At 35.8% G+C, this 144,179-nt stretch overlaps 6 protein-coding genes across 9 annotated transcripts; 1 reads left to right on the top strand and 5 right to left on the bottom strand.

Moving 5' to 3' along the window:
- Window positions 1-22,922: 22,922 nt before the first annotated feature.
- Window positions 22,923-24,764, bottom strand: LOC127790481 (protein DOWNY MILDEW RESISTANCE 6-like). Its single transcript, XM_052320014.1, has 3 exons — window positions 24,229-24,764; window positions 23,501-23,828; window positions 22,923-23,405 (listed from the first exon to the last, which is right to left on the bottom strand). The coding sequence occupies exons 1-3, from the start codon at window positions 24,690-24,692 to the stop codon at window positions 23,139-23,141; spliced, it is 1,059 nt and encodes a 352-aa protein (XP_052175974.1). The 5' UTR covers window positions 24,693-24,764; the 3' UTR covers window positions 22,923-23,138.
- A 19,572-nt stretch (window positions 24,765-44,336) lies between these two features.
- On the bottom strand, window positions 44,337-48,721 carry LOC127790626 (probable inactive purple acid phosphatase 27). The gene is made up of 12 exons (XM_052320205.1): window positions 48,673-48,721; window positions 47,617-47,708; window positions 47,452-47,521; window positions 47,250-47,372; window positions 47,051-47,143; window positions 46,743-46,872; window positions 46,394-46,475; window positions 46,157-46,289; window positions 45,872-46,077; window positions 45,643-45,768; window positions 45,147-45,456; window positions 44,337-44,758 (listed from the first exon to the last, which is right to left on the bottom strand). Exons 1-12 carry the CDS (start codon window positions 48,682-48,684, stop codon window positions 44,453-44,455), a joined length of 1,683 nt encoding a protein of 560 aa, XP_052176165.1. The 5' UTR covers window positions 48,685-48,721; the 3' UTR covers window positions 44,337-44,452.
- A 2,867-nt stretch (window positions 48,722-51,588) lies between these two features.
- LOC127790320 (uncharacterized) lies at window positions 51,589-78,511 on the bottom strand. Its single transcript, XM_052319769.1, has 12 exons — window positions 78,001-78,511; window positions 67,736-67,864; window positions 65,576-65,668; window positions 65,356-65,435; window positions 60,942-61,055; window positions 56,639-56,712; window positions 55,879-55,955; window positions 53,187-53,270; window positions 53,013-53,105; window positions 52,803-52,910; window positions 52,634-52,708; window positions 51,589-52,364 (listed from the first exon to the last, which is right to left on the bottom strand). The coding sequence occupies exons 1-12, from the start codon at window positions 78,283-78,285 to the stop codon at window positions 51,894-51,896; spliced, it is 1,683 nt and encodes a 560-aa protein (XP_052175729.1). The 5' UTR covers window positions 78,286-78,511; the 3' UTR covers window positions 51,589-51,893.
- A 2,737-nt stretch (window positions 78,512-81,248) lies between these two features.
- Window positions 81,249-82,756, bottom strand: LOC127789739 (F-box protein At1g67340-like). Its single transcript, XM_052318691.1, has 3 exons — window positions 82,492-82,756; window positions 82,237-82,399; window positions 81,249-82,143 (listed from the first exon to the last, which is right to left on the bottom strand). Exons 1-3 carry the CDS (start codon window positions 82,632-82,634, stop codon window positions 81,463-81,465), a joined length of 987 nt encoding a protein of 328 aa, XP_052174651.1. The 5' UTR covers window positions 82,635-82,756; the 3' UTR covers window positions 81,249-81,462.
- Window positions 82,757-101,458: 18,702 nt separating this feature from the next.
- On the top strand, window positions 101,459-121,187 carry LOC127790335 (ubiquitin-like modifier-activating enzyme 5). Of its 3 annotated transcripts, XR_008020753.1 has the most exons (15): window positions 101,459-101,678; window positions 102,361-102,429; window positions 102,527-102,640; window positions 103,217-103,345; window positions 103,717-103,785; window positions 105,336-105,488; window positions 105,657-105,693; window positions 106,418-106,500; window positions 106,765-106,839; window positions 108,270-108,344; window positions 108,709-108,795; window positions 108,869-108,978; window positions 109,221-109,267; window positions 112,795-113,155; window positions 113,226-119,678. XR_008020753.1 is itself a non-coding variant. In XM_052319794.1 (14 exons), the coding sequence occupies exons 1-14, from the start codon at window positions 101,589-101,591 to the stop codon at window positions 120,929-120,931; spliced, it is 1,281 nt and encodes a 426-aa protein (XP_052175754.1). In that variant the 5' UTR covers window positions 101,459-101,588; the 3' UTR covers window positions 120,932-121,187. The 3 variants fall into 3 exon arrangements, 1 of the variants encoding a protein (XP_052175754.1); XM_052319794.1 differs by lacking the exons at window positions 112,795-113,155; window positions 113,226-119,678 and adding an exon at window positions 120,789-121,187; XR_008020754.1 differs by lacking the exons at window positions 102,361-102,429; window positions 102,527-102,640.
- Window positions 121,188-123,517: 2,330 nt separating this feature from the next.
- LOC127789694 (uncharacterized) lies at window positions 123,518-141,323 on the bottom strand (the record flags this gene model as incomplete). Of its 2 annotated transcripts, XM_052318646.1 has the most annotated exon segments (10): window positions 123,518-123,976; window positions 126,023-126,124; window positions 128,025-128,078; window positions 128,377-128,440; window positions 128,651-128,688; window positions 128,769-128,827; window positions 138,082-138,121; window positions 139,613-139,669; window positions 140,190-140,265; window positions 141,047-141,323. In XM_052318646.1, coding segments are annotated over 10 exon segments (824 nt in total), but the record flags the coding sequence as incomplete, so codon positions are not given.
- Window positions 141,324-144,179: the final 2,856 nt, after the last annotated feature.

Genomic DNA, 144,179 nt, shown 5'->3' with positions numbered 1-144,179 from the left:
ATTATTATGTAATAATTATATATTTAGCTATTAGGAAATAAAGGAAAAATAGGAATTTAAGTTGAAAAATTCCATGAAAATTCCAGAATAATAGAAATATTATATAAGTGATGTTGGTGAAGATAAATTAGATTTTTTGAAATACTAGATAATTTTTATGCAAATTCTTGAAGAAATAAGATCTAGTAATAAAGAGAAATTATGGAAATTATGAAAAATAGTAAATTGATATTCTAAAAAATAAGTTTAATGTTTAGGAGTCTTTGAGGGCGAGAAGTAGCCCTCGGCACGAATTTCGAGACTGACACATCTTTCGAGATGACTTAACTGTAAGTGTACCATTCCAAACTTGGTACGGTTATAAATGTTTACCTTTGAATGCCTACATCATATTGACATGCTATGATATGTACGCCACACGTACACTGCATCCATGACATGATTATGAAATGCATAAATACACGTCGATGCCATTGATTACTCGCATATGAGGCCGTAGGGAGTACGAACTGGCACCGCTACCTTACCAAGGGTGCACCCATACACCCCGGCTTCGATAGAGGTGGCCGCTAAAATGGTAGGTAGCCTGAGGGTGCAGTTGACACCTACGAGGTAAAACATTACATACACACATAACATAGTATTATGTACCCTTACTTAGATGATTCATCATCTAACTTGGGTTCGCCCCTGGAACATTTAACGTTCCAGTCAGGACTTGCAGTGATGACACTGAGACTGGAGATATGTAGTGACTCGAGACGAGGGAATGTGCCATGTTATGTTCAAGAATTATGTACAATTGTTTTAATTTCAAAAGCTTATGTAATAAATTTGTAATAAATATTATGTCTAGATATTCATGTATGTATTGCCATGAGCAGGTTCGATTCAGCTTCCGTTTGTATTTTCTAGTGTAAACACCTCATCTAGCACTAGATAAGGTCTTAGGGAATTTCGGAGATAATGTAAAATATATATATATATATACCAAATTTCCTAAGGCATAACACGCCCGAGAATGCGGGCTGTTACAGTTGGTATCAGAGCCCAAACCAAGTAGAATATCTAGGAAGGAAAACTTAGTACCAATATGAGGATAGTTAGGGGTACTAACGGAAGTTGTGGTGACAGGATGGCTGGAAATTTTTCAAAGCAAATCTTAGTCGACCATTGGGCACACCATCTGGAAAATCGGGTCCCGCTATCGAACAAGGGTATCATGGAGCACTTAGTTCAGATGGAAGAAATCCTTGATGATGTACCACCAAGTTATCGCTTTTGGCCCGACCTGAGACGGATCAAGCTCATCCATCCAGGGATATCTGATGAGGAAATCTGATGCTAAATCAATCATTGTCTAGGCCTTAGTAAAATCTCTCAAACGAAGCCTGGAGCTGATGCAGTCATATAATTACTACAAGAAAAACGGGATTTAGCGACGGATTTTTAGCGACGAAAATGTCCGTCGCTATTTTGCGACAAAATTGCGATGGATTAAAATTTTTTTTTTTTTTTTTTGAGAATTAGCAACGGATTTTAGTGAAGGAAAAAAATTCCATCTCTAAAAAAATAAAAAATAAAAAAATTATTTTTTAGCGACGGAAAAAATAATCCATCGCGAATTTTAGCGACGGAAATAATTTTCCATCACTAAATTTTAATAATAAAAAAAAACAAAAAAAAATTATATAGCGATGGAATTTATTTCTGTCACTAATTTTAGCGACGCAAAATAAATTTCGTGGTAAAATTTAAAAATAAAAAATTAATTTTAATATTAATTTAAATAATTAAAATAAAATTAAAATTAATTTAAATAAAAAAACATTAAAGTTAGCAACGGATCATCCAAATCCGTCGCTTTAATTCTTAATTTTTTTATTCAATTAATTTATAAATATTTAAATTTTATAAAAAATTAAATATACATTTAAACATGAGATGAATATAAAAAAATTAATTTATAAAATTTAAATAAATATATTAATATTAAAAATCATAATATTGTTAAATTCTAACTATATCAATTAATATATTTCATGTGTATAAAATAAAAAATATATTAAATGTATAATAATTAATTATTTGTAATATTTATTAAATGTGTACAAAATATAAACAAACACTACATTTGAAAAATAAATAAAAAGTTTAAAAATCATAATATTATTGAAATTTTCTTTATTTTAAATTTTAGAAATCATAAAAATAAAACAATATTGAGGGATTACATTATATAAAAAGGTATCTATGAGCTATTTGTCAAATTATTTTTTTTTATAAATAGGAGAATTTTTTGCTAAACTAAAAAGTTTAAAACTATAATATATGGATGACATTGTGTACAAAACCGTAATATTTATTAAATATGTTCAAAATGTAAACAAACACTACATTTGAAAAATAAATAAAAAGTTTTAAAATCATAATATTATTGAAATTTTCTTTATTTTGAATTTTAGAAATCATAAAAATAAAACAATATTGAGGGATTACATTATATAAAAATCTGTCTAGGAGCTATTTGTTAATTTCTTTTTCTTTATAAATAGGAGAATTTTTGCTAAATTAAAAAGTTTAAAACCATAATATATGGATGGCATTGTGTACAAAACCGTAATATTTATTAAATGTGTACAAAATATAAACAAGCACTACATTTGAAAAATACATAAAAAGTTTAAAAATCATAATATTATTGAAATTTTCTTTATTTTAAATTTTAGAAATCATAAAAATAAAACAATATTGAGGGATTACATTATATAAGAAGGTGTCTAGGAGCTATTTGTCAATTTCTTTTTCTTTATAAATAGGAGAATTTTTTGCTAAACTAAAAAGTTTAAAACCATAATATATGGATGACATTATGTCTTATACTTATAATAATATCATATGTCACTATCTAATATATAGACATTGTAACACAATTAAATATACAATTAAGTCATTCATAATAAACAACTAGGGAAGTGAAATGTTTTGATTAGGATAACAGAGTATCAAAATAAGTCTGGAATAATTTTCGGACGAAGATATGGAATGGTTTTCCCCCCTTAATAATTATAGTATAAAAAAATTATAGGGGTTAATTTTTATTTTTAAAGTTTAAGTGCTATGTATAAAACATTAATGTTGACCAAGAAAAAAATAAATATATCTCTTTATTATTTGTACTCTTTAATTTTGTATCTAAGTTATAGATGAAATTCAACAATTTGAAAGTCGTTTAGTATAATTTTTATTTATAGAAAAAAATTATTTTTTTAAGAGAACAAATTATTAATAAATAATTCAATATATAAAATTAATTTATTATAATTATTCAATTTATAATATAATTAAATTTTTAGATAATTACAATAAGATTTTATTTAAATTATTTAATAATAAAATTTTATTTAAATTACATTATTTTTATCAATTAAATAATTATTTCTATTATTTTTATAAATTATATTATTTTTTATTTAATTAATAAATATTAAAAAAAAATCCAAGAGGCGGGAAACTCCCGGCCTCTTTCTTAACCTAATCCCCCATCCCCCTCCCTTCCCCCCAAAAAACCCTAAATCCCCCTTCCCCCAAATCTCTAACCCTCTCTGTCTCTCTAGCTCTCTCTAGCTTCTCGCCCTCGCCCCCACTTTCGCTCACTGCCTCGCCTTCCCCCTGCTCTGGCTCGCTCCTTCGCCCTCGCTCACGGCCTCGCCCTCGCCATCGCTCTCTCGCTCTCTCTCTCGGTCGCTGCTTCGCCCTCGCTCGACCTCACCTCTTGCTCGCTGTCTCGCCATCACTCTCGCTCTCCCTCGTTACTTCGCCCTTGCTCGATCTCGCCTCTCGCTCGCAGCCTAGCCCTCGCCCTCGCTATCTCGCCATCACTCTCTCGCTCTCGCTTGCTGCATCGCCCTCATCTCTCGCTGCTTGCCCTCGCTCTCTCGCTCTCACTTGCTGCATCGTCCTCGCCTCTCTCTCGCCCTCGCTCGCGGCTCACTCTCGCTCGCTGCCCCTCGCCCTAGCCCGCGTCTCTCGCTTGCAGCCCCTCGCCCTCGCCCAGGTTAATTTTTTATTTTTTATTTTCTAGATATTTATTTTACTTTTTATTTTTAAAATTTGTTTGTAGCTAAGTTAAATTTAAGTAAATTTAAAGTGTTTTCAGATGTTTTAGATGTTTATTTTTTAGATGTTTTTTGCTATTCATATATTTTGTATGCTTTTTTCTTTCTTTTTTTTCTCTTATTTTATTTATTTATATATTTTATTTATTTTCAATCAATTATTAGAAATGTTTGTTAATATTCTAATTTTATTCTGTTTTTGATTATATTTAAAGTTTAAATATTTAAGTATTAATTAATTATCTTCTTTTTTAATAATTTTATGTTTGTTAGTGTAGTGTAAATATTTTTTTATTTTTTAATTATTATTATTATTTTTTATTTTTTATTTTTTTTATTTATAAATATGCTTTAGCGGCGCTAACATTTTTTTAATTTTTAATTTTATATTTTAAAAATAAAAAATATATTTTATAAATTTTATTTTAAAAATAGCGGCCGAATATTCCGTCGCTAAAATAAATTTTAATTTTTTTTATAATTTTTTTTAAAAAATAGCGACAGAAATTTTCGTCGCTAAATTTAAAAAAAATACATTTAGCGACGAAAAATTTTCCATTACTAATCCGTCCCAAAAAAATATAGCGACTATTGTTTCAGCGACGGATTTTTGGATTTAGCGATGGAAATATTCCGTCGCTAAAATTCAAAATTATTGTAGTGCATGAACTTGAGCAGGGTTGGGGGGGCTGGCATTCTTTCTGATATAATTGTATAGCAATGGCACCACAACCCAAGACGGGGTGAATTGGGTTATTTTAAATTTTGATTGAACTTGAAGAACTCTTTGCTTAAAAATGAGATTTTAATGCAAATGGGGATGAATGAGGGATTGCTTAGCATAATAAATGAAACAAGGAATAAAAGCAAAAAATAGACACAAGCGATTTATAGTAGTTTAGTTTAAACCAAGATCAATCCACTGTCTTAACTCCTCACTCAGAATTTTGAAACAATTTACTAAAAATCTCATATCACACTAAATAGGCCCTCTAGCTTAAACCGCTAGGAATTACAATCATCATACTTAAACAAGTAAGTACTCTAGCAACAAACTAGGAAGTCCAACCTCCTATAATCAATATAGGCCCTCTAGCAACAACCTAGAAAGATGCAAGAGATAATATAGAAAATTAATTCTAAGAGATGAAGCTCTTAGATACAAAGTCTCTCAAAAATGCAAGGCTTGAAATCAAATGATACAATGATAAATGCAAAGCCTTTGAGAGAAAATAAATGAAACAATGAAACACAACTTGAAAGCTTGTAATGGATGCACTTGGATACATTGAATCATCCATATGCCTTCTATTTATAGTGCTTGGCATCCCCTTTCAAAAATATAACCATTGGTGGTAGGTGGAGTGTCTTGGACAAGTTGTCAAACTAGCCGTTAGAAGTTTCTGACACAGAAACAATTGACAAATTCAAGAATCAGTCGACAGGTTAGTACAAATTTGAAAAACGGTTGACAACCTATAAGGAATGGTCGACACTTCTTAATGCAAGCATTATGTCGGTCGACAGTTTATAAAAATCAATCGATAGTTATACGGCAAATACAAGCTATCAAGAACATACATTCTGTCGATCGATAGCCGTAAAAAAAATGGGTGACAACCATAATCATGACAACCAAAACAGTCAACATTTTCATTGATTTTGTCAACAGTTTGCTTCAAAATAGTAAAACGATCGATAGGTTCCTAGAACCGGTCTACAGTTGATTTTTGCCTTTGAAAATTTTTACTCCATTTTAACCAATGGTTCAAAACTAATTTTTGAAAATCATTGGGAGATTCATTTAAATCATAATTCTTATATTTTTCCAATCTCCAGTGCGACATTTTGTCAACGAGATAATCTTTATTTGAGAAGATGAAATTGATTTTCATTTTAGCTTGAAATTGATGTTTGTTTTAATAAAAAAAATAATGGTTTAGGATAACATATAAAAGAAATTTGTTATTCATCATCAAAACAAAAATACCAAAACAAAGATCAAAATATCACTTTCTTTGTGACATAACAAGGACACAGAGAAATTACCTTTAAGTAATGGGCACGAATAAGAACCAACGAAACAAACACGAATGATGCTCTCGAAGACTCCTACAAAGACCCGCGGTGGTAAAAGAAAAATAAGAGATTAGCACGATAGGTAAACAATGAAAGCTACAAGGAGAAATGAAAGTAATGCAAAATCAAGAAATCACAGGATACACTTCAGAAAACAAAAGTTCATTAATCGGGCGACCACTTAGTTACGGAAATTCAATATTGCATACCAAAGTTCACATGCCAAAGTATCAAGTGCCAAAGTTCACATGCCAAGTTCAGACAAATAGCAAATGCAATCCATGAAAGAGAGCAACATTTACATGTAAGGCATCTTGTGAATGGATAATGCAACCCATTAGTGAGCAAGGCAATAACCAAGGAAGCAATAACCAAGTAGCTAGAAAGAACTGAGTGGCCAAGATGACTGAGTGGTCGAAATTGAAAAATGGTGCCTACGACTGTGAGCCCAACGCAAGAACGAGAGATGCCTGAAATCATCGCTTGGAAGAAAGCTTCAAATGAGGAAGTGAAGGAAAAATGAGCTCTCAAGGCCCCATATTTATAGTGGTCCAAGGGAACTAAAGAGCACAGGAGTTTGTGCACGATAATAGAAAATCCATGAATGCAATATCGACAGAGTCAAAAAAATGTGAAGAACAGTGGGAAAATTGAGCGAAAGGTACACGCAAAATTTGCAAGGCAAAATACTCTTCTGCCCGGGTCATGTAACACCCCATTTTTTTAGGTGTGTTATAACTTAAGAAATTTCGAGCTAATTTTTTTTTAAAAAAAAAAAACCAATGTTAAACCATATCATTTAACACAAAACTCCCAAAATTTCAAACTCATTCCTCATATCCATCCTAAAATTTCCATTCATCTATCTCAAATGAGAATTTTCATAAACATCAAATGAAAGTAAGAATTGAACCTCAAAATAACAATGAATAATAACAGTATTACACGATCGTTTCTCAACATAATTCGCAATACATAACATTCTTTTATTTTACAAGACTAATTATCAACGAAACATAAGTTTCTCAACATGACTAAAACACATAGGAAGCAAAATGCGGGGACAACTTGTTGAACCCATGCCATCTTAAGCCGTTACATCTCGACAATTTTCTTACCTTTGCTGCAAGTCCAAACTGAAACGTTTAAATATTCAAGGGGTATAGCTTAAGTTAGATGATGAATCATCTAAGTGAGGTTTTATTTAAATAAATTTCTTGCATGACATGCCAAGTGCAAAATGCATCATCTTTCCTTTCATACTAATTATCATTTATGCTACCCTACTTGCAAGGGCGGGATGTACTTACAACATCCGTGATAGATTAGCGATTTCATCATTCCACATGCGATGCGTGTCAAGAAATATTATGAATGTACATATTTATAACAACACATCATATGAATGCATTTATAAATGTATGAGGCATCATAACACATGAAATTATATGATAATTAAAGCATTTGAGTATTATTTTGGAAAACAACCCTTACATAAAGTCATATCAAGTTAGGGTAAACCACTCACCTTAGTTTTTTAAAAGCTTTCTCGATATGCGTGCCCTGACCTCAAAATGCATGCTTGGATAATTTCTTGGCTAAAATCTCTAAAATATTAATAAAGCATATTTTTCTATCTTTTTATAATTTTCTAGAATTTTTCCCTATTTTCTCCTTTTTTTTCTCTTTTTTCTTCTTTATTTCCGTACCTTCCACGCGCTACCAAGCGCCCGCGGCCACACGCTTGGCACGTGCTCTTATGCGCCCGACTCCAATCACCTTCCCTGATTGCCCTTCGTCGGCCGGCCACCTGGTTTTCTTCAAAACCCCTAATTTCTTCTTCCATTTTGTTCTATTTCTTCTCCCAAACATAAAGAGCCCACTAGTGGCTCGAAAAATCCGACCAAAGCAACTGAAATCGGCCATTTACAGACCTTCTCCAACGACCTCTTGATTTTTTAGCAAGCTTCAAAACACCCCCAAACCGTATCCAAAACTCTCTAAATTTTTCAGAAATGCTCCATAAGGCCTTAAGAACAAAAGCCCCTTATCTGCGCCTCACAATTCCTCCCAAAACTCTCTATTCACAAGATTTAATTTTTGAAGAAAACCCTTGCCCATCTCCAACTATTTATAGCCATTCCCGACTGCATCTCCGGCCAATCAACGGCTAGGCTTGGTCCCCAAGTTTTTGCCTAGGCCATGATGGCCTTATCTTCCTCTCTAGCCGGCCATTCGACCCTATGGCCGGCAACCATGTGCATTGTAATGACTGTGGTAGTTTCACGTGGCCATTTTGCATCCCAGCCCCTCATCTTCCATTCTCTTGCACTTTGGCCCTTAGTCCTCAAGTCCTCAAGTTCTTTGAATTGCACTTGATCACCCACAACTTTGAAAAATTATATTTTAGCCTCAAAGTTTTGAAAAATCTCACTTATGCCCTCAAAATAATTACACTTAAGCCCTCAAGGAAATTTTTGGATATTTCTTTAATTGCAATTACACCCTCAAACATTGAATTAATAATTATTAAGATGTTTAAAATCCAAACTTAATAACTCAATGTTACTTGAATAGTACGTTTTTCGTCCCTGAGCCCTTACAGGACCTTTGCTTCGTCTTGAAACCACTTTCGAGTTCATCCTTGCATAAAATCGGAGCCCCCTTAGGGTTTTGTTAGCTTTCCGAAAGTTTCTTACAATCATTCAATTTCCCAAGCTATATTGTAGCTGTACCGAAAACTATCTTTGTTCTGATTTCTTTCAGCATTATAAATCTCGTTTCAAGATGCTCCTCAATCTCATATCATTTTCCTTAAATATTTACATTTTGGGGTACTCCTTTTCATTTATTCAACTGTTTAAAATTATTAAACTGTCTTCTAGATCTCTGAACTTAACTCTTTAACATCACGAAATATGGGATATTTCGACATATTACTTATTTTGACTTGGGGTATTATAGGTCACCCGGTCAAAAAAGTAAGGAGCGATTGATTTGCTAAGCAAATAGAAAATAATCCAGACATAGGTCAAACCTGATAAATAGATCTAAGTACACCTAAACGGGCCAAAACACAACCCAAAATTGGAAGCAAGAAAAATCAAGTAAGTAGGTGATGGAGTGATGGCCGAGATGGCCACTCAGTCATGATGACCATTTGACAATCCACTCCCAGAAGCCTTCCTTATAGCCAACGGACCCTTCTAGGGCATTCCTTGAACAAAACCTAGGATCCTCCCTATGACCCATAAGAATATTTTGAGATATCACGAAATACACCAAGAATATGCCACAAATTGTTGGTCTCTTGACACACAATGGCCACTCAAGAGGGGGGTGAATTGAGTGATTGAAACTTATTAAATAGAATTCTTCTCTTTTAAAAACTCTTGAGCTTTTCTTATACAAGGAAAATACTTGTTATAAATATATATATTGTTTGAGAGTGATAGCAATATAAATATACAAACAATAATAACAACACAAGAATATATAGTAGTTCGGTGTCTCCAACACCTACTTCACTCTTTGAAGGTCAACCCGACACTTGAGATTCCACTATAACCACACCTAGGTTTTCCAACAAGTTCACCTGGGAAACTTTTAAACCAAACCGAGATTTTCCCCTTAGCTCACACCCAAAAACTAATACAACAAATACACCTAGATTACTTGAGGTCTAGGAGGCCACTCACAATCCACAATTAATACAAATAAACAGTCCTATGTCCAATAAACTTGGACTAATATGGATATGAATACAAGAACAAATATTACAAGGTAAATGAACAAATATAATGATACAATTTTTACCACACTTGGAGAGAATATCTCATTTACCTTGGGCTCCAAAGATTCGACTTTAAGCTTGAGTCTTCGATTGCTTGAAATGGATGCTTGAGAGCTTGGGTGTGCTTCAGGATAATGGATCTTGATAAAGCATTAGATTTCTCCAGAAATCTCTTCTTGATATATATAGTGGAGCTTCCAACGGATCTATAACGGTTAGAAAAATCCAACCATTGGAGTTTGGGAGTCGACTTCTCCAAAACAGGAGTCAACTTCCATTTTAAGTGGGAGTCGACTCTAGTTATACAAGAGTTGACTTCTCTAATGCTAGAGTCAACTCTTCGAAATACACCAATGCTGTCAAGTCGACTCTGCATAACATGTTCTCGGCTGGGTCGACTCTAACTTTGTAAGAGTCGACTCCAGCTTAAGGGGAGTCGATTCTATTGAACCAAGAGTCGACTTTAGAGGCCAATTTTATAGAAAATAGATTTTATATAAATTGTAATTGTTTGAAGATATAATGCATATAGCATGTATACATTACAAGTAAATGTCATCATTTTCTTTAATTTATATTTTACCTTCCATTTACTTTAATACATAAATGTAAATAAAAAAGTACCCCTCATTTGGATTTAATAAAAATATCTAAAAAATCAAAATTCAAAACAATAAGAAAGTAGAATTTTAGTTTTAGAACAAATTCGGGATTTTACGATTTTACCACTTCCAAAATACATACCTTCTATTTCTTGAAAAATTCATTAAAAATTATTTTAATATCAATAAATGTTAGCTATCAAAATACCGAGAGATAGTTTTAAAAAATGAAAATGTTTTCTTATAGAAATAACATTTCTTGGTTCATTTTGATACACAAAATACTATAATACTTAAGACATATCAAAAATTTCATTAGGGGATTTAAATATACAAAAAATAGTTATACTAAAATTATGTTTTGTTAAACATCAAAATACACAATAGGTTGATTGGAGCAATTTGGCTCAACACAAATATGTCGGGAATATACTCAAAATATGCTACCTAGGAAACCTAGGATGGCTACCACGTGTCCCCCTCTCCTTCATTTATAAATAGGTGGACTACCTCCTCTCTCAGGTACGCTCACTCTGATACTCCATTTTTGCTCTCAAGCACTCGAAGACAAACTTAAACACCGGAGGGTTTGCGCCAGGACCTCCTTCGGCACCCCGAACAGCTGTACGAACAAGGCACTCAGTCATCAGAGGGAACTTGGTCATCAGAGGGCACCTGTTCATCAGCAAGCCATCCGTTCATTGCTGTCAAGTCATCTACTCGGGGATTGTCAAGACCATCTTTCCCGTGCTATAAATTCATTGTTGTATTTGGAAACAACACCCATCATTAACTCTTTAAAGATGGGAAATTGACTTTTTGCAACCATATTTCCACTCATTAAAGCCCTTTTTTTTGTAATGGCACTCACTATTTTGGGAATAAAGAGAACAACAAGTATTGAATAGAAAAACCTAGCAAACAGTACTAGTAAGAATGAGTTGGTATAGCTGAATATTTCGCATCTCACAAGTGCAACAAGATGTTGTATTTATAGGCATGCAAAAGATGATAATGTTGGAGAAGAAATCAGCAAGAAGAAGATAGAGTAGAAAACTAATTCAAATGGAAGGTTAAAGGATAGGATAAGATAAGAACTCCAAGATCGAAGACTAATTTTGTTGTGTCGTAAGCGAAAGCCCACTAAAAGACCAAAAAAGTCCAAAAGCTTAAAATAATTTTTTGGGCTAAAAGGTGTAAATTTCCCCTTACGCCGAGAGGGTTCCACATAACACACAAACTAGATAACTTCGATATTCAAAAATCTATCCAAAGATTCTACTAAAGGGATAAACAATTATCCACAGAGAATTCTAATTCTAAAAGGATTTTGGAATATGGGGATAAAGGTTATCTATAAGAATCTTAATCCTAATGGGTTCTAAAATGTAAGAATTCTAATCCTAACAAAATTAGGAAATGTCAAGATAGACATTATCTGTGAGAATCTTAATCCTAGACTATTTCGGATTACTCAATGCCCCTCTATAAATAAGCAGACACCCATTCCAAAAAAATGTATATCTCTAATATTGGTATAAATATTGTTCTCGGGATTTTAGCATCTATAGTATCTGAATTAAGCATCAAAGTGTTTGCCCTGAGACCTTCCTACGCCCTCTGACTTTTTTTTCCTTGCAGACTCAGGCGGCTTGACGATGACGTTTTCAGTCAAATAAATTTATTATTGTATAGCAGCAACAACAATTGCATTGTCAGTGGAAAACGTTCAAAAAGCCTAAGGATACTAAAATGCTTCTTACACTATCTCAAGCTGTGAGTAACAAAACGATGAAAAGGCTCTAATGTAGATAGCTCTCCTAATACTAATATGCTAAAATTCTGAGATCCACGTGAATAATCATGTCTTAATCAACACATTCATCATGATTTCAAAATCCTCATCACTTTTTGATTCGAGCCTAACTGTCCCCTATGCTCAAACTGGGGAACCAGCGATATTATTCTAAAATGACAAGTCCAAGGAAAGCATGTTCAAATTGTAAATTACAAAGCCTTATTATTTAAAATCTAGTATCAAAATGAAAAATACACGAGAAATATTTAGGGTTCATTATCCAAAAATCTAGTATCAGAAACACAAAAAGCGTGAGAATGATCTAGAATAAAAAATACAAAAAACGTGAGAATGATCCAGAATTAGAAAAGCAAAAAGCATGAGAATGATCCAGAATCAAAAACTCAGAAAGTGTGAGAATGATCTAGGATCAGAAATAAGGCCAGGCCATGACACAATTTATTTTTTTCTTAGAGAAACTAGAATGAAAAAGGGAGGAGCAATTGTTTTGTTATAGGCAAAATGTAATACCCCAAAATAAAAAATAATAATAATTCAGGAAGTTTTTTGAAATTTTTGCGCTAAAAAGATTCTGATAATAAGATTTTACAAAGAACTCTTAAGTGGTTCGAAGAACTAGAGTCAATATAAGAACTGAATTAATAAGTGACTGAATCAACTGTAGAGAATGCCTTAGAATTTAGATATCTAAGAAAATGGATATGATATTGACTAGCATCTCAAGACGAGATTTATGACGATGAAATCAATCAAAACAAAGACAATTTTTTATACAACTAAGATATAGCCTGAAAAATTGAATAATCATAAGAGACTTTCGAAAAGTCAATGGAATCTTGAGGGGGTTCAGGTTTTGCATAAGGAACAACCCTGAAGTAGTTTCGAGATGAAACAAAGATCCTGTGAGGGCCCAGAGATGAAACTATACTTATCGAGTAAGTGTAAGTTATTAGTTTTTGATTTTAAATGTATTAATATAAATTAATTTAATGTTTGAGGGTGTAATTGTAATTAAAGAAATACCCAAATGAAATGAAAAAGAAATTTGGGGTTTAATGTGTAATTTTCCTTATTAATATATTATATTACATAATATAATAATAGATATAATATATATATATGTACATGCGTGATGGCCAACGGTGCTATAGTGGAATTTCTTTGCCAAGAGTGCTACAACAAGTATAATATATAGATATAATATATAATATAAATATATGTGCATAATGGCCAAGGCAGTGAGGCAGCAGAGGATTGTTATAAATTGGATGAGAAATTTGAGGAATTGGAAAAAGATGGAAGAAGACAAGAGAGCAATGGCAACCAAGAATGGCTTGCAGCGACAGAGATGGCAGTGGTAGTGGGCAGAAGCGGTCGAAGGCCGTGGTGGGCTAGGTAAGCAGGATCGGACCTCGTAGTGGCACGCACAGAGGTGGCCGGCGACTGGCGGTGTTGCGTGGGTAACTTGAGTAAGTGTAACTCAGAAAAAATATTGAAGATCCATGAGATTTAGAGTTAGGGATGGTACTAAAGGAAGTACAAGAAGTGGCAGAGGGAAGGACCAATTGTGGCTCTCGGAGACGGGACAAGAGGCTCTAGCATAACGATAGTACTATAAGTGCATGGCCTATAACAACAAACCTGAGCCTAGGGACCAAGGTAGAAAACTAGTGATGGGCTCGTGACGATTGATGACCAAAGCAGCAAGGTTAGCATAGTTAAAGGACTGTGGGATGGCTTGCAAATAAGGTGTGAGACTCATGGGTCAGAGCAACACAGTGGACTGGGAAAACAATCAGATGTCAAAGTTCGGGTAGTACCATGGCTATTACAAATAATAGCAAGTTATAGGAAAACATATTACAATCATTCTACAAAAATAATACAAAACAACAAATTTATTTTATGCACTAATACCACTTAACATGCATATGTCATTCTCTTGTTAGAATGAGCCATCTTTTTTTTTTTTCCTTTAGACATTGGATTGACCTTTTCTTTTACCTAACAAATATAAATAAAATATTCAAAAGATTAAAAAAATCTTATATAATCTTATGCATACAGTGTTCGACTTGATTTTGTACTTACCGCACGAACACAGATAACATTAAGGTCGTGCTCACCACGGATGACCACACCAACATTTCTAAATGGGGTTGTAGGAGCAGGCTTACAAAAATGGATTATGAACAAATTAAAATCTATATAATAAAGTGGTAATAGTTAGAGTATATATTTCAAGAATTAAACACAATTGTTTACCAATTTCGTGTTAAAGAATATTACCTTGGGTTAATACATTCCTTTAATCTTTCTAGTTCTCGTCGCTAGCATTGTCCTAATTGGTGTGCAGAACATGACTTTTAATTTTTTTCACATTCTCGTCATACATGTTGGGCTAATGCAACTTTTGATAACACACTATCATTGTGTGCCTAAAATGAGAATATTATATAAGTAGTTGCATAAAATGTGAAAATTATCCCTTCTTTTGCTTCCCTTTCGTCATGTATTTTTTCTTCCTTTTAACTAACTTTTTCTCTTCACTCGGTTGAGTTGTTAGTCACATAAGAACCAATACATGTATTGATGACATTTAAAAAGAGAGGAAAAAATAATTTAAAAACACATTAAGCACACAAAACTGCAAACTCACTATGCACTTGTTGGTTTAAACACACTACCCATCTCTTTAGCGTGTAATGTTTTCCACTTTCGTTTTCACTCTTCTTGTTCTTTCCTTAAGAAATTCTAATAAAAAAATAAAAATTAAAAAATATATATTATATAGTTTCCTTTCCATCACATATTCATTTTCTTCTCTTATATTTTTATTATGCTATGTTATAAATGCAACATGTGTTTTTCTCTTATTCGTTTTCTTCCATTTTTAATAAAAAAACATATTAAAAATTTAGATTAAATATTTGAAAATAAACTTTTTTAAAATGTACATAAAAAAAGTATATGACACTATGAAATTCCTAAAAAAATCTATATGACAATATTTGAAAAAAAAAACTTTTAAAAATTGTTGAGAAATCATATCACAGGATGTGCATTTTTCTTTCCTTTACCAGAAGAGATACCCTTTTCTATTTCCTTTGATATTGCTTTGTCTTTTTCCTTTGCATAATAAAAATTAAGTAGAATATATTTATAAATTATTTTAAAAATAATAAGAAAATGCATATCCAATGTTCAAGTGACTTTTAGACTTACCTCACGAATGCGAATAGTATTAAGGTAGTATTAAGGTCACGCTCATCGCAAATAACAACATTAACATTTCTTTTTTGAAGAAATCGAGCATATACATACAAACACTTTAGAGTGATAAATAATACTTTAAACACATAAATAAAAAAAATTAGTAAATGAAGTTGATATTATGATTTGGTGTAAGTATGAGGAAAAAAACATTTTATTAGAAGAAAATTAGATATGATAAGTTAAAAAAAAAAAATAGGCCTTACATTATAAGAGATGTACTTCAATTTATATGAAGAAAAAAAAAACTTACTTGACCAAAAATAATGATATTGTCCATAACTATTGTACTTCAACTTAAAAATATTTGGTTATATAATTTTAGAAACCAAAAAACAAAAAATTAGCAATAATAAGAGTTAACATGGATTTCATTAGCAATGAAATGTTATTTTCAAATCAGTTGCTACTAAATCAAATAATAAAATTTAATATTTTATTTAAATAAATAACTATTATGAATAGAAAATACTTAACGGGTTTCAATCAAGAGGAGAAGAAAAAAAATATAAACCAAAATGATAAAAGGCCAACCCAATGTTTAGAATAGATGTATTTTAACAATCACATTAAAATGATAAAATTAAAATTGAAACATAATTTTATGGAAATGAAATTAAAACCAAAATCAAAACCTGGTATGAATAATTATCACTTGGAAAGTCCAAACATAAATTTATGCAAAAAAAAATAAATTTCAACAGATAACAAATTCATTTTATAAGCAATAATGAATAATTATTTCATGAAGGCAACTAAAGTAATACACACACATATACATTCACCAAAATTTTTTAAAATATAACATAGAATATTATACTCCCTTAAAAAGGTGCAAAAAAGAAAAACATAAACTCTCTTGCTATATTACACATAAATGTCAAAACAATCCCTTTCTTTTTAGAATTACACAACAAATATATTACATTTGAATGGTACAATTTCTTTTTTGAGTGTGTGAGTTTATTTTTTTTGTTGCAGGAAGATCAACTAAACAAATCATCGTTACTTTCTTTTTAAATAACTTCAAACAAACAGTCACTTCCCTCTCAGACCAATTTTTTAGATAGCTTCACAACAAATCACCCTCACTCTCACTTTCTTTTTAACCAATTACTAAAATACATTTAGTGCAATGGCAGTAGAAAGGAAGAAGCTTTGGAGATTTGGACACAGTTAAATGGCAAAAGTAGTTAAACTTTCACCTGTCGCCACTGCGATTGACTACGACACATGGGTAAGAACACTTTATAGACAATAATTACATAGACAAAACACCAAATTAAGTAAGATGACATAATGTGAAAAATTGACAAATGATAATTAATAATTTTTTATAAAATTAAAAATAAAATGGCATTTATTATTTTCTAGTTCCATGTATACACGGTTTAGTTACATAGTAATATATGATTAGATAATGTAAAATTATCCTTAGATTGAATATTTTTTCAATTTAATTCACCATTGATGTTGGGTTAAGTGGGCTTCTCGGCAAATTGGGTCTTGATAAAGGATTTGCTTGGTTTTGGGCTTGAAGTTTTTAAGGTATATGAGAACAGATAATTACAAAAAATTCCATAGAATATATAAAAATAATAATAATAATTTTATTTTCAACATAAAATAGTGACATTTTAAATTTGAATCAAAAAATAGAGAAATCGTCCTACAGAAATTATGAGGGTTATTTTTGTATTTTATTTTATTTTTATTTTATGAAGATACTGTTTTTAGTTGTTTACAATTAAGAGCATCAGCATGTAAATTTAGATTTTTATTAAAATTAATGTCAAAAAAAATCTCAATTAAAACTAAAGTTATATTACATGGAATAAAGGTGAAAAGCAAAATCCAACATTAAAATTGTAAATTAAATATAAAAAAATTTAGCACCTCCATAAATCATAGCTCAACTCATCTGTATGTACATCTTCATTGTACATCAGTGCGATACTCATTCTCTTTGCTTCATCACTAGCATATTCCACCATAAAATTTGAACTATGATGTATTCAAATATCATGAACTTACACACAAATAACATGATCTCTCAAATAACATTATAACATTAAATCTCAATCCATCTTGGGACTATAGAATACGTGAAATACATAAATATATACATACACACAAAAATACATATAAGGGACTACAAAATACATGAAATACATAAATAAATACATACACACACACAAAATACATATATACCTTTGAGGCAGTGGAGGAGATTCAACAAAGACAGTGAGGAGGATGCAATGGAGCTGGAGGCGGCGGCAGCATTGAGACAGCGATGGAGCTTGAGGCGCTAGCAGCTTTGAGCAACTTGAGGCTGCGACGGAACCTGAGGCAACGACGACTTTGAGCAACGAGGAGGTCGCGATGGAGCTTCAGGCGATGACGGCTTTGAGCAGCAAGGAGCCGCGATGGAGCTTCAGGCGACAACGGACAGCTTCGGTTGGAGATAGGCCAATGACGGCCGATGGGGCGACAGGGGGGCTAGCAAAGGCCTGGGTGGGTGGGAGGGAGAGAGAGAGTGAAAAAGTGGGGCGGGTGGGTGGGTCTGTGAGAAAGAGGGAGAGTGGGAGGCAGTGAGTGAGGGAGTGGGAGAGAGAGAAAGAGAGAGGTAATGAGTGAGGCAGTGAGTAATGTGAGCTCTCTTGCGCCGCAAAGCTATCTCCATCAATCACATTATATCATTATTAATTAATATAAACATTTAAAATTCATCTATTAATTTCAGTCATTGATATACAAATGAAATGTATCTCAGTCATACAAATGAAATGTATCTCTAATACATTTGAGACATTTTCAAAAATCATTTTACCTTATTATATAGATATATGTATATGCGTGATGGCCAAGGGTGCTACAGTGGAATTTCTTAGCTAAGAGTGTTGTAGCATATATAATATATAATATACATATATGTGTGTAATGGCCAAGGTAGTGAGGCGGTGGAGGATTGCTATAAATTGGATGAGAAATTGGAGGAATTGGAAGCAATTGGAAGAAGGCAAGAGAATAGTGGCAACCAAGAATGGCTTGCAGCAGTGGCCATGGCAGTGGCAGTGGGCGGAGGCAGCTGAGGGCCATGGTGGGTTGGGTGAGCATTGTCTGACCTCGCGGTGGAGTGCGTGGAGGTGGCCGACGACTGGCGGTGCTGCATGTGGCGGCTGGTGTGGCAGTGCGTGCGAGGGAAAAGGAGAAGTAAGAATAAGGACAAAAAAGAAAAAAAAGAGGCAAAAATAGAGAAAAATTAGGGGGAAAAACTCTAGAAAATTTTGAAAAATTAGGAAATTAAGTTTTCAAAAATTTTGGCTAGGAAATTAGTCAGGGCACGAGTTTTGAGGTTAGAGCGCGCACACTGAAAAAACTTGAAAAGTTAAATCAAAGTGAATGGTTTGCTCGAAAACTTTTATACGTAGTACATTTGCTTAAATGAGTATGGACTTACGAAGGGTTTGCCAAGTTTATATGCATCTTGTCATACATATATTCATTTTATAATGCTTTGGTAAATGTGATATTACATTAGGGCAAGATAATATTGACATCTCGTTATTTATGTTACACATGGTGAGGTGGGATGTTGCCCTAGTGGTTTGATCTGCATTTCCCCAAGGGTGTTGCTGGAAATCGTAGGAGTCTCCCATGCTGGGGACGGAGAGAATTGCAGAGACAATTGCCTAGGGGTTCGTGTCAAGGATAGAATGTAATGGCCCGAAAATTTCCCTTATTTATTTTTTTTCTTTCACACAGCAGAAGCAAAATAAATATTATACACCATAAGTTCATCTAATACAATGAGGTTAGGAGCTTTCAAGATAAAGAGGAGAAGATCTAGTGAATTAAACAGACAGCAAAACAGAAGAAGGAAGAAGAAAGATAGAACGAAGGCAACTAGAAATTTGAAGCAGAATGCACTGTTCTACACTCTATCATTCAATTAACAGAGAGACGGACGCAAAGATTAGGAGGGTCTCATGCTTCTGCTGCCCCCTTCTCTTTCTTTTATTAATCACAATACATTATTATATTATATAAGATATATATTATTGTTTTTGTTTCCCAAAGAGGCCCAAGGCTATGACGAAATATTCGGGTTTATCTTCATAGGCTTCGGCCCGGGATTGAAGTACTGTCTAAAATACCACCCATTGGCAGCTCATTAAAAGTCGGGCCATAAGCCCTTAATTAGGCCTTTGGAGGAGAAATGGGCTGAGCCCATTTGCTCAAGGCTTAAGGAAGCCCAAGCCGAGCCCAAGCCCAAGCCAAATGGCCCTTTGCAACCGTGCCCTAGCACCACCATATAAAAGGCATCTTTTCTGCCTTTTTTGCCCTCATTTGACGGTCTCTCTCTCTCTCTCCCTCTTCCTCTCTTTGCTTTCCCGATCCTTTCCTTCGATGGCTGAGATCCGTAAGCTGGTTCTTTCCTTCTTCGATCAGATCTCATCCTCTTGGAGTGATCTTCCTTTCCTTTGGGAAGCCCATGGTCGGTCGGTGAGTAGCCTCTATTTACTTGGCGCGACAGATCCGCTTGAGGTAAGTTCTTGGGGTACTGTTCTTCATCTCATATCTCTATGATCGTTCTTGTTCCTTGGTGGATCTTGTGGTGAACGTTACATGTGTGGTTTTGGGAGAAGATTGGTGTTCTGTCCGAGAGGGTTTAGGGTTCTGATTTGGGGGTCTTGTGTGGCTTGTCCCTTGTGAGCTTCCGTGAGGCTTGGTGTCCCTATTTTGGTGTTACCTGGGTGGTATAATCTGGACTGACCCAGATCTGAGCCTTGACAAGTTATTTATAGGGAGTTTCTCTTGCTCTATCATGTTCTTGGCTGATATGTTCGATATCTATTTGGTTTGATTATATATTGCTCTAACCTCTTTTCTGTTTTGAATTAGTAATCTTCCGCAACATATATATATATATATGCATATATCAAATGGACAACACATGGGAGAAAGAGAGTGGTGGAGGAGAGTATATATGTCTAATATATACATATTACTTTAGCAGCACAGCACATGGGAGATAGAAAATATAAGAGGTGGCTCTCAATGTGATGTGCTGGGTACGCACATTGCTTCTCTTTTTTTTTTTTTTATAATATATATCTGTTTACATATATTTGATCCTATTACATAATATATTTATATATATATATATATATCTAATCTATTGTATGCAAATGGCAGCACATGGGAGGAGAAAAAAAAAAACAATTGGAAGAAGAAGCCCTTTGAACATGCCCCATATCCCTAGAGAATTCTGTCTTTTACTTCCACCCTTTATTCTTCACCATTCCAATTGACAACTTTGTTAATATATAATGTATATATATATATATATGTACCTTTGAAGCTTTAAATTTGTTTCCGAGATTAGCGGCAAGAGGGTGAGAGAAAAAAAATGGAGAGAAAGGTCCCCTCGACAGAGAATTCCACTAACTTCTTCCATCTCCTTTGTATATTAATATACATCCTAATAAAATATATCTTATAATATATTTAGATATGACATTGCACGGCAGCCCGCTTACTCTTCTCTATCTTCCTTCAGCTTCTCTTGTTCATATATTATATGTTATACATATTACCCATTAGTTTCTTTCACATTAATATGCAAGTTCAATCTCTCAAATTTCAAATCTCTCTTTTATTAAAATATAATATCATATATATATGTTATACATTAAATTAACAACTTCACGTGGACTACAACCTGCTCTCTCACTATTTCCTCTTTTCTATATTATCTATTATTTATTTTAATATTATAATACCTAATTGGAGGCTTTAGAAAAAGCCCTCTAAATTTCATCTTAAACACTTAATAATAATTTAAACTCTAAAAATTTCACAAACTCCCTATCAATACTTCTATTAAAGATACAATAAATTTAATATCCTCTATTAAATTCCTCAAAACCACAAATCTCCAATAAATCGCAGAGATACAAGAATTCATTTTCTCCTAGCTCAAAATACTAGGATGTTACATAGAATGCTAGTGAAAGCTATCCTAGGGTATCTGTTTATTCATGTTCATAAAACCGTTTTAAACTGTCAATTAGAAATTTCAACTTCTAATATTGGATTTTGTCCATAGAATGTTCAACATTCCAGACGAAACGAGCATGCGAAAAGGTATAGAGATTGTTGAAATCTAATCGTGTTGGTAATCATGTAATAAGTCTTACGCCAGTGCTAGGATTAGCTGTTTTAGTTATTTTATGTTAAATATATTTGACGGAAATTGTAATATTGTGGTTATTGAATGATTTTGTATGGATTTGCTTTCTTTGAAATTATAATATTCCGTTGGATTTTGATTCTATTTCCGCAAATGATTAGTTTACCATTTCTTAGCTTATCGTTTGGAATATTATATATATATATATATATATATGTTAGGGATTTTTAGATATGATACTTGAGGTATTAAGAGATGGTATCATGAGAAGAGAGGATATATGTGAGGAAAAAAAATCACAGCATAGTGACACGCCTTGGAAGAGCGAGTTGTTACACAAAAGACCATTAAAAGACCCAAAAAGTCCAAAAGCTTAAAATAACTTTTTGGGTTAAAAAGTGTAAATTTTCTCGTGGCCTCATGCAATGCACAAACTAAATAACTTCGATATTCGAAAATCCCTCCAAAGATTTTACAAAAAAGATAAACAATTATTCACAAAAAATTCTAATTCTAAAAGGATTTTAGAATACAGGAATAACGTTATTTATAAAAATCATAATCCTAACAAATTTCAAAATGTAAGAATCTTAATCCTAACAAGATTAGCAAAAATCAATATAGACATTATTTGTGAGAATTATAATTTTGAACTATTTCGGATTAATCTATACCTCTTTATAAATAAGCAGAAACTTATTCTAGAAAATGTACGTCTTTAATATTGGGGTAAATATTGTTCTCAGGATTTTAGCATTTACAATATCTGACTTAAGCATCAAAGTGTTTGTGTGAGGACACTCCCATACCCTCTGACTGTTTTCTTCCTTACAAACTCGGGCAGGTTGACGACGATATTTCTAGTCGAGTAAATTTATTATTGATTAATTCAAAACTAGAGATTGCAATGTGTGTGCACAGGGGCAAATTTTTTATTTTGCCTTGGATTGACGCAATCTCATGCGCACAAATCCAAGTTTGTTCACAGTTTTCATAAATCCATAAAAAATAATGAATATAACAATAAGTAAAAAGGTTTGTAACGTAGCAATGTGAGATTCAAAGTATTGAAAAACCATTTAAAATATCACTTTGTTTACAATAAAATAAAACCAAAGAAACACAAAAACAACAAACAATCAACACAAAGAGAGAGAGAGAGAGAGAGAGAGAGAGAGAGAGAGAGAGAGAGTAGATCATCATATTTCAATGGACATTTGGAAACAAGAATAACCACAAGGACACAAAGCCTGCCCCTCTAGTTAGTCGCGGTGGTGTGGTGGTGCAGCTGGAAAAGTTCCTTCACCATTCGTCTCTGGCCGTCTTGCTTGTGGAATTCCCGCAGAAACTCGCCCAAAAGATAGCTGCGATACAGTGGCGGGTGTTGCTCATCGAGCAGCTCCTCTATTGGGCCTACCACTGTCCCACTATTGGGCCCATAAAACATCCCCACGGACATGCGCCCCGCTGCCCTGTTGCTCACAGCCCTGTGGTGCACGCTCTTGTACCTTCCATTGCTCATCACCTGCAATTCCAATTTCCAACTCAACCACCACCAACCAACCATGCTTAGTTTATCGGTGCTTACGTGAGTGAAACCCACACTCATATAATAAATACCTGGATTTGATCACCCAGATTGACGACGAAGGCATCTGGCACGGGATCAACTGCCACCCATCGCCCATCTTTGATCACTTGCAGGCCACGCACTCCTCCTGATTGCAAGAGCACGGTGAGAGCATTGAGATCGGTGTGAACCGGCAGCCCCATGGTGAGCTCTGGATCCGGACATGGCGGATAGTAATTTACTTGTGCTACCAACCTCGGATCCTCGCCTATCTTCTTCTCCATGCAATCTTTCTCCAGCCCTAACCCCAGCGAGATCAAGCCCAGCAACCGACTCATTAGTCCCCCCATTTCCTTTGCATATTCAGCCACAGCCTCTCTAATTTTCATGCCAAAACAAAGATATAATTATTAGCTAGGGTACTCATTTTATGTAAATTATTATATTCCAAATCAGGTATAAGATTTTTGACTCAAAAACCCATCCAATCAATTAAATTCATGTTAAATCGACTAAGTCTGCGTTCCCAATTATGTAAACCTCTCTATCACCACGAACGCATCCATAAAGGAAAAATAATGGTCATTTTGACCAACTGAGTCGGCAATGATTCCTTGATTTACATCCTCTACTAGAATTGTGGAATCGAGTAACGGAAGCGCTCATGATCATCCAAACAAAAAATAATGGTCATTTTGACCAACTGGGTCACCCAAAAATAGCAATCCCTTAGTTAAATACAGTATTTGCTACGAAAGAAGTTAGAAGACTCTCTCACCGATATTGGGGAGGATTGAGGGGCAAGAGATGGGTGAATCCACTGTCGGAAGGGTGCCATGGATGGGAAAAGCTTTCACTCCACATGGAGACATTCTCCTGCCCTTCAACCTTGATGAAGTAATTGGTGAGTCTGACCGCCTTCGTCTTGTCCTCTGTGAACAGAGCCGCTCTCTCTTCTCGCGGTAGGCGGAAGAACTCGGAGGCGGCGGCCATCATTTTCCGGCACAAATCCGGCGGAACTCCATGGTTGAGGACTTGGAAGAAGCCGAATTCCTCGCAGGCCAGTGATACCTCCCTGGCCAGTGTAGAATCCTCCCCGTTCATGTCGATGATGGGGACTGAGGAGAGAGGTTGGACTTGAGACAACAACGGCCGCTGATTCTCTGGGAGAATGAAGTTGGGGTATAGGGATAAAGGGGTGAAGCCCTCGGCTTCGGCTGATCTGAAAGTTGCAGCCTCCATTAAAGAAGAGAAGCTCCTCTGGAGGGTTAAATAGAATTTGGACCTTTGTACGACCAACTGTTTTCCAATAGAACTGTGGTCCACTGGAGAATTGTAAGATTTAAAATCACCTAGTTACAATCTCTACACAAACATTATCATTAACGTACTTATTAACATTCATTTTAACAGACTTACCAACATTTGATTAATCCAATAGAATTCAGTTATTATCAGTAATGAGTATAATGAATAATAAAGTTGCACCCATGGCGAGCCTCAACTTTCCTGAGGTCCTCGACTCTCAACCCACCTATAACAATCGGCAACACGCAAGAGGCTCTCCCCTTCTCTCCTATATATAAGCTAGTCAGCCGTCACTCAGAGTATGTTCACTTTTAGTCTTGCAAAAATCTCGTTGCCTTGAACGCTCACTTACCTGAGCATCAGAGTACTTGCAGGTGCTAGTCACCCCCCGCCATGTAGATCGTCGTTGTCAGAAACATTTGTCCGATCATCTTGTTCAGGCCAGAAGAAACATTTAGCACCCATCGTGGGGCCCGATAAAACTTGTTTGCCCCATAAACTCACCAAAGCATCCCAAGCCATACCTAATAGTTATCCATGACAAGAACCAAAAGCCAGAACGACATGACCCCCAACCGAGAAAACCAAAACACCAACCCCCATCCACCAGAAAACCCTACAACCATGGAGATCCTTCTCCACACCATTCAGCGGCTTGAGAGCCAAGTCATAGTTCGACCCTCAACCACCAAAGGAACCAGCGTAATGGGCAGACCGACGATGATAAAGAAGCCAGCAACCAACACTAGCCAAAGAAACCCATATTGTCCCACCTTCTACAACTCAATATGCCCCTAACCACCCTTTTTTGGAGTTTATCATGTCCGTACCTGTTGTTGCCAAAAATACAACAATTAAAATTTATGATATGGGGTCCACTCAAGCTTAGTGTCGAATGAAATTAGATTGTCGTAAGAGAAATTGCCTCAAGGGAGCTCGCCACAAGGGTGTTGACCACAAGGATCTGTCTCGCCTCAAGGATATATTTTGCCACAAGCTCTTTTGCCACAAGGATCTATCCTGGTGCGAGGATTTCGCCACAGGCTCCTTTATCTTAAGACTCTCACCGCAAGAATTTTGCCACAAGCTCTTTTGCCTTAAGACTCTTACTGCAAGGATTTCACCAAGAGCTCATTTTCCTTAAGACACTTACCGCAAGAATTTCGCCACAAGGACATGTCTCGCCGCAAGAATTTCGCCACAAGCTCCTTTGCCACAAGGTTCTTGCCGCAAGAATTTCTCCACAAGGTCTCTTCGCAAGGATTTACCTAGGCCACAAGGTCTTGCCCTAAGGATTTGACTTCGCCGCAAGGATTTACCTCTACCATAAGGTCTCACCGCAAGGTTTTGATTTCGCCACAAGGTCTCGCCACAAGGATTTGACTTCGCCGTAAGGATTTACCTTTACCACAAGGATTTACCTTCGCTACAAGGTCTTGTCGTAGGGATTTGACTTCGCCTCAAGGATTTACCTTCGCCACAAGGTCTCGCCGCAAGGATTTACCTCCGCCACAAGGTCTCGCCGCAAGGATTTGACTTCGCAATAATTAAGGATTTACCTTCGCCACAAGATCTCGTCGCAAGGATTTACCTTCACAACAAGATCTCACCGCAAGGATATTGTCCTGTTAACACTCGAAAATAAGCTAGAAGGCTCGTAGGAATCTTAACCCGCGATGACCCTTCGATACCTTAGTCAGTACCAGATTAAGATGAATATTCATAAAAAAAAACCCGTAAAAATGGAGTGTGTCCAAATTTTACCAAAAATGAAAGTCCTTTTCAATGTCCTATAGCTGGGTATTTATAGGGCACAACTCTCAAAGATGCGTGGTCCTGACACATGTCGCTTGTTGAATAAACCATATTCGAGGTGTGTGATTGCAATCAAGTCTTTGCTGCAAGGCCGCTTCCGCAAAGGGGGCTTGCGGCACATTGTCGTAAGGCCTTGCCACAAGGTCGCTTCCACAAAGAAGGCTCGCAGCACACTATCATAAGGCCTTACTGCAAGTAGGCTTGTGGCACATTGTCGCGAGCCTTTTTTATTTTTTCTTTAAAAATTCTCATTTTTCTCAACCTATTTTTCATGGCATAATAGTACCCCTGCCAAACGGTTTCCGTCTCCCAGCCACCCTAGAGCTATAAAACGGAACCACCAACCCCCAAGAGCACCTAACCATGTTTCATTCCTTAATGTTGCTAAGCGGAGGCACCGACCATATCATATGCTGGGCATTCCCCAGCACCCTCAAGAAATTCGCCCTACTGTGGTTCTTTACCCTCGAGCCAAATTTCGTTCATGACTTCACCGAGTTCGCTACTCGCTTCCTTACCCATTTTTCCACCAGTTGGGCTCACCGAAAGACCTCGGCCAGCCTTATCAACCTTAAGTAAGGGGAGAACGAGTCATTATGGGCTTTCTTAAACAAGTTCAACCAAAGGCTATCCAGATCAAAGACCTCAGCCCCGCAGTCTCCCTGCACGCCATCATGGCAGGCCTGAAGCCTAGACCTTTCTCCGAATCCTTGGTTAGGAAACCTTCCGCCAACCTCAATGATCTCAAACTTCAAGAAGCAAGTTACATAAACATCGAAGATGTCTCGGCCGCTAGACGTAACAACTCCCAAACAAGAGCTCAGCCCTAGTTGAGCCAGCTGAAGGGATCGCAGGCTGAGTGACAACACCAACTTGATATGGACCTTGGCAGAAGAAGAAACAGCCAGAAAGAGAAACCCAGAAAAATAAGGGAAAATGAACGGATACCCGAACCTCCCCATTTGAAATATGACACATACGCCTCCGTTGACGACCGACACAGATCGAGTCCTTCGAGAAGTCTATAACTCAAGGGTCATCCGAATCCCAGACAATCAAGGGCAGTAGAACCTTGACACCTGCTTCTATACAAGTAAGCGTTGTGATTACCACCAGATGTACGGCCACACAACTGAGGATTGTGCTGCACTAAAAGACCAAATAGAGCGGTTGGTCAGACAAGGGAACCACGGCCAGTATGTTTACAGAAGAAGCAGGAGCAGGGAGCCACGAGGAGATTGAGGTCAAAGAAGGAGTCGCAGCCCATAGAAAATGCCGAGAGTTGAGAAAGGCCAAGACAGTAGGACGGTTCCCGCTGATTAGATAAGGGGAGTCATAGACCCCATTTTTGGAGGTTTCGCATGAGGATGTGACTCCAGCTCAGCAAGAAAGCGATCCCTCCGGGCGATGATATCTGTCAGCGGTACCGAGTAAAGATGATGGCCTAACACCCGATAATCTCCTTTACTGACAAGGACATCAAGGGAATCGACCAAAACCTCGATGATCCCATGGTGATATCTGTAGTGGCCTCCAATTATGTTATCAAAAAGGTACTCATCGGCTAGGGAAGTCCGGTCGACCTACTATACTTGTCCACATTGAAAAGGCTAAGAATCCCCAAAGAAGAGCTCAAGTCGTTCCGCTAGAGTTTGGTCGGCTTTTCCGGAGAACAAGTACAAGTCAAGGGACACATTGAGCTACGGACCACATTCGGGACAACTCCCCTCCTCAGGACCATCAGCGTCAAATATCTGGTTGTCGACTGTCAAACTCCCTACAATATCCTTCTCGGACACCCATCCCTTAATGCTTTAGGCGCAATTATTTCCACACCTCATCTGGAAATGAAGTTTTCAATATCAGTTATAGAGGTCGGAGTTGTCCACATACGTTCTAAGGTCTTATAAAAAATATAACTATAAATAAAAATAATTATCGAGTTGGAATGTGGGTATGCCAATCTTATTTATTAGTAATTTAAAAAAAAATAAATATCATATTCATAAATAGACATTGAGGGAAAAAAAGTTTATCACTTTACAAAGAGAAATAAATAGAGGTATATATTGTCGAGTTGGAACCTAAATTCTTACTAAGTTTATGGTTTGATACATGGTTATCACAATGTCTAAGGCTTGTCGTTTTTTCAAGTATTGCGCAATCTTAAAAGTAAAAAAAAATCAAAACTATGAGAAGCCTTTAAAATTATTTTCATTTTTTGATAAAAAAAAATCTAACTTTTTAGAAATAATTTTGAGCACTTATCCAACAAAAAACAATAAGAAATGGTTTTGAGCTATTTCCCAATTTTTGAATTCATTTTCACATAAAAATTAATATCACAAAGATATAAAATGGTATTATTTAAAGATTTTTGTATTCATACAAATTAAATGAAGGGTAGTATGTAAAAGAATAACTATTAAGGTAGTGTTTGTTAAAATGAGCAAGATAAGGGAGTATCAAGATAAGGCCGAAATGGTTTTCGGACCAAGATATGGAATGATCAAGATAAAGTTGGGAAGCATTTCAAGATTTTTATCAAACTATTTATTAAATTATTTGGAATGCATTAGAAGACACAGAAGTCATTTTTTTCTTATATGTAAGGACCAAGATATGCTTATCTTGAGGGGAATGAGGAATATGCATATCTTGAAAAATTAAGATAAAAAGTCATTAATAATTTTTTCAAAAATGGTCAAATAAGCTTAATAAACATGTTGGAAATGATAGAAATTCGGGATGCATCCCATATCTTAACTTTTTCATCTTAAATCTTGATTAACAAACATCCCCTAAGAATATTGTTACCGGTAAAAAATTTTAACACTCTCATGTTATTAGGGTGGTAAACTTGTTCATAATAGTGTTTTTTATTTTTATTTTTTCAATTATGCGAGAAGCACCCAAAATCCACTTATACCCTAATTTTTTATACTCAACTAACTCAAAAAAATTTATAGTAAAACAAAATTTTATGAAAATCCCTTAAATATAACATAAATATGACCATTAATAAATGTAATACCCCATGTTTGTATGAGGTTGCCACGTAATTTCGATAAGTTTAGAATATCAAAAAAGATTTGATAGTAAGTACCGAATCGACTGTAGGGAGTGCGACCATACCAGCACTAATGCACTGGATCCCATCAGAACTCCAAAGTTAAGGATGCTTGGGTTTTGCCCCTGGAATATTTAAACGTTTTAAATGGAGATTGTAGCAGATACGAGGATGAATGAGGCATGAAATGGCATTTAGTAAAGTGTATGATGAATTGAATGATGAATGAAATGTATGTAATATAGCCCATGTATTTAAGTTATGTTACTTTGAATTCTGAACGTTTTGAGGAATGATAATGTAACACCCCGTCTCGCCAGGCGTGTCACTATAAGGGTATTCTCGGGATTCCTTTTTTTTTTTTTTTCTTCAAGTTCAACACGCGCGGTATATCAAGAACAATCTTCATATGCAGATACAAAACCCGGCAAACCCCAGCCTTGCCCGTTTAACTATCAAGATCAATAATCTTAAACTAAACGAGTCTTAATACAACGCAGCGGATACATTAATACCAAAACACCATAGTTCTTACATTGTATTTTCATAGCAAATTACGTAATACAGATCAAATGATAAAATCGCTATTATACAACTGTTCATTTACAACCTGAAATGCATATTAAAGTCTCCAAACGTTACAACGACTTAACAAACTAAGCACCATTGGCCCTCAACCGGCCACATCCTTGCCCTCGCAGCAGCCCCTGGCTGGAACATTAAACGTTCCAGGGGCATAGCCCAAGTTAGATGATAAACATCTAAGTGACGGTATTGAGACAGATTATACAATGCATGAGAAACACACGAGCATGGCATATTCAGACAAGCGGCAACATGCAAAACACGTCTAACCTAAGAAACTCCCCTGACATACTTAATCCCTCGAATGCCCCACTGTAACACCCGTTCACCTGGTCTAATGTTAATCCCTCGAGTGCACCGTCGTGACACCCGTTCACCTGGTTTAACATTGTTCCCTCGAGTGCCCCAGTGTGACACCCGTTCACCTGGATTAACATTGTCCCTTTCTCAAGTAGACCCCAACCCGTCCAACACAGAAAACAACATTGACACGAATATCAATACCCCGATGATATGAAAATCACACGCCATGCACCGACTCTTTTGTAAGTAAAAACAGTTGATGTAATATATCACATGTACAATATGCAAATGATGACATAAATACATAAATGAAATGCTTTCGCAGTACAACCCAAGTTCCGGAGGGTAAAACCGCTCACTAGAACTGGTCCCATTTGCGTGTAACCTAAGTTCGGGAGGGTAACACCGCCCACCTGAACCCACTACACACCTTCCAACATGTTTTCAAGATAAGGTAAAGATAGGATCAGACCACTCACCTCGAACGTATTCAGATGCCTCGATCCTCGTGTAACGCCTCGATTTGCGTGTCAAATACCAAATACTTGAACTTATACTCAACCTCGAGCCATAATACTTCCTAAACACCATATTTAATTAAGGAGGCATTAAGATCCATTTTCCTCAATTTTTTCATAATTTTCTCTATTTTCTCCCAATTTTCACCTCAATAATTCCAAAATAATTATTTATTCAACTATTTTTCAAAATATTTCAACACAATAAATCCTAAAATAAATTAATAAAAATACTGGAAGAAAATACCAGAAAAACCCTTGTTGCACGCGCCCTCACGCGCTCGGCGCGTGAGTGTGTGTGAAGTGTGGCGCGTGTGGCTCACGCGCCACCTTCTTCTCCGATTTCCAGCCGGTGACACCTTCTCCGATGGCCGATATGACCACACCCCCTTCAAGCCTTCGATTAGTCGATCCGAATGGCACCATTTTCTGATCGAAAGAACACCGAAAAAGGGCCCAAACGGCCGGTTGCAGGCGGCCCTAGGCGGTCCGCCTCCCAACTTCGGCCATTGCTGGAACAGCCTTAAATCTCCACGAAAACACTCCCAAAAAACCCAGAACTCTTCCCCTCGATGCAAGGAGTAATAACCCCTTATCCAACGTCTCAAAATCGCACCAAAACGCGGTCGATTTTCTTACCAATTTTTTGCCGAAACCCTCACCCCTTTTATACTCAATTTCCAGCCGAATCTCGGCCAATCACTGGCCAAGCTTGGTCCCCAAGCCTTCCCTCGGCCGTATACGACCGTCCCCAGGTCCGCCTTGGCCGTCCCATCGCCGGAAACAGCCCCCATGTGCAGTGGAAGGCGACGGCCGATTTTTGGCTTTGTGCGTTCACACTGCATTTTTGATAATTTGCACTTTCACCCCCTTGACTTTCCAAATGACATTTCTGCCCCCCTCCAAAGCACCGCTGATAAATTCAATTATATCACCAAGTTTCTCAAGTTTAGTACATCTCATTTGACCCTCGAAACTCCTGAAAAATTACCGTTTTGACCTTTCTCGGGCAAAATTAGAAAACTGCACTTAGGCCCGACTGGTCAAATTGTCCTTAAATCCATTTGATTTAAGCCGAAATCGCTTAAGGGTTGTTTTATACTTAAAATATTAGTCCCTGACACGTTCCGTTGACTTTTCGGACGTCTCCTACGCCGATTCGGTTTTCTCAGCCCGATCGACAGCTGTACCGAAAACTGTTCCTGATTCAATTTATTTCATCACTAAAAATCATAGTTTAAATTGCTCGTCGATATGATACCATTTTCCCTGGCTATCTAGGGTCCAGGGTACTCCCTCCGACTAATTCGGTCGTCCAAAGCTGCGTTAGTGTACCTTATAGTCTTATTTTTCTGTAAATTCCATTTATACCCTTCATCAAATATTATTTATGGCCTTGCATTATTCCTGGGTATTACAGATAATGTATAACCTTATTTATGGTTAATGTTAGTTGAGTACTTATGCTTTGTATTAAGTTATGTTGAGGAACCATGATGTAAAATCTGAATTTCGATTAATGTTAAGATATCAGGTTCGATCCTTGCTTCCGCATTTGATGTGTATAATGATTCTCTTTCTAGAAAATAATTGGAAATTCTGGAACGGATTCGAGAAATGATGTGGTTTAGGATTAGTTTGAAAGGAAAAAAAATTATTATCTCAGAATTGTACTAAGTTATAACGCGCCCAAGAAAGCGGGGTATTACAGTTGGTATCAGAGCTTAAGTTTAATGGAAGACTTAAGTGACTCGGATATAGCTGATATCAGAGTTAAACCCTATTTGAAAATTAGGGAATAGCAATTTGGAGACTTAAGAGGATCCGATATTAGTAGAACCAGTTAGTAGGAACCCCAAATGGAGGCTTAGGGGAAAGAGACTAAGGGTTCGTAAGACGAAATCCATATTTAGAGATTTGGGAATTATAAGTTGAAGACTTAGAGGTTATTGGATTTAAGTGTTGTGTAGTGAAAATACATGTCTAGGAAAGTTCTGGCTAAGGAAAGACTTGGTATTTAAGTATGTCCATTTGTGACTCACCTCTCTTTTCTGGGAACTTACCTGGTGTACTATTCATGAACTTACACTATTCCAGTATCCGATTATTATTCTTAGTAAATAGTGAAAGCTTGTTGGGGGCTAGTACAAGCAGAATGATCTAGGTATTGAAGTTGGTATCCGATGATATGATTCGGGTGTAAGGTTGACTCGGTAACCATGATTATGGATTCGAGAGATTCAGAGACTGTTAATTTGAAGTCATTAGTTGAAATCCTTACAATGAAAGATAGGATAACTATGAATGATCGAATCATTGATAATTAGTCTGATGTGACACGGCCTAGCTGAAGAGTTAGGATCAAATGATAAGCTTTTTTGAGGATCATTTAGTGTCTCAGTAATGAGATGTAAAGATCAGGGATCCAACAGATTAGGTCAAGCAAGAGGCCGAAGATGGCCAAATGATGGCATATGAGTTGGGTCAATTAATAGGGTGATAGTGGTGCAACTGATGTGACTCGCAGAGACGAGATACGGAACCCTAGCAGCGTGAGGACACTACTGACTCGGTGTTTGTAGTGACAGATCTAGATCTAGGGACCCACGTGATTTCCCTCTTGTTCTTTTTTCACACTGCGGAAGCAAAATAAATATTATACACCATAAGTTCATCTAATACAATCATTAGGGCTTATTCATCCATAATTCCCAAAAAGTTCAATGATCTTCAGCATGAAAAAAAATACAACAATTTTGCCCCTACACTCAAAATACCCCTAAAGACCTTTTTGGTCAAGATTGCTCCGTACACAAGTCTACCCAACGAGGATCAAGCTCTACTAAACTCACCCTCGACCTTTGTCTTCCCTTTACCTAGAATGATATGAAAACAAGTATGAGCCGCAAGGTTCAACAAGTATAATTTAAAAATGAACGAGAATTCATAAGAACCAAAGCAAGCGATGGATTTACTTATTTACATTAAACACACCCATGCTATATCTCACCATGTTATATGAAAATGTAAACATTCATAAATGCACACATTGGCCCTTGGGCCCACATAAGTCATATTGGCACCATGGCCTAAAAATACGTACCTAACATATGGTCATATACCTGTAAATATAAAGATGAAACATTAAATTGTGGACCGAAGTCCTTCCTCCAGTCAAGCTTTCGCCTACTGAGCTTTCGAGCCGAAGCTCCCTTCAGTCAAGCTTTTGCTTATCGAGCTTAAAAGTATACCCCGCAAGCATTGTCTGTCACGCGTATTATAATAATAACACAAAATAATTATCATGCACACATATAGACAATCCATAAACATATAAATAAATTCATGCATGACCACATATTACTCATATCATCGTGTCATGAACGTATCTTTTCAGCATATATAGCGTTAATGACGTTCAATCATAACATAAATTTTATTTAATTTATACATGAACTATCAACACAATTTATGAAGCATCGTGGCATTTAGTTTGATATATTGCAACATCACATATTATGAATAATATGTGAAAGAAAAGAACTGAATGGAGAAGAAGGCACTACGTTCATAACATATTATTTATATATTCTAGACACATTTCATTGCCCATCTTCCAATATATATATATATATATATATATTTACTAACATATTATATACGTATATATATATATATATCCAAGCCATCCAATGCACGTCACCCTCCTTCATAACTTCTTTGATATAATTATAATGAATATAATATGTATTACATAATTTAAATATACATTACATATTTATATGTATATATATATATATATATATATGTGTGTGTGTTTGCAACTAGACCTTAGAGATAAAATGTACAATTTGATGTCCCCAAACAAAATCATGCGCCTCTACATCCTTGTCTCCTCTGCTAAATTTTTAATTATTATATGTAATACTATATATTATTTATATATAAATATAATACATATATTACATATCTATATATATATATAACAAACTATGCACGACCACTCTATTTTTAAGCTGTCCTTTTTTTCTTATTATTTTTCTTTTTAATATAACACATGATACTTATTTAGTATTATAATAATGTTTTATTATTTTTAAATACCTAATAGAGACGTTATAAGAACACTAAAGCTTCAATAATATTAATAAATTAAATAATTAAACGTATATGTATTATGAAGTTATACATACCATTTGAACAAGATATCATAAAATAATTATGAATTCTCAAAGATCCACCAGATACAAAAGTATGGATTATTGAAAGAATAACATCATTCTCTTAAAAATGTAGGGCTGACCAAAACCCTATTTAGGTTTTTAAACAAAATTCATCAAATATTCAAGTAAGACCAACAAGATTAAATTGATATGATAGACAGAATTATAATATCAAATTTATCCAAAAATAAAAATTTAAAGAACAGAAATTTAGCAATGACTGGAATAATTTTACTGAAATAAAAAAGAAATTTAAGAACTTGCCTCAAAATAAAATAGACATAGGAATTTGCAAGGGATTAGGAATTTGCCTTAATATTTTTTCTTTAGTATTTTGAAATGAGTCTTGTAATACCCGAGAAATTCTAAAATGACTTAAGGGTAAATTATCTTGGGGCAAAAATAGAATTTAAGGATAAATTGAGGGTATAAGGGTAATTTATTATCGTATGAATAACCGAATCGACTGTAGGGAGTGCCCTAGAGCCGAGATGCCAAAGGAAAATGATATGGCCATGATGAGTATTTCGAGGCATAATTTATGGCATCAAAAGAAATGAGATTGGGAACGATTTTCGGTACAGCTAAAATTCAGCTGCCAATTAGGCTGCAATACCGAATTATGATAGACGACTTCCGGGAAGTCAACAGAAGCTTGAGGGGGCTTCGATTTTTCATAAAGAACAACCCTTCAGTGGTTTCAGGAAGAAACGAAGAGGTTTAGGGCCAAAACGAAGATTCGGGCCTAAGTACAATTTCTTAATTTTGCCGGAAGGAGGTCGAAATGATATTTTTTCAGAATTTTCGGGGATGCAATGAAAATTATAGAACTTATAGGTTGCAATAGAAGTATTGGGAAGCTCAGGGGCTTCAACGAAAAGACCAAAAGTTCAAAATGAGAAAAGATAGGGGTCAAAGTGCAATTTTCAAAAGTTGAAGATGGAGCAAATCTGCCATGGCCTACCAAGCTTTCTCTACCACCTCCCATCACCGAATTCGGTGGTGAGAGACTCAAGGAAAGTGGCCTAGGATGCTCTTGGGTCAAGCTTAGGCCGACATTGGCCAAGATAATGACCAATGTTGCATGATTTTCGGCTGTTTTGTGGCCGAAATTCCAATATGTTGAATCCATGTTTGGTGGCATTTTTGGACTAATCTGGGGCAGGTAGAAGCCTCAGGGAGGTTGGATCGACCAACCATGAGCATTTGGAGGCTCGGGGTTGCCTATAAATAGAGGTTTTTGAATTGGCCGAATGAAGTGAAAAATTAAACTCTCAGATCCGAGAATTTGGGTAAATATTGAGAGCAGCGGATAAGGGGCTTTTGTTTCCCATATCCTAAGCTTCATTTCTGTGCAATTTGATCCATTTTGGTTGAGAGATGAGTGAGATCCGAAGTCTCGTCGAAAAAACGAGTTTCACCGGAAAATAGCTTGGACCAGTCTGAAAATGGCTTCGTTTGTGGGATTTTTTGGTATCATCTTGTAGAGGGTGAAAAGACAAAGCTATAAGTTCAAACGAGAGGTCAATCGGAGGTCGGATGAAGGAGATATGGCCATTAAACCAGAATGCGTTGGAACTGGCTGGAATCTGAAGGTTGAAGACGACCGACATGTGTAGCACACTCTCCAACTGGGCCCTGCGAGTGGGCGTGCGTGAGCTAACTTGTTTGGGCTAGTGAGGGGGCCTCTAGACTCCAAAAATTCTGAAAAACAAATTGCTAAATTCCTCTAAAATCGAGATCTAGGTCCTGTAAAAAAAGATTTGGATTTAGAGTTCTCGGTGTCTCGATTCTAGCACCAAAGAGCCTCGTTTTGCGTGAAAACGCACTATCCGGGTAAGTCCAGTATTTTTTCTTTGAAATTCATAGTATATTATGAATTTTTGTGGAGTTGGATTTGAGAAAATAGTCTCGATGGTATTTATTGGGATTTTTAGAAGGAAAAATGGAAGAAAATGAAGGGAAAATGAAAAAAATGGAGTTTTTAGATATTTAGTGATAAAATATCATTTTTATTATTAAGGTAATCGAGATGATATGATTGATGCAACTTTTGAGATTGGGCACTAGAATTGAGGTCGGGCACGCATATCGAGGCGATGCACGTTTTTCAATGAAATGAAAGTTTATCTCAAAAATGTGAGTTTTTTCTATCCTACATGATATGATTGTTTATTATGCATGATATTTATGAAAGATATGATTGCTTATTTATGCATAATATTTACGAAAAATATGATTTATTTTGCCATATTACATGGAAAGTCATGATAATTGTATGACATGATATTATTATCACATTGATATTTGTGCATGGAAACGGGATGTCGCCCCAGAGTGTAGCCGTAATTCCCCTAGGGCAATGATGGAATAACGTTAGGCTTGTCCTGCAGAGATTCAGGATTTGCCTAGGATTCCGTGTCGAGCTGGGCCTGAGAAGTTACACTAGGACAAATGTTTGTTCATGTATTTGCATCCTGCATTCACGTATCATATTTTTAAACCCTCACTAGAAGTTTCGTCTTCTAATGGGTTATGCCCCTGGAACATTCCACGTTCCAGTTAAGACTTGCAGATATGGCAGGGAGATGATTGAGACATAACGGCACATGATGATGTGGCTGATGAGTTTGGTGAGTTGTCCTTATATTTACTTTTTCATGAGAAGTCAGGATATATTATTATATTGATGATCATGTATAATTGTTATGGTTTAATGTATTTTTAAGGTATCTTTAGATTGTATCAATTGAGGTACATAGTTGTTATCTCTTGATGATGAGTCTCCATATAATTAAGTATTTAAAGATGTAATGGTACGAATTCTTATCTTATGATTAAAGTGAATTACGATTATATATCATATTAGGTTTCGATTTTAAGCTTTCGCATTTATGATGATTACATGTCTTAACTTATTGATTCTTACTTAGTGTCTTGAGAAGGTAAAACGGGATTGTCGGGAGATGATTTAAAAAATATATATATATATTCTCAAAATTTCTAAATTATTTAACCCTCAAGAAAATGGGCGTTACAAGCCTAAAAGAAAATTTCAGAGAACCAAACAAACATAACAGAAGAAAGGAATTACAATGGAACAAAACACACCACAATGCTCAGCAATTCGAGAAGGAGAGAGAGAGTCTCATGTCAATGCACCCCAACTTAAAAAAGGTGTTGATTGTCTCTGTTTTATTATTATTATTATTATTATTATTATTATTATTATATATGTGTGTGGCCACATGAGAGAGAGTAACACAATGGAAGAGATGGCTGGCATACAACTTTTCTTTTTCTTACACTTTCTTTGTTTTTATAATTTATATTATTATATTATATATATATTTAAATTGATATAAGAAAAAGAGTGGGGGAGGGGATGTGCGCATGCTGCCATGCTTTTCTTTTCTCTTAAATAATATATAAATTATATCATAATATATAATATATACATAAATGCACGTGAACCATTGTTTATTCCAATCTTCTCCATTGTCTCCCATTTAAAATTATTTCCTGCCAAAATGTCTTGCACCTAATGCCACCAGCCGCCACTTTGTCACTACTTAATTTTAATTATTTTATTTTTATTTATTTATTTATTTTATTTAACCTTTGTATCCCACCTTTTGCCAACCCATTATTCTCCATCATCTTTAAAAAAAAAAATCTTATATTATATTAAAATTGTATGTAACAAAAATTTTAATTATTCATTGCCTAGCCAATTACTGGAACACGAGATTTCTATTAAAATAAGTGCACCGGTAATTTATATACTAATCTCACCTTCTTCACTAAAAAATAAAATTTAACATTTTACTCCTAAGATTTGAATGCTCAACCTATCATCACCTATCATTTTCCTTATACACTCATAACCACCCGATTACAAAGCTCCTTTAAATACATGCAACGATTAAATTTATGCTAAATGAGCTCCCACAAGTAACCAATAAATCATAAATAAGTTATTAATTCCTCCAAAATATTAGGATATTATTAGGGGCGGATCTAAGGGGGGCAAGCACGGGCTGCAGCCCGTGCCAATCTCAGCCTTCCTAACAAATTTGTCCTGAAATTTGGACCATTTGGGAGGGGAAGGGGACTATAATGAATGATGGATCTGGGACCAGCCCTCCCCCAGATCCATCTCTGGATCCGTCTCTAAATGTTACAATCAGGGAAGAATGTCACCCTTTTCTAAGAATTAATCGGGCGAAACTCGGACACCCAAGGTGAATCAAAAAATAATATTAAGAATTTAATTATCCAAAATACCAACTTTATCAAACAAGTAGTAGTCTTTTCGTTTATTTCAAAGCTTGTCATCCCACAGAAATGAAACTATATACGAGGCAACAACTTATGACACATTTCAATGAGAAGAAGCATAGTTCTGCAAACAAAAATCAAACAGAAGACATCCCTAAACAAAGTTTAATTATAAACAAGGGTTTCGAGCTGCAAGAGTGGTGGGTTCACAGCCACCATGAACACAGGCTAGAACATCTCTGTAGTCCCTTGAGACAGTGAATGAATCATATACCTTTCCATCACCGCTCTTCTTGTACTCAAACAGCAGTGATGAGTGGCTGAGGTTGTTGGTGTGCACAGACAAGTTAAAGCAAAAAAATTACTAAAAAAAAGTGATACAGATATATAGAGATAGAGAAAGCACATTGAGTTCGCTCAAACCTCTCTCTTTTGTGAAGTTGATTTTAGTTATCAATGGATGTTGAAGTTGATTTTTAGTTCTAAACATTGGAAGTAAAACTTGCATTATTTTAGGAAAAATATCTCACCTATTATCTAGATCCCTGATTTAGTGTGATAAAGCATTTTGAGTCTTGATATGATAGATTTGGTAGGATTACACTAGTGTAAAGCAAAAGAGAATCTGCTTTATTTTAAGCTTGAATTTGGCTTTCTTATGCCATATATATAGAGCCTCAAGGTGGACCAGTGGCAGTAGCTTATAGCTAAGAACATTATTTCATCAATTGTTATGATGAATTGGGTTCTCTTTTTCCAAATTGGGGTATTCGTATTGAATCTATCATACTACAAGTTAGAAAGGCTAATCACTCTAAATCAGGATCTAGATAATTGGCGAGATATTTTGTCTAAAATAACAAGAAGATCATTTCAAACATTTGAAACCAAATCACCATACATAATAACCAAAATCACTTACACACGAAGTAAAAAAACTCTTTTCAAGACTTGAAACTCATAACAACGTTATCATTACACCAACACACATCATCATTTAAAATTTGCACAAAGAAATAAAAGTAAATTGTAACCACCAAGTAGGACCCTTAAAACCTTCTATTTCTTTTTATTTGCACATGCACAGCACGTGACACCCCTTTTATTGTATATATATAAGTAATCGGTGATATCGATTAACAAAATAATGTGATAGCATATGCAGATAAATGATGATGAAGCCATCACGAAGAATTAAGAGCCTGTTTGATTGGCCATTTTTTCCATGGAAAATGGTTAATTTCTACCTAAATTTCAGCTTTTTGAGTGTTTGATTGGCTAAATTTTCTATGAAAAATATTTTCTCACTCGGGTCACGTGAGCTCTTTTCCCACTTTTGATGGAAAATGAATTCTCATGGGAGAGCAAAGAAATCATTTTCCAGGCAAGCATCAAAGTATGTCTTGGAGGGAGGATGGACCAGAACTTGGTCTTTCCCTTGGCTTTGAGGGGCTGGCCGGCGACGGGAGGTGGAGGTGGGGCGGCAGCCTCCTTGTAAGAGCGGAAGAGGCGCTGCATCGGGTGGAGGCGGAAGAAGATGAAGAGCAAATTACACGCAGAAATATAAATATATATATATATATACATTGCAGTGAGAAAGATGGGTCTCTGCTGCAATGTATGTATATATATATATATATATACATTGCAGCGAGGAAGAGACCCAGATAGGTCTCTGCTGCAATATATATATACATTGCAGCGAGGAAGAGACCCAGATGGGTCTCTGCTCTGGGTCTCTGCTGCAATATATATATACATTGCAGCGAGGAAGAGACCCAGATGGGGTCTCTCCGACCCAGATGGGGTCTGTGCTGCAACGAGGAAGAGACCCAGATGGGGTCTGTCCTGCAATGTCTCTGCTGATATTTTTATATGTATATATATATATATATATATATTGTAGCGAGGAAGATGGATGAATTGGGGGATGTATATTTGTGTTTGATTTATTTTTTTGAATATTTTATATATGTATATTTAATTTATTTTTATAATTAATTATTAATTTGTATATTATTGATTAGTGTATATATGATTATTTTTATGAAAAATAATCACAATCAAATACCAAAAGTTAGAAAATTATAACAATTTTTAGGTAAAAATTTAAGCGAATCAAACACCTTCAATTTATATTTTCCCTAGAATATAATTCTAGGCAATTGAATTATTTAGAAAATATTTTCTTTTCATGTAAATTCCATGCTTGCAATCAAACGCACCCTAAGTGAAAACAAGCTTGGGTCTCAAATGCAATGGTCAATGTTGAATATACACTATAATGTTGTGGGTCATTTGGTAGATATTCTTTGAGGTTATACTATCTCATGTTTGATTTTAAAAAGAAGTGAATATTGTATTACTTAGATTTTAATTGCTAAATTTAATATAAAAAAACACACAACTAGAAAAATATATACTTTCCAAGACTTGAAAATTATTACTTAGAATATAATGTGAACAATTCTATCATTAAACTAAAACCCATCATCAGTTAAAATTTGCTTAAAGAAATAAGAATTAAAATGTAACCACCGGGCAACAACCCTTGAAAGTAAGCATTCATTTGAATTTTTTTTTATTTTTACTTACACGTTAATAGCACATGTCACCCCTCTGAAGACATATAATTAGTTGATGATATCTCATTAACAAAATAATGTGATATTGTCGTTGATGAAAAGTGGTGAAAGCCATCTTCAAGAATCAAGTCTAATCGAACTCAAGTCTTAGATATAATGGTCAATGTTGAGTATTCATTGTCAATAAAGATTGTTTAGTTGGTCGCGAGAGCCCTATAAGGAACCTCCAATCGATGGGATTACCAATTCCCTCACAAAATTGATGGAATGGAAATTCATTCCATGGAATAACATCACATTTTACAGTTTTACACTCATTTTGTATATGAATTTACCAAATTCCATGTATAAAAGGCTTGCCCTGGATTTCACTTCACCCTTTCATCTAGCCAAATTTACTACACATTATACCTTCCCCAAAGTCACAGCATCATTGTTTGCCGTCGTGACTCCTATTCTATATCATCATCATGGACACTCCAAAATAAATTAGGTTCTCTTTCTTCAAAGTCGAGTAATTGATCCTACGAAATCTATCATAAAAGGTTGATCACATTAAATTAGGGTTCTAGATATAATAGGCAAAATATTTGTCCTTAAACAATAAAAATGTCATTCTAAACGTTTCAAACCAAATCAATCTCACTGTCCATTTGTAACCAAAAGCACCTTAAGATGAGGGATGTTTGATCTCAATCTACTTCCTCCATGTATATATTTCTGTCACTTTTCTAATCATTTTACTTTTTTACTTTAACTTCTCTATATACCATTAATAACCTCTAACTTAAATAGTGGAGGCCTTTTTTCGGGACAACCCTAAGCAATCCTCACCCTGTACAATAGTGTATTTAGAGGGTGGGCACGTGCTATGCACGTGCAACTAAATAAATAATTATATAAATACAAATAAATATTTGGATTTTTTTTTTTTGTTTAATTTTTATAATACGAATAGTTACATACATTTTGCTATAATGAATTACTCAATTAATTGCTATAATGTATCATCTAATAGGAGGCAACACAAGAATCTATGTTCATTGGATAAGAAAATACTATTAAAAAGAATGAAGTTATCGTGATTTTTTTTACAAATAAAAAATTATTGCACTAACTTTTTTTTCATTTAAGAATAATTTTATAATTATGATGACATTTTATAAAAATATTCATTGATATATTATTGCCTTATGAAATTTTAATTGTTGGATTGGTGAATGGTGAATTCAATTTAAATAAAATTTTTAAAAAGATAAAAAATTTAATGAGAAACTCGTAACATGATATACTTTCTAAGGTCTTATAAGAAATATAACTATAAATAAAAATAATTACCGAGTTGGAATGTGGGTATGCCAATCTTATTTATTAGTTGTTTAAAAAAATAAATATCATATGCATAAATAGACATTGAGCAAAAAAAAAAAAGTTTATAACTTTACAAAAGAAATAAATAAAGGTAAATATTGTTGAGTTAGAACCTAAATTCTTACTGAGTTTATGGTTTGATACGTGGTTACCACAATGTCTGAGACTTGTTGTTTTTTTAAGTATTGCACAATCTTAAAAGTAAAAAATTCAAAACTACGAAAAGCCTTTAAAATTAATTTCATTTTTTGAAAAAAATATCTAACTTTTTAGAAATATATAATTTTGAGCACTTATCCCAAAAAAAAAAGAGAAATAGTTTTGAGCTATTTCCCAATTTTTGAGTTCATTTCCACAAAAAAATTAATATCACACAAATATAAAATGGTATTATTTAAAAGATTATTTTATTCATACTAATTAAATGAAGGGTGGTAGTTTTATGTAAAAGTCACTATATATTAAGAATATTATTACCTTTAAAATTTTATAACCCTCTCACAGTATTAGAACGGTAAACTTGTTCAGAATAGTGTTTCATATTTTTTCTGTCTAAAATTATGCGAAAAGCACCCAATTCACTTGTACCCTAATTTTTGAAGCTCGATTGAATCAAAAAAAATTATAGTAAAAGAAAATTTTATAAAAATCCCTTAAATATAACATAAATATGATCATGAATAAAGATGTCTAAAAATATAAAATTTATATAGTCGGTCACACCTCTACTAGTAAATATTAAAAATTTAATTTTTTTGAAGTACGAACCTTATCAAACAACAAGAAAGTATTTTCATTTATTTCAAAACTTGTCATCCCATGGAAATGAAACTATATACAAGGCAACAACTTATGGCACATTTCAATGAGAAGAAGCATAGTTCTGCAAACAAAAATCAAACAGAAGACATCCCTAAACAAAGTTTAATTATAAACAAGGGTTTCAAGCTGCAAGAGTGGTGGGTTCACAGCCACCATGAACACAGGCTAGAACATCTCTGTAGTCCCTTGAGACACTGAATGAATCATATACCTTTCCATCACTGCTCTTTTTGTACTCAAACAGCAGTGATGAGTGGTTGAATGCTGTGAGCTTCACAAATCCATAGTCATGGTCCTTGTAGAGGCTCCAGGTGGTGTTGATCTGCCCAAAATTTGACAGGTGGCTGCCCGCCCCGCCGACAACGACGTGGATCGTCCCGTTCACGGTCCCGGAGTAGTGTGAGGTTCCAGTCTTTGTGCACTGGTTCTGTGCCACAGACATGAATACTGTGAGGTTATGAAGCTTCCATGATATTAAACTACACTAGCATTGGAGATTAGATTTTCAGCATTTTTCAGGTTTAGATCCGTTCTGTTCTGGATATTCATGAGAGGATGAACTACAAGCTACAACGGTTATATGAATTCTATAGCTCTCGCGTCATTTCTATTTATGGTCTTATCTTCTACAAGCTTTTTGTAACAAATATCATCATTAAGATGAGAGGAAGAACAGCTTGTACAAAATTGCAACCAGGTAAATGATCTTTCAACCTTGTTAAAGATTTCGATTTGCACATGAGTGAGGCCATCTTCCCGGCCAGATGTGTCGACAAGGGTAAAGAAAGAGTGCAGAAAGGGAAATGAAATTGTACCTGGTGAATGGGGCAAGTCCTTTCATAGTTATGGACATGGCCATAGAATGCAATGTCGACCTTGTACTTTTGCCACAGCTTCTGCAAGCTGTCCCTCCCCATGGGCTCTTGAAATGAGCCCTCCAAGCCATAAAATTCATTGGAAGAGTACCCAAGAACCCGGTGAGCAGCAAAGATCAACCACGGCTGTTTATGCCTGTTTGCTGATGCAAAGCAATGCTCTATAAACCTGTACTGTTCAGATCCCTCCCTCCAGTCATGCTCAGTGTCTGCTATGCAGAAGTGGAACATGCCATAATCTGTCGAGTACCTGTAAATGAAACGTATGCAACCTTATATCTGAAAATGGACAATAAATGGGATTACCAGTTCAAAGTATAAAGGTAATATGACAAGTTCATCGACAACACGAACTTCTGTTAAAGGACAGCTCCATTTTAAGTTTCAAGTCTCAAAGTTTTAAGCCAGAAGCTCTTTGAAAAATTGGTGTATTTACCAAAATTTAGCTCTGTTATCTGCAGGGACATAGAACATGGTCTCAGCTACCACGCCGCATTCCCCACCAGAATCTGGAGTATCGTAGAAGGATCCTGTCCCGGGCCAAGCTCGCTCATGATTTCCACTGCGGAACAAATAACAATAAAATATATGTTTCAGAAATCTTATAAGATGATATCTCGAACACTCTTAACAACATGTCTCTACTGATAATGAAGAAGAGAAACCTGGCAATCATGAATGGAACGGTCGATGCTATAGGCTCCACCTGCGATGTGAACTGATCCCACTGGGAGATGTATCCATTTGCATAAGGTAGATCTCCTATGTTGAAAACTAGATCAATATTCTTTAGGTCCTTGATGACCTGGTCTGTAGAATTAAGCGAGCCCGGTTGGTAGTCGCTATACTCATTTGAACCGTCACGCTCTGCCTGAAAGATTCCCAGAGAAATGTGACAATTTCAACAATGCAAATGTGCATTCAAATTCATTGATCGTATTCCAAGTTACCTTTCCCATGTCGCCAAAGATCACAACACGCTGTAATGACTCCTGGCCAGGATATGGTGGTGATTTGAATAAAAACTTCTTGCTCCATACGTATGATCCATTCGACAACATATGTCCCATCTTGTAAGTGTACCTAGAAGAATTTTCATCACAACATAGAGAACAGACTGTAATCTAGATTCTCTCCATACTTGTCAATATGTTTGTGCCAGAAGAATGGTTCTTTTGGAAGTGTACATGGTGTTTGGCCAGAGGTCCTTCAGGAAACTGGTGTGTATGAAACCCGGGTCACGCCAGCCAACTGTCCGAGCAGGTCCACCTGAAACCAACCAAGGAGCAGCTATATGAGGCACTGGCTTACGCACCCAATAGATATGATTAATGAAATGTCGAATTTTGCCCTACGAAGACTGATGATGGCTAATGTTCAGTCTGCTAGAAATAAGAAGAGAAACCCCTTGACACAGATGAGCAGCTGACTAGGAAGGCGTTGATGATCCATAATAACTTGTATTACAAGTGAACGTTTTGAGTGCAATTGCCATTTGATCATGCTCACAACAAAAGTAATCGAATTGAATCATACCACACATGCTGTTCCGGTGAAATGTTAATGTTCCAGCTGGAGAGCGCCTATGAAGACGTCCCCTTAAACCCCACTGAACAAAAGGAACAGCTTCGTCTATGTTGTATCCACTGGTCCAGGTTACTGTCATCTGGGAACCAAAAAAAGGGTGTCGAGAATGCAGTTTGGATATACAATATCAACGATTATACATAATATCGATTATAAAAGGGAGAAGAAAGGACTGTAAGAATGTTATTGATCTTTCATAGTATGGATTATACATTTTAGTTCTTAATTAGATCTGCAGGCTGGGAAGATGAACTTACTTCGTCCCAAGACTTCCCAAGGGCTAGGCGTGGATAAAGGGGAGCTTTAGGATTAGCAAACGTAATAGAATTTGAAATCGCCACCACTTTTGGCTGCAACACCCACATACAAGATCGGCCCACGTAAGTTCAATCAACATGCTTGAGACTAAAGAAGAAATAATAAGGAGAAAGACAGCAAAAAGAGATGTTTACACACATTTGACAACCCGCCTGTGAACAAAGCGAAGGAGAAATCTGCCCGCTGATTGATGAGCTGGAACTTGAGAGAAGCTCTCCCAGTCTTCACGTAGTTAGAGCTAGAGAAATTTGCATATTTGTACTGCAATTAAGACAAGTCAGATGATGCCAAACGGATCAGAGAAATTCAAACATACAAAGTGTTACTACAAACCGCGGACCTTTATGGGTGCCGAGCAGATATAAGGAGGCTGTAGTTTGGGATCACTAGCTGAGTAACAACTTGATGAGCTGCCATCATCATAGACCATTTCTTTAGTGAATTTTTTTTTCAAAGTTAGCATCCGAAACAGGCAGTTTATGAGGGGCAGAGATACGGAAATTACTCAATCTTTGCAGGTGAAAAAACTCCGACCCAATCAGTCTGAGATGGATCTGGGTACTCAACTTCTACATTGACCCATTCAGCATCCTCCCCCTGTAAACACACGAATGTAGACCATTAAATCAAAACCTCAGAGTAACAACACAGATAGATCATCTGTTCCCTTCTCAATTTCAAACAAAACAGTAAGAGAACTTCTTGAGAACATGAAAAAGTGTCGGTTAATAATCTTTGGGTAAATGGAGAAAAAGAATTCATTAGCAAACTCTCTCAATGTTAATTTCATGACTCTTGTGAACTGTTTATGGATTAAGATGTTGATGGGATCAACATAGATCACTGGGAAGTACTGAAGCAAATCACCAATTCCCAATCCATTTCGATAGCTTTCTTTTCTTTATTTCTCCTTGTATGCATCAAAATGAGTGGAAAAATCAACATTCTAGATATCAAAACAACCCAATATTTTGCCTAAACTAGTGTCTTTAAAATTGATGAACCCAAACGATAGAAAGGAAAGGGAAAAACCAATCACTGGGAATGTACTGAAGCAAATCACCAATTCCCAATCCATTTCGATAGCTTTCTTTTCTTTATTTCACCTTGTATGCATCAAAATGAGTGGAAAAATCAACATTCTAGATATCAAAACAACCCAATATTTTTGCCTAAACTAGTGTCTTTAAAATTGATGAACCCAAACGATAGAAAGGAAAGGGAAAAACCAATAAATTCCCTTCCCCAATGATCTATATGATTGGTTTGAGTGGAAAGGGGGAAAAAATTTCAAAACAAAGCAAGAAATTTGATTTTTCTTCTGACTTCCCGTTATGTGTTTTCCTATTTGAAAATGAAGAACAAAGAGTAGAACTTCAAAAAAGGAAAAAGTTATTTCTTTTCTTGCTTTAGCCTACATGTTCTTAGCAAAAAGGGAAGTGACTGACTATCAACTAACATTAATCACTGCCACAAACAACTAATACAAGTAAAGAACAATGATAGAAGCAGAAAGATCAATGAATCAAACAAATAACATGACCAAGTAACCATTCTTTACCAGCTCTGTCATCGGATTCGGATGCTTTGTAGTCAATAGCACCCATGCAAGTAATCACTTGGTGGAGTCTCAAGTATATATGATTATGTGATAAATGGTACCCAAGTCTTGATAGCAACCGTAAAATTGCTTTTTTTGTGACTAAAAGGTTATGCTTTTGAGTTGTGTAAACAACAACTTTGCAGAAAAGCAAACGTTTGCAAAACGGAGAGTCTCGTGCATTAAAGATACCATTATGTTGATAAAAGAAGAAACACAGAATCCTTCCATTCCAAGCAACTAAAATGGCATCCCAGTACATGAGAGACTTGCTCTGCATGGGGGAGGGTTATTTTTTTTATTTTAGCCAAGAAACTGTTTTCACAACTTGAACGAGTCCACTCACAAAGGATCATCCTAACCATCACCATGTAACTTCAAGAACAAAAAAATAAATGATCGTTTTCATAAATAAAGAACGAAATACCATTTTTTGAACCCCAGAAATCAATCAACAGATAAACTGAAAATATTACTAACAAGCTCATGGTATAACATGACATTCTTCGAAATAACAAAAACACGAAAACAAAGCTATCATCACACTGCTTATTAGTTACCTTCAAGCCAAGAACAAGCGGTTGAGCCTTGATGGAGGCCGAATCATGGAGGGCAAAAACGGCCTTGTCGATTGCAATGCGAGAAAGTGGTTGTACGCCCATTACATCTTTATGACTTAAGACTGCTGGCCAGCTAAAACCCAGAACAGAGAGAAGCAAGAAGATCTTCATTAATGGCCATTCATAGCTCTCCATTGTGATCACAACTCTCAAGTTTACGGGTCTCTACAAAATAGGACTGTTTTGTAGAGATTTCTCTAGGATCAAATTAACTATTGGAAAAAAGATAAATTGTATTTATCGTCTCATAAATTGTACTTATCGTCTTAGGAAGGATTCAAAATACATATTATCTTTTACTTTTTTTGAAAAAAAAAAATTATAGTTAGCTATCTTTATCGAGGAAGGATTCAAAACACATATTATCTTTTACTTTTTCGGAAAAAAAATTATAAGGCTATCTTTATATGCATATTTGAAAAGTTATGTAAGTTTTTAATGGTAGAAAAAACTAATGATGTGTATAATTTTATATTTTATCCTTATATTATAAAATTTATCCGATAGGTGAATTTCACATTCACCTCCTCTAACCTGATTTTAAGTTGATATAACCAAATTTTGGTGAGAATTTAGATATAAATTCATAACTCCCAACGTATTAGATAAGAATATGATATAGAAAAATTAAATTTCATATATAATATTAATATGTTATATCCTATAAAGTAGTGAATTTACTAATTACTTTTTTTCATTAAATAAGATTAAATTATTTAAAACTTAATAAAAGAATATCTAATACTCATAAAATTTGAATAGAGATAGTGGTTGTACATCTATTATATTTTTAATATTTAAGACTATAGTTCAACTGAAACTCAAAACAAAAAGGAGTAAGAAGATTTTCAATGGTTGTTTATAACTTTCCATTGTGATTACAACTCTCAACTTTATGAGTTTGTAAAATGGCTTCGTTTTGTAGTTGAGCTGGGTAGAGTACTGGGAAAGAGATTTCTTCGAGATCGAATTAACTATTGGAAAAAAAAATAAATTGTACTTTATCATCCGAAGAATTCAAAACATATATTATTTTTTATTTTATTTTTTTTGAAAAAAATTATAGTTGACTGTCTTTATATGCATATTTGAAAAGGTATGTAAAGTATTTAGAGGTGAATGTCATTCTCCTCCTCTAACCTGATTTTTAAGTTGATATAACCAAATTTTGGTTAGAAAAAAATTTAGATATAAATTCATAACTTCCAACGTATTAGATAAGAATATGATATAGAAAAATTAAACTTTATATATAATATTAATATGTATCCTATAAAGTAGTAAATTTGCTAATTACTTTTTTTCACTAAATAGGATTAAATCATTTAAAATTTAATAAAAGAATATCTAAGACTCATAAAATTCTAACAAAGAAAGTGGTTGTACATCCATTACATTTTTATTATTTGGGACTGTAGCCCAACTGAAACTCAAAACAAAGAGGAATAAGAAAATCTTCAATAACCATTCATAATTCTCCATTGTGATCATAAGTCTCAACTTTACAAGTCTGTAAAATGGCATTATTTTGTAGCTAAGTTGGGTAGAGTATCAGGGAAGAAATTTCTTTAAGATCAGATTAACTATTAGAAAAAGAATAAATTGTACTTATCTGAATAATATAAAACATATATTATCTTTTATTTTTAAAAAAAATAGTTGACTATATTTATATGCATATTTAAAAAGGCATGTAAAGTGTTTATAGGTGAATTTCACATTCACCTACTCTAACCTGATTTTAAGTTGATATTATCAACCAAATTTTGGTTAGAAAAATTAGATATAAATTCATAACTTCCAAGGTATTAAGATAAGAATATGATATAGAAAAATTAAACTTCATATATAATATTAACATGTTATATCCAATGAAGTGGTGAATTTGCTAAATTATTATTTTTTTTAATAAATAAGATTAAATCATTTAAAACCTAATAAAAGAATATCTAAGACGCATGGAATTCCAGCTCCAAACATTAAACTCACCCATACTAGTCTTATTGCTTGACTATAATTTGATTATTGGTAATTAAAATCTCAATTCCTAAAACTTTGATATGATTTTTTTCCTTAATTTATGTGCCAACTAAATAGAGAAAAAGAATTTAAGTTCATTGATGTTGAATAATTGAAATTTGATCTTCTTTTCTTCCTCTCTTTCTCAAATGAAAAAGAAAAAAGAAGGAACCAACCAAAAGTATGACTGGCCAAATGAACAAAGAACTAAAGAAGAAGAGAGGGAGTGGGACCTGGGTGGCTGAATTTGGCTTTCATTAGCCGCCATAAAAGTTTTGGACAAAACATAAGAAGAAATTATTGAGAGGATACTTTAGGACCCAAAAAAAAAACATCAAAAAGATATGCTGCAATATAATTTTCACTTTCCGGACATAAAATTAATAAATACAAAAGAACGAAAGAAAAAGAATGAGCTTCTTCTCACAGTCAAAACTGTTGCCTCTCCATTACAAGAGATTGTCAGGCTCCATTAATAATTCTACCATAATTGTTGCATAGCATAGGCCATAAAGATCAATCTTTGTGTCTCCAATCTGGCGGCTACCTGTACTTCTTGGCTTTCGCCAACTTCTTCTTCTTCTTCTTCACTGCCTTGGGTACTTTGGTCTTCCGGGCCTCCCTCTTCTCTTCCTTGACTTTCTTCTTGTTCTCTTTCCTAGCAGCTTTCTTATCGAGAGGTGGCTGTGACTCATTTTCTGGTGCGGATCTGTGCCCACTTGACTCGCTCGAATAATCGTCGTCGCCATCATCATCTGTTCCAGATTCTGTTTCGCTGTCAGGCGAGTTTGAATGTCTGGCAATATCTACAGCAGATTCTTGTTTTAGGGTCCCCTCCTCATGGAGCTGCTGCTGCTGCTGCTTTCCCGGTGGAGAAGATTGAGCCATAGAGAGAGCCTGTTTGAGTCCGGTAATAGTTTGATAGTATAGATCTCCCGTATCCTTGCCACTTGTAATCCGATCTATATCCTCCTCAACATTTTTCACATGATCCAGTGTCTTGGGAATGAAGGACTAGCGACGATCCCAATAAACGGGAGGAAACCGAATTGTGAGCATCTAATTCAGTTCAGTAATGACGGAAGAAAGCCTAATGTTCTTAAATGCGTGAAATATATCAAAGCAGGATCAGAGAAGACTTGAAACAAAGTCCATGTTGCCCAATTGGTGGCAAAGACAGACCTCTTTTTATGACAACCCAACTTAAATTCTTGAGAAGAAAATCGTTTTGGAAAAAAGTACATATGTTGAGATTAGAGCATAATATGGCGATGCCGGTTTACCTGCACAAAAACAGAGTCTGCAATTTCATCCTCGTGCGAAATCACATCTCCTCTGGCCAAAATTTTTTGTTGAACCTGCAATTACATTTAGAAATAACAAAAGTAGAGTATTATACGGCTTAGTGCAGTGATCCCTTCAACATAAAAGCAGTTTAGGAAAAGAGAATACCTCCTCTAGGTAACTGTCTATGGTTTCATCTGTAATAGAAGGATCAACTATGAAATCAAATAATTCTCGAATCGTCATGACACCAACACCGTGTTTTTTAAAGAAATCCTGCATACCATGACATGGTCAATTGAACTACACAATTACAAAAACACATCCTCATCGCTTGATGCAAGATCTTAAACATGAATCCAGCTTAGAACAACTCACGGAAATATGGACACAGTCTTCTCGGAGAAAGTCAAGAGCATGAGGATGGTCAAGATCAACTGCTTGGGAAACATCAATGATATGCAAGTGACCCTTCAGAATAACAGGAACACACTCAGTGTTGTCTACAGTTGGATATCAACCCCACTGGTTCAAGCATCTATAGAGGCTCACCTCAAAATAAAGTACGTTATATTCGCTTAGGTCTCCATGAACAAGCTTGCACTTCTGGTATAATGTCCGCATGGCCAGTATCATCTAGTGAACATAACAAGGGTTATTATTAACCATCAAGTGGAAAAAGATAATAATGCTACCCTATTTCAGAATCCTGAGATGGCACTAGAATAAATGCCTCCATAATCGTTGAGCATACCAATTTTAAGTAAGAAACGGGAATGTAAAGGAAATGTGCATTAAATCTTAACATATGCCAAAAGAGATAAACGGGTCCAGATCTACTTAATTTGCCATGCCTGCACTTAATAAATGTGTCCAGCAAAGGACTAAATAGATCGTGGCTAAATGTATAGGGATCTACTGTATTTGTACAAATACTTTCCTTCATGAACTCAAGAAAATGCAAAAGTATTTCTTTCCCAACCAAGAGTTTTTATCAGAAATCCTCCTCCACATGCATCCTCAAAGGCTAGACTTAAATGATAGGAGTCCATAAACCAGTTCTAGGATAGCAAAACTCGTGGTCTCTCTCTCTCTCTCTCTCTCTCTCTCTCTCTCTCTCTATATATATATATATATATATTAGTTTTAGTTCCTCGTCTTTTCTCTTTTAATATTGGGCCCAATCAAGGCCAAAAAGAAAAAGGAAAAGCCTCCCCTCCCTCACCCCTCACTTCTCCTTCTGAAGGCTAAAAGGGCAACTCTCACAACTATCTTCAAATTTGTCTTGAGCATAATAATGACGGTTTTCATCTTCAGCATAAGTTAGAAATCCTGATGATTAGGAATTATGAATGGGTTAAAGCACATTCCAACAATATGTTAAAACAGTTTTTTAGTATCTACTATTGAAAACTAATTCCTTCTAAGTGGCTTCCTATGATTTTATGTTTTAAAATGTTCTGCATATTGTGATGGGTTGTCTGGTCAGTTAGTGTGCCGTAGACAACAGCCATAAGGAACATTAGCTTATCATCAAGTGAAAGAAGCGAAGTCTGGACCATTTCAAACATAGGGCCCAAAAATAAAATGAGATTATGGCTTAATGGTAAGGGACAAATAATTGGGCAGACTGAAATTTGGTTATACCTTTTGATAAGGTTAGCATAGATTACCACCCAGACTAAACTCTTACTCGGTACTCACTTTCCTTCAAAGTTGTCCAATGCTGTAACCAATGGTGCTGTGGCACCCAGATCCCAGTTCGACAAAGCAGTCAGTTTCTTGTGCAGTTCTGGTGCTGCTGAAGGACAGCGTCAAAGAATGGGGAATCTCTGGATGGCAACCAACAGCACTAGAGTGGAGCCGGCGGAGGTGTTGCAGTGGAAGAGAGAGCTAGACGACAGCGACTGCAGAAGGCTTTTGGGTTTCCTAGGGTTTTCTTGTGGTGTTTTAAGGGTAGAGGCCTTTTTGGGTCTTATGTTTGGGCTTGGGTTTATCTGCACATTTGTCTTAGCCCATTAGCTTCTTAGTGATTGTCTTATTTTAGCTCTGTATGTTTTTTAAGAATTGTAATGGCTTGTTCCTCTACCTAAGAGAAATCTCGGGGCATCTGCCCTTTGTGGGTTCAGGGTATTGTAATGCTCTGTTTTTAGAAGAAAGGAGGGGATCAAAATTCTAATTCTAGAGTTTGAGGGTAAATGGAAATCCAATTCTTAACAATATTTTATTCCAAACACAAGAATTCATTAAACCACTGGAGTTGAATTCCAATTCTAATCTTTTAGGTTCCCAAACACACTGCTAAATTCTGAAGTGTTCCTTCATATCTCAAGCCTAGTATTCATATCTTCTTTCATCTCATCCACCAACACAATAATATCCTCTGAAAATGGTACACACATAACAACGCCTTTGCCTGGATATGTTTAGCGAGAACATTCATTACTAAGGCAAATAAATAAGGGCTTAATACAGATCCTTGAGGTAAATCGATTGTAATTGGAGAAGTCTTAGTATCTCCTCCAAATGTTCTGGCACATGGTCCTGCTCCATGATAGATGTCTTATCCTGTATGCAAGCAATTCAGGCTCCTTTCTTCTCTAAAATCCTCCATAAGACTTCATTGAAACTGTTTCATAAGCTTTTTATAGATCTATAGCTATATGTAAATCTGTTTTTTGTGTCTAGACCTAAGCACCCCTGCAAATATATAGCTTCCACTGTTAACCTACCAATCATGAAATCAAATCAGTTTTCCTACACCTCGGCTGATTCAGCTATAATTTCTACAACTTTGAGCATCTCCTTTATTTTTGTAAATAGGCATTAAACTTCTCTTCCTTCACTTATTTAGCATCCTTTTTTATTTAAGGATCATATTAAATAATTTTGTTAAAAAAAATGCCCTATCACAAGCATTTTCATATTTCGATCTGCCTATAATCAAATTCAACTGCCTTACTACTCTTCATCTTTTTCAATACTTGCTTTACTTCATTTGGACATATACATCTATAATCATGAACAATCTAGAAAAAAAATTGATAAAAGTAAAAGGACTCATCTATAAAAGCTGGCAACGGTTGTGAATAAGAAACATCTATCTAAGATGGTTTGGCTATCCAAAATCCATACAGATCTCAGTCCGTATCCGCAGACAGAAAAAGTAAGTCAATATAAGCATCTGATTAGTCTGATGCTATGATTAGCTAAATATTAAATTCAGAAATAAAACGGGACAGACCTCCACATAACCTTCTCGTAGCTTGTCCAAAGATAAAGCTGCATCTTTAAGACGAGGTGCTGCCCAACCAGACCTACCTATTACAGAAAGATTACAAGAAATGTCAACAATTGAAAGTTGAAAGCAAACTACAAATCCAAAAGCACATGTAATAAACACTCCTCAGTGGTGGTAGCAAAGACCAATTATCTATCACACTAGGCGGAACATAGACCAAATATTTAGGATGATATGATATGAAAAAAGCATATACCCTCAGCATTTTAAAGTGACCAAGCCATTGCATGAAGAAACATCCATGATCCAAATAGACAGAAAAACAGGAACAAAAATAACGTGCTCCAATTTCCAAATTTCAGGAGCACGGCATGCTTCTGTTGAGTGAAGCATAGGGTATAGGAAGACCTCTTCTCTGAACTAACCATTCTTATTTCATCTGCTCTCATGTCCATAATGAAGGTAAGGATGTTTTGATCCCAGAGTAAGCATCCTGCATATAACCTTGGTGGAAGCAATCTATTCCAGACCAGGCCTCATGCATACAATCTTGTCATCATAGGTAGTTAATAATAGGCATCTAATATCGTAAATCACTGATAGGACAAAACTAGGGATTAAGTGTCCTATAGTGTGATCCACAGGTTAAACGAGGACACTGGCCAATGCTGCCAAAAGATTTAAAACTCTTTTATTGGACAAAAGTTTACCCAAGCCCGACAATGTATACCCAATATTTTAAATAATAATAAATACACAATACCTATGAACTCCATGACCAAAACATGAAGCCTCAAAAGAAGTGGAGTAGGGCACCTAATTCCTGCTGTCTTTAGCCTGCAGTTCATTGCAACCATACCAGTAATAAGAAATCACACCATGATAAAAATATTTGCAGTTTCAATTATATATCTATATCTATATTATTATTGTATAAGCAAACACCATGTTTTGGGGTTATGAAGCCCTGTCGATGAAGTGTTTCCCTAAAATACTCTTTATGTATCTTGCTTAAAAAACAAAAATTAATTACGTAACAAGATTTAAACTCATGACCTCTAAATAATAATTGATTTCTCAAACAACTTTACCACTACACCAAGGCTCATTTTGTTTAAAACTTTGCCTAAAAAAAGAAAAAACTGTAACTGTTAAACGCCACCGAATGAACTTTCATTTATTTTTTTACTTTTTACATATGCGTAGCACGGGTCACTCCTCTAGTATATATATGCATATCAACAGTTCAAAGTACAAGATTAGAATACATTAATAAATCAATCACTTACAAAAACAAGCCTACTAGCTGAAAACCTTATCAATCTATATGTTTCATTGCTTGATGGAAATAGGTTGATTCATCTACCACCAACATAGTGGAAAGGACAAAACTACAAGTTTCAAGGCTTGTCTCAAATTGGCGGCCTACAAGCAGCTGATGAGCTACATGTCTGTAGGACCCTGACCCTTAGCCAGGCCCTGTGGCTCTTCTACTAGAAGCCACAAGGGAACTCTCATTCACTTCAAGGTGTGTCGAAAATTAGTCCTTATTTTTATGTACAAGAATTTACCATGTACCTCAAGTAAATAATTATTTCTAGGTTGCAAATTGCCTTTACTAGAGGTTTCACAAAATAATTACAACTAGGGAAGTAACATTAAGCTTTCACAATGTCAAAAAAACCTTTGACTAATTCAAAACCTAGAACAGTTTTCCATCAACACAGCTATATACATGTTTCTATAAATAAAGGCAACTAAGATGCAGCCAACATGATCCCCATGCAACACCAAAATCCAAGTCTTCAGTCCATACCACCTACTGCATCACCTAAATGGTGGTGTGGCAATGATCATGGACGCCAGGGTCAAGGTACCACCCATGGAACTGCAAATTGGATCAAACATCCCAACTGGCAGATCAAAAATGACCCAGGTCGCTCTGGGTCACAAACTGGATTGCCAAAAATGGCTATTTAGAGCGCAGTTACCAGGTTTCTCTGCAACAACTTGTCACAGTATCATCATTCACAAATAAAGGGGAAAGAGATGTCAGTATGAGAAGAGAAAAGGGTGTGGGGAAAAGAGAAAAGGGGAATGGGGGGGGGGGGGAAAGAGAAGAAAAAGGGAGAACAATGGCCTGACAAAACAGAAAAGGAAAGGGAGAGGCAGTTCCAAGGAGGTATGATTTTACCCTCCCCCTAATACATTTTGGTCATTATGGACCAATCTCTTTGGGTAGATTTTTCTTTAAATGCCCAAAAAACTCCGTGCCTTTAAATTTAGTTATAGTAGGAGAAACATAAAAATTATTTGGAGGAACAGCTTCAAATATAAAACTTATTATATTAAGTTATTATAATGAAAAATAAAATTTCTTTCATGGAAGTATATGGATAAGCCTAAAATTAAGGAGGAAATAAAGAAAGACATATTAGAAATCAAGAAACAAAACTCAACCCCCAAAAAAAGTGCACCAAAATGCATTTTGCAGGCATTCCAATTTGGCACACCAGAACATGCCATAAACTGAAGTGGCGAAGTGCAGTGTAACAACCCCCCCCCAATGAAAGGAGGGTTTTGGCAGGTACCCATCAAGTGGGGCACCCATTGCCATCCCCAGTTAGCCAAAAACCTGATTTAAGGTAAGAATTCCGTGTTTGTGGTTGCATGCTACACATCACATGGCGCCATATGTTGTTATTTTGCATGATTTACTTGCATACATAAATGTTATGGCAATTGTATGTTTGCACCTACAATCATGTGAGAGCGCAGTCCATAGGAGGTAGTATCCCTTGGAAGCCATTGATTGAGGCTACCATTTTGAGCCATGGGCTAGCCACAGTATTTGAAGAATGTCTTGTCTTGCATTCATTGAGATATGAGCATGTTGCATGTAGCATATGCATATATTTCTTGTTGAGCATAATTATTCATATGGTTTCAGGTGATGCAGCAAGCAGTACAAACTGAAGACTTGGAATTTGATGTCGCATGGCGAGCATGTTGGTTGTATATTTTTTGTTTTCATGTATATAAACATGCTTATAGATGTTTTGTTGTAAAACTTTGAACTAGTAAGAAGTTTCTTTGGGAGATCATGAAAGCCTAATGTTACTGTCCCTGTTCTAATTATTTTGTGAAGCCTCAAGTAAGGCAATTTGCAAACCTATAAATAATTATACTTTAGGTACATTGTAAGTTGTTTTGCACATTAAAAAAAAAAAAGCATTAAGACAATTTCTCGACACACTATAAACTGAATGAAAGCTCCTCATGGCTTATTGTAACAAGATCAGGCCAAAGCATCAAGGTCCGACATTCCTCTTATCCATCTAGAAAATACTTTATTGCAACTACTACAAGAAGGATTCCATCAAGAAAATTTGCAGGCACCTTTACAATTCAAACCTACCTCAAAATTAACTTGACACGACAACTAACTTATGAAGAACAAACAAACAGAAGTTGAAACCACAATAACCAGAAAAAGAAAAAGGAATAGATGTTTAAACAACCATTTACTGCCAAAGAAATGGGCATAGAATACAACAACCTAAAAGAAAAAGGACACGGATACGGCTAAAAAAATACTTTTATATTTTCTTATTAATAATGTTTATGCACAAAATAACCAAATAGCACTAAGATATTAAAAGATTACCACTGATCCAATATAGAGATCTCGAATGATTTAACTATAGTAGAATATTGAAAAAAAACCACTAATCAACCATAAAAATACCACTAAATCCATAACATACAAATTATCATTCAATAAAAGAAAAGAAAAAATAGAGTTTTTATTTTAGCAAAGCAGTAATTTAATTCAATTTTGTGTTTTGTATTCTTTACTCAAAATTTAATGTTATTCCAAAAAGAAAGTTCTAAAAACTCTATCAGAACCCACTTGACCTCAAATATGCTCATGGCAATCTTGTCCCCAGCATGTCCTAAAACAATAACAATAATAACTAAAACAAACCATATGGCATCGCCTATAGGCATTTTGTGTTTGGCAGGAACTCATATATGACGAGTATACATGGTACAAAACCCGAAATGAATTATTTGTGCTTCTTAGCTATTGAAAGTAGAATAAGCCAATCACCACACTCCCTTGGTTGAGTGGGTTACAATAGAGTTTCCAAATAGTTAGCATAAGTAATCAATTGATGGTCAGCAAGAAACAGCTAGCATCAGTATATAATAACCAGCATTTGCAAGAGTGAATCAGCCTCTACTACTCTCATATGGAAGATTGTAATAGACTACTTCATAGAAAAGCATTTCATGCCTACCATGTCAATGTGACATTACTAACATTTCTCACTCCCCAGGCAACTATTAACATGAGACTCAGCCTTTAAGAGAGCTTCCCCCCTCCCCCAACCCCAATCCAGGCCTCCTTTTTTTTTTTTTTTATCATCATAAAGAATAGTTAAGAACAATACCCACAAGTTGAAAGCATTTGCAAGTAAGTACCCAAAGAAACAGAAAGTTAATAAAAGAAAATGTTTCGAGTGAGAATAGGCAAGTAGTGAATAAAGGAAAAGAGGAGAACAAATTCAATGCTTCTAACTTACACTAAAAGGAAAATAGCATCCAGAACAATTATGCCTCAAGAATCCAATAGAAATCACAAAATCTTCCAAGATTTAGTATAATCTACATTAGGATAACAATATTCAAAATCAACAAGGTTAAAGTTCAAGGAGTTAGAAAATGATAAGAGGGTGTTCATTGATATCAATCAAAATATGAAATTGAATTCAAAACCTATCCATATTTCACCTGAGTGATGCAGAACCACAAACAAGAAACAATAATAAACAAAAACCCAATCAATAAATTAAAATCAATTCAATAATCAAGACTAACTGCAATACAACCAAAACTCTATATATCTAGGCAACTAATCGCTACAATTCTACCCTTAGGATTCCATAAAATAGGGAAAAGAAAGCATAAAATAAGTAATACTAATTCCTAATTTTTTGTCCTTTTCACTGAGTGGTCATTGTTCAAGGCAATCTTGTAAGCATATACATCCACACACATACCTCATAAGATTCCTCATTTCTTTCTCAGCCCATGTCTTAACCATCTTCCTGGGATTGTGCCTGCAGTAGCCATATCTGAAACGATAATCACCTTGCACATACCGGTCTCGATCCCTGATGTGATTAGAATAACAAAATAAACCATGTAAATAAGCCATAGGATAAGCATGCATTATTTCGATAATAGAACTTGCCATCTAAAGTGGAATGAGATGAGATGATTAAAACAATAAGGATGCAGCTGGTTTGCCTGGTTCTGAGATTTCTTGGAAAAATGTTCTTTATGCTCTCAAGGTGTCAGGGCCACTTGTCAAGGTGCTTAGAGTGGTAGACAATGAGGATAAGCCTGCTATGCCTTATATTTATGAGGCTATAGATAGGGCAAAAGAAGCCATTGCAAAATCTTTTGATGATGAAAGGAAATACAAGCAAATATTTGAAATCATTGATGGGAGGTGGAATATTCAATTGCATCGTCCTCTACATGCAACTGAATATTACTTGAATCCAGAATTTTTTTATTCAAATGCAAGCATTGGAGAAGATCAAGAGATTATTGATGGGTTGTATCAAACCATAGAGAGGTTGGTTCCCACTGCAGAGGTGTAAGACAAAATTTCTAAAGAGTTAAGCTTGTATAAAAATGCTGAAGGGTTATTTGGAAAACAAATATGCATAAGAGGAAGGAATCAATTGGCACCAAGTAATATGGTTTTTTAATTAATAATCTAAGTAAGTCTAATCATTAGTCTACAACTAGCAATTTTCAATTACTGATTATGGTATATTTTTTCCTAGTTGAATGGTGGTCTCAATTTGGTATTGCAACCCCTAATTTGCAAAAGTTTGCCATCAAGATATGTAGCCTCACTTGTAGCTCTTCAGGTTGTGAAAGAAATTGGAGTGTCTTTGAGCATGTAAGAATGTTTTATCTTATTCTTAATATTCACCACTAAAGGTGTATGATTTCTTATTTCTTTAACTTATTGATTCTAATTTAATTATGACAGCTTCATAACAAAAAGAGAAATCGATTGGAGCAACGTCTCAATGATTTGATATTTGTCAGGTATAATAAAGCTTTGAGACGTCGCTTCAGTTTGCGTAAATCAATTTATCCAATTTCTTTAGATGAAGTTGATGAAAGTAATGAGTGGTTGCTTGGGGCAATTGATAAATTTGGAGAGTCAGATGATGAGCTGGTACATGAAGATCATGATTTGACATGGGCTGATGTTGCTATGGGATCTCGTGTTGAAGAAGCTAATCACTCAACTAGATCAAAAGCGACTTCAACTTCAAATTTGACAAGGGGGAGGGGGACAAGGGCATCAACTTCAAATGCTCCAATGGATCTTGACGAGGAAGAAGAAGATGGAGAGGGAGAGGGAGATGATGTAGAAGAAGATATTGGAGATGATACTTCTGATGATGAAAATATGAATACATTTGATCTTGATGATGAGGATGATTTCTAGTTTATTATGTATATCTAGTTAATCCTAATTAAAATTTAGCCATTTAGGACCTATTAATGGTTTAAGGTTGATCATTTAACTTTTTCTTTTAAGTTGACTGTTGACTTAAAGTCTTAAAACTAATATTTTTTGGTGGGTTTTGCTTAAGTTTAATGACATTTTTAGTACTATTTTGTTGTCCTTTAATTATATATGTCAAATACTAATTTTGTTTTTTATTTGTAGTGTTTAAATGTCAATTCCTTTTTCTGATTTGTCGAAATATGGTGGGATTTAATTTGTTGAAATTCATAGGTATGTCATGAAGTATGTTTATGTTGTGATTTATTTAATATATGTTGAATTCTTGAATTTTTTGGTAACATAAATGTTGATAAGTGATTAGGATCTATTTTATGACTTATTATTCAATTAAGAAGTATATTTTTCTTTCTTCTTAGTCAGCATGCATCTTGCACCTGCCAGGCGCGCCCCTCGCCTTGCGCCTCAGGCTCCAAGACCCTTTGCGTCTTAGTGCGCCTTGGGCCTTTAACAACACTGCTATTTGCATATGACATTGTATTGGTGGATGAAACAAAAGGAGTAAATCCTAAGTTCGAGATATGGAGAAATGCTTTAAAAGTTGCTCCGCAGGACTTGTGTGACATTACAAGGGAGACATATGCATGGCCTAGTGAGTCCTTAAGTTCAGGTTACAGAATAAGCTAAACCTAGGCTCTGAAGGGAGTTCTTTAACACCTTCATGGAAGAAAGGTAAAGGGATGTCCACCAATCAGGCCTTAGCAGATGAACCTTTTGCCCTACCTTTTCCTTGAGAGAGATTAGCAATCTTGTCAGCAACAGTATCAAGAGATACCTCAATGTGACACTTGTGGTAAGTGGCATAGAGGAGTTTGTTGCTGACTTACAAGAGGATGTTTTAGGTGCGGCCATAAAAACCACCATGTTCTTGATTGCCCTTAATCAACTCGTCCATTACAACAGGCTATTGGATTTCAAACAGGATCTACCCAATAGAAGGGGTTAGATAGTGATTGAATCCCCAGGATCTTTGCATTGCCATCTCAGGATGCCCAATCGTCCAACCAAATTTATTCAAGTACCATTCTGACTTGTAGAAGTATGCAGTATGCATATGTTCTATAGCTACACTATCATTGGTCGCATAGGCTTACCCCATTTAGGGCAAGGAGTTAGGCCAACAAGAGAGAAATACCCCCATACAAGGGGATGTAATAATTCTGAATCTAAATATAACAAAAATAAATTAGTTAAGTGGTATCAGAGCCTAGATTTAGCTCATTTTGTAATTTTAACTCATGACTCATAAGGCCAATTCATATCTCCCTCGTACTGTCACATAAGCCCCATGTAACAACTTTTAGCAGGCTTTCGATTGTGATGTGAACCATGGCACGTCATAGATCCAACCACGATGGTGGTCATGGTGGTATGACTCGTATTGATTGTGTGTGGTGTGGTGTGTGCGCGTGTGTTTTTTTTTTTTTTTTTTTTTTTTTTGGGTTGGGGGGAGGGGGGCCACTAAATACACATCAGCTTATATTGGATGCCTTGACAAATGTCTCCACCTTTTTGACTCGACAACAATCGACACCTAAGGCAAGAGCTGGGGTGGTCCCAGAGGCCATGCTGGTGGTGGTACTAGAAGTGATGCTGGGGGAATCACTGAGGAGCAAGGTGATGTTGATGACGAGAACCCCAGGATGACAAGACTATAGGATTGCAGATAACACTTGTTGAGTTCATGAATCAGTGACCTCCTACATTCACAGGAATTAAGAGTGATGCAACGCAGTTTCTCAACAAGATGCAAAAATTAAAGGCGGCCTTGGCTTGCAGTGGGATCTGGATGGTGCATCATCTGATATCAAACAAAGGGTGATGTAGATTCATGGTAGAAGTCCGTTTTGTGGATGAGACAGCCTACTACACCAGAGCTTGGATAGAAGGAGTTATGTTCCTTGTTTCTATAGAAGTATGTGTCAGAGACAATTAGAGAGGAGAGAACTTGAGAGTTTGAGGAGCTCAGGCAAACCCTTAACATGACTACAAAAGGAATAGGCACCCGTTTCACCAGACTTTCCCCCTATCCTAGAGTTGGTGTCCACAGAGAGGAAAGGGTCCAGAGATTTATGCAGCATCTGATAGAGCCATTGTACAAGTGCTTGGCTACCAAAGAGTTCCCTACAAATGAGCAAGTTATGGAGATGCATGTACAGAGGATTAGATCCTTATTTTCCTTGAACTTCATAAGTACATTTACTTTGATTTGTTAGTTAAACAATTTTTCCGTATTTTATATTGGAGACAAGTTTATTCATTCTTAGATAAATGTACAGACTATAAGTTATTTTAGCCCTCGAGATGGTTCTGCCACTACATGATTTGTGGTAGATTTATTGGTTTGCAACCTTGATGAATAAGACCATTTATGGATAATTTTACAACTCTTAGTATGTGATTCATTGCCTAACCATGTAATTTGAGGCTCATCAGGCCAAATGGCCACCCTAGCACTGAGATTAACACTAGTAGTGGACCTATTTTCCAACCCCCCCGCGATTGTAAGATCACCTCAAGCTTAACAGTATCCACCTCAAAGATGTCACTCAAATCTCAGCACCAACTATACTTCGCTTCAATAGTTTGCACAGAATATATTCAAATAAAATAAAGGGCAAATAATATGTACAATGAAAGGGAACATCATCACAAAGTGCCATTTATCCAGCCATTCAACACAACTGGCGATAAGTTGGATGTTTAAAAGGAATGAAAACCTATTGATTTTGAAATCAACATAATTCTTGAGAAGTAATGCATTCAAAGCCAACCTCAAAATTTTCAAACTATGTTCTACAACTATTAAGGCACCATCCCATCATTGCAACAACTTAAAGGGTCAGTGAACATACTTAAATACGAGAACAGAAGTTTTGTACACTTTGATTGCCAATTCCAGACCATCAGACTTTGTAGCATGGTATACATTTGCCTGTTGAATTAAAAATAAAATAAGAGGTCATTTGCAACATTGGTATTAGCCATGGAAAATGTGAAAGCATTTTTAATTTCATGAGGTGATCAACACAAGCACACAAAAAAACAGCTAGAGAATAGCACTGCATTACATACTTCTTTCCCTGTTGAAATACATCCATTTATATCCCGAAATATTCCTCGATTTAGCATTTTGAATAGGACCATGCGAGTTCTGGGATCAATTGCCTGAAAAACCAACAAAATTCCGCAATTATATAAGGTCCTTAATTATGACTTAAGTACCACCATAGATTTGACGTTCATTAAAAGCAAACAGAAAGGTTAAACTAAGTACATGCAGCTTAGGAAAAATTTGTTGTAATATATAAGCATGGACATGTGAAGTCAGATATCTGCTTGCACACATGCACAGTAACGGCATAGCATGAAAAAAAAAAAAACTCCATTTAATAAGAAATGTCAGCTATCCACTGCAGGTTGAAGAAGTGCGAGTAAATTACGCATAAAAACTGTAAGAATAAACAGTAAACACATTTCAATTTAATAGAATTTTTCAGAATTGAAAGAGATTAGAATATAAAACAGATTGGGAAATAGTGAATTTGTCTTATAAGTATGCAAGTATAATAAAATGGTAATGATATTCTGTAAGAACTTATAACATAGTTGGACCAATCAACCTTTTATATCATATGTGAACAACTCATTTTCCTCTTTTATTTCTTGTATACACTTTCTGTATGAATATATCTTTACTAAATGATTCATCTTGCTCCTTTATTTCTGGTCTGCTCTTTTTCTACTATTATATTTTTCCTAAATGTATGTACTTCGGCCGTGAAATAAGAGTTATATTACAGTTTCTGCAGAGAATTATCCTTGGTCATTTACTGTCTTTCTAGCCCAACTTTGCCTTCCAACCAAAGAGGGTTTATAGCACGAAAAATGAGTGTTTGTGTTAGAGTTTTGCATAGAGTCAAATTGGATCTAGAAGAAAGGATGTATGCAGTCCCGTGAAGGAGTTCGCCTGAGAGACTAAGTAGTGTAGGATTTTTTTTTCTTATGTACATTATAAGGGGCATTTTAGACTTTTGTATAGGTTTAAAATAAACCCTCATAGCCGGCACCCCAAACCTCTATAAATAGAGGAGAAAGGCACCAGTCTCAGGCATCCAATTCATTCTGATCATTGGCAATCCCTTGAGCGCTTGAGTGCAGAGAAAAAGAGAGAGAGATTGTGAGAGTTGATCTTGGAGCGATCTTGTGTAATCTCTTGGTGAAGGTTGTACTTGGGAGCGCTGGAAAGAGGGATTGTTGGGACTGTGTACTGCATTTGATTTGCTGGTTTCTAGTGGATTGTTGTGTGCCTAGGGCAACTGGATGTAGGGCCAAATATTGGCCTGAACCAGTATAATTCTTGGTCTTCTTGTGCGGTGTGTTTGTTCTTTTTAAATTCTGTTAATTTCTGTTTCTGTTATTTATTTTTCCTGTTCTTATATTTCCATTGCATTCATGAGTGTTGGAGAGGGCTTATGAGAGGGTTTTTCTCGCCTAAGGGTATAATCTGAGAGTCCTAAAGTTAACAGTTTGAGATGTGCGAATTAGAGAACTCTAGAACTCCATTATTGATGATGATCTTTTTTTTGTTTTCCTTTCATAAGTGGAAAACCCTCTTGCATATCAAGGTTTATGAGAGTACTTATTGTCAAACATAACCCACAATATAGTCTTGGATTGTAATACAGCTCTTGATAATTGTAGAACTTGAAAGTATCAGTAAGTGGCAATGGAGCTACAAAATGAAGTGAATCAATGATGTCAAAATATATTGTTTTGTCATACAATGAGAAGAAATAAACTATGGGGCAAGACAAGAGCCATAAAGCTGCAGAAAATATCTTTCCAACAACTGTTGCACTTGGGGAAAAGCAGTCAGTGGAATTTATTTATTGTGTACATGGAACAAGTAAATGAAAGCACTTTTTCCCGTTCAATAAAATCCCATGTAAAAATACTAGATCACTGATCTAATGGTAAATCTCTACATATTACTCCCTAAAGTATCTATTTGTGTGTTATCAGCGAATAACAATAACCTATCAAAATTAAAAAATCTTCCCTTAATTGCCAGTAGGTGCATCTCACAAAACAGATGCAAGGAAGATGAAATAAATTATAATTAAAGAAAAAGGATACTGAGATCATGATACAGCATACACATTGTTGTTACAAAGAAACAAGTTGCAGTATAATTACTATAACATGTTGTAAATGGCAACAAGTGTTTCAAACCTGCTCAACAGTTGCACGATCTGCTTTATCTGTAATTTTAGTTTTGCCGATGGCCATCTCTCGAACACTTTCACGAATCGCAGTCGTCACAGAATTTGACATGTTGACACTGTGCCTTCCTTCCCACTCCTATAAATAAGCAACTCAATAAGAAAACATGTAATTCCAAAATACAATGAAGCCAAGTTATTAAGTGATAACAAAGACAAATGGTACTACAGCTTCTCAAGGTCCTTCCAATCTCATTATTGCTTCCCGCAGAGAGGGGTTTGGGGGGGGGAGATAATGTCTTTGGTGAAATTCAAGGGAATTACCGTCACACCCTTAGGGTTGAGCTGGGGTATGAAAGGGAATTGGAAAGTTTAAGAGGAGAATTTGGGGGAGAGATCAGACGTGGGGAGAGGTACAGCAGCAAGAAGATGAGAATAAGGGAGAGAAGATAACCAAGAGAGAGACAGAAATATTAGGAGAGAAATATTCAATTCATTATGCATCATGCTTCCTTCCTACAGCTGAGGCTTAATATATAGCCTCACAGTGGCAACCACCTTAGCTACAAGACAAGGCATTGTAACCACCTATGCTGCAAGACAAAAAAGGGAAAAGGCAAAAGAAAAAATATCCTAACAAAATATAGGGACACAATCACATAGCTACCCTTGGCCATGTGACAATTGCCCCCCCTTGAAATGTTTCTTGTCCCCAAGAAACTTATTACAGTCGATCCATTGTTCCTTTATCCAATCCCGGCTAGATCTCCTGCTTCGTTGTCTTCCACTAAACCTTCCATATGCAGCAACTGTCTTCTACATTGGTGGCCCAAACTGAATTTGTCCCCGCATTTAAAGCATAATCCGAGTCTTCTCCTGGACTCCATAATAGGAGATTTGGCTGCACTGGGATGCTCTTTTCCCTAAGTCCAATTTGAGGCTGCCTTCCAAGCATTTTCTCCCACCACCTAACCGCTCTGAGGATACCCTTCTGTTACAGCTCTGTGCTTTTCAAAAATAGCCTCTAGTGCCATCTCTTGTAGCTTGGCCTTCTCTGTAGCCTAATTGACAGTAGTGGGCAGCATCATCTTGACTACTAGTTGTAACTCCACATTTAACCCATTGATGAAACTGGATACGAAGCAAGCTTCATCCAGCATGGGGTGAGCGACATCAATCAACGCCTTAAGTTCTTCAAACCTCACAAGATACTCGTCCACCAATCCTTCTTGTTTCATTTTGTTAAATTCTTCTATAATGTCCACCATCTTCCTTTCTCCAAACCCCCCACACAATCCTTCTACAAACTCCAACCAGCTTAGGATTGTTCTTCCCCAGCTCCACCCTTGTCCACCAATCCTTCTTGTTTCATTTTGTTAAATTCTTCTATAATGTCCACCATCTTCCTTTCTCCAAACCCCCCACACAATCCTTCTACAAACTCCAACCAGCTTAGGATTGTTCTTCCCCAGCTCCACCCTTGAAACCATATATCGCCAGTGTTGTTAAGGTATGTCACCACTACGTTTACCTTCTGCTCTTCCGCCATCCGGTATTGATAAAAAAATTGTTCACACCTGGGAACCCACCATCTCGAGTTGTCTCCTTTGAACATTAGGATGTCGAGTCTTGGCATAGGAATCGGATTTTGATGGGCCTCAACACCCCTCGCCATTTCCATCCTCAACTCGGGTGGCTCCTCTACCACCGCTTGGTCTGGAGTGTGACGTCTGAATCGGCCCCCTACGAGTATTGGAGCTGGGTTGGTCCTCGGCAAAAAATTTGCTAGCAAGCTCGCATTCGGAAGCCTAGAGAACAGGGTCAAGACTGTGCTTAGCTACTACCTGAACCCAAAAAATTCCTCCTAGAGATGGGAGAAATCTTCTCTCAAGTTTCTCTCCATTGCCATCATTTCCACTCAACCTCAACTCAATTCTTCTTAGGTCTACCAGAGGCCAAGCTCTATTGTTTCTGTTAGAGTAAATAACAGCACTCCACCAATTTTCTCAACTCAAATAGCTCTCCTTATCCACTCATACACCAGATAACACAAGCGATAGAAACACCACAAGAAATAAGAAAACAAAATAGCAAGAACACACAGAATTTATCCTAGTTTGGTCTTAAGAACAAGACCTACATCCAGACTGCTTGGTGCCTCTTTTCCACTATCTTGAAACAACTATAGGATGATTACAACGAGAACCTGAACCCTACCTTGCCCATATGCTCTGAAAGCTAACAGGATTCTAGAGAATACAAGCTATCCCCAGCCACTCTCTACCTCTCGCACTCAATCCCAAATACAAGACAGAAACCAGAATCTAACCTTCCCGAAAATAGACGCACTAAGCTGATCTCTATCCCTATCCCACGATCCCTATTTATAAGATATAGGGGCGTGAGTTACAAGAATTAACTATCTACCCAACTGACTAAAACTAGCTAAATTGGTCAGTTGCCCCTTCTAGAAACATACCTTCTAGAAGTGAGATTAATTCTATCTCTTCAACAGAAAAATGCATACAGCAATACAACGATATTGTTTACATCTAATCTAATCTAATACAAATGACACAACAATTTCTAATCTCTCTTTGATCTACTCCTGGTTCTGTCGAATGCCGAGCTCCATCGCATCCAACTGTGACTCCAACTATTTCATTTGTGTCCCTTCTATCATCACTAGGTTCACCTGCTACCAACTTGCTGAAAAAGTCGACAAAGGTAGTCGATCATCTTTGCCCAGGTGATCTCCAACTCACTAATCCTAATCGATGTACACTTCTGTCCTATACTGCCTAGAATTCTAATTGCTCGGAATCTGCTGCTCACTGGAATGTCTGAACTGATTGGTCAAGAATCACCTAGCTGCTCTGATACCAATTGTCACACCCTTAGGGTTGAGCTAGGGTATGAAAGGGAATTGGGAAGTTTAAGAGGAGAATTTGGGGGAGAGATCAGATGTGGGGAGAGGAACAACAGCAAGAAGATGAGAATAAGGGAGAGAAAATAACCGAGAGAGAGACACTGAAATATTAGGAGAAAATTGTTCAATTCATTACGCATCGTGCTTCCATCCTACAGTTAAGGCTTAATATATAGCCTCACAGCTACAACCACCTTAACTACAGGACAAGGCATTGTAACCACCTATACTACAAGACAAAAAAGGGAAAAGACAAAAGAAAAAATATCCTAACAGAATATAGAGACACAATTACATAGCTACCCTTGGCCATGTGACAATTACACTCTGCCAAAAATTATAAGTCACTAAAGACCATTTTAGAAGCAACAAAGTTTGAATTTCAGAAAAAGAATTCTTAGAAAGTCAGTTACTACTTTAAGTAAAACTTTTAAATTTCAATTATTACACCTTATTTTTGTTATGGACTACTTCTGTTATCAAATACAGAAAATCAACATATCAATAACAAAATTCTCACAATAACTTGCTTCCCTTGCCCAAGGAAACTCAAGCTTTGCAGTTATTTAAGCTTGTGTCATTTGTCTTGTCTCTAATGCTTTAGATATGTTAGGCAAACCCCAATTCAATCAACTATTAGTTGACATCTATTGATCTAAGATCACTAAACCTTTACCCCATGTTTGGATTCATTTCTAATTCTAATTTTTTATCTTTGGAATGTGTCATGTACCTAAGGTTTAGCCTAGGGTTGGATTGGCAATCGGAAGGATCCGATTGAAGTAAGATCAAGAATAGAATGATAGGAGAGGGAAATTGAATAGAAATGGGGAAGAATTTAGAGAGAAACGAGGGAGAATAGTAGAGAGAAACAAGATGGAGATTTGAGAGAAATCTAGAGAGAGAATTGAGAATTTCATTCAATCAATTGAAGCATAATCTTGCCCATCCTCAACTGTGGCTTATATATAGCTTAACAGCCTTCCCACATACGCCCATATGCAATACAACAAATAGCCTAACTAGCTAAGGACAAAGTCCTATAATAGAAAAAGGAAAGAGAATTACAATTATTGTGCAATGCAAGTAGGCTACTACTAAAATATTTACTAATCAATCCTCGAGAATCCTTGAGGTTATGACGATTCCCCCCTCCTTGAGAGAGTTTTTGTCCCCAATAACTTACAACGATTGCATCGCTGATTCTTCATCCAATACCAGCTCTCTCGATCTGGTTCAATCCTCTTGCTCTCTTTCTCCATCTAGGCCTATTCCTCTTTGCCCTTATGTTCTCATCAACTGGAACAAAACCACAAGTTAGCACCACAGTTCGTACAATGGCAATCAAGGCTGCATTTACCTCCAAGATGTAATAGACCATTCCCCTTGGGTTTGCAATAGCTACCCAATCAAGATTACCGGTACTCACAGTCTGAGGATCTAGTATGGTGCCAAAACCTGTCAATATGTCCAAATCAAGTGCCTTTAATGAATTTAGCCGCTCCTTGCCATAGGTAGCAATTGAAACCTGCAACCCTACCGCCTCCAAATGATGATCATTCTAAAACTCACACATCCAACCAGTTACCACATATGTTACCCTCTTCTCATCATCTTCGATGTTGGCTATTTTGAACCCAGAAGATTGACCAACTAGTTCTCCAGCCATCTACTCATCCTTCAATGCAATAGACAAGCATTCGGATTTGCTAGTTGGAGGAAGAACCAACACAGCAGTGAGAGTTTTGTTCTCGTCGCCAAAACCTTTGACTTCTTCCACTATCTCCCTTAGCTTTTCTCCAACTACAATCAGCTTCCAACATTCCTCACAACTTTGAATTTGCTGCTGGTGGAGAGAACTGCTATCAGGGTTATAGCTCGTAGAAGATTTCCCTTGGATGAAAGAGAAATCAGCATCTCTCTTTTCAGCAAGTGTGTCTTGCTCTCCTAAAACCCCTGCTTTAGTTACCTCTGTTACCAAAAGCACTGAAAACGAGTTCACACCCTCTGCAATTTGGCTTGCACCTTCTGAAATGACAGTAACACCATCATATTGTTCAGTGTTAGAGTCTTTTATGTTGGTGGTAAGATATCCTCCAGCTAGTGTTGTTTTCACCTTCTCATTGCTGCCTAGTTTAACCTGAGCCAAAGAATCCTCAGTTTTTTCCAAAACCACATCCCCCACATTAGTCGACTCTCCATATATTGGGCTAGACACCCGCGGTAATGTAAAGGACTTTGCTTCCTCTATCAATCCCTTCAATTACCCTTCGTTTTTTTCCTACCAATTCTCATTAGGCACATCCAAATGTATTAGCTCTCCCCCTGGCTACAAAACAACCTTAACTACTTTTTCTGTCAAAATTTTCAGATCCCCTGTCAATAGTCCAACAACATCTTCTTTTTGTTCACTGGAATATTTCAGAAGCTCACTCCCAACACGTTTCTCATCCAAGAGTCCTCTATTACAGTAACTCTATCCTGATGATTGATTGCCTGAATCAATCATCTTCTGGTTAGAATTTCGGGAGCGGTCATCTGCAACATTACTTCTCAGTTTATCGAAGAATTAAGCAGGAAAACTGACGTTATATCTCTTAGTCAACATCCTTGCAAACACCTGCAACTGCTCTCGTAGCGCACAGCCTATTTCCACGCTCGATTTGTGTATCACTCTACTTGTTTCCTTATCCAATTGGGTGAACTTATTATCAAACTTCTTTTCCCATGCTTGAAGCTTCTAGCCCAACTCCTCATGATGTCTGCCTCCAACTGAAAATGTATCATTCTTCTGCTACAAGTTAGGCTCCACTCGTTTCATGTGTGCACTGCTTCCCATGGCCTCATGAGCAGGACATCCCACTGAAAACGCAGCATTCTTTTACTGCAATTGAGGCTCCCATGGTCTCATGCGTGCTTTGCCTGTCATGGCAGAAATCTCACAAGCAAGACAAGCCACAGGCCAAGAACCCAGAGCTCTGTCCATCCTAAATCCCACACTTCCCTTCAATAATTGCCTCACCCAGTCACCTCTGAAATTGATCCAATAAGTGGCAAATTACAACTGTTGTTCCACTTCAAGGTCAAGTCTATTGTAGGAGTGGAAGAAGTCGCACAGTTACAATGACTTGATCGGGCTTCTAGAGTCCCCTAGATCACCATTAGAAGTGAAAATCAATCGCTACAGTGGTCACCTTCAGAACCGAGATCATCGTAGTCAAAGAATTGATGTCGATCGTCTACTGCTCCTGGGTTTTCGTAATCGCCTTCAATTTCCGACAATCAAGAACCATGCGTCAAAATCAATTCTAAGATTCAACTAGGGATCTCCTAGTTGCTTCTATGCCTCGAACGCCCAATTCACCAAAATAATCAGAATTGCACCAGTAGAAGAAACCGAAGGCTAAGGTTCTACTCTAGGAGTTGCCTTTGCCTCGTCTTCTCGTTTGCACACTCTGATTATCACCTAGACCTCCGATCCGTTGAACTAATTGTAGACGATCGCACTTGTTGGTTCAGCGATCACTCTATATCCTCTTCACTAACTTGCTGGAATTTCGCCAAATCGTTGGAATTTCAGCATTGGAATCGCCTAGGCTACTCGCCTTCCTTGAGCAATTGTGATGCAACCTACGGAATTCTCTGGAATTGAGAATCGTTGTCTGTTGTAATTTGTGAATTGGCTTCCAAACCGCCGAATCTGTTTCGCCCTTCCACTTCGAGCAATACTTACCAAAAGTTGCAGCCGATGTCAACCTCCAGCTCTCTTTCGAAATTCAATCTAGGAGATGCTCGCCCGTTCCGAATTCTACTACTGGATCTGCTTCACCTTCACACGTCAATTGATAGCTTCTGTTGAATCAGCAGTCAAAGTTGCTGCTAGGACATCACCTCTAGCACCACCTCGCCAAGCAATTGGCAACCTCCAGATCTAATCACTCACTTCATGTTGTCTGCAAGTTGAAATGATATGTGGTTGTCAAGCCCCACACCTTCTTCATTTGGCTCCGTTACCGTCCTTCAAAGTCGTCTCAATCAGTTCCGAGGAACACCTCGCTTGGTGACGATCTGTCCTTGGTTCCTTAGGAATCAGATCGTTTTTGTTGGCCAATCAGTTCTGTTGAAGCTCCTCAATAGTTCGTTCGTATCGCTGGAATTTCACACTGCGAACTAATCGACTCTCTTCGCCAAATCGTTGTATCTGCCTCAATTCACTACTAAAATCAATGGATTCACAGCCAAGGAACGATGCTCTAATACCAATTTGTCATGTACCTAAGGTTGGATTGGCAATCAAAATGATCTGATTGAAGTAAGATCAAGAACAAAATGATGGGAGAGGGAAATTGGACAAAAATGGGAAAGAATTTAGAGAGAAATAAGGGATAGTAGTAGAGAGAAACGATAGGGAGATTTGAGAGAAATCTAAAGAGAAAATTGTGAATTTCATTCAATCAATTCAAGCATAATCTTGCCCATCCTCAGCTATGGCTTATATATAGCCTTACAGCCTTCCCACATGCACCCATGTGCAATACAACAAATAGCCTAACTACCTATAGCTAAGGACAAAGTCCTATAACAAAAAAAGGAAAGAGAATTACAATTATTGTGCATTGCAAGTAGGCTACTGCTGAAATATTTACTAATCAATCCTTGAGAATCCTTGGGGTTATGACAGAATTGAAAAAAAAAAAAAAAAATTGTATGTGGACTAAAATACCCCCCCTCCCTCTCCAACCATCTCTGCCACCCATCTCCGTTTCTATTTCCATCGCTATCGCCAACCCTTGCCACTCCAACACCACTGCCAAATTGCAACCCAAGCCCTTTTGAGTATAATTTTATTCTAGCTTTTTATTTTATTTATATTTAGTTTTATTTAAATTATTGAATATAATATATTTAGTTAATTCCTAATTCCATGATTAATTTTGAAATTTAATATATACGTATACATTACATAATATAAAAATACATATATACGTTTTTTATCTTTTTTTGATATACTTTAACAACATTATTATATAAAGGGTATTTTAGGAAATAAGAGCCAATGAAACTTCAATTTTGGATTTATTTTAAACATAAGTTTACGAAATTCAATTGAATTCCATATTTTAAGTTGTGTCATTCCAAATATAAGAATTCCATTACAAATAAATTTTATGTAGAATTCACTACAAATGAATTTCAATTTCAAAGTTCACTCATTCCAAACAGAGAGTTAGCAATTACGCTCAATTCAATTTCACGCATGAAAGTTTACTTTAATCATATGTGTAGGCACAAATATATATATATATGGTTAAAGGGTACATAATATGTATGTATATAAGCATGTACATCTCGTGGGAACCCAAAAACTAGCTAAAGTGGTAATGTCAAGTTTGCAAGGTTAAGACTTAAGATAAAGATCAGGAGAAGGGTGTACGGGAGTAAGTAAAGTGACCAAGAAGGAACAAAGTTGGTAGCATGCACGGGAGAAATCTAAAACCTGTCCTTCCTAGCTCACCAGCCAGGCATATATGAATAGAGGTTAAGGAGATGAGAAGACCTCCCAAGAGAAGGTCTATCACGTTGGAAGGTTAATTAAGAGAATGTTTGCTTTTCATCATCGTGATAGTGTTGAGAATGTGGCCATCATGGTATGGTCCATGATCCTATCAAAATCATCAAAGGCTCAAGGCACACTGAGAAGCAAGAATGCTTGGAGCCTACACAACATTATGTTCAACATATACCCATAAAAAGATAAATACAAATTTATAAAATCATAAATAACAAATAACCAACACTATTAACTGAATAATGGGCTGTTTTAATGTTTTCTCAAATTTCTTTAATTTTTTCTGGTTATTACTGGTTAGATTTTACAAGTCCACCAAAAATAAAATAAAATTACATAGGAGCAAGAGGCGTGAGCTTTGCGCCTCATGAAGCAAGGCGCCCTCAACTAAGTCTTGTGCCTAGGTGTGCCTCAAACATGCCTTTGACAACTATGGAGCCAATGTATGATCCCATCTTGAGAGGCTAGTTAAATAGAGATATCCAACGAAGATTCTCTCCCTAGCTTACCCTTGGCCTAGGGTTCTTACCTAAACCCTCATCTGAGGTGGTGAGGAAATACTTGATTCAAAGGGGATAGCAATGTGCAAGTTGGCTCTAGGAGTCACTATGTAGACTGACACAATGACTCAAGCTCTATGTTAGAGTTGGAGATTCTTGGGTGTCGAAGCCTCATGCCACCTTATAAGGCTGGCACATGCCATCCAGCTGGCCTTAGAGTTGTTCATGTGGTGAATGTTGAATGTTGAATGGCACTATTTGGAGACAACTTAATTTTCTCATATCTATCTGTATGGATGTCAAAGAAGTTGCATAGAAGAGGTGATTTGTGATTGATTAAATGTACAATTGAAATAATCCTACGTACCAACCATTGCTTTTCTTACTAATGGTCATTGTGGAAAAAAGAAAAAATGGGCACATCTTATAACTGATCTTCTAGGAAGATAGCATTTTTTATACTTGCAGTTTTTTAAAACTTGATTTGCATCTCATTCAGTCTGTATATTCTAAAATCAATATAGGGGATTCTGTAATGTTTTATCTTAATAATTATAGTCTTGAAAATGTCCTTCACTGAATCGTTGGTCACATCTATAAAATCTCTGACAGATTCACAGGATCAGTTCTTTGGGACAAATGAGCATTCTCCATTATAAACTATTGCATAATATTTATCTTCTTCAATATGCATTGCTATCAGAAATTGTAAGCATGACTGAGTGCAAATACTAAGTCCTAGTTGAAAATCAAAAAGATAATCATGGAGTCACCTACTTAGTTTCCGAAAAGTAATACCATAGTCCTTCAAACAAAATTCCATGTGTCAACAAACATATTCAGTTCTTTTTTCTTTTTTTGCTGAACATATGTTAATTTGATTCTCTGTTCTGACCTAACCAAATAATAACAAAATTCCATGTGTCAACAAACATATTCGTTCTTTTTCTTTTTTTGCTGAACATATCTTAATTTGATTCTCTGTTCTGACCTAACCAAATAATAATAATAATAATAATAATAATAATAATAATCCAATAGATTTAGCTTCCATTAATTCATCCGTTTCCTAGGTTTTTCCTTGCCTTTCTTTCCCTCCAAAATCCTAGTTCCAATCACAGCGAAAAATCCAATGGTTACGGAGAAGTCAGAAGATACATGAATAAACCCGTATGTCTGTCTGTCTCTCTGAGTGTCGGGGTGGGCGGGTGTGTGTGTGTGTGTGTGTGTGTGTGTGTGTGTGTGAGAGAGAGAGAGAGAGAGAGAGTATTTTGTACCTCCAAGGGTGAAGCTCTGATGCGGTTGGAGAACTTCTGGTTGCGATTCGATAGAGGTTGGAGCGAAGAAGAATTGGGGCGTGAATGGAGACCCCCATGAGCATTGGGCCGCCTGGCCTGCAGAGCAAAACCGCCTTCAACAGCTTCATTGTCTTCCTTGGAATCCAAGTAGTCCAAAGCGTCTCCGATTTCAGAGTCCGACGACCACGAAAGCTCTTCCTCCTCCTCGTCAACTTCAACCCCGTCAGTTCCAAAAACCTCTTCTTTCTCTTCTGCTACCGACATCCCTAACTAGGTTTCCACGGAGCTCTTCACTTGGCTTTTGCTGTCTTCCGCGGCTCTTTTCGCCGGAATAACTTCCCGTTTTCCGGTTAGAAATTGGACAATCTGACTGCTCCACGACCATGCAAGCAGAACTTAAATTTGACAAATCAATCAATCCCTCCTCTGTGTCCAGCCGGGTTTAGGGTTTTAGACAAACAGTAGAGAAAGAGGGCTACGGCTTTGCAGAGGAATGCGACCGCAAATGGTGAAATGACATAAAAACCTATTTAACTAAAAAAAAATCAATTTTTATTTGGTCTTAATATTAAACTACAATTTTTATTTTTTATTTTATTTTAATTTTGAACCAACGTTAATCTTTCCATAATAAAAACCATTAAATATCGATCGGTGGAAAGGATTAAATGTTGTGTTATAAGTAAAAGTTTATTAAAAGATTAAAATAATTTAAATGTTTAAAATAATTTTTTAGAATAAAAAGATGTAATTTTATCTTAATCTAGTTTCGAACGTCGTACAAATAAGATAATTTTGATATTCAAAAATCTCTTTAAGAATTTTTTAAAAAAAATAAATATTATTTATAAATATCTTAATTCTAATAGATCTCAAAATGTCAAAATAAACGTTATTTATAAAAATTATAATTCTAATGGATCTCGAAATATTAAAATAAATATTATTTTAAAAAAATATAATTATAAGAAATTTAAAAATATTTTATACTCCTCTATAAATAAATAAATCCTTATTTCAGAATAAATATATTTTTTATACTAATTTCAATACAGTCTCCAACTCTTTAAGTGTCAACTTAACCATCAGAGTTTTTGCCTGAGAACTTCTCTGTATCACTTGATCGTTCTCTTTCTTATAAAATTTGTGCGGGTAGACAACGATATTTTTACTACATAAATTTATTATTGTGTTCAATTCACAACAATGGCAAAAAGAGAAAAAGAGACACCAACATATTATAAATTACTTAAATTTAATAAAGACAAATGCTAAAGCCATGAAGATAAAGACAAATACAAACACCATGAAAACAACTCGTATTTGGTGAAGATAAACATGATCAATACGACTCAAATTCAATAAAGATAAACCTGAACACGAAGAAAATAATCTAATTTGGATGAAAACGATAAAAATAAACTTAAATATGATTAATGTATATTTAATGCATTTTATTTTCAATATTTAGACACTTTTATTTATTATTGATAAATACATCATATTATCACCAATAAATATAAGTATTTGGATGTTAAAAATAAAATGCATTAACATATCTTAATGAATACTCATAAGCAAAACTCATAATTATTAAAACTCTTTCCATGTCTTTGGATGCCACCGACAAGAATATGCTCATTATTTATATAGGGTTTCACGTAATTTTATTAGTTATTATATTTCCCTTTCTCGCACAATACAATAAAGTGAAGAGAAAGAAATAAGAAAAATAAATAACTTTTACATTGTAGAATACTTTTGATATAATAATTTTATTAAAATAAAAGAAATACTATTATAAAATCTTTTCTTGCATTTACTCAAAAAATGTCATGTCTTATTGAAGAGACCTTCTATAATCACCAAGTCATCACCCAATAATAAAAAAAAGTGAAACCATCACAACATAAAAAGTCGATCATAAAACCTTATAACCAATAATAAAAAATTAAACACTCCAAAACCACTATTTAAATCTAGCATCATGATATTTCTAGGGAGTTAAGATCTAATGCAACACTAGTCAATTTTTTATAAGGTCGGGATTTTTATTTGTTGAGATAAACTTCGACGATTAAATTAGTGTACGATGAGAAAATGAGCAAATAGGAATAGAGTAACAAAAATAGCGATAGCAAGTGCTTACTTATCGGTTAAAGGTTTAAGACTTTTATAGTCCACTTGATGCTAGTCAAATCATAATTTGAATTGGGACTTCATTTAGGATGTAACATTGAGATATGACCAATGTATAGTACAAAGACTTTTCATGCTAGTGAAATCACATTCCCATTCCCTAGTAGGGTAGAGGCATAGGGTTTTATCACGTTATAGTTTTGAATACTTCTCCGAGTAATCTTTTGTGACAAATTATTAAACTAGGTCGCATGTCAATTTTTTACAAATTTATATATCCTCTTTAAATTGGTCCACATACTACTTCAAAATTAGATGAGAATATTACTTAATTATCTTCGTCACATCACAATGCTAAGGAGAACACATATAAGAATAAATAAAAAATATTATTCCTCAATGCAATATGAAAAATAAAACACACAACTAAAGTTAAAAAAATATCAAAATTTACGGTCATTTGAATATTTTTTAGAATAAATTATTACAGATACTAATAGATCAAAAGTATACCAAGATATTCACGTGTTTTAATTAGGTGTTTCTTCTCCCTCACTAGTACTTATATCACAATTTTCAATGAAACAATCTACCATACTTTTTATGTCGATAAAAAAAATTGTATTCTATATATTTTTACATTTTGTTTTGAATATTCAAAAATTTTGATTAATGATTAAATATTTCAAAAATACGATGCATATTATCGTCAACCAATCAGATCATTTAAATGATCAAAATAAGATATAATAAGTACACATTATTTAAAAATAATACACACTTATTAAACCTTAACTAGTGTCCTAGAAATAAAAATTAACATGACCTAAATTTAAAATTAAAAATAAACTTTACAAAATGTTATAATTTTTTTTTTACTACAAATGACAACTTAATGCTCAAAAATAAAAAATAAAACAAAATAACATTTCAAGTCACTTTATTCACTCCATTCGTATTATTTTTAGTAGACATGTTATTTAATTTTAACAACATAATGAAAAATAATTATTATTTGTTATATATTTGATACAAATTAAAATTTTAATATTATATTAATATTGAGAATTAATAAATAGGATAAAAAATAAAAAAAATTATAAACCCCAATTTTATAGCACAGAGTTGGTACAAAATCAAAATGTTTTCGTCTCATATGTACAAAACAAATAAATAAAAGAAAAAAGACAAAGACAAAGCTAAAAGTGACCTAGCGATGAACATCAATTCAAAACAAACACTCTTCTGCTTCTGGATTCTCTCTGTACCCTTCGATCATCGGGTGGGCCCACCCACTGTCCCTTAAATCTCAGCCCTCCGATCCGCCACATCATCATGATCATACGCATGCTCAAGCATTGGCGTGCAAACCGCGCCGTGGCGCACCCTCCAGTCCTGCGCCTGACACCCACGCGAGCAGTAGTTCACGGCACTGCACGCCGAGCACCGCCGGAACTCGCACGACCGGGTCTCGGGTCGCCCGCAGCCCGAATACGAGCACATCCTCAACCCGGGGTCGGATTTCCAGGACCCAAACCACTCCGTCAAGAACCGGCTCGCCGGGTGAGCCTCCCTCGGGGCAAGGCCGCACCCGAAGTCGCTCAGCAGAGGATGCCCGGTACCGGAACCCGACGAGAGGATGTCAGGGTGTGTTTGGGCCAGCGAGGCAACGCGTAGGAGTAACGCGAACTCACGCGCGTTGGCTTGGATGAGGATGCGGCGGCCCTCGGCGACGTTCTGGGGGACGCCGTAGCCGTCTTGGAGGCAGTGGCCGAGCTCGCGGATGGCGTTGGTGTGGCCGAGGGCGGCGGCACGGGCGCAGAGCGCCACCCCGGCGCGGAGGTCCTTGTCCTTCTTGTCGCCGCCGCTGCCGTTGAACTGGATCACCGCCAGCGAGTAGAGCGCCTCCGCGTGCGACCTCATCGCCGCCTTCGCCATCAGCGACGCGCCGCTCTCCCGGTCTTTCAGGCAGTAAAATCGGATCTGCGCCGATTAAATTCAAGGAATCTCAGAACCAGGCAAACCACTCCATTACATAGATGCATCTAAGATATATACACACACTTTCAGACTTACCATGCCGAGAATGTAACAAGCTTCGTTGCTACCGGCGGTGACGCACTGTTTCAAGAACCGGTGAGCGAACTCCGACCAGCTTCCGGCGCGGACGGCGAGGGTTTCCGGACCGGCTGAGGACAGAACCAGCGGATTGAGGCCGAGTCTGTTCAGTCTCCGGCATCTGCCCAAACAGAGGAAACATTACTCTCAGAAACACATAAAAAACCTAGAAACGAAATCTGCAGAAAATGGCGGAAGGAAATTCGTGCGCACGTCATAAGAACAGAAACGAAATCCGCCGGGCAACTAGCGGAGGAGCTGAGCTTGGTGAGGATGGAGACGACGATGTCGTCCGGTAATCCGTCGAAGTAATCGGATCTCGGCTTGGAAATCCTCGGCTTCTTTCCCCGAATCATCTCTTCGTCTCCTCCTCCTCCTCGTTTCACACGTTCAAGATTCAGTCACACATCTGACATCTCTTCACTTCTCACTCTCTCTCCCTCTATCGCCGCTACGCCTCAGAAACAGCTAAATGAGCAGACTTGGCATTCTTATGATTTATATGAGAGGTGAGAGCAAAGCAAAAAATATTTTAAATTATTATATAATATATTTTTTATATTACAGAGGAGTATTATGTAATTTAAAAATATTTTAATAATTTCTTACAATTTATTATTTTGATTCAAACATCTCGTTTACAAATACCTTTAAACTCCTACGGTTAAAACATGTCTCTTGAGATCGTATTTGACTTGATTTTGCATGTGATGAGAACAACATCTAAATGAAATAAGTCGATCAAATAGATTATTTAAAAATTGATTAATTCTTACGATTTGAGAATTTACATCAATAAATTTTATTGAATCCGAGTTGTTATTAGTCTAATTTCGATCTTTTTACCTAACAATCACTTGAAATAATTTACAAGTCACGATGTAAGATTGACTACTTATGACATTTTTAAAATCGTACTATGTTAGTGAAGTAGGAGAAAATAAAAACTAAGTGCATACTATAAAATGTTAAGAGAGAAAATATGGAAGTAAATTTGTCGAGAATTCCTAAAATATTTTATACATTTCATTTTAAGTAATTTACCCTTCAAATTTATTAAATTAACCATCATGACCCTATCGTTGCCTTAAAATGTACAAAACACTAAAACACGTGGGGTGGAATTTTCTATGAGGAAGGCGGCGGGGAAAACGTGGGAATTTGTGAATGTAATTAGATGGAATTTAGAGGAGGGTAGTGTAATTTTAAGAAGTAATTATTATGTGGGTTGGCGAGATTTTTATTAATTATTAATCGATATATTAAGCTTGGTTTCCGTAGGGATGAAGGCTAGGAACCGGGTCAAATCCCGGTTTGACCAATCCAACAGGCTGTCCGCGCGTTGGATTCTGTGTACTCTTACGTGTTTTGGCGTCTTCTTGCATCCACGTCATCATCATTTCGTTAAGATAGTTAATATAACATATAATGATTTTGTATATTTTTATGTTATATTGATAATTAGGAGGGTTGAGGATTTAGGTTGTCCCCAAAAATGAAGATAGGAAAATATTTTTGATATAAATAAAAATGAAGGAATGGTATTTTTTTTAAAAAAATAGAAAAAAGAAATGTAAAATAAAATGTAAATTTTAAAAATATTTTTTTATAAATATGATTTTTAATATAAAAAATAATTCGAACATAGTATATTTTTTAAAAAAATAAATTCACAAAATTCACTAAAGCAAGAATTAAGAATCGTCGAAGCAAATCAAGAAATTGATGGTGAGTGTGAGAGAAGGGAACAATCGACTAAGAGAGGGAATGACTGACGACCACAATAAGGAATGACAACCTTCGATGATGCTCGATTTCTAAGATTTGATAGTGAGGGAACGACATAGGTGATCTTCAAAATTCAAAAACACAATGAAGAATAAGATTGAAAAAGATAAGTGTTATTTGATATTGGTTATATACTGGCTGGTTAGAGACGAAATCAATTCCTTCCATCTTTAACATAATCGCTTATTGATAATGTGTTTTTGACAATTTTTTATAATTTAAGAAATGCCTCTGAAATAATTTCCAAATTATAGAAATGACTAGAAAAATGTTTCTGGTCGTCTTTGTTATTTCCGAAATGGGAAACGACTCAAAAATGCCAAAACGACGTCTCCAAACCATTTTTGTGCATCGAAGTTGAGGACCAATTACTATCCAATTTACGATTTGTTTATATTCTTTTTATGTAGTTTTCAAATCTAAAAATATATTGACAATCTTTTGATCCACGCACATGCTAAATTGTTTTTTCTTGCAAGAGAAAATAAGGTTGGGATCTTTGTTTTTTGGTAAGTTCTTCGATATTTTAGTCAATCACTATAATAAAAAAAGAAAAAGCAATATTAATGCAATAAGAGGTGGTAAAATCCCATTAAAATTGAAAGAAAAATTCTATAGGACAGCTATAAAACCAGTATTTGTTATATGATTCAGAATGTTGAGCAGTCAAATATTAGCATGAGCAAAAGACGAGCGTAGCGAAGATGAGAATGCTAAGATGAATGTGCGGCCATATAAGAAAAGATAAAATTAGAAATGAGGTATTATAATAAAGTAGGAGTAGTGCCAATCGAGGAGAATATGAGATAGACTAGACTAAGATGGTTTGATCATGTGAGAAGGAGATCAAGAGACGCTCATGTGAGAAGAATTGATGAAATAAAATAATTAGTCAAAAAAATAGGTAGATGCAGACCTAATAAGATTTTTAAAGATACATTAAAGTTTGATATGAAGTGTATGGGTATAAATGAAGATATAATAAAAGACAAAAATACATGAAAATATAGAATTTATATAGCCGACCCCACATAGTGGGATAAAAGCTGGATATGTTGCTATTGTTATTATTAATTAATGCAATAAGAGGACAATAAATGGTGTACCTACTCACCTACTCATTTGATAATGTGTCTTTGTATAAGTAGTCCATGCTAATAGTGTCAAAAATGAAGTTACATGGTCGATTAGAATATAGTCTAAAGAGCTAGTTATAGCCCTCGCATCAGCCCTAGACCCATTTTTTGATTCGTGATTAAGGGACTGGCAAGCCAAGCTCTTATAGGATGTAAGGTTGAAATTTATAATAGTGCATATCATCAAATACAAATATATAAAATATTAATATATAGTATTTAAAATATCAACTTTAAGTGTTTAAATAACAATTTCTTATTCAACACAACAATTTTAGTACTTTTTTAATAAAAATTATCACATTTTCATTTTCATTTTATAAAAATTAAACTCTTTCGATTTTATTAAAGGGTCGTCAGCATAAGACAAGCAATTATTTAAAAACTCAAAATTTTAAGTGTTAACAAGATAATATTTTGATAAATAATTTAAAAAAAAAATAAAATGAGAATTTAATTTTAAAAATGATAAAATTATCCCCCAAAAAATCCAAGACCATCTTATTCCCATTTAGGATCGGGTGGTGACACTAATTAGCAAAAGGTAAATATCTAAGACGATCTTACTATTTTTGTTTGAATACCTCATCTAGGAACATATAAAATCTCAATTGTTTAGGAATATTTTTAAGAAAACATATGCGGATTAATTTTTTTACTCATATAACTTATTTAGATATATTTTTAAACTAACATATAGCGTCTAACTAAAAAAAGTAACTCACGTAGATCTCTAAAAATATTTTTAAATCATAAGAGTCTCTAAATGAGGAAGAGTCTCTAGAAACATTTTTAAAAAGTAAACCACCTTATTCGAGATCGAAAAAGGATTATAAGTAGAAAATACCATGCTTTGCCTTTCATAGTAAGTAAGTAGTTAATTTCGTATTTTGATATTTTCTCCCTATTAATGTTAAATAGTTAATTTTTTTTTGTAAATTTTATTTATACAATTATCATTTGATATAACATTTTACATTTTTTAAATTCTCAAATTTCGCTCTACATACAAAAGTATTCACAAGTTTGAGTAGACTAAGAACTAATGCAAATAATTACAATTGGGTTGATAATTACAAGTTATCTTGAACAACGAAACCGAGAATTCAAAGTAGAAGTGGATTTTCTTACTTGACAACATCGATAGATCACAAAGACTATAAGAAGGCTATTAAAGTCTCTTTCAACATCCATATTCATAAGACTCTTCATGGTGGTGATTGGATAGGAAATAGTTTATATTTCTATTATAATGTATGACAACCCAATACATACATTTATACAAAAAAATTCCACCTCATAATAAGTAAATAGTCATTTATCATGTAAGATATTGAATTCAATCACAATTAAATCCAAATTCATAATAATTAATGCTTGCGGAGATAACGTATATCTTATTTCATTCGGACATGATTAATCAATGTTTTCAAACACAAGATTGGATTGATTAGACCAACTGGTTGAATCGTGAGCCCGAGGAAAAACTAGTTTAGTTCTTATTAAAAAAATTGATTTTTAAAAATCAGTCGAGCTGAACTTGAATCACCAATTAACAGCTAGCCAGTCGAACCGATGTGGTTTTATTGGTTCACTTCTAGGGTTGGCAATTGTTCAAAATGATATTGTTTTGAGAAGTATAAAATGCTAAGGATGTTGCCTTATGCAAACTCGCTAATTTAGTTCAACACTACAAGTGTCTTCGTCGATCGTCGTTCCTCTCTTTTTCTTTCTCTAATCTTCCACGATTTTTTTTCTTTTTCAATCTTCCATCTTTTTCTTACTCCCTAATCTTTTCTTCTTCTTGCTCTTCAATCTTTCCCTTTTCACTATTCTTCCTCTTCCGCTACTCTTCTTCTTCCCCATTCATCTCTATTTTCTTCTTCTTATCTAATCGCCAATCATTCTTCCCCATTCATCTCTGTTTTTTTCCTTCTTATCCAACTGTTAGTCATTCTTCTCTTGTTGCCGTCACCTCTCAAGTATGTAAATACATATAATATAGTAATAATTAATTAATTATGCCATTTAGTTTATATGCATTTTTATTGCATTTTTTGTTTATAACTTTATATGCATTTTTTGCATATTATTAATTTATTATTAACTTCAAATTTAAAGTTTTAATTTTAAGATTAATGTCATCAATTGTTTAGTTTAATAAATAAATAATGTACATTTGTTTTGTTTCTTAAGTAGAATGGATGCTCCAAATGTACACTTGCAAGAATTCAATACCAATGACTCGTTGAAAAACTAATCCAACGTAGGATCATGTGAGCTCCTCACATTCAAGTGATAGTAAAATGCATTATACTTGTGTTTTATTACACTAAGCGATTTAACGATGGTGGCATACATATAATGAAATTGCATGTTGCTAGGGTTAGGGGTCGAATAGTTACATGTAAAAAGGTTCCCTAATCCCTATGACATTCGTGTGAAAATAGAAGAAAATCTTAAGGAGATTAGTAAAACACAAGAAAAGTATTAGTAAGGCACATGAACTTTCACTTGATGAAGATCCTATATATGAGGGGGGAAATATAAGGAGTGCAAGATAAACAAAAAAGAAAAAAATTGTTGAATTAGAATATCCTTTTGCCCTTAAAATATGATCACATTTATTAAGCACCTTGTGCTTCTCGTTGTTTGAATATTGTGTTAAAGGATATCAACAATATACCACAAATTTCGACTCTTACATCTCCGGCCTCTAAGATGTTCTATTTTTGTATATACTCATATCATTTTCTTATCTTGGTTGAGGAAGCAAGATGATTGGGAAGAGATCACACGCCTTGCAATGACTCGTTTTGCTACTTTTTTTTCTCACATTGAAAAGTATGTTTGAATATAAATATGTTTTGCAGAGATTTGTGACGAGCAAAAACTTTTTAACGAATAGGTCAACAAAGATAACAAATGAAAAAGTCGTAACTAATACTATTTTGGTCTGGTTCTGAAATCATATCAATTAATATTTATTAGGGTTAAACCATTTGAGATAGCGTAAATGGTCTACCTCACACGTTCAGGAGTTTGAGTTATCGCAAAATCGTGGGATTGAATCTACCTTCGTGCAGCTATGAATAATTTGTATCTATTCAAAGGGTTAGCCTCTAAGTTTTGTCCCACGACTTAACTTCCCGATCCACCTAAATCGGGACATGATAGGCCGTAATTTTAGAGAAAGTGAGACGATCTTGATCAAAGGTTGTGCATTGATCAAAAACCCTTCAAATTCCTATGATGAAAAAAGAAAATTTGAATCTATAAATAATCTGACTTAATTTAGTTAAACAATATTAATGTCGTATTCCTTTATTAACATGATTTTTTTATGATTTTTTCAGAATTTACCTTAATATAAAATTTATAAATTTTAATATTTTAGAATATTACAAATTATAAATTATAAAAATTTAAATACCTCAGCTTTTGCCGCAAATGAAGTCCAAGTTCAAGCTTAAAAGGCTAATAAAACCACGAGTCTCGAGAGTTAATGGGTCCCCCATCGCATGCTTCTCGTGCAAGTCACGTGACCCGCGCTGATTTGCTTGACCATTCACCGATCTCACTGCATGAGATTCACACCCCGGCGGCCGACTATCGTTCCCATGGATAAAAATAGAAAGAGAAAGAGCTAAATAATATAATAAAAATTAAATCGTAATAAATATATATTGCTTTTACTTAAAATATATTTATTATATTTTGATTTTTATTATATATATTTAATATACTTTGAAATATTTAATTAATAAATAAATACACTTTATTTGAAAATTTTAGCACTAATTTTTTAATTATTAAAAAAATTAGTTATTAATTTTTGTTAATAAAATTCAATAAAAATAAAAAAGAGACTAAATTTTAATAAAAATTAAAATTTAATGTATGGATGACATAAATTAAAATATAGTGACTAATTTCTTAATAATTTATCTAAAAAATATTATAACTGCAAAATATTATTATTGATAACTTTTATACGTTAAATTCTTGTAAAAATATAAATCGAGTGATTAAAATGGTTTATAATTGCTACTCTTGGAGAAGAGTATGTTTGATTTTGAATTTTTCTGTAATAATGGGGTTTTATCTTTAATGATTAAGTTAGTATTTAAGAATAAGTGAAATAAATAATACTAAATCTCTAGATGTCAAATGTTTTTACCAATCGAAATTTTTAGATTATGAAAAGAATCTTGTAATTGTAAACAATTTTGTTCGTTAGCTAAAGATTTGATAAGACATGTCATATTATGTTTAACGAGACACATGTCAAACTTTGACTGATTAGAAACCTGACAAACCATGATAAACTCTCTTTACAAAGAACCTTGAGAATAAATATATAAATAAATATAATTTTGAGTGGTCTTATAACTAATTATAAGAGATCATATATAACATTATTTGTCGAGAAAAAAAAAAGACCATATCACGTATTATTTTAATAATATTTTTATATAAATTTGTTTATTAGGATATATTTCTAAAGGTGGATAAAATACAAATATAATTTTTATTTAACCTAATTAATTTTGCTAATAAAATTAAATAAAAATTGTGACATAATACTAATAAAGGGAGATCTTTTGTGGGCAGCACATGTGAAAAGAATGAAAAAGCCATCCATGAAAAAGAAGCTTTTGGATAAGGCTAGATGCTATGGCTTAGGGGTTGGTGAGACTAAAAATGAATCATTTTTATTTTTAAGAAATATATATATTTATCTGATAAAATTTAAATACAATAATGTTATTTTTAGATAAAATTTAAATAAAATAAATTTTGGTGTCGTGATAAAGTTATTTGAGAAATTAATTATTATTTAGAGATTATGAAATTAAATTTTGTTAACGATATTTGCTTACTAAAGGGGCGGCCCCACACACTAAAAAATTTAAATGAAAATTCATTAGGTAGCGTTTGGTGGTAATAAATATAATTTTTTTAAATAAAATAAAACTTTGTGTAAAGATAAAACTATTTAAGAAATCAAGTATTGTTTAGAGATTATGAATTCAAATATTGTTACTGTAATTATTTATAAAAATTTGACAAAACTTGCACTAAAAAAGAGATCATATCCATTTTGAATTATTATTAAGGGTTTTTTATTTTATAAAACATCATTAGAACTATTGTTATAATCGTTTTAAGTTAATATCTCCGTGCGATATTACGCAATCGCCAGTATTTATTCAAGAGCCAAGTTTTTGGAGGTGACGAACTTGCCTGTTCACTTATCACTATAGAGTAGACAAATTGTGAGTTTTAGATTAGGTAAGATGGTCTGGACCAAAGGTTATTTGTGATTTAGCGATTTCTTGAGTTTTTCACATTAAAACAAAAAAAAAAAAGAAGAAATTTGTTGGGTTAAAATCATAGTGAATAAGTTCTACTGTTATTTTTTAATTTTATCAAAATTACCCATAATTTGTATGTATGAAAAGACAAATTAAATTATGACAAGATACTAACAAGACCGTATCAAATTTGTCTAGTGAGCATACCTTTCTTGCTCATTTAATTTTGTCACGTAATACTTTGACATATTTTTCCTCCTCAATTTAAGGGCTCCAATTCCATAATCAAACCCTGAATCCATTTATTCATTTAATTTTGTCACGTAATACTTTGTCACATTTTCCTCCTCAAATTAAGGGCTCCAATGCCATAATCAAACCTCGAATCCATTTTGGGTAAACTAAGCACCAAAAGTCTCTTCCCATGCATTTGCATGAAAAGACACTTGTGAGAGTGGTACGTTGGATGTTTATCATCAAGTTAAAAATTCAAACTATTAGCAAAAACTAAAATCATATTCTTCTAGCGTGACATAATTTTATGATGATTCAATTTAATTTGATTTTCGTCACGAGAGGTATTTTTGTTCGAACATAATAATGAATTTATTAAATAAAAATATCATCGTCAAATTGGTTAGACTTTGTAAAGAAAAGAACGATCAAATGACACAGAACAGTCATTGCGTAAATATTTCAATACTTAAGTCGGACATTAAAAATTTGAAGACCGTACTAAAATTAATATTAATTAAAGACCTATATTTTTTTGGAATAAACGCTTATCTATTTATAGATGAGCATAAAATTATTAGAATTAGGATTTTTTTCAAATAATATTTTTCCTAATATTTTGATATTTATTAGAATTATGATTCTAATGAGTAATGTTTATCTTTTTATAAAACTCTCAGCAAGTTTTTTGATGTCAAAATTATCTTATTTGCGATTTGTGCCAAACACCCGCCCCAATTATGGAAAATTTACACGACTAGCCCTTGGCTTAGAATCGTTTGCAACATTCCAAGAATTATAATAGTCTCTTATAGTAGATTTTTTCGAGACCAGTCAATCTCTTGGCCTTCTCATAATCATAGTCTTTAGGAGATCATACCCTAGTGTTTTGATTATCGAGAGACTGTTAGGGTCTCTCATGTTCCAGTCTCTCGATGTTTCAGTATTTGAAAAATTGTTTTTGTTTTCCAATGTTTTGGTTATCTAGAACACTTCCTTTTTAAACCTAATTATTTTGGATTTTCAAACTTTTTAACCTTCTAACGTGTTTTTGACTATGACACATATCAACAGAACTTTTCACAAATACGTAACTTTGACACATGGGCCCGTTCAAAACTTCGAATTAAAGTTTTGATTAAGAAAAAAAAGTTCAAAACTGACTTGGGAATTTGACAAAAATGCCACTTCTCGAAAATTACAAATTCAACTCATCACAATACATGGCTTTGGCACAGGGGCGTGTATTTGTTTGAAAGGCGTTCAGTCCACTTGTATGCTTTTTAATTCACAGGGGGTGGGGTGAGGTTTGACCGCGGATAAGGGTAGGGTCGGCTGTTGGTGCCCACAGCCGCCCAAACTGGGCCGCGCTGTCCATTGAGACGTCGGGCAGCCAATACAGCCTTTTCATCATCTTGCATGGTTTGGAAACTACACACACCACACACATCATTGTTGCGTGTTCCATTTCATAATGCTTCTAATTAAATTGTCACTTTCATCTCCCCCCACAAACATGCCATTATTCATCCCCCAACCATATGGCATGCCCCATGACACCCCCCCAACCTTTGAAACGCTAATCATGCCAATGTCAATGAAAATATTACTATATAACTAGACCAAAACGAGTCCTTAAGTATGAAGCAAGCGACTTGTGATTTATAAAAGAGACGTCGTTGTTATCAAGACACAACAATAAATTTAGTTATTAGGAAACGTCATTTTCAAACTGCTTAGGCTGTATTCTCTTTGTTGTTTTTAAGTTTTTTTTAATTTTTAATTTTTAAAATAATAAAAACGCGTTCTTTTTATTGTTTTTAAAAATAAAAAAAATTATAAAAAAAAACTCAAAACAACAAAAAGTTATTTTGAGTGTTTTCATTCAAAACAAACTCTAAACTCAAAACATATTTATTTATTTATATTTTATTATTGTAATGGAAAAAATATTATAAAATTCATTAATTTTAAAATGTATATATTTTTTAATAATATATTAACATTAAATATTTCTAATTTTCTGAATAATTAAATTTATTGAATAAAATATCATTAAAAAATTATTTTCAAAATTTCAAACAGAACGCATTTTCTAATTTTCTATTTTGAAAAATAGTTTTTTAAAATGATAAAGAGAACGCGTTTTCAATTTTCTAAAAACAGACTATCAAAACAGAAAACTAAAAATGAATTCAAAACTCAAAATTAAAAGTTGAAAAGCAAAGAGAACACAACCTTAAGTTTTCAAGAAAAAAAATAATCAGAGGGCGCATGAAGGTTTTCGTGCAGATACTCCGATACTTAAGTTAGATATTGAGAGTGATAAAAGGCTGAGAGCACTATTTACACTAGTAATAGAAACGTATATTTTCTATAATGAGTGTCTGCCTATTTATAGAGTAATATGAAATAATCCAAAGTGTCATATGATTAGAATTTTTACAGATAATATTTATCTTGATTATTCTTAGGTTGACTAAAATTATGATTGTTGTGGATAACATCCATATTTTATAGATGATATTTATTTTATTTTATTTTTTTTAGATTGAAATTTCTTGTGGATGATTGTCTATCATTTTTCTCAAAGAATTTTCAATTGTTGGAGTTATTAAGTTTACATGTTATGTGAGACAACCCCGTATTTGGGGAAATACTTTTGCGAAGTACTGAATCTTTCTGCGTACCTCGATAGACGGAGGGGCCACAAGCCCCTGGTGCTGCGGGTCTTTGACGGAGCCCTTGGGCTATGTCAATGGCCTTGGGTCGTGGTCTTGGCCGCATGCCTTTAGGGGTTGTTTGGGCAGCGAGGAATTCACACGTCTTTTTCTCGTTCCGTCCATTTGGGTTGATTTAATTTTTTTTATTTTTTTATACTATGGCATATCAAGAGATATTATATATATATATATAAAGGCTCATCATTGGATAAAATTGTGAGTTTTGTGTAAAACGTCGATAAATTATATTTAGATTTCTTGTGATTTGTGTAATTTGCGCAAATTTTGTATGATTTAAAAATGTTTCTAGAAGTGCATGCGATTGACTATTTTTGCACCAACACCCCAGATGGAGCTTTGGATACATTTTTGAACAAGAAAGATTTCAAATTCTTTCTGACTGAAGCATTCAAACAGGAGAAAAATAATAAATTATAAAGACGTCTATATATAAACATCTTTAAACGACAAGAGATCTTCTTTGGATGCAATTTACCCATTTATATAGACTTTTTCCAATTGCTTATGGAATAAAAATAGCCTTTTTCTCTCTCCCCCCCGCCCCCCATACAAGTCAATGATGCAAGAGGGTTCACGCTTGGGCTTGCTAATGTCTTTGGAAGCAAACAAAGTGTTGTTTACTTGTGCATATTATGACTGTTCAATGGGTGACTCCACAGAGGCATTATTACAAACACTTTGGCTGCAACATGCTGGGGGATACAAACCTAGAAAGGCCATGAGAATCCCAGCAAGCTGCGGAAGGAAGGATTATTGCCGAATTGGACGGCAACAGCTTTTGGGCATATAATGCAGCTACATGTACTGTACATACATACGTATATGGCTACTGGGCAATATCATTGAATGATTGATGGGCCATTATTTATGCCCTGAAGAATCAGCGCATGATCAGAGCTCATGTTGGAAGGTCTCGCTTGGCATCATCTCTAACGACCAGTGGTTTTGACTATGCCAGAATATATATATATATATATAGTTTTAATCTTCTAACTAATAACATTATTTAGTTTATACTAAACAACGTTCATGTATCAACTTAAATATAATAATGTTATGGGGCTCACCATATCAAGTTGTATTGAAAAAATTAAATAGGTGGGCCCTATAACATCATTATATTTGACTTGACATATTATGGTTGTTTAGAATAAACTAAACAACGTTATTTAAGAGATCAAAATTCTATATATATATAATATAACGTTGAAACATGATTTTTACTAGAGGAGTGACTCGTGTTATGTATGCTTGATAGTTATAGTATAATTTTTATTTCTTTACTTTCTATGTAAAAGTTTAAATAAAATGAAACTTGACCTAATGATAGATAAAATGTTCATAAATTAATTATTATAAAAGGTTATAAGTTTAAATCTTAATATATTTTTTTAAATATAAGTTACATTACGTAAAAGGGTATTTTTGAGATTATTGAAGTTTGACAATATGAGATTTTTTATTTTGTGACACTTGATAAATGATATTCTTGTATATTGTATATATTATTTCTATGTATTTATTTCAATTATATAGAGTAACTTTGTTGATAATATATATTGAATAGTGTATTTGGGGGGGGGGGGGGGTAGTCGAATGAAATAAAGATGATGGATGGAAGATGATTCTCTTTATTCAGGGGAAATAAAGTACGAAATAAGACGAAAATGAATAAAAAAAATATTCTATTCATTTTCTTTCAAACTCGTACTTTTTATCTCCATCAAATTGGGGTTTAATGGATAGAGAGAGATTTGGTGTTAAAATATCTACTCTTTTATTTAAGCAAATATTTACTTGGTAAATGAAGTCCTTGACATTATCCAAAATGCAATTCATCTATTAAGAAAACACCTAATTTGTCGTAAAAAAACTCTTTTCATTTTCTAAAATACCATGTATATAGTATTTTGCTTAAGAAAATACAATAACTAAAGGAATTGAGCATATTATCTTTTAGGTCATAACAAAAATAGAGTAGTTATATTATTACAGCAAGACTCTTCTTCGTCTAAACTTCATTAAGAAAAAAAAAATTAAATCACAATCATCAAGTGTTACCACCTGAAATGAAACGGGTGATAAGTAAACAAAATCACTAAAGGAGATCATATGTAAAGACATTGTGGTTCAAATATTTATAAAAATAATAATATTCACAAATAATCGAGTAAATAGTAGGACCCAAAGACACGTGTCATGAACAAATAATCTTGGCAGTATCAAATTTTTTTCAATTTCTCTTCATTGTATGATTAACAATTAACAAGAAACATCATTTTTGTGTGGGAATTTTATGCAAATGGAGGCGAAGGGATAAGCATCTCTACAACCACCACCCAGTTGAAATGGCAAGCTGGTAGGGTTGACAAGTGTAGAGAGCAAACTCAACAAAGTTGGGTACAAAATTTGTAGGGTTTTGGGCTGTGGGCTCCATTGGAATTGTCTTTGTGGCCTTCCGAAAATGGCAATATGATGTGGGCTGGGAAGAAGATTGATGGAAGATAAGATTGGGAATAAATTAGCTGAAAGAATAAAATTGAGAGAGAGAGAGAGAGATCCATTCATTTCATTGTCACATATCATCAAAGAATTGATTAGGGTTTGGTGTGGTGTATATCAACAACATTGTGGAGGGCCCTGTAGTGGCAATAGTCTTATAAATTAATCTATACACATATGTACAGATGTATAGGTTTCTTCATCCCAATTATGATCTTTGTAACATTACTTGAATCATTTGTCAAACTTGATTAGTGTTTTGGATCTTAAAGAGGGTATGGTTTTATTAAAATGGAAGAGTTTGGTGGAAAGTAAGATGGATGTGATTGGGCATGGTTTTATTAAAATAGAAGAGTTTGGTGGGAAGTAAGATGGATGTGATTTAACATAGGTAATCAATGGCATAATAATTTTTATTTAATTATATGTGAAGATTTGATAAGAAAAGAATTATGCATGCATAGTCACGTAGGCTAAACTCACAACTTGACCATACAAAAGAAATCCAAACTAACTAACAAATAATGTGCCGATTGTTATTGTAGATATAAGAAAATGATTTGAATTCTATATTTCATTCAATTCGGGTTACATAAAATACTTAAATTTTATTTTTCTTACATTTTGATATGTAAAATTCTTGTTTATTTTATTATTTTATTTGAATGAAAATGTCGTCTAACTTGTCAAGTTTATGGATCATTTTACAGTCGGGTATGATTATTTGGACGACAAAAATTTCGTCTGCGAAATCTACCATGATCTGGGTATTAAAGAAAAAACAAAAATAAAAGTAAATCAGTAAATTTTTAATTTATAAATTTGGCTGTAAACTCTTCATATTTTTTATTTATTTAATTTTTATATTTTCAAATATTTTTCTCTTATCTATTTTGTCAATTAAAAAAAGTTTACTTTCTAAACTATAATAAAAAAAATATTTAATTATTTTACATTTCAAAAAATAAGAAAAATAAAATTTTAATATTTTTTTAGAAGGCTACTAAACTAATTATCGCCTAAGCTCCATCAATTCTTGAGCCGACCCTCCCTGGCCATGCGGGTAACATTCCTAATCACTTAAACATGAAAATTGCACTTGTGCAATATAATGGCATAAGCCAAGCCCACAACTTGACCTTGTAAGATAAGTTATAATTAGTCAATGAGTAATGCCTTTCTCATTCTTGTAGGTACTAAAAACAAAGAATTAATTTGTTACATTCTATTCAATTGCATAAGATATTTTATTTACCTTAGATATTGAAGTCTTTATTGACAATTTTTCTAATGCTTTTTGTAAGGTTTCAACGAGTAACAATAACATGCAATTCGAACTTATATGACATTGATCCAGAACATTATACATTTATTATTAGTGGGTGTTTCACATCATTAAGAAGATAATTTTACTTATAAATTTTAAAATAAAAATAAAAAGCATAGAAGAAATTTTAGATGAGAGAAAAAATGTCTATCATGCGATCGATAAAGTTATAAAAAATCAATCAATTAAAAGAAAAAATGATAAATTGAGCAAGGAATATTATTACACTAATAATAATATCATCTATTACCTTACTTTGACACTCAAACTTGCCCCTAATCTCCATCAATCTCGACTCCGACATGAGTGCCACGCTTGATTCATTTTGTTAATTCTTGAATTTTGGGCTAAGGAGTTAATAGAATATTTCACAAATTAAAGAGGGTTAAAGTGTCACAAATGATAGTTGAGGAAAGAGTAAGAGTATAATAAAACCCGTTTCTTGGTGTGAACTATTTTCCTGATCCATTCATTTCATTGTCACATATCACCAAAGAATTGATTAGGGTTTGGTGTGGTGTATATCAACAACATTGTGGAGGGCCCTGTAGTGGCAATAGTCTTATAGATTAATCTATACACATATGTACATATGTATAGGTTTCTTCATCCCAATTATGATCTTTGTAACATTACTTGAATCATTTGTCAAACTTGATTAGTGTTTTGGGTCTTAAAAAGAGGACATGGTTTTATTAAAATGGAAGAGTTTGGTGGAAAGTGGGATGGATGTGATTTAAATGTTATTTACATTATGATAAGTAAGTAATCAATGTCATAATAATTTTCATTTAATTATATGTGAAGATTTGATAAGAAAAGAATTATGCACGCATGGGCTCCATCTGTGGCCATGAAGGATATAGTCACGTGGGCCAAACTCACAACATGGCCATGCAAAAGAAGTCAAAACTAATCAACAAATAATGTGCTAATTGTTATTGTAGGTATGAGAAAATAATTTGAATTCTATATTTCTTTCAATTCGTATTACATAACATACTTTCGCTAACTTAAAATTGGTATGGTTGTGATTTGTGCATAAGCTGGCATGTGCAGGCCTAGTTAAAGGCACAAGCCACTAAGGCTTATACATAAGGGCCCCTAAGGAGGAAGAGCCCTAAAATTAAAAATTAAAAAAGTTTACATGAAATCAATAATCCATCGATTAAACTATTTACATACAACAAAACCATTTGTATGAAACCAAATAACTTTGGGTTCAAAACACCCAAAATAAACCAAGTCTCACCTAGAAAATATCTCAGAACATCTCCATTTTTGTGCACAATCCTGATTCTCGTGCTCAACGTTGACTTTCGTGTCAGGCCTCAATACTAACACTCAATTATAAGCTTTAACGTACCTTGTCCATCATATTTATTCAAAGAAATATCAACACTTATTTTTTCATATTTTCCTCTATTTTCTTCATATTTTTCTATCAATAATTCCAGAATAAATATCTTATCAAACATTTTCTCAAAATTTTCACACCATAAATCATAAAATAATTTTTTTAAAAACATTAAAAAAATTCCAATCTTACCCCAAACTTCACGCGTTAGGCGCGTGTACTGCGTGTGGGATCCACGCATGTACTACACGCGCATTGTCTTCTCCGACAAGTCGTTCATCGCCGACGATTTGAAACTTATTTCAATCAATGATTTTCTTCCTTTTCCTTGCTTTACACCTCAAGTCGATCCCATTGATACCTTTAGATGCCCGAAATAATGGCTAAAAGCCCCTCAGAAGCTTGCCCGAAAGCTCACATTCGGTGACTCTCGCATTTTCTGGCCAACCCTCAAATTTCTCTCAAAATCTCACAAAAACCCTCAAAAAACTCTAGAAACGACCATCAATGCCTCAAGAACAAAAGCCCCTTATCAATTTTCCCAAAAACACTACAAAACACAAAAAAATTGATGCCCAAAACTTGCAAACCTTCGATCCTTATTTATAGTAAAACCTTAGCATCCCTTGGCCAATCAACGGCCAAGACTTAGCCTCCAAACGACCTAGGTCATGATGGACCTACCCCTAACAAGATTTCGGTCGTCCCACCGACTTTGCAGGTTTCACACTTGCATGTTTTTAGAAAATTATACTTTAGCCCTTCTCGATTTTCGATTACATTTTGGTCATTTTCTTGAAGTCCTTGATTTTCTCAATAATTTCATTAAGATTCACAAGTTCTAGAATCTTTATTTCACCCCCGAAAACTAAAAAATATATATATTTTCAACATTCCTCGGCTAAAATTAAGAATTTACACTTAGACTCAATTGTGTGATTTAATCGCTAATCCTTTTGTTTCAACCCAAAACCAACTTAGGGTTGTCCTACTTACAGAATCAAAATCTCATCAGGGTTCCGTTGATTTTCTGAAAGACTTATACGACCATTCAATTTTTCAGCCTGAATCACAACTGTACCGAAAACTATTTCTGATCCTATTTATTTTGATACCATAAATCTTGTCTTGAAATGCTCGTTAATACTATATTAGTTTCCTTAGATACCTAGACTTCAGGGCATTATCTGCAATTGATTCGGTCACTCATAATTATGAGAAATTACACTGTATTCTAAATCTTTTGGAGATTTCACTTACGCCCTAATGAAAATTGCACCTAAGTCATTTAGAATTTATTGGGTGTTACAACATTGGTCTATGTATTTATTATTAGTAGGAGTTTCACATCATTAAAAAGATAATTTTATTTATAAATATCAAAATTAAAATAAAAAGCATATAATTCTTTTAGAAGAAAACAAAATTGTCTATCATGTGATGGATAAAACTATAAAAAATCAACAAATTAAAGGGAAAAAAATGATAAAGTAGGCAAATAATATGATTACACTAATAATAATTTCATCTGTTACCTTATTTCGACACTTGAACTTGAATCCTCAAATCTCCATCAATCTCGACTCCAACATAAGTGTCACACTCGATTCATTTTGTTAATTCTTGAATTTTGGGCTAGGGAGTTAATGGAATATTTCACAAATTAAAAGGGTTAAAAGTGTCATAAATGATAGTTGAGGGGAAGGTAAGGCAATGCAGTTTGACTGCTTATAAGCTGTTACTTTAGCTTATAAGCTAGCAAACTTCTTTTCTTACATGTTTAGATATGCTAATAGCTTAAAAGCCATATAACTTAATCACAAATTCAACAGCGTTTCCTAAAAACTATCAGCTTCTCACTTTTGTAGAAAAGCTCTTTGGAGCTTTTAGAGTTGACCAATTGAATTACCATTTCACCTTCCAACAATACCAAAATTTACACCTCCCACTTCTCGCCTTATTCTTCAACCTCTGTCTCTTGCCTTCTTATTCTTTTTTCAGCTATTCTCGTCGCCACCCCTACCCGCTTGTAATCGGCAACATCGGTCGTTATCTCCCCCACCCGCTGCTTCTCGCTTGTAATCGGCAACATCGGTCGCTATCTCCCCCACTGCTACTCCTATCGTCGCAGGTTATTCGTCTCCTCGATTTGTTTCAAGTTCACTACCGTTGGCCGTCCGTCGCCCTATCAATCACGACCCGTCGCCCTTTGTGCATTGTCTCCCCCACCGCTACCGTTTTTGTATATATAACAACAATAACACATAATAATATATATTGATAATAATATATATTGTTGTTATATAACATAGGCATGTTATGTTGCTCACTGGCGGGCAACATAACAGGTGCCCGCCAGTGAAAGGGCGCGGGCCCTATGCACGTGGGGCCTATGTGCAGAGGCGGGCCCCACATGCATGGGGCCCGCGCCCCCCTCGAGCACCTGTTATGTTGCCCGCCAGTGGGCAACATAGCAGGCCTGTATATAACATATATAACACATATAATAATATTATATTAATATATTTTTAATAATTATATATAATTTATTAACATTTAATGATAATATTTTACATCATTCAACAACATATATATTTTTATTTTTTTATCAAGTTGTAATAACTTATCAGCTCTTTCAAATCAAATACATAACTATTAATTGATAGCTTAAAAATATATTTATTTAAACACATTATCAGCTTAAACACATTATAGTAACGTAAATACTATAACTAGTTTAATCACTACCTAAGTTAAAAGTCTTTTTTAAAAAAAAAAGGCATAGTAAAACTAGCCCTAAAGGTCGTTCCCCTCCAGGGAACTATTTTCCTTCGACTGGTTCCCCTGAAATACCCTTCCGGAGTATCAAATTCTTACGGCCAGACGGAGAAAATAGCAGCGGCGATGGAGGCTGAGCTGAAAGAGATGTTAAGCGATCTCGAAGCTCTCGAACGGTCGTTGCCTGATCCTTCTCATCGCTCGTCGATCGACAAGGTACTCTCTCTTTGTGTCAAATTGTACAATTGTATGATTTGTTTTCTTCATGATCCAAAATCTCATTATCATTTCCATCTTTCGAGTAAGTTTGGAAGCCATTTCTTGAGATTGTGGCTTATTTCGCTTGTATCTCTTCTGTGAGCAAAGATTGGAATTTCACTACAATGTGGGGGATCATTAGGTTGGTTAAGCATATTTTTGGTTGATTTTCTTAGATCTAGTTGGCAGTGATTGTTTTGTGTCAGAATTCTCTGGAATTTTGGTAATGCGAGACCTCTCAAGACAACCGACCCTGAAGAACTTGGGTGAATTTTCCGTCCGTGTTTGGTTGCTGAGGAGAACACAGAAAAAGAAATGGGATCAAGCGTTTAACTTTAACCTAACTTTCTGGACGCAGTACATTTGTTTCCCTTTCGTTGATGTACAAAATTATCTATTTTTGATGGGAGGAATGTCTCATTATTAATGAAGAGAACTCCCTGCTCTGACAAAAAAAAAAAAAAAAAAACGAATAGGTAAATAGAGCATTCCCTGAAAATATTACATGCACGTGTTGCTTTATCTGCTAATTAACTGATCTTTTGGCAATCATATGCTTGTTTAGTAAGTTTGTAACTGTAAGAAAGAGAATATTCTCAATACTATGCTTCCAACACCCTTGGTTGTGTTTTGTATTTAGATGCGATTGCACCTAGAACATCTCACTGATCTTGCAAAGTCTGCACCTATTCGGCGATCAAAAGTCAAGGTCTCCTTCTTCATTTTCTCTTTTTCAGCTACTTTTGTTTTTCTATTCACTAGTCACTTCCGTGTTGCTAATGCATGAATAACCATCTTTCGCACAGGCTATGAGTGCTGAGGTGGTAGATAGCAATCCTTACAGCAGGCTTATGGCACTTCAGAGGATGGGTATTGTGGAGAATTATGAAAGAATACGAGAATTCTCTGTTGCCATAGTTGTCTGTATTAATCCCTTTTTATAATCCTTTCTTGCTATATCCAAATGATGTTCATTTTATTCATATCGTTGTGCATGTTTATGTATGTGGTGGGGATGAGTATTTAATTTGAAGAGAAATATTTGGGTTCTCTTATCATGCTTCAACACTAATTTGGGTTCTTCTGTTCAATACTAATTTTTTTCACCATTTGTTACTTCATGGATGTTTAAATTAGAATTCTTGTTGCAATAATTTGGTTTAAATTATTTGCAACCATCAAGATATAGGCATACATTTAGTTTTTTAGTTATATGTATTACTAGTTTATTCTCTATAACAGAATCTTATGGCATCCAAAGAACTAAGAAGATAAAACATATCAACAACTGATGACTTCATTTTATCGCGTCTAAATTTGTTTATAAGTGATTATGGATAAATATATTAGAAAAAATGTTACTTGGAGGTTGGAACCCCTAATGACTTTGTTTGGAGGTTAAAGACTTGACTTTTTCATCCCATGCATCAGGTTATAGGTCAGGTGAGACTAATTGTTCCAGAAGGTATAACGCTCTTATGCTAATTATTCCACAGGGAATAGGAGGTGTAGGCAGTGTTGCAGCTGAGATGCTAACAAGGTGTGGCATTGGCCGCCTTTTGTTGTATGATTATGACACAGTGGAGTTGGCAAACATGAATAGGCTATTCTTTCGTCCAGAGCAGGTGCACTATTTTTTTTTTTTAATTTTCTCATTACTTTTTTATATTTTATATTTTTGGATATGATATGCTTTGAAAGTTTAAAGTTATGCTTTTTTTCCCCTTCTTTTGTTAAGATGGCTAACCCCGTCTACTGGGATTAAGGCTTGTGGTTGCTGTTGTTTTTCTTCTTTTTTTAGAAAGACCAAAAACCCATTTTCTCTAAGTTTCTTGTTGCAATTTAACTTTTTATGCAAATTAATGGAAGATCTTTAAACAATATATTTTTGTTAAAGCTAGTGTCCTTGTAAACTTATAAATTACAAGAAAAAAAGAAAATAAAAGAAAAATAGTGCAACTCACTTACTTTTAACAATGTGATTTGCATCTTCTAGGTTGGTATGACAAAGACTGATGCTGCTGTTCAGACCCTTTCAGAAATCAATCCTGATGTGGTGCTTGAGGTAAGTATCTTTCGCGATTGTAAAATCTCTTAAAGCTCAAAGAAAAGTTTTATCGGACAGTTATAGGAGTTTTGTTTTATGACACAGAATATTAGACAATTAAATGCTATCACACGCAAAATATGGGCATAATTGAGTTGAGGATGTTTGATGGATGTGCGACTACAAGAAAATATAGAATGAGATCATCTGTAATTAGATTAAACTTGATATTTTAGAGAAAATAAAGAGATAATATAATAACTACTGAATTACTAGAGAATCTGTCAAGACAAATTTCATGCTAAAAGAAAACAAAAGAAGGCCTTAAATTTCATTTTCAATGATTTAGTCGAGATTAAGAAAGTCATCTTCATCACTAGAGTTATAGTTCTCACCATCTTCCTCACCCGTGCCATCTAATTGACATCTTCAAACAAATTGGTCGTGAACTAGAAGCTGAAGCTGGTCTTCCAGTTCTTGCATTGCCTCCTTTGCTTCTAATATTAAATCTAAACTCTTCAACTCTAGCTTTATCAGCAACAGCACCCCATGTCAAAAAATCATGACCAAATATTGAATCATTCTCTTCTACAGCACGTCAAGATATTTATATAATAGATGGGCATGCTTTGGTGTATGAGGGTACACAGTAACAACTCTTTTTTTACTGTAAAAAACAATAAATCAAAAAAATAAATTAGAACACTTAAGTGCGTCTTGTGCTTAACAAAAAAGTGTGCGCTTTTAGTGCTTATGCTGCACTTTATCATTTGCACTTTGTGATGATGATCATAGAGATGAATATTTCGAGAACAATATTTTAACTGGAAAAGTAGAAATTAATATTGCTTATTGTTTTTTTAGTTTCTTTTTTATATTTTGTTTCCCAAGTTTCTTTTAATTTCTTTAATGTCTTAGAATCCTAATTAGATTAAGATTACCTTAATAAGCTTAATTACCAAGGAATCCTAGTTAGAATAGATTTCTATCCATTAATTGTCTATAAATAATCCTTTAGTGAAGTATTAAAGGATAGACTTTGATGAATAATATTGAATATTACTATTGGTTTCAATTAGTCGAGATTACTCTTGTTTCTTTTGGTTTGGGTTTTGCATCACTTTGTTTTGACAAGAAAAAACACTAGAACTGTGCTTTGCACTTAAGCTTGCTTAAGCACACTTTTAACAACATTTTTTTTTGAAGTACACTTTTAACAACATTGGTGAGGAGAGTGATGGAATGTAATATGTCTTTAGCACAAGAGGCAGAGCAAGACCAAGAGAAACTTAGTGGGAGACTTCTAGGCATGATATGAGTTATAAAAGCCTTACAGAAGATAAGGTCATGAATAGAAATGATTAGCAAACTAGAATTCATGTAGCTGAACCTAAATAGTGGGATTAAGGCTTCATTAATTGTTACCATTGTTGTTTGTACTTTTGTTATTATTGTTGCAAATCAAATCTGTTATTTGATTTGTTTTCTGCTTTCAGAATATAGTGATATTGATATTATTTTTTGGTTGTTTCCGAAACTGATCTATTTGTTTTTCTTTTTTCCCTTAGAGCTATACATTGAACATCACAACACTGCAAGGTTTTGAGACTTTTATGTCAAGCCTTCGAAACAAAAGCTTCTGCCCGAGCAAGGAAGGTAGTGGCGTGGATCTTGTACTAAGCTGCGTAGATAATTATGAAGCAAGGATGGTTGTAAATCAGGTATGACAGCTATAACAGGCAGAGTTTTTCTTTTCTTTTTCAGTTTTTCTAGGGAAGCAATTCAACTGAATAAATTAAAATGCTGTTTTCTTATGTATACTATAAGTGAGAGAAATAATATTTATATCTTGTATGAAATCTTTAGCCAACACGGTTGTGATTTTACAGGCTTGCAACGAATTGAATCAAACATGGATGGAGTCTGGTAAGAAACATTGTTTTTTCAATCCAATCGTACCAAAATTAATTAATGTGCTGGCATGATGTAATGCAAAATAAAGTTTTAAGGGAATATTGTGCTCATGTAGATTTATGTGGTGGTTGAGCATGTGCATGGAGATTTACATGAGGAGAAACTAGGAAAACCAGAAATATAATTTTATGTTTTAAGATAAGTGATAATAAGATCCAGCCACAACATTGTTAATTTTGTTTTGGGGTAGGGGAGGGGTGAGCAAGGCCAAATCTGATTGTTATGGGATATATAGCCAAAATATGTTCTAATAGTAATTGTGAGAAGGAAGACAACAATTTTAGAGAGTTGGGGAATGCTATAGTTTTCTTAACAACCTGCAATAATTAAGGAAATGCACAAAAGCTCCTAGCTATTTCATGTTTCTTTTACCATATGGATTGGCTGAAGTGTGCTTTTACAATTCAGCACTCACGAGCTTTGTAATAGGTCCTTCAAAGCTGTGAACAGCTACGCTTTTCTTTCATAAGTGTGCGCTAAAGATTTTTTTTTTTTCCCCTTGTATCTGAATGTCTGAATGCATTTGCATCTGTTACTATGTGGGAATTTCCACCAACAGAAATGTTGGATAAGTTATGTCCTTATTTTCTTCAATGTGGTTCTTGAGATAATGACATGAAATGGATTTTTTCCTTAATTTGCACCTGTAAAATGTTGACAACAATACTCTATGCAGGTGTATCTGAGGATGCTGTTTCAGGTCATATACAACTGCTAATTCCTGGAGAAACTGCCTGTTTTGCATGTGTACCACCTTTGGTAGGTTATCTTATTTTTTCAAGTATGGATTTTTTTGATATGCAACAAGAACCTTTTTTTTTTGTGATTTTAAAATTGTGAATTGTTCAAGTCAGTTGACTAACTGGTATTATTGTATTTTATTTATACTGAGAGTGACATGCAGTTGAAATTGATATATTGGATGTTGACTAAAAGTTTATATTTTTTTTTCTAAATAACAATTTACACTTATAGATGACTTTGACATAAAAAATAAACAGTTTGATTTTTTCTTCTGTTTAGGTTGTAGCATCTGGAGTAGATGAACGGACACTTAAGCGTGAAGGGGTTTGTGCTGCATCCTTACCTACTACCATGGTAATGATTTTATTCCATCTTCCAAGCTCTTGCTACTACCCTATCACTACATGGTTGACCTTTTGTATGGCAAAGATTTGTCCAATATTCTTATTTGTTGTAGATTACATTTGCAAAGGAAACTCCACACTATCATTCTGTAACATCGGATGTTTGTTTCTTACACAAGCAAATCATGTTCTAGAAAGAGGTGCCTTGAAGGGAGAGGGAGGGGGGGGGGGGGGGGGGGGGGGAGACCCTGTATGCTAGAAGAGGTATCCAAATGAACAAAAGGGCAACCTACACATATAGGACTCAAGGGTAATGCTGAATATGCAGGCACAAATGAGTCACCAAGAAAATGAACAGGAGACTTGAAATAAATAAAAAAAACTACCCCTTCTCATCCTAGTTAAAATGGAAATGGGAATGATTCTGATAGGGACACCCTTCAAAATGGCCAATAATTGCTTTCTGCCCTTGAAGACCCTGTTGTTTCCCTCTTTCTATACTCAAGCATCATGAGGAGGAGCAGCATGCCAAAACCTATGGCATCTACAATCAGCACACCAAAAACTCCAAGAAAACAAAAGATGAGTAGTAGACTCACCACTAAATTTATATATAAAGTTTCAATCAACTACAATCTCTCTTCCTCAAATTCTGTTGTAAGAATAAACCCAAGTGCTGCAGTCCCACCTTTCTCAAAAGGGGTCGCATTGAGCAATCAGATGGAGAATTCCTTGCTTTTGTTGGCAACCAAATCCAACACTCCTCTCCTTGTCGAGTATAAAATTGTTCCTATTGTCCAATCAGGGGGTGATGCCCAGACTGGGGCTTCCAGACAATTTTATCTGACATATGCAAAAGCTCTTGCCAAAAGTAACAGCCCTTATTACTTGCCACTTGATATAGATCAGGAAAGTTTTAAGAAAGAGGTCTGTAGCCACATGAAATGTCTGATCACAATCTGATGCTAGTTACCCCCCCCCCCCCCCCCCCCCACAATGAAAAGAGTCGGCAAAAAGAATCAATCCACACCCTAATAGTACCCTTCCAATTACAATATTGATAATTTGTTTTCTTATCATCATCATCATCATCTTTTTTAGGGTAATCCTTAGTAGCAATGGTAAAGCTGCTCCTTTGTGACTGCTAAGTCACAGGTTCAAGTTGTGGAAACAACCTCTTTGCAGAAACAACCCCCCTTCTCACAAAGCAAGGAACCTCATGCATTTGGGATGCTATTTTCTTTTTCTTTTGTCTTTCTGTGCCTTTGAACTTGAGTAATTAGTTGGTCACTTTCGAGTGTAAGTACTTTCTTCATATTTTTTATGGCAGTCATTTGATTTTGAAATGTTTGATTGAGTTGCCATTGGACCGTGTATATTTCATCTTTCCTCCTACCCTGCTTCTAATTTGAAACATGTTGATTTGTTTTGGTTGTTTAGGGGGTTGTTGCTGGGCTTTTAGTTCAAAACACACTCAAGTATTTGCTGAAGTTTGGACGTGTTTCACCTTACCTGGTAAATGATATGGCAGTTCTTTCTCTCTCTCTCTGTGCGCTGTTAAATTACAGCACATTATTTGTAAATTTGAGCTGTTCAATATCTCTGCAGTTCAAGTGCCAAATTGGCCATTGAACTTTCATAAATGGGGCCGCGCTAACCAATCATCAACTTTCCGTTTTATTGCCATTAGATGCAATCAACAGTTGACTAATGTGGCCCCTTTCATGAAAGTTCTGTAGCTTGTTTGACCCATTTTAAAGTTCAATGGCCAATTTGGCACTTTGCTCAAATATTTATCAAAAATTATATGGAAAAAATCAGTAGTTTAATCATTATCATTTGATGTTAAATAAGTTTTGGCTTCATTGCTTGATTTCAGGGATATAATGCTCTCAGAGACTATTTCCCAACAATGGAAATGAAGCCAAACCTTCAATGTTCCAATGCAGCTTGTCTAGAACGGCAGGTAATGTGATGCTGATGGTACACCTTTTTGAGGTGTTTGGTCTCTGATTGTAGAATTGATATGTACTCTGCAGAAAGAATATAATCTTGCAAAGCCAGTGAGGGATGCTGCAGCTAAAGCAAAGGCAGAAGTAGCACCGGCAACAGAGTGCCCAGTTCATGCTGACAATGAATGGAACATAAGGTGACTTTCTTAAGGATGACTGGCTGATTCTAGTTTTAATTACTTGACTGCGGGATCTGAAAAATATGAGAGAGAGAGAGAGAGAGAGAGAGCTTAAATAACCAATGAGAAGGTCCATTTCTCAGTCTTCCCTGGATTTAATCCAAGTATGAAAAAAATTTATTGATTTCTCATTCATTACTTTCATGTAGAAGCTTAAGCTGCCCGGTTATGTTAACCTCTCTTTCTTGTTATGTTTTCAGTGTTGTTGATGATAACAAGCCAGTTAAAGCACATGCCAGAAGTTCAGGTGATTTTCCAATTCTGAGTTTCTAATGATTGTCTTTAAAGGAAGATGAGAAAACAATGACGAAAGAAGTGAATCAAATTGCGAAGAAGTGTTCTAAACCCTCAAAAACAGTAGGTAGCAAATGAGAGGACTGGAATCTACCCTCAAGTTTAGTTATTGGACCATGAGTAAAGTCTAGACTTCCCAGTAACCAAAAGGTAAAGTCATGACTAATCTAATAGCTAGCTTTTGTTAAAGAGTCAGGGAATGATATAGAGCATCCTTATGTGGTAGCCTATGGCATACATAACTTCTAGTTCCAAATGAAGCTAGGAAACCCTGCTGGGATTTTACCTCGTTTTCCACGGACACTTGACCTCAGTTTGAAGGGGGATATAGATTCTGTGGATCCACAGATATTTGGGGAAAAAGGGTAAGACAAGATATTACTCATTGTGAGCCAGATGTCAAGCGTCAAATGCGATGGTGGAACATCAATTATTCTCAAGCATACATTAAACATCAAAATGGTCAGAGAATGAGATGCGGAGCACTTCCATTGAGTATGCTATATAGTATATCTTATCGATTTTGTCTATATGGAGTCACTTTTTTTAGTGTTGGCATTAATGCATTTGATAGCACAATTGATGGTTTGGTCTGTGAGGAAAAGACAAATAGAGACTCTCCTAAGGAGGGTGGATAGATAGGAACGAGTATTGAGTAAAATAGGTAGAGAAAGGCGAAGAAAGCTTAGTTAGAAACCCTTAGGTATGATGAGTGATGATGATTTTTGAGATCGACCATCACGTGCCGCCTCGACGAATGGACCTCAGGAGTAGAAGGTTCGGACTTGGCTATGTTTGGCCTTAGGAATGTAACCTGCAAGACAATAGAGTAACGGGTCTGGGATCCCTCGGGGTGGATTCCGACGCTCAAGTCAGTAGAGTAAATGCAGGTAGCAGAAAATGTAAGAGTTGCAGACTTGTCATCCCTGGTGAGGGCCCTTGCTTTTTATAGGCAAAATCGTTATAAGGTACTTGAGATAAAGCCCGAGGTGGGCGAGCACGACTCTCAAGGACCCCGATCAAGTTGGAATGAGTCTCGTGGCCTGGTCTAGATTTTTTAGACTCCACCCCGGATTGCTCTGCAAGTGTTGCCACGTGTCCTTTAACTGGTCGTACAGTACTGTTCCCCACTTCGCATTGTGAACTTGCCACGTGTCAGTCTCTTGGGCGATCCACGTGGTGAGCGAGACTACTAGTGCGCAAGGGATATTTTAGTAATTTAGATAATATCACATCACTTGCTCCCCACTCCTTGAGTCGAGCTGAAAATCATGATGGGTCGAGGAGTAGCCTAATTTCTGAAGTCATTTGAGTGTAGACTTTTCCCGAGATGTGCAGGAGTATGTTAAACGTGAATCTCATACTTAAAAAGAGTCATTTATTATATTGAAATTATAAGGGGTGTTTGGTTGGAGGGCTTGTGTCCCTCTATATAAGCCCAAGGCTCCAATCCTCAATTATTACTTCACGTGGCAGTCAAGCTCCCAACTTTTGAGGTTAGTCTTTCCCTCTCTTCTCCTTTCTTACTTCTTCCTTTCCTTTCCTTTTTTTTTTTTTAAGCCCTCTCAAGGCCGAGCTTGGCCAGGGTCGGCCTTGCCAGATCTCGACTCGACCGAGGTCGAAACTTGGCCATCTGGGGTAGGGGCCGAGCTCGGCCTTGGCCAATCCCCCTCGGGGATTTTGCCCCGCTACTGCCTTTTTTTTTATTTCTTTTATTTTTTTTTGGGTATAAAAACTTTGGCTTGACTAACTTGTTTCCTGCTGCTTTCATCACAGGAATCGTGGAGATTTTCCAAGCTTAGGTTGCGTTTGCTGAGCTCATTTTAGCTTGTGCTCAGCCCTAGTTTTCCTTTCCTGACTTCTGTCCTCTTTTTCCCTGTCAGTTCTTCCTTTCTAGTTAATCTTATGCATTTTAGCACATATTCTTCTTCTTCTTCCTCCTCTTCGGGCTTAGAAACCTCGAGTACTAGCATTCGCAGTGAGCAATTGAATGTAGAATTATCTAGTCCCTCCCACGGTTCCCTTCGCAGGCCAAAAATACTTATGAGGCATAAGGAAGCTTCCTCTTATCTTCCCTCAGAGTCTCGTCTCAGTAATGACCCTAACTTAGAGAACTTGTCTGAGGATTTTATTATCGACCACTCCACTATAACTGAGAAAGAATTGATTCTCCTCTTTAAGAAATATCACCTTATTCTCGATAATTATTGGTATAGAGAACCTAGGGGTTTAAAAGCCCACCAGGCTCCCCATGGCTGTATCACTGTGTGTGAGCAAACCCTTGTTACTGGTCTTAGGTTTCCCCTCGCGGCTCTCGTAGTCGAGGTGTTCTCTGCTATGAGGTTATGTTCTTCTCAGTTGACTCCCAATAGTTGGAGGTGTCTTACTACCTTCATTCTCTGTTGTCGAGCTGGAAATATTAAGTCCAATGTTTAGCTCTTTTTTAGAATGTTTAAGGTGGTCCCTGCTAGTAAGATCGAACATCGGTTCACTTTCTCTGCCCTCAACCAACGTCAGTTCATCGTTGACAATCCTATCTTAGTAAAATGATGGAAGAATAGGTCTTTCTTTGCTTGTCTAAAAGACAGGGATGCCAGTTTCGGGGTGCCAGCAAGTGTTATAAAAGGCAACCTAGGCGGCCGTCGCGATTGACTACTGATCGGCACCCTTAGGCGTCGAGCTGATTACTCTGGTCAAATCGATGCCTAGGCGCCACGCCACCTATCTACTTGGGTCGTGCGCCATGCGCTACCTGACTCGTCGCTTGCTCTCTCCTTGCCACCGCTGCCATCACGAATCATCTCCCTCCATTCTCGATCTTCTTCCTCCATTATCTAAGTTTGAAGTTCTTCTTGTTGTTGTAGCATCTACTGGTTCTCGATCTTCTTCCTTCGCCAAGCGTTGTTGTAGCAGCTGCTTGCTGTTGTTGCTACTTGTATTTTGTTGCATTATTGATTTGTCTATTTTGTATTTTGTTGTTGGCTCTGTTATTTTTGTTACGTCTTTATTTGATTATATTATTTGTAATGCCCATAAGTTGTGTTTCACAAAGTCAAGAGTCTAAACTCTAAACTTAATAATTTATGTTAATGTTTCATAATCTTTGTTTAATTTATGTGTATTTGGGATAATATGAGTTTTAATTGAAAAAATAACAGTTTTTCTAGGCCCCAGCTTGGCGCCCGACTAGCGCCTAGCGCATTTTAGAACACTGGTGCCAGTTGAGTGGGTTTTTCAACCCTCAAAAATCCGTGATCCTGAGGTCTCACATGATGAGCTTCGTAACATTCGAATTTTGAAGGAGTTGAATCCTATCAGCGCTCGGGCATTGTTATGTAACTGTACCTTGTACTTAGGGGGTCTATCGACTCTGCTTGCTCCGAGCTCGATGTTACATTGGGTAGTCTCTTCTTCCACTATTTTCACACCTTTAATTTGTTGTTTTCCTTGACATTGACATCTTGCCTGTGTCTTTTGCAGCTAAAATAGTGAGCACAACCTTTATCTGGGGAAAGAATAAGCGGAGGGTGAGGATGTCAGTGCCCCCAAGAAGGGGAAAGCTCCCCTTGACCCCTCTCCCGTTGGGGAAGGGGAGTCTAACCGACTTTCTAGGAGGAAGAAGACTTCTCAACCCTCGAGACAACTGACTGGAGCACCCAATTCTCCCCCATATTGTCCAGACCACGTTCCTAACTAGGGAGTGAAGGAAAATGATCTCAGTCGGAACATCCAAGTAGCGAGACGAATGATTCACCACTTTGCAACTCCTGCTGACCGTTAAGTACTAGCTAAACATTCCTCGGAGGCAGTGGAGACCGCCTTGTGTAAGCATCTAGCCCAGGTAACCCTTTTTACCTTACCAGCATCTTTTAGGCTCAATTATGCTGCCTTACTCACTTCGCTTATTGCAGGTGGTCACGTTTGTCTCAAACGTCTCTGGACGCTTTGCCCAGGCTTCTAAGAAGACCCTTGAACTAAACACTCAATTACACGAGAGGGACGAGATAGTAGAAAGTCAGAGGAAGGACTTAGAGAAGTTGACCTCCGAGCGACAGTCTTTGGGCCAACGCATTCAGGAGCTTGAGGAGGAGCTATCCCAGGCAAACTTCCTCAATCGTAGATACGAACGCAAGTATGCCGAGCCCACCAAACTTCCTGAGGTGGAGGAGTTCATCCAGCAGAACCTACAAGAGGCTTGGAGGAAGGGATTCCAAGCCCATGCTATCGAGGTTTTACGAGTACATCCGGAGTTGGACATGTCCAATGTTCGATCCATTGAAGAGATTGTGGCCGAGTTAGAGGAGGACTCGGAGATGGCGGACGATGAAAACACTTATCTTGATGCTTGAGTTTTTTTTTCATTTTCTAGTTAGAACTTTTTGTATTTCCTTCGACATCATGTATTGGAGTACTCGTTTTTTTATAATGCAATTCTACTTTGACTCTTCACTTCTTGATTGCGAATATACGAGCTAGGACTAGTTGAATCCTGATCCTTTGCACAGTAAGGGGGAATTAGTTCGACCTTTGGTCCTCTTTTAGTTAACAGATTAAAGGGGATGGTTTAGGGCTCTTAACTCTTGAATTTTAGCCGCTCCCTTATGGAGGAGGGTGTTAGACTCTGAGGTTTTTTTTCAGCCGTTAGTCCACCATGACTTGGGGACGACCTAGGGCTCTTGACCCTTGAATTTTAGTCACTCCCTCACTGAGAAGGGTGTTGGGCTCTGAGTTTTTTCGGGCCATTAGTCCACCTTGACTTGGGGATGGCCTAGAGCTCTTGGTCCTTGGATTTTAGCCACTCTCTCGCGGATGAGGGTGTTAGGCTCTAAGTTTTTTCAGGCCATTAGTCCACCCTGACTTGGGGACAACCTAGGGCTCTTGACTCTTGGATTTTAGACATTCCCTAGCGGAGGAGGGTGTTGAGCTTTGCGTTTTTTCGGGCCATTAGTCCACCCTAACTTGAGGACAGCCTAGGGCTCTTGACCCTTGAATTTTTCTTTGGCTAATTGTTAACCTTTGTGAGATTATTATTGGATGGAGAGAATCCGAAGTCTTGCCATTAGTCGTAAAAAGAGTACAAAAAGGTTCGGGGCATTCCCCTTCTTATTGATAAAACTTCCTTAAGTTTTGCACATTTTAGATATGCTTCAAGAGCTTGCCTTCCATATCTTCTAGTCGATATGCCCCCAGACTTAACGATTCCACCACCTGGTACGGTCCTTTTCAATTCAGGGTTAGCTTATTCGCGTCTTGAGGATGACTCACGTCAAACCGTCGCAGCACAAGATCTCCTGGCATGAAACTCCTGACGTGCACTCGTCAGTTGTAGTACCTAGCAATGCGCTAGTTATATGCAGCTTGTTGAATCCACGCCAGATCTCGGAGTTCATCCATCAAGTCTAAGTTGCACCTTAGCCCTTGCTTGTTCACCTCAGGATCGAAATGCTCCACTCGGTAGCTAGTTACCCTGATCTCGACAAGAATAAGAGCCTCCGAGCTATAACACAATGTAAAAGGGCATTCTCCTGTAGCTGTTCGTAGTGTGGTTCGATAGAACCATAGTATGTTGGGGGGAAGCTCATTTACCCATCAGTTGTCCGCTTTCTCAACCCGAGCTCAAAGTCTCTAAAGAATGGTCATGTTTATCAGCTCTACTTGCCCATTAGCTTGAGAATGGGCCACTTAGGTAAAATGTTGTTTAATCCCCAACTTGCGACACCATTCTTGCATTGATCGATTCTCGAATTGGGTGCCATTATCCATTATTAGCACCCTAGGAATACCGAACTGGCAGACGATGGATTTCCAGAGAAATTGCTTTACCCTCCGGCCAGTGATAATCGCCACAAGCTCGGCCTCCACCCACTTAGTAAAGTAGTCAATGATTGCTATCAAGTATTTGTTATGTCTGGCTTCTAGTGAGAAGGGTTCGAGGATATCAACTCCCCACTTGACAAATGGACAAGGCGACGCCAGGTGGGCAAGTTCGATCGCCGGGGTGTGAACTAGGTTTGAAGTCCTTTGGCATCTCTCACAAGTCTGGACTAGTTGCACAACATCGCTTATCATTGTTGGCTAGTAATACCCTTGCTGAAGTGCTTTATGGGAAAGAGACTGAGCTCCAATATAACTGCCACAAATTCTCTCGTGTATCTCTCTCAGGATGTAGTAGGCCTCGGCAGGTTCAACACATCTCAGCAGTGGCTGGGTGAAGGACTTCTTGTAGAGGTCCGGGCCAACCAGTAGGAACTTGGTAGCCTGACCCTTGAGTTTTCAGCTCTCTTGTTCCTCCTCTAGTAGCCATCCCTTGATTAGATGTGCTATGATAGGATCCATCCAACTTTCTACCTTGTCCAAGCAAAGTTGTTCTGCTTCTGTCTCTATGCTTCTCTCAGGTAGTGACTCCATGTAGATAACCTGAGAATTCTTGGGGAAGGAAGAAACAATTATCCTTAAGAGAGCATCCGCCACGACATTCTATGCTCGTAGGACATGGTTGATTTTCACTACTCGAAATCGTGCCATAAGATCCTTGGTTATCGCCAAGTACTGGGCCATAACTTCCTCTCGGGCCTCGAACTCTCTTGTTACCTGTTGTTCAATCAAATTCGAGTCAGAATATACCTCTAGATCCCTAACTCCCATCTGCTCTGCTAGTCTGAGTTTGGCAATAAGCGCCTCGTACTTAGCCTCATTATTAGAGGCATTGAACTTGAAGTGGAGGGCATACGGCCAAGCCTGGCCATCGGGGCCCTGGAGCAACAATCTAGCACCATTGCCCCAAATGCTAGAGCTTCCATCCACAGAGAGAGTCCAGGTCTAGGAAACCCTTTCATCTTCATCCTCCGGTAGAGTGCCTTCAACTATGAAGTTCGTGAGAGCCTGTGTCTTAATGGTTGGTCAAGGATGATAGTTGATGTCGAAAGCACTTAGCTCTTCCGCCCATTTGAGCATCCTCCCAGACAAGTCTGACTTTCCCAACACATGCCTTAACGGCTGACTAGATAGGACAATAATGTGGTGTGCCTCAAAGTAGGGTCTTAGCTTTCGAGCAGAGATGATTAGGGCATAGGCCAACTTCTCTATCGGAGTGTAGCGAATCTCAGCCTCAACCAACCTCTTGCTCACATAGTAGACCGACTGCTGAACTTTGTCCTCTTCTCGCACCAGAACTAAATTGACAGCTTCGTTTGAAGTAGCCAGATAAATATATAGTGACTCCCCTAGCTGTGGCTTAGCCAGGACTAGGGGGAGACTAGATACCGCTTTAGCTGCTCAAACGCCTCTTGGCATTCTTCTGTCCATGCGAAATTCTGGACTTGAGTCGAGGCCTTAAAAAATGGTAATCTCTTTTCTGCGGACCTTGATAAGAATCTCCCCAATGTTGCCATCCTTCCAGTTAATCTCTGCACCTCCTTGATACTTCGAGCAGGAGGCATCTCCAGGATGGCTTTTATCTTCGAGAGGTTGGCCTCAATTCCTCAGTAGTGCACCATGAACCCTAAGAACTTATCAGTCGTAACCCCGAATGCACACTTGGCTGGGTTGAGCTTCATCTGGTACTGACGTAAGGTCTGAAAGCACTCCTCCAAGTCATTTGGATGTTGCTAAGCCAAGAGACTCTTAACCAACATATCATCCACATAAGCCTCCATGTTTCGACTGAACTGAGCTTTAAACAACTTGTTGACCAACCTCTAATACATAACTTCGGCGTTCTTAAGCTCGAAGGGCATAACTCGGTAACAAAAGGTGGCCTTGTCTATAATAAAAGCAGTCTTTTCCTAGTCATTAGGGTGCGGTGGAATTTGCCCTAGAATGCATCAAAGAAACTCATCAATTGGCACCCCGTTGTTTTGTCTATCAACGCATTAATTTTGGGTAAAGGGTAACTATTCTTCGGATAGGCTTTGTTGAGATCCTTAAAATCAATATAGAGCCTCCATTTTTCCAACCCCTTGGAGACGAGAACAATGTTAGCTAGCCACTCTGGATAGTCAACCTCCGGACGTGATTGGCCTCGATAAGTTTTTCTACCTCAGCCTTTATAGCTTTAGGCCCACTTCGAGACAAACTTCCTCTTCATTTGCCTTACCGGCACACAATCTGGGTAGAGCCTCAAATGATGGGTCATGATAGTCAAGTCTATTCCAGGCATGTCTAGTGTACCATGCAAACACATTGCGATACCTTCGTAAGAGTGATAGGACTTCAGATCGCAATGGCTCATGTAACTTATAACTGATCTGCACTTTCTGATCAGACTCTTCCCTTAACGAAACTTCCTTTAGCTCATCCACTGGCTCTGAGGTCTTTGGCTCCTCCGGACCCTCCAAGATGAAACTGGTGAACACGCTAGGAGGGGCACTAGAACTCTGCCCCACCCCCCTCAGTGGCCTTTGTTCTGCTCCTATATTTGGGGCCCTTGCCTATTCTAACTCTATCTGGCCTTAACCGACTTGAGGAAAAGCATCTTGATTCGACCTTGAGTTTGACTCTGACCCCTTTGCAATAGTAGCAGTCAAGAAAGTCACATAGCATTCCTTTGCTTGCCATTGGTCTCCTCTTACCTTGCCAATCCTGCCTGGAATAGGAAATTTCAACACCATGTGATACGTGCTCGGTGCCGCCCTCAGAGCATTAAGCCCAGACCTACCAAGGATCATATTGTATGTTGAGGACACATCAGGAACCAAGAAGTCCAGCGTTACTTGGGACTTGCGAGAGCCACTATCGACCCTCAGGGGCATCCAGATCAGCCCCTCTGAATGTATCACCATTCCATCAAAACCAACCAACGAGAGTCGAATTGGCCTTAGCTGATCAAGCGTAAACTCCATTCCCAGGAACACCTTTTGTAGAGAATCTCCGAAGAACTGTCAGGGTGCACAAGGATTTGCCTTATCTCCCTTTCCTACTTGAGCAGTGATCACCAGAAGGTCTGAGTAGTTGGGATGGCTTGAAAGATCCTCCTCGAAGAAAGTGATGATCACCTTATCCTTTATCGCATTATTGGGAGTGGTGGAGTTTAACCTATTCTCGACCCCCAACCAATTATCTTGAGGCTCGAGAACTGTTCCCGCTGCCAATGTGTACAAAATAAACTTCTGTCCTAGCTCTTCGGCAGGTTGTTTTCCCTCTCTTCAGGGCGGTGTCCGAGTTCGCTCTCGGAAGTGATCACGAGTAGGGGACCTTCCCCTATTCTTCGGCTTGGACTCTACTTTGCCCGAGCTCACACCTCCTCGACCAATGAAATTATGGAGGTAACCCCGGTTGATAAGCTCCTTAATCTCTTCTTTTAACTGGATGTAGTCATTTGTATCATGGTCGTGGTCGCGGTAGAATTGGCAATATTTCTTTTTGCTTCGAGTGTTAGGCGAAGATTTCAGCGGGGGAGGATGCTGTAGATAATCCTTATCCTCCAATGCCAGTAGAATTTCTACTCGACTTGCGTTGAGGGGAATATAACTCACCGAGTTTCCACGGGCACCCTGAAAACCCAGACGATCTCGGGTTCGGGAGGGGCGATAGTCAATCTTTTGTTCTACCATTGGCCTTTTCTTCTCTTTCTCTCCTTCCTTCCTGTCAGGCTGTTTAGCCTGCTTCACCTTCATCATTTCTTCAACGTTGATGTACTTGTTAGCCCGGGCAAAGACTTCTGTGAAGGTATGAGGTGGAGTCTTGGCCAATGACTGAATGAATGACCCAGCCCTCAAGCCATTCTGGAGAGCCACCATTGTAATCCACTGATCAAACTCATCGATGCTCAAAGCCTCATTAAACCTAGCCACAAAATCCCTTAGGGACTCACCTTAGTTTTGCTTAACGTTAACCAAAGCCATAAAAACTTCCGGTGACGCTTCAAGGGAGTATAATGGGCTAGAAAACATGTCTTTAATTCTTCCCAGTTGTTGATAGAACGATGGGGAATGCAAGAATACCACGTCCAGGCATGACCTCCCAAAGTAACCGAAAAGGCTCGTCATCACATCTCGTCTGACCCCGATTGCACTAGCATGTGAAAAGAGAAGAGCTCTACATAACATAGGGGTCTGTGTTTCTGTCATAGAGCTTGATGGACGGGATACAAAATCGCTCCGGAGGAACCTTTGCCATGAAGTTCTTACTCAAGGGTTGGTTAAAACCGAAGTGGGGCAGCTTCTCCTTCCCTTCTTGAGCTCCTGGACCTACCGCTCCAGAAAACGCAACCGCTTCTCCTGCGAGATCCTTCCTTATCGCGAGGGAGAAGAAGTGGATCTTGCTACTTCAGAGGGATGGATTTCCTGATCTGACTGGTGGGATGGACAAAGCTCCCTAGTAGGAGGAGATGACTGGTGCTCCTCCCGATGAGAGGGCACCTATAGACGACGTTGTTCATTCTGTTGTAAATATCCGGTCAACAACTCGATTAGCTGTTAGACTTGATTTTCTAGCCTGGTGAGTCGATTTTCTGACATTGGATTGGCTCGAGGCGGCAGATCCTTCCCTTGCGTCGTGGCCTCTAGATTGACGTCGGCTTGGCTGCGAGTCACGTCCCTTTGAGGAGCCATGTAGCGAGTTATGGTAAAGAGCAAAAACTGTTGACACTTAGTTGGAGGTGAGGAGGGGAAGTTCGAAGTGCGAGACGGGGAAAGAAGAGGCTAGCGAGTATGGATGTCGGTCCCATGGTGGGCGCCAAATGATGATGATGATCTTTGAGACTGATCACCACGTGCCGCCTTGACGAATGGATCTTGGGAGTAGAAGCTTTGGACTTGGCTATGTTTGGCCTCGGGAATGTAATCTGCAAGACAACAGAGTAACGGGGCTGGGATCCCTCGGGGTGGACTCCAATGCTCAAGTCAGTAGAGTAAATGCGGACAGTAGAAAATGTAAGAGCTGGAGACTTGTCATACCTAGTAAGAGCCCCTACATTTTATAGGTGAAACCGTTATAGGGTACCTGAGATAAAGCTCGAGGTGGGCGAGCATGGCTCCCGGGGACCCCAGTCAAGTTGGAACGAGTTTCGTGGTTTAGTTCGAATTTTTTGGACTCCACTCTGGATTGCTCTACAAGTGTTGCCACATGTCCTTTAACTGGTCGTACAATACTATTCCCCACTCCGCATTGTAAACTTGCCACGTGTCAATCTCTTGAGCGATCCACGTGGCGAGCGAGACTGCTAGCACGTAGGGGATATTTTAGTAATTTAGATAATATTACATCAATGAGTTATAATGCTTTATAGAAGATATGACAAATTATAGATAAAAAAGATTGATGAACTAGGATTCATGTACTCAACCCTATGTAATAGGATTAAAGTTTGATGTATATGTTGTTGGCATTACTACATCCTTTTGGTTAACACTACTGAAAGGTTGAAACCATGTCAATTTCTTATGCCTGATAGCAGCAAACATGAAAAAAAAAAGAAAAAAGAAAAAAGAAAAGGGCATTTGTTTTATTATCCCATATATGGTTCTCTGTTTCAGATGCAGCACTTCCGGAAGGTATTGTTCACGAGCTCCCAAGTGCAGATGAATTTGAAAAACCGCCTGCTGCCGAGGAGATAACCGACGCCATGGATGACCTGGAAGACCTTCGAAAACAGCTAGATGCCCTAAACTCTGCCTAACTCTATCCAATCAGATTACATTACCCCCAACTGAAATTATGCATTATAAAGAGGAGGAGAAACATGCGGAGGAGCTGAGCCCTCCAAGCCAAAGGACGATGCTTCTGTTTCCAGAGATTAAATGTAATATGGAAAAGAAACATACAGACAAGTGTTTTGCTTTCTTTGATGGATGACGATAGTTAAAGACTCTGACATGCATATACACACACAAGTGTTTTAACTTATTATGGAAAAGAAAGTTTGAGAGAGTTCAGTCTTTTTTTTTTTTTTTTTCAATTTTTTTTTTTGTTTTATGTATTGTTAAAAATAAAAACTTAATATGTTGGCTGACATTTTTGTTTTATTTTTAGTTTTGTATTTGAAACTTATGTATGCTGTTCTTATTGATTTTTCCCACAAATTTTTATCTCCCATCCAATTTTTTATGTGCCTTAGTTTCAACAAGAAATTATTTTAAAACTTTCCTTCCATCCACAAGCAAAAGCAAAACCCCCCAATGGTAGGGGATTTAGAGAGTAGAGGTTGCAAAGAGTATGTGATGAAATGAGAACTAAATGTGTGTTTGATTACATTATCTAGAATTTAATTTTAGGTAATATTGTCTAAAAAATAAAAATCATCTCATCTCCTTAGAAAATAAATTCCATGAAAAGAAACTTTAAATGGTTGTATCATATATATTTTTTCATGGAAAAATTAAGAGTGTTTGATTGTTTTCTATAAAAAATGTGTAATAATTAAATTACATATTTTTTATAAAAAATATGTGCAATCAAACGCACTCTAATTGTTCTCTCATCATTTCTCAATCATCTTTAATGTCATATCAATATTTAATAATTAAATTTATGAGATTGTAACAATGTTATACAATTATTGAAGCTAAAAATTAAGTTTAATATGTTACCCAAAAATTATGAAAAAATTCCTTTTAAATTGAAACTATGTTAAAAAAATTTCAGTATTTTTAATCTAGTAATTTCCTAATAATTTAATTTAAATTTAATAATACATAAATATTATGTCAAACCCTTAAATAGATTTCTATAATTGACTTTACTAATTAAGATAATTTAATTATCGTCCAGACAGCAACTTAACCCACAATTTGCTTTCATTCTCCCACCTAGAAACGGCACTGCTGTAGCCTTGTAGGGTGAGGCTGAATTTTGCCCCCACCATTCATCATGCCTTGCCTCCTAGACGTGCCATCAATCCTAATTCACATTCCTTCCTGCTCCAAACTTCTATTTAGTATTAATAAATAAATAAAATTATTTAAACTTTCAAATTTTTGGGATGGTCGCCCTTAGCGACCCCCACCACTCATGCCTCAATTTTGACATAAGACGTAAATCACAGATGTAAAAGTTTACCTCATTCCAAGAAACAAAAATCGAACTTGCGATCTCCTTGTGTAACTTTCAAATTCTTGAATCATAATAAAACTTATCATTTTTCTTCTACTTTACCTAACTTAACAATAAACAATATAATTTAAAACTTCATAAAACGGTTATCGCATTAATTTATTAAAAAAAAATCAAATTAATAAGAAATTAAAATCACTAGCTTTATTATGGGTTGACCACGCTTGCCACATCCTTGATCTCAAACTCAAAGCCCAATGCCTTGTCCCTTATCCTATTGATTAAAGAGTTTTCATCTCATCTTCTACCCAAACACAGCTCATCTTCTACTCTAACAGAGCATTGGGCAAGATTAGAGTGCCTCAAATCCAATCCCCATAAACTAAAAGTTTCGATGGCAACCGGATGAAGCAAGCCACGAGGTGGGGCGGGTCTGCCCTGTCGCTGAACCCCAATGCCCAACCTCATAACTTGTCTCAACAAGGTGTGAGGCACCCCAAACCTAATTTCCCAGAAACTAAAAGTAAAATTGCTGAAATTAAATTGTGTTTAGATATTTCTTATTTCAAATTTTATGGCAACATAGCATAATTATAAGTCCAATATTCATCAAAAATAGCTAGGCAAACTCAAATTAAAACAAAATACTATCATCAAAAGTATCATAACTTAAAAACAAAATAAAACATAAAACAATTCAATATAGTTACATATTTCAATATACTATCATAACTTGTAAGCACTCAAAAATTCAAAATACTATCATCCAATTAAAACAAAATAAAACATAATATAGTTACATATTCAATATCCATCAAAAGTTCTAAAATCATAATTTATGTAATAAATTTTATCCAATAGCCTCAAAATGACTTATTTGTTTAATTAATAAAATATTTAATATTTATATATATTTTTTATATATAATAAAATAGATAATATATTTATAGCAAGTGGAAATGCTAAATATAATCTCTACTCCAATTCTAACTGAAAATCAAATAAAAATTCGACTCAATCCTAGTCAAACAATCTTTGATCTTACTTTAATTGGAGCGAGTTTCGGTAAGTTTAAAATATTTTACCAACACTAATGAGGATTCAACTCAAGATAACAACCAATTTAAATACTATACAACAAGGATTTAAAAGTGTTTGATTCTCACTCCAATCAAGACAAGACCCAACTAAGACCGGGTAAAATTGTCATCTCCAAACTCATGCATTCTACAAGCTCACAAGCTTAGGAAATGTAATTCTTTTAAGAGTGGAGCTAAATTGTAATTTTACAACCAACATATTGGGAATAGTAATTGCATGTCTGCGTAGAGGCATTGCAATTTTTTACAACCACCTCATAGTGTGAATTCCTCGAAGGCAACATTATGGCATTAGATGCTTCAAACTTCAAAGCCAAGCACCGATGGTTTCAACAAAAATGTGATAATGGCTGTTGTTAAAAGTACAGCTGCAGCAAGCCTAAAATCAGATAATATCTTACAACTCTCATCCTTCATAGAATTGAGGCATAGTCATTACAATAAGCAATGGATGGTTAGGTTAATTTAGAAGCTTATTCATTATATGGTTGTATCATGCAGAAGCTTCTCTAGGTCTAGGGCTCCTCAAACTTCAACAAAATACTGTCCATCTGTGGTTGGTGTTTCCTGACCTATACAGTAAAGGGATTTTACAAAATCATAAATCAGAACTCGTCAACCTCAAAATATGCAAAATCTGAGAATATCTTAATGCTTTGGGATCAGCAACACAAAAGAAATAGATAAAAGATGCAAGTCCAAACTGTTTCCTATTTTCTGTTTTCTTCTTCTTTTTTTTCCTAAATAAAAAGAAAAGATGGTTTGATTACTGTTTACGTTTCAAAAAACACGAAATTAAGAACAAAAACTTGGGCAAGACAAAATAACATGAACATGCAAAAACGTATTTTCATTTATTTCCAAAGCAATGTTGCCATTTTTCTAACAATGTGTCTTCCCTTAATAACTATTATTATAATATTAATCCAACATTTATTATAATACATAGTAACATCATAATTCAACATTAATATTCTAATATATCAATGCCATGAAGGTGGTGGCAATGGACAAGGCAATTAACGACCCTGGGCGTGACAAAGATCGGCAAAACACATGGCAGTTTAACTTCTTTGATTTCTTCTCCTTCCTCCCCTGTTCTCTCTATGGATTCCACGGGCATGGTCGTAGATGGGTTCCCAGTGCTGGAACATATCAATCGGCTGATGGTTCCACCAAATTTTGGAACCCATCGGCTAGCCAATTGTTTCCTTGAGATCTAGAATCCATTGACGACAATGGCATTTAATCTTTTAGTTTTTTTAATATTTTTAAATTTTAATTTAATTAAATTAATTAAGTTTTAATTAACACAAATACCTGTAGAGTCATTTTAAATTAACACCGATTCTTAATATTGTAATATGCATGAAGGGTAAATTACATTCAAACCCCCTACGATTTTGGACACTCGAACATATCCCATGCGATTTAAAAATGGCTCTAAAGGTTTATGCGTTTTAAATTTTTTGCATTAATGCCCTTTCTGTCATAAATTGCGTTAATTAGATATTACTTAAGTTAGATTAAGCTAATTAAAAAGAAATTAACTAAAGTCAAGCTAACTGAATTGAAGATAACCAATATTAAAATTAAAAATAAAAAAGACTTGTTTGGCCACCAAAAGGAAGTCATCGGCTAGTAGGTTCCTTCCTTCCAGCGATTGAAACTCTTTTCAATTGTCGAAACCCATCAGTGATGGTCGATGGGTTCCACACATAAAAGGGAAAGAGGGGAGAAGAAGTCATTGATGCACCAAAAAAACCATTGTAGGAGAAGATAACCATCATCTTCATCCTCCGTGTCATGTCATTGAGTCCAAAGTATGCTGCATTGACGACCACTGCTAGATCCTCGCCATCTTTGGGTCTAGATCTGGTCATTGACCATCAACTGCATCTTTTTCTTTTTCGCTCTCCCTCTCTCTCTCTCCGATTGGCAGCAAATGGGTTCCAAATCTAGAAGCCAGCAACTAGGACCAGTAAAGGTTCCAAAGGCTAGAACCTCCGTCATTGACCACTCCTTTTGTTTTCAGTTTTTATTTCAATTAAATTTAACTTAATTAGTTTCATTTCATCTAACTTGATTAATGTCTACTTAATACCGTTTGTGACGGAATGGCTGTTCATGCAAAAAGTTTAAACCACAAAAACTTTTATAGCCATTTTTAAACTACAAGGATCTCTGTGCGAATAGTCCAAACCATAGGGGTATGAGTGTAATTTATCCTACTAATGATGAGCATTGTTATTTTCTCTAATGACACAATTAAAACTACTAAGTAAATTATTATATTTATTTAATTCCCATATAAATAAGTAAAATGTTTATCAAACCTGATTTTTTTTTGGAATTTAACAACGAATAACATTACAAAGCCATATATTCACTTTTCATAATTCTAACAGAACAAAATCAAAACCTAAAACTGAACGCAGAAAAAACACATAAAAACTAAAAACAAATTCACACTGGCCAATCTTTAGGCAACAACTCCTGTATCATTCATAAGTCAGGTTGACAAAATCTCTCTATCCTAAAGGGTTTCAGATAGCTTATCACAACAAACACAAGTTTTGGTAGTTCATAGAAAAAAATCAGCAATAAGAAAAACTTACCTTAACACCAGCCATTGATAGAAGTTTGTGAGAAGCAATGTAGGTAGTATCACTATCTTTCAGCCTCTTCTCCACAAAATAGATAACTTCCGAAATGCCAGACTACAATTAAAAAAAAAAAATCCAGGCCTTAACGTGACAACAAAATGGTCAAAAATTAGTAAAACAGTACTAGAGCTAAGAGTTTGTTATAAAACTAAAACCAAACTGATTGTGATGAGAAAGCTAAGAAAGACATCCTGCATGCTTGATTGGAGTAAAAGTTCTGGCACGTCTTTTGGCAAATCAAGATTCAACAGAAAGATATTCAAAATTCTTCAGAAATGTCCTTTTGCTAGAGAAGACTATTGAAACGCACAAAACTCACACAACATGTGTGATATGTCCTTATGGGGCAAGCTCAGCCTCGGTGCTGCATTGGCTAGGCTTGACCTTGTTCAGTGTTGTTTGCCATCTGGGCCAAGCTCAACCTTGGACTCTTTGAGCCAGCTTGGGTCTCGAATCTTGGAGTATAGAGGGCTTGGTTAGAGCCTGAGTCACATGATACTACTAATGATTGATGACCAAGAGCTCCCCTTGGCTAACAAGGATTCTTGTGATAAATCCCGACAAGGGGTAAAACCAACCCTGGCTAGGACTCTTTCCTACAATTTAGCAATAGATGTGATATACTTCAAAGATAATTTCCAATAATCTTGGATAGAATCCTCCTAAAACTCAGGGAGGCAGTCATTAAAGATAAGATAAATGTCCTCAAATTTGTCTAGGACTATTGTTCCTAATAAATGTCGACCAAAAATACCTAATTCTAAGCAAAGGATTATCTTAGTTTAGTATAAATAAGAAAGACCTTTCCTCCAGGGGTAAGAATTCTCAATCCAACTATCCAATACAATCTGCTATTTTTCCTTGTCTACGCTAGGCATTAGAGTGACTTTCCCTACAAGAACCGGGACTGTCTCACTACCCTTGTTTTGCAGATCTGATAACCCAAAGTTCAACCCATGGTCCAAGCCAGCTGCCTTTTTCTCCAAATAAATATATTGATGATCTGTTTTCTACATCATCAACTATATTGGTTACATGTTTCAAATTTCCAAGTTCTAGAATTAATCAGATTTTTCTCCACGAAAAGTTTTCCTTTCAAATAACACCTAAAGGTACTCAAGTATGCTACAAAGTTGCAGGCATCTCTATGAAGCACGAACATGGACACAAGGACCTGAGACATGGGGAGACAACAAGGTTCAAATACGTTAATTAATAAAATATTTTTTTTTTATATTTTTAAAGCAAAATAAAGTATCAAAAGATTCAAAACTATATTTCAAAAACTCAAAAGTATGCATTTAAAAATTAATAAGCCAAAATTCCAAATGAATAACTCCAATCTAATTAGCAATCAAGTAACAGTCAAGTCGGCTTAGTCCCTTACAATCTAGTCGATGTTTAAAGAGCTAGCAAATAGAAGTGTGAAGGGTATGAAAACCGAAAAATTATGCAATCCAAACATGTAAAAACAAAAGAATCTTGCAATTACCAAGTCATATAACTAAAAAGAATCTTACTTTTAGTCTTTGAAGTGTCCGCATAGGGGACATGCATGTGCCCTCTTGTATCCTTTTAAAAAATTTTAAAAAAGTGTCAAGACACACCACGTGGGTGTGGGTGTGTCCGAGAAGTGTAAGAGTGTCCAACACGCCAGGGACACCGGTACAACAAACCTTAGGAAGTGTTGTGCTTTATAGACAAGCATAAATGTCACTACCTCTGTCTCTGAGGCATCAGTTCAGGCCCCCTCCCAACCCCCCACTCCATCCAATCCATTTAAGTAGATGCAATTATCTTTAGTGGAATCCCCACCTGTATTGGTGGCAGTAGCATTCAAGGTATAGAGAGAGAGAGAGAGAGAGAGAGAGACTTTTATACAATACTAGTATGATTAAAAGCATAGCTTAATTCCCATTGTTGTATATTGCATGAGAAAGTACAGATAACTCACCTGAATGATTATCTTGGCACATTCATTGCACGGGAACATTGTGACATAAAGCTTCTGCACAAGTAGTACACTGTTTAAGTAATATTTAAAGTACATATAAACCACATTGCAGTAGCAAACGCATCTGGAAAAGAAGGGGGAATGTATTTACAAACAAGATCTTGGCACTGTCATATTCCATGCAAACAGAAAGAAAAATACATGCATGAACTTCCATGAGTTTTTTTTTTTTTTTTTTTTTTTGGGGGGGGGGGGGGGGGGGGGGCGGGGCGTGGAGGGGGGGAAGAGAGAGGGAGGACCAAGAACAAAAGAAGAAAGCTACAATACAGTGGATAACAAGATTGGAGTCAACCTGCCCAGAGGCAGAAGCATGGTTAGTATTCAGAATAGCATTGACTTCCGCATGGCAAACATAACTGCAAGAGAGATAAAATGGAATAGCAGCAGCTTAGATGGACAGAAATCCACATGACTAAAAATAGAGTTTTAGTTAAGGGTTAACAATGTCTCGGCATAAGGAGAGCACTAACTTGATCAAGCACTGAATGGCATGAAAATTCAGTGCTAGATCAAGAAATAAATTCAACATGAAGAACGGGAGTTGGCAGAATGTATAAATGACTTACGGATACTTAGTCTCCAAGGGGTCGCCTGTCCTTGATTTCTGAAACATAATTATTTTGCCTCTAGTTAGTCACTAAGACAATATCAGAAATCAATATTATCAATTTTCAGGCTACCAACCTTCGACCAAGGAAGCTTATCATCTGAACAACCACGGGGGAAACCATTGTAGCCAATGCCTGACCAGAGGTTAATTAGTTTAAGCATTAGTTTTCATATAGGAGTTTAAGCTGATTCTAAAATTTAGCAAAAGTTAGAAATCAATATGAACATAAAATCAAGAAAAAAGATTGACACAAATACTGCCGCGAGTTACTTGACAGGTGCAAATCTTAAAAGTATTGTGACAAAAAGGAAAAAAGGAAATAGTTTAGGTTCCAATATTTTACAAACTTAATTTGGCACAACAACAATCTCCAAGCGTTTAAATCTCACTAGGTGAGGTCAACTAGAAGATATCTAACCTGCCAACCATCTCCTTCCACAGAAAACCTCCAAAAGATCTCATTATTTCTCTTGAGTGTGTGTGTGTGTGTTGGAGGGGGAAGTTCTGTAGCATCTCCCCCCCTTTCACTGAGAAACCTTCACTTGGATGAGAATCTAAAAAGCACAAAAACTCCATAAAGTCCCAAAGAAGATTAACCCTCAATTTCAGAATATACAAACACAAAGAAAAAAAAAAAAAAAGCAACAGAAAACAAACAAAACTGGTACGATTTTAGCAAGGAAAACTGATCTATTATTTCCAATACACTACCTCAGTATATATACAGTTAGGAGAAGCACTACTCCACTACCCCACTTCCTTAAAATAAGGAAACACTTAGCTAACCACCTAATCTGAAACAGATCACTCACTAAGTCCATAACTTAGCCCACTACTAAATACAACTGAAAAAACACCTCAGCAATTACATGAAACAAACAACAATAATTTACACATCAAATAATTCTGTAAGATTATCTATTATTCTCGACACTCCCCCTCAAACTAGTGAATGGATATCTTCCATTCCCATCTTGCTTGTTAGCCTTTGAAATGCTGCTCCCGAAGGGCCTTTAGTGAGAAGGTTTGCAAGTTGACTTCCTGTAGACACAAATGGAGTGCAGATTAGACCACTCTCTAGCTTTTCTTTTATAAAATGTTTGTCAACTTCCACATGTTTAGTACGATCATATTGCAACGGATTGTGTGCAATATTAATTGCTGACTTATTATCACAATATAGCTTCATAAGATCCTTCCATTTGACTTTTAGATCTTCTAAGATTATTTTTATCCATAGTAGCTCACAAATCCCGAGGGCCATAGACCTAAATTCTACCTTTGCACTTGATCTTGACACAACATTCTGCTTCTTACTCCTCCAAGTCACAATATTTCCTCCTAGGAAGGTGCAATATCCAAATGTTGACCTCCTGTCATCTAATGATCCTACATAGTCAGCATCTGTGTAGGCTTCAAGAGTTAGTTCTTGCCCTCTTTTGAATAGAATTCCCTTATCTAGTGTGCCCTTCAAATAATGCAAGATTCTATGCACGGCTTTCACGTGTATATCCTTAGGATTGTGCATAAATTGACTAACCACGCCCACTGCATATACTATGTTGGATGGGATATGTGATAGATAAATGAGTCTCCCAACTAATCTTTGGTATAAACCTTTATCTGTTACAACATCTTTTGGATTGCTACTTAAGTCTATGATTAGACTCAATAGGAGTTTCAGCTGCCTACACCCTAGCATACCTATCTTGATCAACAAATCAACAAGATATTTCTACTGGGATATAAAAATACCTTGTTGAGAGTGAGCTAGTTCAATACCTTTAATTTTGAATTCCTTTGTTAAGCATTGCTTTAAACTTTCCATTCCTTCCAAATCATCTCTTGTCATAATAATATCGTCTACATAAACCAACAAAAATAAACTGTCTTATGAATAGGGTATGATCTCATTGGCTTTGGTTGTGTCCCAATTTCACCATGGCTTCGTTAAATCTCTCAAACCAAGCTCTTAGTGATTGTTTCAACTCGTATAGGGTTTTGTTTAACCTGCAGACCACATCTTTTTCTATTGTTGAACTCACTCCTGATGGAACTTCCATATAAATTTCTTCCTCTAGATCTCTATGTAAAATGCATTTTTCACATCAAATTGTTGTAATTTCCAGTCAAAGTGAGTTATCGGGGATAGTAAAATCCTTATGGTATTCATTTTTGCAACTAGGGCAAAGGTTTCAAGATAATCCACACCATACGTTTGGGTATAGCTATCAAGGCCCCCTCCTGAATTTACCCGCTAGCATAAGAAGTCTGAGAGAAAGTCCATTCAAAATGGACACAAATGCAAAAAAAATTCCAAAATAACCCATTCATCATTTCTCATTAACCACAAGGAAAAATAAAAGGCTACATCATTCTCTACATACATTGGGCCTGCCACCCACACAATTTCAAAATAAAACAGCAATACACTAACTACAAGATAAATCTTCTACACTACCCTCAAAACAATACCCTTGGATCATGAGGCTGGGACATCTTTGTACACAATTTAATTCTGGACTCGCCCTCCTCAATTGTCTTTCCCTTACCTGGAATGACATGAATAAGTAAGGTGAGCCACAAGGCTCAGCAAGTGTATATATATACAACAAATGAAGCAATAGAATTAAGGCATGGATAAACCAAAATAGAGTACACCCGACTCCCCGAATACAAATAAGAATCAATTATTAAATCCCCATCATTATGATCATTCCCATGCCACCATCATTATGCTTCTCATGCAATATTTCATTTCTCATGAATACATAGATTCTCGTGCATCACATCGGCCCTCAAGGCCTTTCATTCGCATGCACACACACACACACACACACACACACACATATATAAATCAATCAGCCACTCATTTGGCTTGAGCATCGCCTACCAGGCTTATGGCCACCTTAACCCGTGTCAGGCGCTCCTTTAGGATATTCTTTTCTTACCCCGCGGTACATAGCCGCTGCGTAAAATAATAGGTGCACAAATAATAGTAATCATGTTATGCATCACACATGAAATCCCACGATCATGCCAACCATGTACGTGTTATGAAAATTTCCCAACATAATTCAAGAAATATGCCAAGACAAAAATTATGAATTCCAAATTATGGCACGAAAATCGAATTTCCATATGGATAACATCACAAGGAGTTACGCCCCAATTATCGGAGCATTTTCAAACTACAAACAAAAATTCATATTCGAGTTGGTACTTCACGGGCCTCTATCAAAATAAATTATTTTCCAAATAATCCAAATTATGCACCAAATCGAAGCCTATCGAGTCTAGTTTATAATGCACCAAACAGTTCACGAATCGGACATCTACACAAAAAGTTATGCCCGAAAGAGTATAAGGTGCAAAATTTGACTGAAGGCTGATATGACTAAGTGACTTAGGTCGACCGAAGTTGGACAGAATGCGGGATTTTGATCTTCAGTTGACCGAAATCTAACTTAGGTAGACCGAAGTTGGGTAGAAGACTAACTCTTGAGTTAGGTCGACCGAAATTCAACTTAGGTTGACCGAAGATGGGCAAAAAGCCAACCCATAATCTTAAGTCGACCAAACCCTCGACCAAAAATACCCACGAGCTAGTGGATGACTTAAGTCGACCAAAGCGACAACTTCAGTCTACTGAAGTTACAACGGAGCTGAAAAATAACAAACACACCCAAACTACCAAGACAAATTTCCTGAGGTTTCCTAACCCCCAATGTGTCATTCCTTGAATGAAAATGGGATGAAACAAACCCCATAGAGACTTTTAATGAGACTCAATGACATCTTAAGAAAAATCCATAAAAGTTCAAGAAGTTAAAAGAATAACCCATTCACTACAAAAATAGTTTTCAAGGTTACAACAAGAACAAACTCATGATCATCACCACAAAAGAGACATTTCAGCCATCATTTAGAAAAGATAGATATTGGAGGCTTGCTTGAAAGAAGGAGGGTAGGAACTTGCCTTTGAAGCTTGAACCAAAGAAGAAGAAACACCCTTCTAGAGCTGGAAGTCCACCTTCTTGAAGCTCCAATACAAGAACAATGGAAGAAGAAGAAAATGGAGGAGAAAGAAGGACGAGAAAAAGATGTCGGGAGAGGGGTAGAGATGAAGTGAAGAAGAAGAAACAAGATAAGAAAATGGAAGGGGTATGGCATACACGTTACGCACCCCCCCCCCCCCCAACACACTTTTCTTGCTTCCACATTTTCCCTCACTTGCGCGCACACACAATCTAAAATATCTTACCCCCTTTAGGTAATTTTCCCTTTTTCATTTCCTTTTTTTTTTCCTTTTCTTTAATCAACCCACACTTTATACACATGGGCCTAAGCCCAAATCAACTGTCCACTTATATTAAGCCCAAGCCCATTTAGCCCACAACTTTGAACTCTTCTACACATTTAAAGTCCATTTATATGGGTTTATCAATTTTAATTTCACTTACATTAATCGTCCCCACAAAATTTATTATTTTCATTAATTTGCCTCTTTATCAACACACAAGATATTTTCGACATGGTTAATTCGAATGATGCCCGAGATGCAACACGAATAATAAAATATTAATAACCATCTTAGACCCACTAATGGGTCGCTACAATAGCCTTTAGCAACTAGTCTTGCCTTGTATCTTTCTAAAGACTCATTTGAATTGTACTTAACTGTAAATATCTACCTACACCCCACTGTACTCTTCCCTTTAGGCAGCTTTACTAGATCTCATGTCTTATTCTTTTCAAGTGCTTGCATCTCTACCCTCACAGCATTCCTCCAATTCTCATTGCTTAATGCCTTAGATACTGTTTTTGGTATGGGAATTGAGTTAATGTTGGTGAGAAATGCTTTGTGATTAGGAGACAAATTTTCATAAGACATGAACAGATGCATGGAATGTTTTGTATAGGTTCTAGTTTCTTTACGAGTAGGAATATGTAGGTCACAAGAGTTAGATAGGTCAGCAACATGGTCAGGTTCATTAGGAGAAATGTAAGTAGAAGTGGTTACCTCATTAGATTCAAATTCATGCTCAGGACCAGGTGCTGATTCAGATGCTTAAACAGGTGTTGAATGAGCAATTGGTCTCTTCCTACTTGAGTATACTTGAAATGGGCAATGTTCAGGTTTCTAAACTGGCACTTCTTCTATTTGCTCTTGAGGTTTGGACTGAGTCTTGGATGCAGGTCGTAGAGGTGCAACATTAGGTTGAGACTACTGAACAAATGAGGGAGATAAGGATGGAAACTCGAGGAGAAATAAATCTCTATATGTTTCTTTAGTTATTAAGGTATACCCCTAAAGAGAATTCTGAACAAAATACTAATTTTGTTCAGCAAATGCAACGTCCATTGATACAAGGATCTCTTGGTTGGTGGATGAAAACACTTATACCCCTTTTGAGTAGGTGAATATCCAATAAAAATACATCTAAGAGCTCTAGAATCAAGTTTTCCCTTTGTTGGGAAATGCTACACACCCAAATATTCTAGGTATAAGTCCACTAGAGATTAAAACTTGTGGAAAGAATTTAGACAGCAATTGGTGAGGGCTTTGAGAATTCAAATTCTTTGATGGCAGTCTATTCATAAGGTGAGTAGTAGTAAGGATAGCTTCCCCCTAATACTATTTTAGCACATTCTTTTGGAATAAAGAGCTCTAGTGACATTTAAGAGATACCTATTCTTTCATTCAGCCACCCCATTTTGTTATGGAGTATTCTAATAGATTATTAAAGATAATCTATCTTGGTTTGCTGAAAAAATGGAGAGAATTACATTGGAAAATTAAGTAAATGAAAAGGAAAATGGACTTTCGAGAGGTATACACTCTCCCAATATCTCCCTACTCCAGAATCCTCTATTCTATTATCTTTCCTATTTATATGTTGTTCCAGCTATGCTCCTCTAACCGAATCTGTTGTCCGCACATGCCACCTGCTTGCTCTCCCCATATTGCCCTTTAACCACTTTTGTTGCTTTCTCCCTTTCCCTTATCACTATTCTGCCCCTGCTTATTCCATCTTTGGTAACGGAATTATATGGGTCTTCTATCATATTCACACAAGATGACTCAAAAATTATACATCTTGCTTGGAAATAGGAAGGAATTGATTAAAATAGTCCTTAGAATTATCTAATCAAATTAGTTTGATCTCCACATTGAATTGAGTTTTTATCATGTTATAGAAAATTGAAACCACATAACCCACTTCAAATTTACTATTTAAAAGATAGATCCAAGTGGATTGGGTGCAATCATCAATAAATGTTATAAACCACCTAGCTCCAATTATATTAGGAATGGGAGATAGACCCCAAATGTCACTATGTATAAGAGCAAATGGAAAAGGACTTCTTTCCATATTAATTGGAAAGGATGTATTCCTATGTTTTGTAAACTAACATACGTCACATTGGAACTCTTCTCCATTTAATCTTTTGAACAATAAAGGATACATGATCTTAAGAACATTAAAAGAAGGATGACCAAAATGTAAATGTTGTAGCCAAATCCTTTCACTATGTGATAGTAAGGATTCAGTCATACAGGAAATAGGAGATAACTTGTCTACCCTAATCTTTTGTCCACTTTGTACCTTAAGGGGGCATTTGTTAATCAAGATATGGGGGTGAAAAAGCCAAGATATGAGATGCATTCCTGACTTTTATCTTTTCCAACATGTTTGTTAAACTTATCTAACCATTTTTGGAAAAATCCTTAATGACCTCTTATCTTGATTTTCCAAGATATGCATATCTCTCCTCCCCTTTAAGATAAGCATATCTTGGTCTCTAGGTATAAGAAAAAAATGACGTCTGTGTCCTCTAATGCATTCCAAAGAATTTAACAAACAATTTGATAAAAATCTTGGAATGCTTCCCAATTTTATCTTAACCATTTCATATCTTGATCCAAAAACCATTCCAGATTTATCTTGATACTTCCTTATTTTGTTCATTTTAACAAACGCTACCTAAGAAAATAGAGACCTTCTTTCTCTTTAGCATGCCCAATCATCCTCCTCGTGTCCTGCTCTTGAATTTCACAACGAGGGATGAAAAATCACCTTACAATTAGAATCTTAGATGAGTTTTTGAATTGAAACAATGTTAGTAAACAACTTGGGTACATGCAGTGCATTTTTCAAGGTAAGGGATTCATTAATATAGACATCTCCTTGACCTGCTACTGTAGTGGTTGTACCATCGGCTATAGTAATTTTTCTGTTGCTAGAACAAGGAGTATATGAAACAAATTTTTGGGAGGAACAAGTCATATGATCTGTAGCGCCTGAATCAATAATTCAGTCACTTAAGAGAGTAGTATTTAAGGCATTTAGAGCACGAGAAAGAGAAGTAATACCTGAAAAAGCAAGAGTGCAGTTACCTGATCCAGTAGGCTTCTCTAGAGATACAATGAGTTGTCTTAGCTTGGTAATTTCTTCCTTCTTGAACTCAATTGTTAGCAGATCTATGGAGTCTATCTATGCAGCTTGCTATGTGTTTGCCACGTAGGCTTACTCGTGCCTCTTCTGCTTGCTTGATCCCCCTTTGCTCTCAACTTGTGGTTTTTCCATGCAACTTCAAACATTTATCTATTGTATGTCTAGGTTTCTTATAGTAATTACACCACAAGAAGTCCTTGTTTACCCAAGACCCATCTAGAGTTCTTTTAACTTCAATCCCTTAGTGTTCAGCACTGGATTGCTGCACATGCACCTTTCTTGTCATAAGTGCAAAATTCTCCACTAAAGGAGTCTCAAGCATGACTCCTCTCCTTCCTTCCTCAACATGGACAATAGCTAGAGTTTCATTTAGGGATGGCAGGTCTTCTTTCCCAAGTATATGTATTCTTACTGCATCAAATTCAATGTTTAGTCCAGCAAGAAATTCATAAATCCTCCCATTTTCAACAAACCTTTTAAGTAGAGTTGCATCCTCACTACATGTCATTTTGATGCACTGATAATGATCCATTTCTTGCCACAATGTTTGCAAGAGATTGGAATATTCAATGATAGATCTACTTCCTTGCTTTGTTGTTGAGATTTTTGTTTTAATCTCATAGATTTGGGCGGCATCTTTCACCTTAGAATAGGTTTGCTTGATTGCATCCCAAATTTCTTTAGTTATGCTTAAAAACATAACAGTATCATTTATTTCAGGAAGCATTGAGTTCCATAACCAAGATATCAACATAGAATCTTCTTCATCCCAAGCTTCAAACATATGGTCTCCTTGTTTAGGTCCAATATCAAGTAGGTGGCTCAACTTGCCTCTCCTTTTTAGAAATATACGAACCAATTGAGACAATTTTAAATAGTTCTTACCATTTAATTTATAGGTTGCTTGAATGTTTTGCAACTCTCCAGTTGAGGGGTTGTTCTTGATCTCCCCACTAACTATTGCTAGAACCGGTGCTTTAGATGCACCACTCGATTCAGTTGAGGTAGACATAGCTTCCAAGTAAATTGAGAATTTACTTGATTTCTTGAGTCACGAGATTGCTAGGCTTACTGTCGCAGAACAAGGTGATGGCTTCTCCGAAATAGGATGTTTATGGCTCTGATACCATGTTACAATTTTAGCAAGGAAAACTGATCTATTATTTCCAATACACTACCTCAGTATATATACAGTTAGGAGAAGCACTACTCCACTACCCCACTTCCTTAAAATAAGGAAACACTTAGCAAACCACCTAATATGAAACAGATCACTCACTAAATCCATAACTTAGCCCACTACTAAGTACGTACAACTGAAAAAACACATCAGCAATTACATGAAACAAACAACAATAATTTACACATCAAATAATTCTGTAAAATTATCTATTATTCCCGACAAAAACAAAAGTAGTAAACTAATATAAATCAGGCACACTGCATACACCAATTATCAGAGCTAACTTTTCAATAAGTTCCTTTTTTAGAATCTTTTAGAAGCATCAATGATCAACCACTCCATTATTGACATGCTAAAAGTGTAACTTTACTAGATAAGTCAACCAGCACAAAGGATAGGACTACCACTTTTCCCTCTTCTTTTACAGTCTGTTATCTTCTTTATGTTTAGGTTTTTCCAACCCTGTCACATGGTAAAGGACCCCACCCCAAACAAAATTAAAAAAAAAAGGAAAATAATAATAAAGAAAAGAAAAAGCATTTGCCATGCACTAGAAATTGGGGTGGGGGGGGAATTTTGTTTTCTCCAGTTGGTACTTAGTGGATGTTTAGCGTGATATAAACCATATTTACAGACCAAGGTGAGTTGCCTATTTGAAATCACTAGAGCAAAAATGAACTGTAAATTTGCAAAACATGTTTGTGGTTGCTATAATAGTACTCAAGTCCAATAAGGTGATCTTACCAAGTATTATACCATTTTCACTCACCAGGCATGCACCGACCTGCAACACAAGGATTAGGAGACAAAACAAATTTACTTCAAGTTAATAAACCAAACTTTGATGATGGAATTCAACTACAATGAAATCAGAACAAGCAATTATGTAGCTTAATTTAAAAAAGAAAAAAGACAGGTGATTTAGGTTCTCATGGAATATAGGAAAATTGCAGCACAATTGTAAAATAAAATTAGCAAAAATCTTATGGTCTCTATCATAAATAACTGGGATAAAGGCAATAGCAAACAGTTAAGCCATGAAGCAAAGCATTAAACTAGGACAGTGCAAAGAGTTTGTGAATTTCCCATCCAATATAATTGAGTCTTTGATGTTATTATATGGAATTTAAACAACGTCATTCTTTTAACATTCCAGTACACAATCATTTCAAAAAGTGGCCAAGGAAGGCAATGAAATATCAATGCCATCAAAGAAAACAATAGCTTCGTAGAAACAACAAATTTGATTTCTTCAAGAACTGTATCATTTTTCATCAACCAATTGGAAGATCGATATATCTTGTCAGTTACATAACTTAAAATTCCTCCAGTTATGTAAGGGGGCTTTTTTTCGGTTATATTAATCAAAGTACTGACACAAAGACTGCCCTTGAGGTTTATATACAAAGAAACTGAAAAACCAATATGATCATAGCTTAATTGAAACAGCAACACCAATGCATTTGCCATCAACATTCAATATCCCTTTGTAACTTTATCCAGTATCTTATCATGTTTGGTAGTTTCATCCTCCAATATATCTAAGAGTATTTCTTGCCCCCATGCTTCTTATTGATTCAAGAATAAGCACTCTATTCAATCTTCTTTCCTTTTTGTTAGTTTCATTGTCCAGTTAATCAGGCAACCCTTCCTCCTTATGTCAGCTTTTTAACGTACACCCAACCCTCACTAAATCTTTAGAGGCTAAAAATGCATATATGAATGAATCAGAATCATTTTCTTAACCATAAGAAGTGATAGCAAAAGAAGTCTTATTCTTTGCACAGACCAAATATCAACAACATATCAAACCCTTATCCCATTTTGAGGGGAAGGCTACATGAATTCTAGCTTTCCAGTCATTTTTAGCTCTGTCCTTATATTCTATAAGGCCTTTATAATTCATAAATACCTCAATGTCCCCTACCAAGTTTTTCTTAGCCTTCCTCTACTCCTTTTGTTATATAGTTGTTATATTCCATCCACTCTCCTCACAAGAACCTCTATTGGTCTCATGACCAAATCATTTAGATTGTGTCTCATGCATCTTATCTTTAATAGGACCACTCCAACCTTATTATTATTATAAATAACCTCATTTTCACTTTTATCTTTTCTTGTATGGCCATGCATTCATCATAACACGCACTGACCAGAGGTCCAGAACAAATATTTTATTATGTTTGATCTATACATTATTTTAGACTCTTGACATAGAGATTACAAAAAAGGCAACGCTGGAAAACTAAATGCATCAATAAGTACAACTCAAAACCTGGACTGGTACTGGCCCTGCAACTAGACATAGAGCACGCATGTTCTCTTTTTTTTCCTGTTCCAACATGTGCAATACATGAGATCCTAGTCATCTTTCTCCCAGTGTCATCCCCTATTGGGGAAGGAATGTCCAAGTCAAATAATAGTGATGCAAGGCACTTATTTCTACGCTGTATGAAAACTCCAACAACTTAATCTTATGGTTAGTACATATTTAGGCACGATATTTACAATCCTAAAAATAAAGATATCTATATTTTTCCTCCCTAAACTTGAAACTGCAACCCAGGCAAGCACTAGCTTAACAATACCTACCCATGCAAGCAGACAGTTCATCCCGCATCAATACTGAGATCTCATAGCAGAAATATGGCCCATTCATCAGTGACATACATATTATAAAGTATTGCCATCTAACTTATATTGCTAAGAAAGCAGTAATTCTGCATTATGAGTTACAAGCACAGCCAATGCTGTAATTTGGTACTCCATATATACAAATTCAGGATATTTTCACAAATCATGACTAACACAAATGAATATGAACGTGTATACATTGGAAAAGTATACGCAACCTGCCTGTTAGGATCCTTGGAGCGCTGAGCAGACAGAAATGCAATTGCCAAGAAATAATCATCCCATGACAAATATCTGCAAAAATAAAAATAGGCTGTTTGGCACAACTGTTTGTCTGCTACACAGAAGTCACCATGACATCAACAACATTATCTGCTTACAGGTGAAAGTTTTCAATTTATGGCATTTCTAAGAAACTAATTCTGTTCTTAAAAATGGAAATAACTAAAACTGCAATCTTGTTCCTGAAAACATTTTCAGAAAATTTCTACACTGCCCCTTTAAAAAAATATTTGAGATTATAACAAAAGCCATTTCTATTAGAAAGTATTCACATATTTAAGACTTTTCGAACTTTCATTTTTCCATTTTGAAAAAACAAATACACAGAGCAAAAATCAGAATCAAGAGTTTCATTTATGAAGCCAAACAGATAATTGCCCAAACTAAATAGCTGATGACTTCTTCAAATCCTTTGTCAACACTCAGGTTTGGAATCAGCTTGCTTTTAATAATTTAATTTTCTCTTTTATTTTTGTGAAACTTTTAACATATATTAACTCTTTTTTGTTTTTTATGAAACATCAAAGAAAGAAGCTCATGAGCCAATCACGTAAACTGTTCCAAGCAACCCAATATGAGGTGAAAATTGTCAAAAGTATTTCTGAAATCTAAAATCTCATAAAATAAACAAATTCGGTAGAATAAAGGTGTGAAAAATAAAAAATAAATAAACCAGGAAGCAGCAGACTTTAAATTTCGTATTTCTTGCTCTTGATTCCGTGGAGTATCCTGGCAAACAAATGGATCATCAAAATGAACAAACTTCAATAAATCGATAGGAGAAGCGACAAACCCTTTGCGTTTGGACGGATCGAAGGGGCACGGAACCTTCGCTTCCTTATCGGCGACGCCGTCTGCGGCGGAGAGGACGACGGTAGAGTGCTTCCTTCTCGCAGGCGTAGGGCTGAAGAAGAAGCGGATTGCGATTGCATAAGCAATGGCACCGACGAGAGTGCCGCTGGAGATCAAAGCCGCTTCTCGAGAGTTCATTATCGAGGGATCGTGAGAGAGAGAGAGGGAGAGAGAGAGAGTCTTATCGTGCGTTTCGACTTTTGGCAGCGGGAAAGTAGAGAAGTCATTCGCGGGAAAGAGTGTCAGACTGTTGTGGGCCCTGTTGATTTTGAAGACTGAGCATCCGTTTGTGTGGGGGTGTTTATGGAGTGCATTTTGTTACCCCTTTAATAGGGTGAATATCACCCTTAGTGTTTTTTAAGATAAAAAATAATAAAACGATTACATAAGGGATAATATTTAACTATCGTTCTGTTATTTTTTACTCTCAAATCACTAAGGGTGATGATCACCCCATTAAAGGAGTGAACAAAATCGCATTAGTGTTTATGGAGCATGCCACCTTCTCCAATGACAAGTGCCACATCACTAATGATATTATAATGTCATCAGTGATGCCTCTAGCATTTTTCGTGTTTATAGAGTTAGAAAAAGTTATAGAGAGATTTACAAAAAAAAAAAATGATAAAAGTCAAAATTACCCTCGCTTACTTTACAAAGTGGGCCACTACCACTACCCTGCTTCTTTTCTCTCCCCTCCCATGGTTGCAGCCTCGCCTCGCCTCATCGCTGCACCTCCGTCATTCGCTGCCCTTGCCTAGCCTCACCTTCGTCTCCTCACTACCATCGCCACCTCGGCGAGGCGACGATGGCAACGAGGCGATGGAGGCACAGCGGCAAGGAAAGGTGAGGTGATGACAGCTGCTGGGAGGGGAGAGAAGAGAAGCAGGGCGGTTGCAATTCATGGGAGGGGGAGGAAGAAAGCAAGGCGTGGGGGCAAAATCGTCTTTTTGCCCTCTTTCTGTAAAACCGTTGGGCTTTCTAACATTTTTCATTTTTTATTGTTTGTGGATAGAGAAATATTAAAAATAATAATTAAAAATTAAAACTGTTAATAATAGTGCCTAAATATTAGATTTAAATGACATCTGAAAATTATAATGATGAGACTAATGATGTAATTTCTTACAAATATAATAAAATATGATTTCATATTTTAACGTCATATCTTCATTGATAACTTTTCAATCAATTATATAAATAATCCCTTAGATTTTTTTATAATAGTTTTATTCTTAAGTGTTTAGAATATATGACAAAAAACTTTTGAATTAATGATTTATTAAAAGTATTCTTATTTCTTAGATTTCTCAAACGAAACCTATGATTAATCAATTATGGATTGGCATATAGGTTACTACTTTTAATTAGTATGAGATACTAATGATGGTGAGTCGCATGTCATATTTCATGAGATGAATATAGTAAACATGTGAATAGGTATTAGTTGAACATATAAGATATGATCATGAGATATCACATGATTGAGAGGATCTATGATCTGTCATTAGTTTCAATTGTGTAACTGGTCATTAGACAAGATGCAATACAGTTTTCTCGTATGTCGGTTGGTTGTCAGGGATTTGACATTGCTAAAAAACCATCTGGTTATCAGGTAAGAGATGCATTGTGTGGTTTTATGCAATGGCAAATGGAGATAAGTGATTGCTAATGGGATCCGTCGAACTCGGTGTAAGGTAAAAATTCTATGCGATCAGTGGTGGTTGTGGTTGTATAAACCCTGACTAGGGTACGCATAATTAAAAATGTGTTTCTAATGTCAGAAGGTGTTTCAATGTGTCATATCAATCATACCACACTAAATCTTAGCATAGCTATCGAGTTAATAAGTTTGATCAATCCATAACTCTCACTCGATTATGATGTTAATCGATTGAAGGATTATAGTACACGAAAATCGAAAGCTCAAATAGATTCTCAAAAAGTATTACTTCACTATTGGTAGAATCACCCTGACATAACATAGTTTTACTCAGGGTCTTTCAAGTTATATCGAGGAGATTGAGAGATCCTCATTGTAGATCAAAGTGTTTGGTTGACGTTAAAGAGTTAACGTGTCTCGATTGCTATTTAATGGTGAACTAGAACATCACATGCATATCCAAGTGTAGTGGTTAACTAAACGATGAAACTTATAATCTTCATTAAGAGTTAATCTCAATTGGGTAATTATTTTTGTATAATATTTTTAGTATAGTAGTTATGCATTTATTATATTAATTTAAATGCAATATATGAAAATTAAAAGAAAATTTTCATTATCTATATATATATTTTGTAATACTCAAAATAAAAGAAAATAATTTCATAATTTTTAGGAATTTTCCAAGTGCGTTATGAAACAGTTCAAAGAATAGAAGTCAGTGTAATAAGCCGAATCCACTAAAAGGAGTACCCCATAAACTTAGATATTTAAAAAAAAAAAACCATAATATTGAAGAGCATCTCGATACGAGATTTATAACGCTGAAAGAATTCTATTAAAAACGGATATAGCTTTCGATACGTAACTTTGATATAGTCTGGAAAATCGAATGATCGTAAGAGACTTTTGGAAAGTCAACGGAACCTTGAAATGGCTCCAGTTTTACATAAGAATCAACCTAAAAATGGTTATAGGACGAAACAATAGTCTATAAGAACAATAGGGCAAAAATGTACTTATTGAGTAAATATTGAGTTATTGAATTTGGAATTTCAGTGTTCTAATCCAAATGGAATTGATATTTGAATATATAATTATAATTACACAATGCCTAAAGTGGGTGTTAAAAATTTTATTAAGGGATTTATACATAATTTTCAAGATTTTAATATATAATAAATTATATATATTGTATAGCACATACACGAGGATGAGTAGAGGCCAAGATTTCTATCAGAAATATAATATAATATATATATATATATATTATGCATGGCCGTTGTGGGTGAAAACGTGGGAGCACATAGGAAACATAAGAAGTATTATATTAATATATAATATATATACTTGGAGCCTAAGCATAGACAAAGTATAAATAGGCATTGAGTGCAAGGAAGAGAAGGCACAA

Source organism: Diospyros lotus, chromosome 14 (genome assembly GCF_014633365.1).
Source record: "Diospyros lotus cultivar Yz01 chromosome 14, ASM1463336v1, whole genome shotgun sequence".
NCBI lineage: Eukaryota > Viridiplantae > Streptophyta > Magnoliopsida > Ericales > Ebenaceae > Diospyros > Diospyros lotus.
Note: the sequence above shows the minus strand (reverse complement) of the source record. Positions and strands in the feature narration are given on the sequence as shown.

Coding starts and splice junctions, on each gene's coding strand:
- LOC127790481 (XM_052320014.1), bottom strand. CDS start 24,692: ATGGAGGCTGCAACTTTCAGATCAGCCGAAGCCGAGGGCTTCACCCCT. Junction 23,829..24,228: donor CTCAATCCTCCCCAATATCG/GTGAGAGAGTCT, acceptor CATGAAAATTAG/AGAGGCTGTGGCTGAATATG. Junction 23,406..23,500: donor ATCTGGGTGATCAAATCCAG/GTATTTATTATA, acceptor TTGGAATTGCAG/GTGATGAGCAATGGAAGGTA.
- LOC127789739 (XM_052318691.1), bottom strand. CDS start 82,634: ATGATTCGGGGAAAGAAGCCGAGGATTTCCAAGCCGAGATCCGATTAC. Junction 82,400..82,491: donor TTCGTTTCTGTTCTTATGAC/GTGCGCACGAAT, acceptor CTGTTTGGGCAG/ATGCCGGAGACTGAACAGAC. Junction 82,144..82,236: donor CTTGTTACATTCTCGGCATG/GTAAGTCTGAAA, acceptor TAATCGGCGCAG/ATCCGATTTTACTGCCTGAA.
- LOC127790626 (XM_052320205.1), bottom strand. Junction 46,290..46,393: donor GACCTCTGGCCAAACACCAT/GTACACTTCCAA, acceptor AAATTCTTCTAG/GTACACTTACAAGATGGGAC. Junction 44,759..45,146: donor GGACTTGCCCCATTCACCAG/GTACAATTTCAT, acceptor TCTGTGGCACAG/AACCAGTGCACAAAGACTGG.
- LOC127790335 (XM_052319794.1), top strand. CDS start 101,589: ATGGAGGCTGAGCTGAAAGAGATGTTAAGCGATCTCGAAGCTCTCGAA. Junction 103,346..103,716: donor TATTCTTTCGTCCAGAGCAG/GTGCACTATTTT, acceptor TGCATCTTCTAG/GTTGGTATGACAAAGACTGA. Junction 108,345..108,708: donor GACGTGTTTCACCTTACCTG/GTAAATGATATG, acceptor GCTTGATTTCAG/GGATATAATGCTCTCAGAGA.
- LOC127790320 (XM_052319769.1), bottom strand. CDS start 78,285: ATGTCGGTAGCAGAAGAGAAAGAAGAGGTTTTTGGAACTGACGGGGTT. Junction 53,106..53,186: donor ATAACGTACTTTATTTTGAG/GTGAGCCTCTAT, acceptor GTTATTCTGAAG/GGTCACTTGCATATCATTGA. Junction 52,709..52,802: donor TAGACAGTTACCTAGAGGAG/GTATTCTCTTTT, acceptor ATGTAATTGCAG/GTTCAACAAAAAATTTTGGC.